Source organism: Lagopus leucura, unplaced genomic scaffold (genome assembly GCF_019238085.1).
Source record: "Lagopus leucura isolate 7727_CA_CO unplaced genomic scaffold, USGS_WTPT01 Super-Scaffold_100024, whole genome shotgun sequence".
NCBI classification, from domain to species: domain Eukaryota; kingdom Metazoa; phylum Chordata; class Aves; order Galliformes; family Phasianidae; genus Lagopus; species Lagopus leucura.
Genome location: NW_024962276.1, coordinates 9259027 through 9368598, shown reverse-complemented (window position 1 = coordinate 9368598; position 109572 = coordinate 9259027). Strand labels below are relative to the sequence as shown.

Below are 109572 nucleotides of genomic sequence, written 5' to 3'. Positions count from 1 at the left end.
GCCGGGGGCCGGGCGCTGCCCGCGGGCGGTACGGCTGCGGCCGGGGCTCGGCGAGATCCGCTCCCGCGCAGCTCGGAGCCGACGGGAGGGCGGGCGGCGGCCGGCCGAGCGCGGCGGGCATCGAGCTCCAGAGCGGGGCGGTGGCACCGGGGGAACGGGAGGCACCGGGCTGCGGAGCGAGGAGGGGCGTCCCGGCGGGGGCTGCGGGGGGAACTCCTCCTCCCGAAGTTGCCCGCTGCCCGCTCCGCGTCCGTTCTAGAAGTTGCTGCGCCCCGAGCGAGGCCGTCCGTCGCGTCGCTCCTTCCGCGGGCGACTGCCGCAGAAAAGCAGTCCGAAGCGCCGCCGGGGTCGGCCCCCTCCACAGGGTTAAGGCCGCGGGAGGACTCGAGGGCCCCAGGGCGCTGCTGCGAAATTCCCCAAGTGCGGGATCGCGCAGCAGGGATCGCCCGCTTCAGGTCGTGATCGACTCCCAGCGCTGATTCAGGGCCGCGCGCTGCCCCGAGCTGAGCCCCGGCCGCGGCTCCTTCCCTGCGGGCAGCGGCAGAGCACGGCCTGACCGCCGCCGTCTGCCAGCCAGAGACACCCTCAGCTTTGGCTGTCGGACCGGCAGCGGTGTGCAAGGAATTGCTGGAAAGCACAATAATTTATAATCAACGTTCCTCCTATTGATTTTATCTCTGAATAGATACTGTTAGATAATGAATAGCAAACAGGACGCTGAGTGTAATTCTGCTGTGCTCAGATCAAGGAAGGCTCCCGCTGACTTTCCCAAGGCTGGGATTTCACCTCTAGTTTCTATTCCTGGCGCCGTCACTGCCTGTGTGACCTTCTCAAGCTCCCATCTTCCCTTTGCCATGCATTCCTTACATTTAAAGACGTACTTGCTTCATGACACTGCTGCAAAGTTCAATGCGCTCAAACTCTTTGCGGTCGTAAAGAGGAATGGAATGAATTTCTGATATGTATCAGTGTTTGTTCCTGAGTCTGTTTTCATGTGATGGTGAGGGGAACCACGGCTGGAGGAATTATCGACCTGTTCCTGCAAACCTTGTTTATGCCCTCTTACTCCTGAGGTAACTGGCCAAGTGATGATGTGAATAGGGGCTGGGTCTTGATATGACAGTTTTTGTGCTGGGATGTGCAGACATGCAGTACGTACACATCAGCCTTTGAAATGCACCATCAGGAACCAAGGCTGTTTCCTTAGGTCAAAGTTCTGGGATCCCAGTTAACAGACTTCTGTACTGTTTTGCCTTGGAAGCAAATCTGCAGACCTGTAACTAAACTAAAGTTACTGCAGGAAGTTGCTCCAGTCCTTCTCTTTTGCAAGTTCATGTGAGCCAGAGTGCAAGAGCAATTCAGAAACCTCCCGTAACTCACCGGGTGCTTAAGTCATTTTTAATGCTAAATGTCAGATCCCAAATGCCTTGCAGAAGGCTCTCTGTGTCTCCAAGGAGGAGACTGGGAGTCCTATGCTCAAAGCTTTGCGGGGCAGCAGGGGCCGCTCGTTCCTGGAAGCCGGTCTGCGATGGAATGAAGTCCTTGGGATGTCCGGTGATGCTAACGTGCAGCACATCTCGCATGGCACCCAGCACCCTGAGGTGCTGCAAAACCCAGGAGCGCCCGGCTGAGGAGGGCCCTTTGTGCATCCAGGTGCTGTCTGAAAAGCACCGCCAGCCCTAACCCCATGGGGCTGTGTTAGGGCAGATAGGCACAACCTGTGCTGCTGAGAACTGCCCTCCCAGCGCAGCCTTCTTCTATGCAGATCAGGTGGCAAATTGTTTTTGGTGCAGTCCCAGGCACGAGTGGAGCTGACGCCTGCAGCAGAACAGCAATGCAGACAGAGCTGCAGGGAGGGGACAGCTTGGGCTGCAGGTGCCCCCTCTGGGAGGGGCACAAGCCACCCTCAGTGGACTGCTGCCTCCTTCCTGGCCCTCTGTGCACATGTGCAGCTACAAGCAACAAGGGCATAGAGCATCCTTCAAACCAAAGGGGAGTATCGCTTACCCTTGGCTTTTATGCCGCATGACATCACCTCCCGAAGCTGCAGGCTCTCACTTGTCTCCCCAGGGCCACGCAGTACATGGTTCTGTGCAGTCTTCCACCACCACTCGTGGTGCCAACTCAGAGTCTGGAAAGGCAAAGTCACAGCCACAGTGGTGAGGGAAGGGCGGTAGCAGGACCACTTCCAGCCTCTCTGCTGCTCGGTGCAGACTGGTGCCATCCGCCAGGGCAGCAGCACTCACATGCCCTGACTCCTGCCCTGCTCCAGCATGCGGGGGCCGCTCTGCAGCACCTGCTGGGGGCTGTGAAGCCGTCAACACAGGAGCGTGGGCAGTGCTGGCTAGAAGGTGCGATGGCTCCACGAGGTGCCATTAAGTCAGCAGCACATCATCTTCATTAGCTCCCAAGTGATTTTGCTGTATGCAGTGACCAAAGGAAGTGCTTCAAACTGAATGCTCAAAACGCCATTGCAATCTTCGCTCAACTTCAAAAGCAATGAAGGGAAAATAATGGTTGCTGAGAATTGGGTTTGGAAATTCTTTAGGGTAATGTGTGCAGATAACTCCAGCAAGGCAATAGCTCATTTGTTCCCTCCTGATAACATTAGAAATGCTCAAACAGCTTCCAGATGCTGTTGAGACTCCATGACGTCGTTAACAGTGACTGGCTCTCACATCATTACCTGTCACAGAGGTGTCGAGGCTTCCATGTGCACGTGCCCCACTGCGGCCCCACAGCTCCTCTCAGCCATCAGAAGAGCAGCACGCATGCTGCCAGGAGAGCCCTGCCCAAGGCTCTGTGGGTGCAAAAATCAGCCTCACGGAATGAGGGGCTTGGGACCCACAGAGACAAACCACAGTTTGGTTTTTGTTTGGGTTTTTATGTTTGTTTGTTCGGTTTTGTTTTTAAACACACAGGTCAACTACACAGATCTTTTGTCTTCCAAACCAGTCAAAGCAGACCTTAACTCCCAAAAACTTTTTTTTTTTTTAATCAACTTATTACTTAACTATTGATTTTAAGGAGAAAAAAATCATTGCTATGAAAAGGATAATTCTCCACTTAAAGGAGGAGAGGGAAAGTTCAGTGGCAGAACTCCAGCCATTTCTACCGAGAACAGCTCGAGCAGATAGAACAAAGCCCTTGAAAATAGCAGCGCGTGTCCTCCGGGGCTCTGCCCAACCTACTTTCTAACCACCCGGAGATGAGGTCCCACCACTTCCACAAAGGAGCTGCTCCAAAGCCGAGCCTGGCCCTCCCGCAGCCCCTCCCCACCCTCAGGGCTGGGGGAGGACGTGCTGCTGCCACGAGGTGTGCTCCTGGGCTGCGGGCAACGGGGAACTCCTGCATCGCCCCGGCTGGCTCCGGACGCCTTGCCCATGCCCCATCCGCCCCCCGGCTGGGGGCTTTGCTGCAGCACCGCAGCAGCAGGTGGAGCAGCAGCACCTGAGCGGAAAGCCCAGCCAGGCTGCGAGCTGCGCCGGCCCGTGCCTGCAGGACGCACAGCACCCCCACGGGCAGAGCCTCCCCCGCCGTGCAGCACCCCGGGAGCACAGTGTATGGGGGCTGGAAGGAGGGGGCTAAAAATTCTCCCTGTCTGTCACAGTGGCTGTAGCTGTGCAGGATGTGCCAGCAGAGCACCTGAATCCATTGCAGGACGGGTCCTGCAGTGGCCCAGAGCTGGGGCTGCAGTGGGGCAATGGCCACAGCAGGAATGAGCCCCAAGTGCACGGGCACTGGGGCCTGAATGCATCCCCTCCTCCTTGTGCAAGGCAGAGTATGTGGAGCCCTGATTTCAAGGTTTTCACATATGTGTAGATGCCTTAGCAAGAATAAAGCTTTGAGCCAGAGCTGCTGCCAAAATTGCTTACTTTGGAGTCAAGCTTAAATGGAGTTTGATTTGATATAGGGTGTAGGAATTAGCTTAAAATGTCTTGCATTAGAGGGCTGGGCATGCTGTAAACACAAGCTGAACATTTGCTTACTTCTGAAGTTTCTGTGGAAAGGAATGGAAAATCAGAAGCAAACGAATGTGGATTGGCTTCCCAGCAGCAGGACGGCGCTTGCTGTGCTGTGGCTTTGCTGGCAAAACTCATACTGACCTCTGCAGTGGGTTGCTGTAGGTTCCTTCCTGAGCTTGGTGCATGGCACAGGGATATTTCCAAGATCTAAGGGTCCTTCAGAGGTTCATTTTTCCCTCCCCATGCGGGTAGGCAGCGCACAGCACTGCATGCTGCTGAACTCCATGCCCTGGCGCTGACCCTCCCAGCGTAAGGCAGCGCTGAGCTCCTGCCATGTAATGCTGATTGGGTTGGACAGACCATACTGTATTTTTCATGCACTGGATCTTGTTCTGCAGTCGCTGCTTTGCAATGTGGGGCTCACTGAGTAACTGAAATCACCGCTGTGTGGTTCCTAGGGGTGATCCTGCCCCAGGTGTATCTCTGCTCAGTGATGAGGCAGATTTCCTAAGGCCAAACTTAAAACAGAAATGAGCCCATTCAATAGAAGGGTTTGTATGGTGCATTTTCTGTTTTCACAGTGCTGGGGCTCTCAGCCCAAGCCTGCAACAAGAGGCAGTGAGACCAAACAGAAACGTGGGTGCTGTCCTGCGGGGCTGCGTGTGCAAAGCTGCTGCCCTGCAGCCACGTCCGTGTGGAGCACAGGTTGCAGAGCCCAGGGCTCTGTGTCCCACAGGACATGGGGCTCGTGCTGCTGGGGTGACCCACCAAGCTGTGCTCTGACTGTGGGCCCTCTCTTCTCCCTTAGGCGTGGGCTGCAGATTCGGTTGCGATGGAGACCGTGTCCCTGGAGCACCAGATCCAGAGTGTGCAGAGGCACATCGCCTTCCTGAAGAAGGAGCAGATGGAGCTGCTCCACGGCCTGCACCTGGAGATCCTCCGCCTGCAGAAGCACTGCTCAGGTGAGCACTGGGCACTGTGGCACAGGGAGCCCAGCACAGCCCACCTGCCCTCAAAGACAGTCCTATTATTAAAACACAGAACTGGTTCCCCCTTTCTCCCAGATGCCATTTGCCCAAGGGAAGGAAAATGGCTGAACTCCACCAACGATGGGGTGAGCGGGCATGGGACTGTGCTGTGGGTCCCTCTCAGAACTGGAGGAACGTGGGTTCCTGGGCTGGGGCAGTTCCCCTCCATCCTCCTGCCAGCCCCAGGAATCCACCCCAGTGGCTCTCGTCAGTAATTCAGCCTGGCCAATTACTCATTGTCTTCCAGCTCCTAATCACTGATTCCTGGGAAACAGAGACATGAGGGCATTTCTAAAATTGTCTATTCCCACCCATCCTTTCTGAGCTTTTGCTGTTCCATTTCATTGTTTTAATAGCTCCATCAGTGCCTCTCCACATACGTGAGGCCAGAGGACCCTCAGACATAAATCATGCAGGGAGGTTCTGAGCTGCCCTGGCAGCAATGGCTCTGTCCTGTTTGCTGCTTGCAACAGACACTATGCCCCATCCCTGAGGCACATGGCTCTGCATCTGCAGGGCATGATGGGTCCAAGCTCTTATGTAGCTCCGAGGTGACTTTGGATGTATTTGCAGTGCCACTGCCTGCTATTCATTTGCACGAGGGAGGTAGATGGGTCAGTCAGCACTTTCCTGCCCAGTCCAGGCATGTAGCTCACTGCTACACCTGGATGTGCTGCTGTGACCTTGGGTTTTTGCATCATGACCTTGGTGTCTCAGTGGCCTCACCGCCAGCAGTACCTGTCCTCCTGCAGCTCTGCTTCACAGCTGTGCACCAAAGGAGAGCCGATAGCTGGGGAGGGACTGCAGCACCCGCTGAGCCCTCTGCTGCACTGCCAGCACAGGACAGTGGGATAGCAATCCCACAGCTGCACCATGGGGTCAGGGGAAGCCAAACCCAGTAAAGCCCCACAGTGCAACATCCTCGGTTGGAGGCTTTGCAGGAAGATAAACGCAGCAAAGTGCAGCGTAGAGTGATTCATCTGCTGGAAGGACCCTTGCGTTACAGCAGTGCTGGCTCCCCTCCCACTCCCATTTTATTTGCAAAGTATAAACACAGCAGAAATAGCAATAGATCCTTTCAGACTCCTCTGTTTCTCCTTTTACTGGAAAATGAGCTCAGCTGCTGTGGCAATAATTAGCACATTCCCAGCGTTAGCAGAGCAGCAGGAGGAGAGCTGCGCTGCCCAGAGGGGCCGTGGTGGCAATGAGGGCTCCACGTGGTGCTGGGCTTTGGGGTTCTGCGCTGCGGGGCCCAGCAATGGCCTCTGCTGGAACCACATGGTGCAGAGAGGGCATCACAGCAAATGCTGCATGTGGCTGCAGCACCAGTGGGGACACAGGAGCCTGACCCACCCATAGGAAGGGGAGCACATGTGGGGCCAGCCGTGAGAACGACACAGGGAGGGATTCCAAGGCACTGGGACCCCAGCACACAAGTGGAGACCCTGTCCTGAGCATCACTGTGCAGGCAGCAACATCTTTTCCAGCAGGAGACGACTTTAGGTTTCATTTGGAATCTCTCTGAGACCCCAAACCCATTATTTTAACTTCAGTAAAATAACACAGCTGCCATTGATTTTCCGTGGGGCAGGCAGGAGTGCTGAAAGCTTTCCAAAAATTGCATTACATTCTCCGTTACTCTGCATTCTCACCACAGATTTGTTTTCCAAGAGAGACAGCAGAGCAGCCTCAGCCAAGAGCTCCGTTTCAGGGCGGCGGTGATGGAGATTAGAGTCAACACGAAGGCAGATTAAAAGAAAAATGTAGGGCAGAGACTAACCGTTTAAATTCATACTCAGAAGACAAAAAGCTCCTGTGTGACTGAATGCTGCTGTCCCTCCGCTCCTCCAGTTTGCTGGTGGTTTGGTGGTCTGTGATATTCGCTGAGAAATTATGTGGGGTCCGTGGGGCTGTGGTTGCTGTGGGTCTGCTTGCACCACGCACAGAGGCAGAGATCACTCTGCGGACAGTAAATGATGAAACACTTCAGGCGGCAGTTTAGCTTTGGTCTGTTTTCAGTCCATTGCTCCGTTCACGTCCTGGTTTAAAGCGCCGAAAATGGTTCAGCAGGTAAGAGCTGCAGGGCAGTCCCAGCACGGAGCGCCGCCCGGCGCTGCTGCCCGCATTGCCGCTACGCGGCCGCTCGCGGGGGCAGAGGAGCAGCGCTGCGCCGCGTCTCACCGCCGTCTGGTTTCTCTTCCAGAGCTGACCCACGACCTGGAGATGAAGGAGCTGGAGGCCCGCCAGCAAGGTGAGAGCAGTAAGTGTGCGCGGGGCCGCCGCAGTGCTCCGAGGGGTGGGGGGGCCCAGCGGGCGGACGCGGACTCTGGTCTGAAGGATCGCTGGGGTTCTGTGCTCGGATAGGACGCCCTGAGTGCCGATGCCCCAGTGAGGGTTTGCATATGAAAGCAAGCATTCCTCGGGTTTGCTTTGCTAATCCGTTTACACAGAGCCCGCAGGGGCATTGCAGATCCCCGGGGAGCGACTCAAAGCTTGCAGACCCCTGAGCCCCGGGAGAAGGCAAACACAGACAGTCAGTGAGCCCCCAACCCCTGTGCGCTGTCCTGGGCATTCGGAGGTCAATTCGGAATCTCTTCCAGTGACGTTATATAACACTACATCCCATGAAAAAAACTCCTTGCGATCCAAAAAAAGGGGCAGAAGAGTCCTGGCGCACTCAGCACGGCTGCAGGCTGCAGACGGGAGGACGGCGAGCTGCGTGGCACCGAGCCCTCATCCCGTCCCTTCCCCGTGTCCGGGCGCAGCATTGCCCAGCTGCCGTGCCCAGCAGAGGATGCTGTGGGAGCAGCTGCGCCTCCTCTCTGGCCTGAAGCCAGACCCCATCCCTTGGCTGTCCCAGCGCGATGCCATGGCTGCGTGCCGGGGGCTCGGCTTCTCTCCCTGCCTCCCCGGTGTTGGCAGTGACCAACGCCTGCAGAGCACCACCCGCAGGGCGCTGCCATCAAGCTGCCTTAACAGCTCCAAAAGAGTACAATCCCATTTGCTACATTTATGGGGCAACAGCCTAAATTAAGATGCCGCCAAACGATCACTCTTCAAATACCACTCATGTAATAATTACTGCGTGCAGCTTCCTCCCTGAAGATCTCATTATAAAACATTTCGCCTCGCAGAAAGCACTTAAGAGCCGAAGCTGTAAAGCGGTTGCAATGTGTATCACAACAGGCAGAGCTTTCTGCAAGCTGCGGGATCACGCCTGGGCATGCTGTGTGCTGTGCAGGGCTGTGCATCCACCCCTCCGGCTGTGCTTGAGCGGCCACCTTCCACCACATCCCCCTGCCCCACATTGCTCACATCTTCACAGCACCTCTGATGGTGGAGTGCAGGGAATGCCGCGTGGTGCCACATCCCTGGAGTCCCCACACCAACAGCGTGTCTTTCCTCGTAGAGCTGAGAACGCTCTTCATTGAAAGGCGGCAGCCTGAAGCCACAACTCCCTGTGCCCGGCCCTCAGGGGGTTGGCAGGGGCTCAGGCCAATGTGGGCACCTGGCCTGGTGCTGAGCTCGTGCTCATGTTCCACAGAGGACACTGGCATGTACAGGATGGTAGGATAGGTGGGTGGGAGCCAGTGCCATCCTCCTGCGGGCAGCAGGAGCCGCAGTGGAGCAGCCCACACGGCCCAGGCAGGGCGCTGCAGAGTGTGCAGGAGTGACAGGCAGGGCTTGTGTGAAATCACCGATCTCCAGGTGTTGCTGGGTGACTCGGAAAGGCTGGGGCAGGGAGGGCACAGTCCCCAGTCCTGGCTGGGAGCTGTGGGGAAGTGCTGTTCGCTGCGGCACCACTGCTCAAACATGTCCTGCCAGGGCCTGTGCCTGGCAGTGACTGCTGCAGTGCAGAAAGAAGCCGAACAGGTCGGGTGTTCGGAGCAGGGAGGCAGCATGGGGAGCGCATCGCAGCTGGCAGCGCCTGTGCAGAAGAACTCAGATTCCTCCTGCACGCTCTGCAAGGACAGCAGCAGGGAAAATAGCTTCAGGTATATGGGCTCCTGTGTGCCCATACATATATGTGTGTGTATGCACCCCCAGAAAAACAGCCACACACGTGCACACATTTATGCTGAGGTGCTCAGCTGAGCCTGGCCCAACTGCCCGGTAATCCCAGATCAGCATTCTCTGTCCTCTAATCTGGCTTTTCAGTCTCTTGGCACAAGGGCAGCAACACCCTACACGCTGGCCTGATGGCAGTACTGCCGGGATTTACTTTTCTCTCTCAGCCTGAAACTGTCCCCATGCAGAGGGGGACAGGAAGGGGCCGCGTACACTGGGAGGGAGCCTCTGCTTGGGCAGCCCATGGGCGGTTTTGGAACCACGACTCCCAGAAGCACGCCGCCCCCCACGGCGCGGCTGGGACACGCCGGCACCCCACTCGGCCACTCCGTGCCGGGAGCCGCGCCGCTCACGGAGCAAAGATCCCCTAACCGCTGCCTCCCCGCAGACGCGCTGGACCGGGAGCTGGAGGAGAAGTGCCGAGCGATGGAGGCTCAGCTGCAGGAGAAGGAGAAGGACAACCTGGAGCTGCGCAAGGAGCTGCGACACAAGGAGACTCTGGTGGCCGCGCTGCGCTCCAGCCTCCGCAGCAAGGAGCGGCGCTTCCTGGAGGAGCTGAAGCGGCGCAGCCACCGAGTCACCATCCTCGACACGGAGCTGCAGAAGCAGACGGAAGCGGCCGCCTACCTCTCCCTGCAGCTGCACGCCACCTGCCAGCGCCTGCCGGGCCCCCGCAGCGGCGGGCGGCCGGCCCCCGTGCAGCCCCCGGCCGAGGGCGGGCCGCCGCGCCGCGGCCACAGGGTACATCCACGGCGCCCGGCCGGGGTCGGCGCCCGGCCCGGGGACCCCGCGCGCGAGGAGCACGACGCCATGCCCGACCCGGCCCTCTTCCTCTACGCGGCGCGGCCGCCCGCCCCGCAGCGCCAGTCACCGCTGGATCCCCCCGCCGAGCCCCGGGGCGCTGCCGCGGCCCCCCGGGCGCAACGGCTGCCCCAGCCGCCGCCGCAGGAGCCCGTAGCCGGGGCTCGACCAGCCAAGGGCGAGGCCGGCAAGCGGCCGGGGCCCGGGCCACGCGGTGCCCGCGCCCGGGAGTAAGCATGGAGGCGGGCGCGGCCCGAGCGGCTGGGAAGGCGCTGACCCTGGAGCACCGTGCCGAGCGGCAGCCGACGTCGCCGTCCCCCGGGAAGGGGGGGGGAAAGCGGCGCTCTGCTCTCAGCCCGCGCTGCGCCCGCAGGGCTGGACCGTGCAGAGCGTGCTGGGGCAGCGCTGTGCGAGGCGTGCCGAGGGGCAACGAGGGAACGAGGCTGGGACGAGGCTGCCGCAGGGCTCCCCCAGCTTGAAAGGTGCCCGTCTGCGGCACCCGGCGCCGCTCCCCGCCGGAGCGCGGCTGCGACCCGCATCGCCCGCACGGGGTGTCCGCGCGCCGGCGCCGTATTCCTCACTGGCACCGACAGCCGGCTGCTGTTTTCTCACCACAGACTAAAATCATGTCAGCGAGCCACTGGCAAAGCGGGATCTGGTGCACTGCCACCCACAGGGCAGAGCTGGCCACAGCGCAGCCCCATCAGGGGCAAAGGCTGCAGATGACGCTTTGCCTGCAGTGTCCGAACTATTGGAGCCCACCTCCCTCGCGCGCAGTTCAAACCCCTGGAAAAGCATCGCCCTTCCTCTGAACCATCACTTGCCTCCAGCCCGCAAAGTGCCCACGCAGCCAGAGGTCTCTATTTTTGTAGCTCGGTGTTTATACCTTACAACGCTTTTAGGAGACTCTCAGTCACAGTCCCAAGCCAGCTCTCCAGACGGTGAAATCAAACCCCAGAGTGTGATCAGCTCTGCAGGAGGCGAGCAGCTTTCATGCTGCCCTTTGGCTGTGATGGGCACTCAATGGGAGAAGTGTCCAACTCAGGTGGCAGGGCCCCCCGCGCCGCCAGTGCTGCCCCAGTGGCGTCTGGCTGTGCTCCCAGAAGGACACTGCATGGCGGCAGGTGAGGCACAACCTGGCATCTCATGGGTGAAGCCCCTCCCGGCCTTGGGACAGGGCTGCTCTTCCCGGGCTCTGAGTGCTTTTGCTGAGAGCACGTCCCGATGTTCTTTTAATGTGAGAGAGGGTAAAACATCTCTGTGCGTCCCTGTGCTGTGATTTGCACAGCTCGCTCCCCCTCGTTCCTAGACAATCCTGATACACAGAGCGTGTCGCATTTTTATTATAAAGCTACTGATAAAATCATATTGTTCATGACCAACCTGAGCATTAAAAAGGGGAGGGCGTGTAGGTACCCCCCTGTTCTCTGTAAATATCTTCCTAACAATCAGCATTTTTAGTGCCTAGTATGTAAATGAAGCAACCCTGTGGGAGCTGCAGGACCCTTCCCCCTTCTCAGCCATCAGCTATGAGCTCGAGGGGCACATCCCATCTCAGTGCCTCGTGGCTTCTGCCCACCCCATGGCAGCCTGAATGGGCAGGGAGGCAGCAGAGCCATGAGAGTCTGGAGCCCTGAGCTGGGTAGGGCCGGTTTCATGCACTGCACTGCGGTCACTGCTGCTCCTGAAGGGGGGAAGCTCTAGAGTACAATATATATGCACTTATATATATGTATACACATAACGCACTTGCTTTGAAGGGAAAACACTGTATGATTGTAATAGAAATGATGTTGAAATAAATTATTTTAATCTTTGTATTTATATAAAATGCTCAACGAGGTCTAAATGATCCCAAAACCCAGAAAGGCAGTGCTCCTGTGTTTGACCTGTGGGATGCTGCTGGGTGCGCTGAGCTCACGGAGCAGCAGGTAGCCCCGGGCAGTGCCTGCCCTGCCCATGTGCGCAGGGGGCCCAGCTGCCCCCAGCCCTGGCTGCAGCGCAGGGCAGTGTGCCATCACTGCATTTGCTCAGCGCTGCTCAGCTCCCTGTGAGTTGGAGCGGTTAGCTGTACATTGTGCTGCAGAGCTCTGTACGTGGACACATATAGACTAGGAATGTAACTGCTGACACCTACATGCTCTGTATGGAACAAGCAATGTGTAACGTTGATGCATAAAAGCTTAATAATTAGACTGGAAATGGATGCATAGCAATAACACTACATTGTTAAACATTACCTGATATATATAAAACAGCGTGTTGGCAACTCCTGCATGCAGACCAACAGCCAGGCAATGCTCTTGCACCCACTGCTGCTATTCTGCACTGCTTGCAGTCCAGTGGGCCCAGAGCACTGGTGCAGTGATCATCCCCCCGTGCTGCAGCTCTGCAGGTGCTCTCCAAGGAGGGTACTCACTGTGTTGCACAACCTCGCAGCAGAGGCAGAGGAGCTGTGCACTTGGCAGAGGCAGCCCCACGGTTTACACAGTGCCCCAGGCAGGCTGCTTGGGGAGCTCTTCTTGACCCCATTAATTAAAAAGCCTTATTTTCTGAATGTGCTTGCTGGGGCTACCTAAGCATCCCTGGCTATATCCTTCCTGCTTTGGTGTTGTGGTTGTTGAGGCACTCAGCAGCTCCCTGGCTTCATACCACCCACCAGAAGTATCAGTGCTGTCCTGCACAGCACAGCCCGGCAGAGCCCAGCCCGCATGTCCCGCCCGTCCAGCGCTCCGGCGGCACCGCGGCCCCTGGGTCCCGCGCGCGACCTCGCAGGCGTCGGGAAGGTCGCCAGCGGCCCGCAGCGCGGTCCCAGCCCGCCCGGCCCGCGGCGAGGCCCGCTTCGTGCCCGCGCGCTGGGCCTGGGCCTGGGCCTGGGTCCGGGCCGCGGCAGCGCAGGGCAGCGCAGGGCAGCGCAGGGCAGCGCAGGGCAGCGCAGGGCAGCGCGGAGCCGCAAACCCCCTCGCGGCCCCTCCGACCCGTCCGGCCCCACCGCCCCGCCGCGGCCTATCCCGTCCCCGGCCCCGCGCGCGCGGCCCCTTTAAGGCGTTGCGGGCGGCGCGGAGGTTGGTCCCGGGCCGCGTGCCGTAGCGGGGTCGCCGCACCACGTGGGCCGGAGCGGCGCTGTCCTTCGCGGCGCGGCGGGACGGGACGCGGCGGGCACGGCGCGGGGCGCCCATGGTCAGCAAAGCGGACGAGATGCCGCCGGCCGCGGTGCCGGCCTCCGCGCAGGGCGGAGAGCAGCAGGAGCCGGGGCCGCGCGGCAGGAGAGCGGCGGAGGCCGAGCGGCGGCCCGGTAAGGGTAAGGGAGGGGGGGCCGCGGCGGGGCGGCGGGGGGTGACCGAGACGGGGCCCGCGCCTTGGGCCGGATCGCCGCGGGGTGCCGTCGCTTCGAGGCGCGGGGCTGGCGGAGAAGGGGCCGCGGCCCGGCCGGCGTCGGCGCGGACGCGAAGGCCCCGGGGTCGTCGCGCGATGTCCGCCCCCGCCGCTGCGCTCCCGCCGTTCCGTCCCGGCGGTGACGGCGCGCCACGGGCGGTCCGGGAGGATTCCGCGACGGCGGCCCGGGGCGGTGAGGCCTCCTCACACCGCGCGGCGGGGGCTGCGCTCGTGGCCGGAGGGAACCGCGGAGTCGGGGGGGGTTCGGTCGGGCCCCGCGCTGGGTGGGGGACGGAGCCCGGGAGTGGTGGGGGCGGCCGGGCGCGTTCCGTCCCGGCGCGGCGGCACGGGGAGCCCCGGCCCCGTGAAGGTCACCTTCAGCGGACGCGGCGCGGCGCGCCCGGGGGGGTGGGGGGCGGCCGGGAGGGGCCCGCGTTCCCCGGACTCCGGCAGCGGCGCGGGGCTCCGGGCGCCGTCCAGGCCAGGCGGGGGGCGTCGGGGCCTTCCCGGCTCTCCCCTGGCAGGGAATCTCGGTGTGGCCTGGGCGGAGTGCTGGGGAGGCCGCTCTGTGCCGCGCTGGGAGCCGTGGAGCCGTGCGCTCCGGATCGGCCCCGCTCGGCACCGGCCGTGTCCGAGGTCGGCTGAGGGCCGGGACCCTGCGCACGAAGCCTGGTGCCGAACCCCGTCCCGTAGTGCCGGAGCCACGCGTTGTGTGGGGTCTCGCGTGGCCGTGGCACGGTCTGTATCCCTTACAGCTCAGGTCTCTGCGGGCTGCTGTGAGGTCAGTGGGTGGTGGTGTCCGCAGGGTGACTGCAGAGGGATGTGTATGTGTCTGTAAGAGATAATCTCATAAGGGAGTTATCTTGGGGCCACAAAGATGCAGCTCTCCTCATGTGCTCTTCTAAACTGAGTTCTGCTGGGGCCGCTGTCACAGTATGGTGGTGTCTTTGTAATAGGTGAGAGACAATTGGACCGCCCAGAAATTGTGAACTGCAAGAATCTGTCATTTCAGAGAATGCTCAAAAGCAGATATGTGGGATTTCCTGGGAAGAGCAGATAGCTCATGAGAGATCTTGGCTGAATGCTGTGTGCTTTGACTCATTGAAGCCCCAACAGCAAATAAATGAGGGGGGCAGCAACATGGGCAGCCCTGTGCCCTGACCTGGGCACTTTGCATCTGCTTCGGGGTGTGGGCACCGGCCCTGCCCGGCATTCTGGGTCATCCTGGGCTCAGAGTGCCGTACCTCCAACAGGTGAGCGTCCCAAGCGCTGCTCTGCAGCTCGGCCTGCTGCTGTGCTCTGTAACCTGCAAAAAGAAAGGTAAAAGCATGGCACTGCGTGGCTGCTCCTCATAGGTCACACTGGCTGAGCAAGGGACTGCTGCTGCCTCCCTTCCCCCGTTTGTATGGTGATGAGGTGACTTTTTGAAGTTTGTCACTCAAAGCAAAGTTCACTGGTGTTAAGGCTGGCAGGAATTCAAGTGTGTGGGGGAGAGTCTCCCCCGCCCCCCATGCTCCACTTATTCACATGGATGCCAAGCACAGCTCAGGTTGAAAAGTTACACCGTGTGATCCCTGCTCAGCATGAGCTGGGTCCTGGGGGAGGGAGGTAAAGCACTCCCCTGTGTCAGCCAGAGGGCTCTGGGCAGCGCAGAGCTGGCTGAGGGCCCACAAAGCCATGCTCCATCCCCATGTGCCCAGCACTGCCTGTCAGGGTCCTGGCAGCTGCGCCACACAGAGGGGTGGCCACTGGGGATGGGCTCCTGGCTAACAGGATATGCTCTTCTGTTGTGTTGGTCATTGAGACCAGGGGGTCTGCTCTCTTTGGCCTCTAAAGTGGCAAAAGAGTTGTGACTTCCCCTCTCCGCCTTCAAACAGACAAATGTGCTGGGCTGCTTCATCCTTCTGGTACAGAAATACACAAATGCTTTGGGTACCTGCATTGTTTGGGTCCCTGCATTGATTTCCAGCAAGACCAGTTATGGGTTAAGTTACCTCTCTTGTTAACTAGCACAAGATCAAAAGACAGCAATTGTGTGCAGCACTTTTGGACTTTTTTTGTTGCTGCAGTTGTCAGTGCTTCAGAACAAGCTTGTCTTACGTGCAGGTTAGCAGTGTGTCTACCTGGCATAGAGTCCTTCTTGTCAGTGCCTTGCCTGGAGGTTGTTTTTTTTTCTAAGAAAAAAAATCCCTGTCCCTTTTCCAGTCCACTTATGTGTTCATTTACCTTCGCTGTTGAAAGAGCAGAGAATGAAGGTACTAACGGAGAACTGCTCTGGAGGCAGTGCTGCTGTGCATTAGCAACAAAGTCAGAACTCAGATTCCTAATCAGGGGATCTGCCGGCCCTGTCTGTTGCCTGACCTTGGAGGTTTGCTTATGGTTTGGAAGGGGTTGAATTGCTGACAGCTGGGTTTTCTAATAGGCGGTTGTAACACTTCAGGGGGAGAACTGGACCATCATGCAGGAGGGAGAGGATTGTTGCTATGAAGGAGAGGACTGTGATAACAGCAGCACATGTGTGATGGGAATGGGACCTGAGCAAGGGGTGGTGTTTGGTGCAGCTTTGCTGGGGGGTGGCCCTGAGCTCATGCTGAGAGCTGGAAGCTCTCAGCTATCCCCGAGCAGCATTGCTCTTGGGTTTCCCGGTTAGAAAGTGGAAGTAGGTCAGGAATATGCACACAGAGAGGTGCAGGCACATGGCTGCCTTCTGCACAATAAAAGCAACTTTGTGTTGCAGAGAACTGTTTGACTTAGCAGTCTGTAAATAACTGAACTTGGCAGTGTCCTGCTTGCTTTTCTGCATCATGCTGCATTAGTTGTACTAGAAAGCTGTTATTTCTAAAAGTTTTAAAGGTCTGAAGTTCATGTGTTTCTTTATTTGCATTTGAGGAGTAAAACCGGTCCGTGGGGCAGTTTGCACACAGTGCTGATGCTGCATGGCTGTTGGGTGGCGGTGATGCTCTGGAGGTGCATCTGCTGTGGTGTGGGGCTGGGCAGGGCTGGGTCTCCTTAGGCAGTTGAGTTTTCTTCTGTAGTTTGCTTTTTTTTTTTTTTTTTTTTTTTTTTTAACTGACTCCAAGACAAGAGGTTATCTGGTGTTTTTGTGACAAATCAGCTTAAATGCACTTCTAGAGGTGATGAACCTTCATCTTTGGATGGGAAAATGGACCCACACAGCAGAAATGAGCACCAGAGCAGTCTGAGGGAAAAGGCCAGCTGAGAGTCCAGCAAGGCGCGATTCCTTGTTCCTAAGTAACATTAAAGTAAGGGCATGGTTTAAAACCAGAGCATTGTTTTTAGTTTGTATTTCTCTTTTGCTTCAGCTGTAACCTTGGTGTTTCTTTTGGTGTCAATCTTTGCTCTTTGCCTCCAGTCTAGTCTTCGCTCCCAGCTCGTGTTGGTTGAACTGCTATAGTGATCTTTAGCAGTCACCTCACTGCTTTCAGAACAATGTTTCAGAAGTTCTGGCCAGACAGAAAGCTTATGAATGGGCTTAAATTTGTTTCAGAGAACCAGTGAGGCAGTGCTGGATGCAGCGCATGCTGTGTTCTGGTGGCTCAAAGTGCTGTAGCTGTGAGACCCATGAATGCCCCAGGGCTGCGAGGCAAATGTTGTTGGTAAAAACACAAAAAGCCACAGACCTTGGAGTCAGTCTGAAATATGGCTTAAATTGTCTAGGTCTATGTGGCCAGATTTTTGCTTGGATGCTCATGCCGAGTGGTTGCCCCTCTTGCTCCCCATGGGCTCTCAGGACAGGCTGCGGCCTCACTGCACTCCCTGTGCTGGGCAAATGTGGTGTGGGGCTGCTGAGGTCTAACAGCAGTGTTTAGAGCTCTTCCCACTGGTGGGTTAGAGCCAACTGAAGTTTAATGACAGCCAGAGAGCAGTTCCAACCCTTCACTGTGGGCTCTTATTAAAAGGAGCGCTTGTTGCACTGAGGAAGCTCTGCAGGTCTCTGGGAAGCTGTGGTTTCCTCTAGGAGGTGAGGGAAGCTGTGCTCTCCTACCGAAACATTTCCATGGGGGCCATCTGTGATCACTGTGGCTGTTCATTTAGTCAATTTACTTGGATTCAGTAAGCTATTTGTTTTGATTAATTTGTTATTAAGCTAAAACTAAATTTGCATTTGCTAGACCAGCAGCAGCCTTCTTGTGCTAAAGCCATCATGCTGCAGTGCTCTCACTCTGGTTTTGGTTGCAGCGAAGCCTCCCGTTGCACCTGGAGCAGAGGGCAGACCTCTTGCCCACAAGGAGCCTTGCTGCCTCCCAGGTGGGGCCCACGAAGGAACCCCTTTGGGGCCATTGCTGCACAGCCCTGCTCGGTGCTCCTGTGGTGTCAGCCTGCGGTTGGGTCAGTGCTGTGCAGAGCAGGAGGGTGGGAGTGGGAGGGGTGCACATAATCCCATTTGAGTATGGGTGGCTTAGTTGTTCTGCTGTGTGCCTTCTGAGCACAAGGCACGCTGGCAGCCTTATTTCTACATCATTAAGTCCCATTGCATCACTAATACAGGATGGCGTTGTATTGCTTTTCCCCAGTGTCTTTTATCTCTGCGGATCGTTGCATGTGAGCTATTGCACAGCATCAGCCACCTGTTGGACGTGGCCTCCTCCTCCTCGGAACCAGTGCGTCTCCAGCTGACGGGTGTGAAAGCTGCTCCATCAGACTGGGTTTACATGGCTATTATGGGGTGAAGTAAGCTCTGCTGAAATGTGATGATGTATCATCATTAAACGTAGTGATTTTATTAATTGCAACAAATTGTACTTCAGATGATCTGCTTTGAAATGTAACCCAAGCTGGGCTGCCCTGTCCTGCGCTGAGCTCCTGCCTGGGGCAGCTCGGACCTGCGGGCACCTGGGCTGTGCTGTGCTCCTGGCCAGGAGAGTTGGCACTGTCCGTGCGTTAAACTTTTTGAAAAATATCAGGAATACTTTCAGTTGTGGATGTGGATGTAACCTGAGACCTGATGTTAGCTCCCGAGGTCACAGACTTCATTACCAGGATTTCAAGGTTAGCTTCTCTCCTGCTGTGGAATTGTTTGAGGAGAGCAGCTCTTCTGAGAGGAGGACATTGGCCATAGCTGAGGTTTCTCTGTTGGTTGGGAGGGCAACTCCGAGGGCTTGAAACGATTCGAGTGGGAGAGATTTTTCCTGTTGCCTTTTTCTGCTCTTTAAACAGAGGAAGAGAGACCAGTCGGCGATTTAATGTGAGATCCCCTGCTCTGCTCTCAGCCAGCCGTTGCTTTTCTCCTCAGCAGATTGGTGCCGGAGCATGAGGCGCTGCAGGCAGCCTCAGTGTTTCTGGGGCTCCCTGCTGGGGATCTCCTCCTGGGTGTTAGGCCCTGGCCGCTGGTTCCACGAGCTCTGCACTCCTGGTTCCGTTCTGGCTTTGGGAGTGCGATCGTTGCTGAGGATAGAGCTGTGCTGCTCAGCAGGGCAATGTGTGGTGTCCCTCCAGAGGGGCCGTGTGTGCACAGGTGGCCCCAGCGCTCACTGCTTGCACAGGGCTCAGGCTCTGTAATCCCTGCATCGGTTGCTGGGATTTGCAGAAACAGCAGAGAGGAGTGGCTGGAGGAGGCCATCAGTGTGTTTTTTGTGGCTGGTTTGATACGGTGGAGCAGTGCAAGAGGACAGAAAATGCGTCTGGGAAAACTTGGCCGCAGCTGCCCAGGCCCTTTGTGCCGCCTGCTCAGTATGGGCGGCCGAGCCCAGCCGAGACTCCCCGCAGCCTCCCATCTCCTGTAGCTCAGTGCATCTCCCTGCCAACAAGTTTGGCACCGCCGGGGTGCCTGTCCCATGCTGCACCAGTGCAGCGCTCGGTACAGCTCTTGTCTATTTATATCGAGCTCACGGAGCGGGGCGCTCGGCGGGCATCCGCTCTCAGAGCACATCTGAGGAGCGTGCAGGGGAGGCGCACCCCTACATCCTCCTGTGTGACCGAGCTGCGGCCGCCAGCTGCGGGAGCTGCTCTGTGCCTCGTGGTGGGTGAAGGGCGCTGCAGGTCTGGAGCGGGGCTGTGAGGAGACCGTGTGTGTGGGGCAGCCCTGAGCCGGCGCTGGGCCCCCTGCCCAGGGGACGTGTGAGGACTTTTTAGGAATCACGGTGACTGTGTGGGACAGATCCGGAGCGGGGAGGTGAGCCGTGCGCCTGGTGGGGCCTTAAATAGGTGCGTGCGGACGAGACTTGCAGAGCTCGCTGCTCTGACCGTTGCCGTGAGCCGGGCTGCCAGAGCCATGGGAAACAGCGCGGCAATGAGCTGCTGCCGGCGTGTCACCGAGCTGCTTTTCCCAGCGCGTGGCTGCAGCCTGCCCCATGAGCGCTCGCCCCTCCTGCTGAAGGCCCCGCCGAGTGCAGCCGGCCCTGTGGACGCGCTGGGAGCTTCGTGGGGCTCTGTGCCGTTCCCCGATGTCATCCCCAGCGCAGCGGCGGGAGGAGGCCTGCAGGAACGCCTCGAATGTGCCCAGGCCCTGCCTGAGGGCGAAGCTGTGGTGGCCGCAGCCTGTGGCGACAGCTGTTCTGGAGCTGGCGGTGCTGCCCCGCTCCCTGCCGCCGTCCTTCCCACTGACCTTGAGGAAGGGCCGTTGGAGCCACTGGGCTGTGCCGTGCTGCCTGCGGCCTGCCAGTGCCACGTGAAACATGAGGACGGTGCTGTGGCGTGCAGTGCAGGGCCTGGGGCGGCCTGCGGGGTTCTGACCTGCAGCATGCAGCCAGCGGGCCCCAGGCCGGGCGCAGCCTCACTGCTGGGTGATGGGTCACAGCGTGCTGCCTCTTCGGAGAGCCCTGACACGGCACAGTCAGTGAGGACCGGAGGGGCCCTGCATGGCCACGGCGTGGCTGCACCGTCTGCGCTTGGCTGGGAGAAGGCCGCTGGGAGGGGGGCTGTGCGCTCCAGGAACCCCAGAGCTGCAGTGCAGCAATCCAAGCAGCAGAAGAGGAGGAAAAAGAGGAAGCTCCTTCTGTTAGGTGCTTAGTGTGGGGCCTGGCTGTGCTTTGTGTTTCTGGTGGCCCTGTGTGCAGGGCTGGGGGCTACGTGTGCTTGTGGTGGGAGTGGGGAGGGGAGGTTCCATCAGAGTCTGCATGGGGTGAGGATGAGGAGGGTGGCGAGTACTGCCTGTGCTACTCTCCTTGCTCTTGTTAGCAAACATGAGGATGGGCTCTGTGACTGATGACTGGCTGGCTGCAATGTGGGCCAACTGCTGCAGCCAGAGCAAAGGAGCAGGAGCCGTTGCATGAAACTATAGCTGTACTGCATGCAAAGGAACCTTTGTTACACAGGTTCAGTGCTGTTCTGTGTCTGTTCTGTGCCTGGTGTGCGCACCTGGAGCTCAGCCCTATACAGCCAGGAGTAACCATGCTGCTCAGCGCTGGGAAGAGCGGGGCGGGGTTTGTGTGCCCCGATGCAACTGGGGCTAGTACCAAGAAATGCATGCTTAAACTCATTAATGAAAAAGGGAGCATTTTAGTCTTCAGGTTTTTTTTATCTCTGTGTTACTAAACATAAGGAAGGAAGACTGGAGGCAGTGAATGTTGTTGGTACTGGTACTTCCCACACCCTCCAAACCAGACCAGCTTGCAGCAATGGATTTTGACGGCCATCAAAGAACTGATGCCTGACTTGGGCTAAGAAGATGTTTGAATGCTAAAGAGTTATTAACTCATGCTCCCCATGATTGCTCCATCACCATGTGTGCTCAGCAGCACTCAGACCAGGCAGGGGCTGGGCATTGAGCCGTCTGCCTTGCGCCGTGCATACACACCTGCAGCCTCACTGTAAATAGCACCGGGACTGAAATAGCACGGTCACTTCGGGTGCTTGCTGTCTGGGAGCAAGGATGAAATCTAATCCTTTCCCTTGGCCTTTCTAGCAGGTACAAAATGCAGGTTGAGGCAGCACATGTTCAGTGCTCCCCATGAAGCGGTGTCTGTGCCACCTCCTCCCCTCTTCAGCATTTGGCTTTGCTGTTTTCCTGATGCTTTCCCTGGTGTGCAGCTGCAGCTTGTTCCTGCTGTCACCAAGGGCTGTCCCCTGACCTCCAGGCACAGGCTGTGATTTCTGAATTTCAGGCACTGTCCTGTGGGGCACTCCTGTGTGGAGCTTTTCTCCCTCCTTCCTAGTGTGGATGGAGCCCCCCAGAGCCTTGCCTTGTGCCTGGCTTGCCCGTGGCTTTGTCTGCCAAAGAAATGAACAGCTCTCGCTGGGGACTTACACAAAGTGACAGGGAATGTGAACAGCATCTGCTGAGATGTTGAAGGCAGCAGAAGCTGCTGAAGATAGCTGTGTTTACCTGCTGCCTCTTGCAACGAGCATGCTTTCCTGGTGTTCCGTGCAGTCTTTCACTCTGTGTCAGTTCAGCTGTGCCAGCCATCTTTGAGATGGGTTTCAGCTGGCAGCCTTTGGAGCAGTGTGGCAGAAGTTTGTACTCCATGCAGGGATGCTCCAGCAGGGCTCCTCCCTGCACGTGCAGGGGCAACAATGCAGTGGTCCCAGACCAGCTTGGTGGGTGCAGGCTGCTCTGGGAGCCCTGCAGCTTCCTCAGTCTTCTCATCTCAGACATCTCCACCTTACTTCAATAGAAAACAAATGCAGTTGCGGAAACTGGGAGGGAGGTACAGAGCTCCCTGTCCCTGTGACGCATCTAAGTGAACACTTAAAGTGTCATCACCATTTTCTTGAATGCAGGGGCTTAGGCGAAGCCTCATCCTGGCCCTGTGGGATATCCACAGGATATTCTGGAAATGTGGAGGGCGGTTTTGTTGTGTGCAGGGTGTGGAGCTGCGGGTGCAGTAATGCACTCCACGTGACGCTGCTTTGCCTGCAGCTGAGCAGCTGTGCTGTGGAGGTGCGTTGGAGCCACGCAGCGTGTTGGTGCAGGGGGACAGCTGCCTCTGGCTGCAGAGCGCCACACACCCATTCTTTAATTAAGAGACTTGTAAAGTCTAAGCCAAATGTGCTGTGAGCTGCACCATCCTCCCGCTTCCATTCCTCCTTGCTCCACACGGGTTGTGGAAGATGCAAACCCTGCAGGTAAGTGGGACGGTGTTGATATTGCAAAGAAAGGAAAGGGCAGCGTTTGGTGCACTTGTGTCCAGTAAACACTAACTGCAGAACAAAATGCTTACTGCCTTTAACCCCTGGTTTTAACCCCTGGTTTTAACCCCTGGTTTTAACCCCTGGTTTGCTTGCCGTCCTCCCCTCCCCGGTGTGCTGACCGCTGTCCCTCTCTCCAGAGCACCCACCTGGCGTGGCACTTGTCAACGGCAGTGGCCCCCACGAGAGCCTGAAGGGTGAGAAGGATGCCAGGCAGAACGGACATGAGGAGGCTGATGCAGGGGAAGATGGGAACGACCAGGAGGTCATTGTCATCCAAGACACAGGATTTACTGTCAAGATCTGTGCACCTGGGATAGAGCCCTTCTCCCTGCAGGTACCTCTCTGCTAGCCAGGAGGGGATGAGTGGGGGCTGGAGAGGGACCCAGGCTGTGGGCTGGGCATGGAGCGAGTTTCACAACCCCCAGAACTAGTGGAGGCAGAGGGCAGAGCACAGGGTCCCTGATTTGTTGTTTCCATGATGGGGTTAAGTGGAGAGGGAGACAGCGAAGCGTGGAGGGTGCAAGAGATAAGCTGCTGAACCAGTGGCTTTTAGAGAGAAAGAAAAGAGTAGGTGATGTGAGCACAAAGCTGTCTGGCAAAGGCTGTGCAGGCATTGGGAGGACAGAGGTGGGTGGGAAGTGGAATTAGGCAGGGTGTAGCTGCCCCGTGTTCTTCTCAGCAGGGCTCAGGGATGGAGATGAGCACTAAGGAAAGGACTTCCCCATTTCTGGGCTGTTTTTAAGGAGGGATGTGAAAACATGACCCCAAGGTCTGACTGAGGAAGGGAAAACCTCCTGCCTGCCCAGGGATTTTTGGCATGCTGCACCTTCTGGCTAAGATGAGTTTGGCACAGTGACATGTGCCAGTGCTGTTTGGGGAAGGCACACACTTGCCTGAACATCAAGGGAACAGCACAGCTCCCTTTTCGTTTCTGCGGAGAGCTCTGCTGCACGCAGCAGTGTTGTCGCAGGGGCCGCAGCGCGTGCTGCCGGACCAGGACAGGCTTTGACATGCCCAGCGATTCTGCGATTAGCTCTGCACTTCACCACAAACCATTTGGATGAAGTATTTTTACTGTGGGGGGAGGCGTTTTGAGTCCGAACTCAGCAGGAAGGAAGCCTTATCTCCCCAAGACCAGTAGAGAGAACAGTGAGATTGCATCCCCCATGGAACTAGCTGTATCCCGGGCAGCTTTTTTCTTCCTTTAAATCCCTTTGTCTGAATAGGCTAATAATAGCAGGCCACGTTGTTTACGGTGGCTTATGTAAACTACCCTGAGTCCTCGTAGCTTGAGAGCAACGTCAGTGGTGCTGGAGCCAGGGCAGGCAGGCAGGGGAGCAGCCCGGGACCTCGGGTTCAGCATGGATCCTGTGAGGCTGGAGCCATGTGTTCACGTGCCCGGAGGGGCAGCACCATGCAGTGGTGAGCACCATGCACCACTGCAGGTGAGTGTAGGAAATGGCTGCTTCTCACGTCATTCTGATCCTCAGCACAGACATGCCGTGTGGATGGATAAGGGATGAGCCCCAGGTTTCCCCTCACCTTCTGTTCCTTCCCTGCCCTGTGTCAGCACAACGCAAGGCTGAGACACCTGTGGGTGCTGACCCTGCCAGAGGTGGCACCTTTGCGTGTACTCCAGAGCAGCTCTACATGCCTGTTGTCACTGGAGCTTGCTGACATGCTGAGTGTTGTTAGGAGAGTAGAGACGTCCCTAGTGTGTTTGTGCTCTTGAGTCTTCGTTGGATGCATGCTTGAGGGTGATCTGTCTAAGAATAACTGGCTGGGTTTTCCCTTCTTAAGGTCTCTCCTCAAGAGATGGTGCAAGAGATCCACCAAGTCTTAATGGACCGTGAGGACACCTGCCATCGGACCTGCTTCTCCCTGCAACTGGATGGGAATGTCCTTGACAATTTTGCTGAGCTGAAAACTATTGAAGGACTGCAGGAGGGCTCGCTGCTGAAAGTGGTGGAAGGCAAGTTCCTTTGGGAGGAAGTGGTTCTGGGCCACCTTGCAGCCCTTCCTCGTGGTTCTTTTTTGAGAATTGTGCGATGAAGCAGTGAGCATCTGTGTAATTCCAGTTTCTTTCCTCCCTTTCTGCTTATCAGAGCCGTACACGGTGAGAGAGGCCAGGATACATGTGCGTCACATTCGGGACCTTCTGAAGAGTCTTGACCCTTCAGATGCTTTCAATGGTGTGGACTGTAATTCTCTGTCATTCCTGAGTGTCTTCACTGAAGGAGACCTGGGAGGTATGGGGCAAAAAGGCTTATATGGTGTGGTCACTGTTCTCATTCCCCTGACTCCCCGCTTCATTAAAACACAGTGTAACAATCAGCTGGCCCACCTCACTCAGGAGTGCAGAGAAACACTCTGAGAACTTCTGCTTGAAGGACGGACTGGTACGTTTTTCAGCACTGATTTTCCATCTTTCTCCATTGTAGACAGCGGGAAACGAAAGAAAAAAGGTACTGAAATGGAACAAATTGACTGCACCCCTCCTGAACATATCCTGCCAGGTAGCAAAGAGAGACCCTTGTGTGCCCTTCAGCCCCAGAACAGAGACTGGAAGGTAGAGTTCTCCTGTGCAATTGCAACAGCTGTCGGCATATACCTTGCAGAAAATGTGTTCAGGGATTGAAACCTGCGCTGAGGTGGACTTTGGGATTTGCTCTGCTTGGTGCTTAATGAGTGCTGGAATAGCACTGCTTAGCCAAGAGAATAAAGTCCAAGAGCTAGTGTGCAAAATGCTGGATGCAAAGTCTGGACATCTGCAGAGCATAACATGGCCAGTCTTGCTGGGGAGGGGAAGCAGTGAAGGGAGAGCTGCGTTGCTTTAAAAAGTCCTGGAGACAGGATCTGCAGATCAGTACAGATTATCCTTAGGTTTCCCATGCCCTTGCACTTGGATTCCGGCTTTAGAAGCTGCCATTTGAAAACCAGTACAGCAAGAAATGCATGCCTTGTGCAGCCCAGAGGCCCAGGGTATCTGTTTTTACCTGTGTCTTACGTGTGAAAAGCTGCAAACTGAGGCAGATTAGAGGACTGCAAGTAGTTTGAGGAAGGCTATACTGTAAAGACCATTTTTTTTGTAAGCTCTGTTTGTGGAACCAAGCAAAGGCAGCAGGTAAAAGGACTCTGGCTTGCACATCAGATGGCTCTGTAACTCAAGGGTATTAATTCCTACTGACAGGAACTGCTTCTGTTGTATTTTGTAGCCTTTGCAGTGTCTGAAGGTATTGACAATGAGTGGCTGGAACCCTCCACCTGGTAACAGGAAGATGCATGGAGACCTCATGTATTTATATGTCATCACAGTGGAGGATCGACATGTCAGTATCACTGCATCCACTAGAGGATTTTACTTGAATCAGTGAGTAACCAGCCATCCTTCTGTCCTGCCCTGCAGCAGAGACCTTGTAATACCCAATTGGGAAAGAACATGCGAAGAAACAGGCTGCTTGATTTTTTTGTTTTGATGGTTTTCTGTGTGTGTGGAAAGCAGCTTATTTCAATTCACTGCTCACATGGCGTTTGCAGGAGTTGTTCTACTGGATTGGGCTGTTTACTTATGCCTGGTACCGCTTCTCTGCCGTGGATAAATGCCTGATGCTTTAGGGAAAGTTGAAACATCCCATAATGACATCAACTAATTACAGTACTTTGAGTGGTGGAGGGAATTCCTTCCTGACCATTGCAACTAGCTCGTTTTGCCCTAAAGGAAAAGCGCAGTCTGCCAGCACTTCCTAACCTGGGCACAGGTTTGACTGGGATTTTTTTTAAATAGCATCTGTGAGAGACAAAGTTCCTGCACAGTGCCTGGGAATGTAAGAGTGACTGTGTTGGAGAAAACAAAACTCCAGCACGTTTCTGCCCTCTGTCCCTTAATGAATTGGACATGTTCTGTGTTACCCTGACTCGTGGAAAAAGCAGTTTGTATTCCGTGGCTGCCTGTGGAGCTGGCAGTCTCAGTTATGACGACAGCACGTTTCTTTTCTCTTACAGGTCTACTGCGTACAACTTCAATCCCAAGCCTGCAAACCCCAGTTTTCTCAGCCATTCCCTGGTGGAACTGCTTAACCAGATCAGCCCTACCTTCAAAAAAAACTTCTCTGCTCTGCAGAAGAAACGGTACAGCACTTCTTCCTCTCTAGTCACCTTTGGTGATGTGATGTTGCTTGGTGAGACCAGGGTGCGTGGCTGGTCTGTCCTCAGCAGCAGCTGATGCAGAGCAGGCCTCGTGCTGCAGCAGGGTCAGACTGATAACCTCATCACTTTGCTCTGAATACAAAAAAACTGAAGCATAAAATATCAGGAACCCTAACAGATGATGGCTTTGCACAGGCTTACAGTGGAGTGAGAACGATTACTTTAAACATTTATGCATATTTCTTTCCTCTAATTTCCTTTTGCTCCCATATTAATAAGGAGCAATAATAGATTGTTTTATTTTCCTGTCCTTGCTGCAGGGACCATCTATTTACTCCAGGACAGTGGATCCTTTGCAGAAGCCTGTCATTCTTTAGAGTCCGCTTAATGAACTGCCTCAGCTCAGCAGGATGCAAATTGACAGGCACATGGTGTGGCTTTCGAGAGTTCTGCTTCTGCTCTCATTAGGAAGATGAAAGTGACACCATACAAGGGCTGGAAATTCGCAGTGGCCTCCCAGTCACCACAGCGACTATCTGGCCATTTAAAAATGATTATATTGTGTTGCTTGTTGGGCCAGAAGTAAATACAGATGAGACTTTGGCACCTGCTGAGAGCAGACAGATTACAGCAAGCTTCCCCTAAGCCATTACTTCATTAGTGGATGGTGCTATAGGCTTGTTTATAGCCCTTACGGACTACAGTGAAAGCTGAGAGCCAGTCTGACAGAGGTGGCTGGGAGTGGTGATCCTCTGCGTGTGCTCCTGTTTTGTGCTGAATGGGGAGTGTGCTGGCGAGATGGAGCTGAGGACAGGAGAATGAGGAAAGCCCAGTTTATTCTGTAGATAGCAGCTGAGAGATTCTGCCAGCTCAGTCGTTAAGGGGTGTCGCTGCATGTTTAATGACTTGGTCTTGTTCTGCTGCTAGAAATTGGCGTTGCAGCTGAGGGAAAATTCTCTTAGAATAGAAAGAAATCTTCCTTTGGAAAATGTCTAATTGTTTTCACTCCCCAATTAGGGTTCAGAGACATCCTTTTGAGAGGATAGCAACTCCTTTCCAAGTGTACAGCTGGACAGCCCCACAAGCAGAACATGCCATGGACTGTGTCCGAGCAGAAGACGCGTACACTTCCAGGCTGGGCTATGAAGAGCACATACCTGGACAGGTATCAGCCTAGCTCTCTCTGAGAACCCTAGCAATAGTCCTGCTGCTCACTGCCTCACTGCACTGGGAACCAGTTAACTTTTACCAGCAAGTAGACCTTTGGTATTTTGAAAGGGTTTTGCACATCAAGGAAAACTTGCCTGAGTCTTTGTTCTCAACGCTATCTTTAACTACGGCGGGCTGAGCTGCTGAGGCTCCAACTTCCCTGAGTATGTGGGAGTCTCAGCAATTTCTGCTTAAGTACTTATAAATCCTGTGTCCCTACTGCGATTGGCACCACTGCTCCTTGCGAGCAGCAGAGTGTTCCTCTGTTCTGGTCACATCTGGAAAAGCTCTCATGTCTCTCTGCAGACTTTTCTAAGGGTGTCAGTTGCAGCCTCATAGCATAAAATGTGCCAGGATGTGCACTGTGCTGGACTGCCAGGGCTGTGTGTAGGCAGTGTCTGTGGGGTGACCACGTTGCAGTGTGCTGGCTAACCAGGTCTGCGCTGGGTTATTCTGGCATTGGCAATCTGGCATTTCAGATAAACTGTGCTGAGTAACGTGGACTAGCAGGATCCTTCCCATATGGATGTGGAATGAGATCAACTCAGGAGGAGTGATCCTGATGCCAATTCTTTTCCTCTGAACGTCATGGCAGCCTGAATTCTTTCCTTCTCCTTTCCCTTGTAAATGAGAAATGTTGGCTTGCCAGCACCCACCACAGCACATTGCTTACCACAAGGCTTTCACTCTTTCAGACCAGAGACTGGAACGAAGAGCTGCAGACCACGCGAGAGCTGCCACGCAAGAACCTGCCTGAGAGGCTGCTGAGAGAACGAGCCATTTTCAAGGTAACTTTGGGATCTGCAGGCAACTTCCATTACACAGCCCCTTAGCTGCTGCCCATGTCACACCTAGACATTTCACCTGGGCTGTCCTTCAGAAGCTGCAAGATGGGAGTCCCTGTTTGTGAGCTAAGGAGTCTTGTTCCCTCTCGCATATCATATAATCATCTGTGTTGGAAAGGCCTTCGAGAACATCACATCCTACCATCAATCTCAGTTACCAAATCCCACCACTAAACCATGTCCTGTAGTGCCATGTCCACATATCTCTTGAGCCCCTCTAGGGATGGGGACTCCACCCTCATCGGGACTTCTGTGGGCAACCTGTTCCAGTGCTTGACCAACATCTGCCTTCTGCTCCCAGCTTTGCATGGAAGAATTGTAGTCCTTGACCCCGTGTCTCCCAGCTGACCATGAGATGGTCTCCTCTTAGTCCTCTGCTGTTGTGTTTGATCCAGTCCTCCTTCAAGCGGGTAGGAGGAGCAGGAGCAGGGGTAGGGGTGGAACATAATTAAAACTAAACCCTCCTCCACAGAGAGCTCATGAGACTGAGCCCTGGTGATCCCTAATGCTCTGGCTCCTGGAGCTTGTATCCAAGCCACTGGCCAGGCTCACAAGAGCAAAAGTCAGCTGACCTGCCTGCCTGCTGGAGGGCCATGAGGAGGTGAGGAGCAAAGGAGAAATTTGCAGAGAGCTTTGAGAGTGAGGTGTGGTGAGGATGTTATCCGTTTCTCACCTGACTTTCTTTCTGGCTACCTCCAGGTTCACAGTGACTTCACTGCAGCAGCAACAAGAGGTGCCATGGCTGTCATTGATGGCAATGTCATGGCCATCAACCCCAGTGAAGAGACCAAGATGCAGATGTTCATCTGGAACAATATATTCTTCAGTCTGGGCTTCGACGTCCGTGACCACTACAAGGACTTTGGTGGGGATGTTGCTGCTTATGTAGCACCTACCAATGATCTCAATGGTGTGCGGACCTATAATGCTGTGGATGTAGAAGGGCTGTACACTCTGGGGACTGTGGTGGTGGATTACAGAGGTTACAGAGTGACAGCTCAGTCTATTATTCCTGGGATCTTGGAAAGGGAACAGGAACAGAGTGTCATCTACGGGTCAATAGACTTTGGCAAGACAGTTGTCTCACATCCTAAGTACCTGGAGCTGCTAGAGAAGACCAGCAGACCGCTAAAGATCCAGAAGCACAAAGTCCTGAATGACAAGAATGAGGAGGTGGAGCTGTGCTCCTCAGTGGAGTGCAAAGGCATTATTGGCAACGATGGGCGTCACTACATCCTGGACCTGCTGCGCACTTTCCCTCCAGATCTAAACTTCCTACCTGTTGAAGGGGAGGAGATGCCAGAGGAATGTAAGAAAATGGGGTTCCCCAAGCAGCACAGACACAAGCTTTGCTGTCTCCGGCAAGAGCTTGTTGATGCCTTTGTAGAGCACAGGTGAGCTGAGCTCCCCGCGTCTTCTGCTTGCAACTGGTAATGGTCAAAATCAGAGCTCCTGGGAGCAGGCAGCTGATTGCCCCATCGTTCAGCCCTGCAGGTGCAATTACAGAGGCTTACTTAATGAGAGCTGGAAAGCAGAGATTCTGACGGGGCTGTAGGGAACTGGGGAAGAAGTGGTTTGCTCTTCAGTCTCCAGATCTGTTTTGATGTTTTGTGTCCTTTCTCTGCAGATGCTCTGGTCACCTGATATCTAGGGAATAGGAAGGACTTATGCTTAGTTTTTTAGGCTCTCCAGACATCTCAAATACTACATTTTTTACCAAAGGCTGAAAAAAATGACCTGTGGGAACTGCTGTAGGGAGTTCTGTGGTGGAGTGTATTGGTGTTGGGCTCATGCAATGCAGGAGAGGGACTGGGAGCTCTGGCAGCAGGCAATCATGTGGTGCAGCTGCATGGGGTAACGTTCCTGCTTCCCATGTCGGGGGCTGCAGGGCGCTCTGCTACCACAGACAGTCAGGGTCTGTGCTCCACTTGCCAGGAAGGTTGAGCCCTCAGCTGCTGCCAGAGGAGCTCTGCCCGCTGAGCAACCAGTTCTGCAGCCAGCACCCTGCCCCGTCCTGCCCTGTGCCCACAGGCACCTTCACGTCTGCTTGGGAGAGGTTCCAGACCAGCAGCCTGCAGGACCGTGGCTGGAGGCTGCCGCTGCACGGCTTGCAAAGCTCCCTGTGCTTGGGTTTGATAGTAAAATTGCTGCTGGATTTTGTTTGTCAGTTCTGTGGATTTGGCAGTAGGAGTCTTCCTGAGCTGCTTGCTGGTGTTGCGTGCAGAAAGCTATTTGTAACTACTGCAAGGAGATGAGTTTTCCATCATGATGTGTAATGAAAACCCACTTCTTTGTCTCTTCTAACATGCTAACGGAAGATATTAGAATAACGTGCACTCTCTAATTTCAGAAAGCTCACTGATAGAGGGTCAGTTTTGCCTTTGCAGAGGGAAACTGGGTGGTCTGTTACCCCAGCTCTGAGCTTTTCCCCTCATAGCAGAATGGTGATCCTCTTAGATTCTCCTGCTGTACTGAGTTCCTCCCTTACTTCGCTGCAGGTATCTCTTATTCATGAAGCTGGCTGCATTGCAGCTGATGCAACAGAAAGCCAACAAACAGGAGAGCTCAGATGCACTGGAAAATGGCACCTCTCCGGAGAATGGTACAGCAGAGAGCGAGAAATCTGAGTCAGATGATGGTAAAACAGATGACAACGTGACTGGACTTGATCAGGTTAAAGAGCTGGCTGAGACCATTGCCTCTGATGATGGAGCAGGTATTTAATCCTCTGCATCAGAAGCAGCCCAGGCCTGCTGCCCTGCTGGTGGCTGCGCCTCTGGTGGGACCTATGCTAAACCAGAGGCACTTAGGGTGATTATTTGTTTGTTAAACAGGACAAGTACTGGCTTCTGCTATTGATAATGTTTTAGCTCTTTGCTTAGAGCCATTCATACACCATACATTAATCACCCTGCCTGCTTGGGGGTAGGTTGTTAGTGTCTCTGAAGCACAAGCCTACCAGCTGTGATGCAGGAATGAGAGCCTCACCAGCAGGCTGCTCTGCAGGGCCAGCAGCCAGGGCTGGGAAGTGTGCAGTGCTCAAACACCTTCAGAAATCCCAAAGTATCTGATTTTGCATTTTTGCAGCTATTCTCCTTTCCGTGTACCTTACAATTCATTGTATGTATAATGCATTTCCGCAAAATGTGCCATCGTTATTGCTGTTAGGAACAAAACTTTTTAATAGCCAGGTTGTCCTTTTCTGAAATCCACATTCATTTGTTCTCTTTTTCTTCCTTCTCCAGTCGATCCCAAAAGCAGAGAAGTGATCCGAAATGCTTGCAAGGCTGTGGGCTCCATCAGTGACACATCGTTTGACATTCGGTTTAACCCAGATATTTTCTCACCAGGTATGTGCATAAAGAGCTCGTGCTGGCCTGTTTTCAGAGGATTGCTGTATGCAGCCAGCTACAGACAAAATGATGTTCCAAAACCTTAACTGATACCACTGGTTTTTGGTGCAGAGTCCCCATGCAGCTCAAAGACACAGAAAAGAGAGCTAAAATTGATTGCAGTGCTCGAACTACCACTGTAGGCAGGGAGCTGTCTCCCACTGCTGCACTCGGGAGGTTTTGAGAGTGCTGCCCAGAATCTCGAGACTCGCCAGCATCCCAGCTGCTGCACCACGTGAGAAGGGCTGGATGTGGGGGGGACAGATTACATTTGATCCTTTTTTTTTTTTGTTCACACACACACAAATAAAACCCCCACGGTTGTAGTGGAATGAATGACGTTGGATCATCAGTGAAGGGCAGGGTTTATTTTAGTAACACTGTGGTCAGTAGGTCATGGTGCTCTTTCAAACACACGCACTGATTGCAGGCATCCTTGTACCTTTTAGTGTCTGGAATCAACACAGTTTATTTGGAAATACAGTAAAGCTCCCAAAATGTTCAGTGGGGCAAATGCAGAAGCTGTGTGTGTGCAGATTGCAGGGAAAGGGCCGTGTAGTTGAGTTTAGTTTGGAATAAATGTGCCAGAAGTAGCGTGTGTTTTGAAGTCTGGTGAAAAACAATGCTTTGGCCCTGACTTTTCAGCTAGAACTTAATTTTGTTTTAATTTTCATGTGCCAAAGCAAAGGCTCTGAGCTTCCAGCACTTGAAGTGTTGGCCCATCTGCTGTACGTGCTGCTCCAGCCTAACCTGGACTCTTGGCACTGGCAGCGTGCACAGCACTTGCCAGTAGGTAGAATGGGATTTGAGCCACTAGAAGTTACATTAAACAGGAATGAATGGTACGGAGCAGCACAGCCAGTATTGGAGAGAAGGAGGTAATGCTCTTCCCATCAAAATGTTGCAGGTTAGATAAGCTTTGAAGAAGCATTTTTAATTTGAAAAATCTGCTTTTTTCCTGCTATTCCCGTGTGTTTTCTGTACATGAGGTAGTTTTCCTTTTGAGTTCATGTCTGATGTTTTCCTCTTGCCCTGATAGGTGTTCGTTTTCCTGAGTCTAGCAAAGAGGAGGTGCAGGATCAGAAGCAGTTACTGAAGGATGCTGCTGCATTCTTGCTCTCATGCCAGATCCCAGGTTTGGTAAGCAGCTAAGGGCCAGCAGTAATCTCTTGGAAGCTTACTACTAGCTTGGCCACTCTGAGCAAGCACTGCAATAGTGGTGTGCCAACGTCACCTCCTAGGCAGATGCTGTGCTCTGCTGCTGGTAGCCAAGTTCTGGCACCAGGGGTGCAGTGTGGTAAACAATGCCAGCATCTCTAGTGCAAGCACAAGAGGGGTTTTCCATTTCCTGTCTTACAGAACAGTTTTCCCACTCACTCCAACAAATCCTCCCTAGCCCTGGGCATCACACGCTGCTTTTGTGTTATCTGACCTCGATTGTGACTTGGTGGCTAATGACTTGGAGTGCACTGGGAAGTTGTTCTTGCTCACATCTAAAAACTCCTTCTGCAGGTCTCAGGCATTTTGGGTGCTTACCCACGTCCCTGGCCTGATAAGAAATACAGCTGTTCTCTCTAAAATGACTGCTGTGTTGCAGCTGTCATTGTAACTGGGAGGCTGGGACTGCTCTGCACTCTGAGAGGTCTTGGGGCCGTTGGTTTCTCATTGCTGGAAAGCTTCTCTTGAACTGTACCTCCCTATAAATTCCCTGGTTCCTTAGTCAGCATAAGCTTTTAAAGGCTAGCTATTCAGTTTGAAAATAAAAGAGGAGGGGAAGTGAATCAGAAAAGGACGTGATGGTGACTGTTGTTTTGCAAGGGTTGTGATACACTAGTATGCAATGTGACGTGTTGCACAGGCTTGGAATGTAACTGTGCTACTCTTTGATGAGGATTAAATGACTTTATCAGCACTGCAACACAACTTGAAATGCGAGTGCCATGTCCCATTATCAGCAAAGTGCCTTACAGTCACCGGTTAAAAACATTTCCAGTGAAAAGACCAGTGAAGCTGCCCACAAACAGCAGCTCTCCATGGGCTGAAAGCTGCCCCTGCCCTGTCCTGTACCACGCAGGGGAACCCTGGGCTGTGGCCTTCATGTCTGTCCTCCGTAACCAACGTTTGCGTGTACCCTGCAGGTCAAGGACTGCCTGGATCACACGGTGCTCCCCATGGATGGGGCTACCTTAGCAGAGGCCATGCACCAGAGGGGCATCAACATGCGATATCTAGGCAAAGTGATCCACTTCATCACCAAGACCCCCGGCCACGCTCAGCTGGATCACATCTTTGTAAGCATTAGCCTTAACTTCAGACTGTCAGCTCCAGCTGCCTCTGGCCTAACGTGTCCTGTACAGATTGCAGCTTGGCTAATTGGTTTCTCTGTGAAAAAGAACCAGCTTCAGAAACAGAGAGGGAAGGAGAAGGACCTGTAGGTGGTTGATGGGGGAGTTATGCTCCCATTTCCTTAATGGCTCTCGCTGTGCTATGCTGTTTGAGTATCTTTTGGGATAGAAAAGTTGTTGAAGGATTCCCAGGTGTAATAGCAGGCAGCACGCAATTGGATTTTAAGCCATTCATTTTTAAGCCTCTACTATCTGGCAGGGCTTTGGGTCTGACTGGAAGGTGGTGTTGTGAGCACGGCTGCGTGGGGCTGCAGGGCGAGCTCTGCGGTACCGGGGGGCTCGCAGTGATCGGGGCCCTTTCCCCATCCGCAGGAGCATTGTCAAATGCAGAACAGTTCTGTGTTGTAGGGTAAGGGCAGAATTAGGCGCCTTCTGTGCATCTTGGTAAAAGCCCGCTTCAAAAGGAAAGTGTGTTGTTATTGCTGGCATCGACTGATTTACTCTTCGCTTTTTGTTCCTCGGGGTAGAAAATTGGCATCAGCGAACTGATCACTCGATCTGCGAAACACATCTTCAAGACGTACCTCCAGGTATGACCTGCAGCCTCACCTCTCGCCTCGTGTGTCCTTTCTAATGATTTTTTTTTGCAAATAGGGTGCTGTTTAGTTTCCTCTCTCATTAGAGCGTTTGTGGGTGTTGCCTAGCAACAGGGACTACAGTCTCATTAGAGCTGAAGTAGGTGTAGGCCTGTGTGCAAGGGAGAACAAGTCCCCACTTGAAGATGGGTTTTCCCAGAGAAGAAATGTTTGTGCTTCTCTTTCCCCGATCCTCACTCCTAATGCTGAAGGCTTTTGCAAATCACAGCTGGTTTTCCTTGTAATGCCTTTTCTTTTGATGCTTTTGCCCTCATAAGGAGCTTTTCTGAATTGAATGAGCACTGATGCATCCGTGCACCTGTACATATGTAGCACGGCAGTGCAGCTGGTTTTATTCCAGGGTCTGCTTTACAGTCTCTAGTTTCTGTGTCCCAAGTGGCAACCCAAAGTAGGACTGTATGTTTGCATGCATGTTGTACCTTTGTTTTTTATCTACCTAATTCTGTCCGTGCTAGTTGCAAATATTTGCCTCTTCCTTTCTTCTCTCCTTCACCTGGGAGATATTGCTGTTTCTGGGAGGACTGGGTTTGTGCAAGCATTGGATCAGAGTAATGCGGTGTGATGGCAGATGTGTTCCACAACTGACTTCTGTGTCTCACTGCAGGGTGTGGAGCTGTCAGGTTTATCAGCAGCCATCAGCCACTTCCTCAATTGCTTTCTAAGCTCCTTTCCAAACCCCATTGCCCATCTTCCAGCTGATGAGCTGGTCTCCAAGAAAAAAAATAAGAAAAGGAAAAACAGGAACCTTGGAAATGCTGATAACACAGCTTGGGCCAGCATGACCCCTCAGGAGCTGTGGAAGAATATTTGTTCAGAAGCAAAGAGCTACTTTGATTTTAGTATTGAATGGTAAGCAAACAAAATTACCCTCAGTTGTGCCTGAACTCTTACAAATATCTGTAGCTCTTATTGTTACCTAATATGACCTTCCTTTTTTTATTTCTGTTTGCATGTAAGTTTGTATTCTTGAGGAAATCTTGTGGGCATATAACGGAAAGAAATCAGGCAAGGAGCAGCAGAGGGAAGTAGCTGCAATCTGCACTGAGATGAAGCACAAAGAGGCAAAGGGAAGAAGGGAAAGCTCTCCTTAGTGCTGCAGAGATGAGCAGAATGTGAAGAGTGTAGGCAAAAGACACTTGTCTATAAGGCTGAAGGCAGCTCGTGTTCCTAAAACATCTGAAACAGGGATGGCCAGGGATGCTGCTGGAACATGCAGACATTGAACATTGAACTGAAAGTGGGAGCAAACAGGGCCCCAAGAGAAATGATGATGAGCTGCTGAAGCCAGTGATCCATGTCAGGGGCAGCTCACTGCATGCCAGGGGCTGGAGGTACTCAGATTTATTCAGACCCTGCAGGGAGCTGTGAAGAGCACACTGAATTTCAGTTCTGCTGTGCAGCTCTGTAAGCACCATTAGCACCCAAGCTATTGTTGCTGGTTTCAGTCAGCACTTAGCTGAGAGGGAGCCGTGCATGGTACACTGCAGAGTAGGGGTGTTCTTGAGCAGAAACTTCCCTGGGAGCTCAAGCCTTTGTGTGCTTTTTGCAGTGAGAATGCTGACCAAGCAGCTGAAATGTATAACCTACAGAAAATCACCCTTCTTCGTGAAATCTCCCTCAAAACTGGAGTCCAAGTAAGATCAATATCTTCCTTCCTCCCATCATCTTCAGTACTGAGAAGTATGCAGTGCAAACTGGGTCAGCCTTGCAGGCACATGGTGCAAGCCCTGAGAGGTCTTGGAGGCATTAATCCTGGAATACGGGGTCTAATCCCATGAGAAGGGCTTTCAAATGCAGTTCCCTTTAAGGTTAATTGATCGTGCATCTCCTGCCCAGTCTGAATTCCTGTCACTTGCTCTGACAGACAAACCATCTAGTGCCTTTGCATGCAGAGCTCCCAGCACACGCTTGTGGTGGTGCACACCTTGAGGGGACCCTTCAAAATGCTGTCTGCAAGCAGTGATACGTGAGCAGTTAGCTGTGACTGTGATTGCACGTGCAGAATTCCAGGCTCCTTTTCCTCTCTCTCCTTGCCAAGCACCTCTGAAAGTGGTGGCCATGACCTCCTGTCTTTTTTTGGTTCCTCCAGATACTGCTGAAGGAGTACAACTTTGACAATAGGCACAAGCCCACCTTCACAGAGGAAGACATTCTCAACATCTTCCCTGTAGTGAAGCACGTAAACCCTAAAGCCTCAGATGCTTTCCACTTCTTCCAGAGCGGGCAAGCAAAGGTTCAGCAAGGTACAGTTCCAGCCATGCCTCTGCCTCTTGAGGCTGCTGCTGATGGAAGGAAGAGCAGGGTGTGTGTGGCATGGCACATCCTCCACCTGCCTTCTGGTAGTTGAGGATCACGGTCTCTTAAGATCTGCTGTCTTGGAGGCCACCTGAAATGCACATCTGCTGTGGAGTCACCAGCTGTGAGCAAGGATGGATGCAGGACAGCATCCATCCTAAAGCTGCACACCCCACCACTGTTTTTGCCAGTCATGTAGATCTTGCTTCATGTGCATCACTTCTCCCATTCTATGAAAGGTTATTTAATATGGGAACATACATGAATATATATATATTTTTTTTCAGGTTTCTTGAAGGAAGGCTGTGAGCTCATCAATGAAGCCTTAAACTTGTTCAACAACGTGTATGGTGCTATGCATGTAGAAATCTGTGCCTGCCTGAGGCTGCTAGCTCGTCTCAATTACATTATGGGAGATTATTCAGAGGTAAGCAGAGGGCTCAGGCAGGGTCCACTTGTCCTCTTATTTGTGTCTTGTGCTTACTTGCTCAAGTGCACGACATCTGTGTGACTTGCTCTGGGCCTTCTGTTCTGCTCAGGCCTTAAGCAATCAGCAGAAAGCGGTGCTAATGAGTGAGAGGGTCCTGGGCATCGAACATCCCAACACCATTCAAGAATACGTAAGTATGGAGAGAAGAGCACACCATATGTGCACCTGGGGTCTGAGAGTCTTAATTCACACCTGAATCTGGAAGACAGTTGCAGTTCTCTTCCCAGAATCCTCCATTTTCATCACAAGCTTCATGCTTATGATTTTGTAAGCTCGATATGAAAGTGTTTGCATTATAAGCACTGCACATGATCAGTATTTGTCCCCACTGAGACTTTAGGGTTTTGTCTGCTGAGCATTTACATATATTCATTAATTCTTCTGGCTTTTCCCTTGGGCTTGTGCCAAAACCAAGAAATAGCAAGAACCCTCCCAAAGAGCACAGTCACAGCATCTTGTAAATATAGGTCAATTCTGAAATACATCTTAAGGTTCATAAGAGAGATTGAAGTGAAACGTTTCAACAGTTCTTTTATGTGGGTACTGCAGTGCTGTGACCAGCTGGGGAAGGGAGCAGAAAGGAGAGCTCACTTTGATTCAGTGTTAAATCATGAATGCTGGATCTTGTCTTCCATTGTAGATGCACCTTGCTTTGTACTGCTTTGCAAACAGCCAACTCTCTATAGCATTAAACTTACTCTACCGTGCACGCTACCTCATGCTGTTGGTATTTGGGGAGGATCACCCAGAAATGGCACTCTTGGACGTAAGTCATCAATATCTTTGAGAATCTAATCTCTAAAAGACTTGGACTTAAAGCCACGCATACTGCTGGCTGTTTAAACTGTGTGTTGAGATGCTGCTCTTTTTTTTTTTTTTTTTACCCACTGTAAAACTACCCATTAGTTGCTACCCATTAGTACCATTAGAGGAAGGGGAAAGGAGTATCACTCTCTGGCTTGGGAAGGTAGGTCTTCTTTCCCTTACATAAAATGGATGGGGTTCAGAGTGGTTGAGGTTTGAAGGGGCCTCTGGGGTCCATCTGGTCTAACCTGTCCCCTGCTCAAGCAGGTTGCCCAGGACCGTGTCCAGGCAGCTTTTGAACGGTCTAAGAAAGGAGATTCTTTATTTTCCCTCTGTCTGCCTTATTTGGGCTGAGCTCCCAAGGAAGAAAATGCCGTATGATATGTGCTAGAGATCCATGAGGACTTCTGGCCGTAAGAGTCCTTTCAAGCAGCAAAGCACCTTGATGGGAGCTGGGAAGCAGTAAATGTGTACTTGGAATTGATGTTTCTGAATGCCCACTTGACTGCCTGTGTGGTGGATCTGTGCAGAACAACATCGGCCTGGTGCTCCACGGCGTTATGGAGTACGACCTGTCCCTCCGCTTCCTGGAGAACGCGCTGGCCATCAGCTCCAAGTATCACGGCTCCAAGTCTTTGAAGGTTGCCCTCAGGTGAGGCAGGGTGGAGCGCTGGGCTGAGTCCCCATTGTGGGAGTGAGTGCTCAGCGTTCGTCGCGTGGGGGGCTCCGGCCAGCCTGTGTGCAGCTGTGCTCTTAAAGCAGGGGCTGTGTCCAGTGCCGGCTGCCAGCCCCACTGGGGGTGCTGGGCTGCCCGCAGTCATGGCCGTGCTGCAGCATCCTTGGTCTGGAACAGAGATCCCTTGTTCTTAAGATTAATGGGGGATCTGCTTAATGACTCAAAAATATGTCAGGATGAGCTTGACCCTCCCAGATTCTCAGGCATGTGGCAAGGGAGCATTGGAGAGCAATGCTCATGTAATTATACTGGGAGACGAGCATGATGTATGAACGCTTGTATGTAATTGCTTTGGCCCTCGGGGAGCTACCTTTGAGGAAACATCATTTGCTTCTGTCCTTCAACATTAAACCCTTTTATTTCACTAAAATACTGAGAGCTTTCTGTTTCCAAGGCAGTGCTGTGTGCTCTGTCCTTGAATACAGACCTGGCTCACAAACAAATAGTGGCCCATTCCTCATTACTACTAACACCTTGCATCCCATCTGTTCTTCATCAGAGTGAAAATAAATCTTACTAAGCACCTGCAAGAATCTGATTTATTTTCTAGCAGCTGATGGATGTGTATTCTGCAGAAAGAATCCTTCCTTCTCTCAGTAGCACTGGGATGCTCATTGAGATCCATCATTTCCCAGGGAGCATCACTGCCAAAAACAGAAGTCTTTTTTGTTCCATAAACATTAAGGAAGCAAAGTTCAAGCCAAATTAACACTGTCAACTGGAAGAAAAAAAAAAAAAAAAAAAAAAAGGCAACTTGGATCCCAGCTTTGCCACTGTTTGCTGGTTGTTCCTGTGCTGGAAAACTGCCTTGCCTATGTTCAATGCACCACTGTGACCTTCAGCTTTCCTGGGCACAGCAGGAAAAAATCCCAAGCTCAGTCTCTTCTTTGTCATGTTCCTTCTCAGCATTTCAACAATCTGGCCTACATCAGTGCAGTGTGTGAATCTGCAGCTGGGGTGGGGAGAAGTAAACACCAGGGTGCTGTATGTAGTCCTGTATTTGCCACCTTTACACTGCTGTTAAGACTTCTAGCCTAGCCTTTGTGTTGCCGGTCATGCTCTGCATAGCACAGAAATGCTTCTTCATCATTGAGGTACCTTTAAACACCTTTTTCCTTCCCTCAGCCACCACTTGGTAGCTCGAGTGTATGAGAGCAAAGCAGAATTCCGGTCAGCACTGCAGCACGAGAAGGAAGGCTACACAATCTACAAAAACCAGGTGAGGAGCCTCGTGCTGCTCGTGTGGTGTTTTCCTGCTAAAAGCAAGGACCGACTGCAAACCAATGCCACAGCCTGAGCTCAGGGAGGCCTTTCTCATAAACAGCTCTGGTGGGTGCCAAGGACCCTTCTTTTGAAGGATGGGGCAGAATTGCTGTCCTGGTGGTGATGCCAAAAGTCTGTGCTGCAAGTTTGTTCCTGCTGTACCCATCACTGGACAGAACTTCTGGTAGTGGCTGAGCCCCATGTTCTGGCAGGGTATGGCAAGAGCTGGTTGATTGTTCCCACTGTGCATCAGCTCTCTTAATGCCGGCCCCAAACTAGTTTGGTTGTTGAGCTGTTCTGTGGGCAGTTCCCTCTCCTGCTTGGAGCCTTCGGTGATGCACAGTGAAACTTCTGCATCAGCCTGGGTCTGTCCGAACACGTCTGCAGCTGCACGCTGTGATTCAGTACTGCTGAAAGCACAGCCTGGTGGAGGGGGTGCCTCTCGCCCTGCAGACATGCTTCTACTTGATGGAAAGGTGTAATTTTGACAACAAGGTTCCTACGCAAATGATTTTAGTTTTGTTTTTAAATGCATGTAGTTCTGGTAGCTTTCTGTAGGGATGCTGAGCTGGCAAAGACAGGAGGAGTGCATCCTAGTTTGAGTCCTGTTCTGATTTGTATTGCAATCTTTTTTTCTTTCTTCTTTTTCTGATTAGCTTGGAGAACACCATGAGAAGACCAAAGAGAGCTCAGAGTACTTGAAATACCTGACTCAGCAAGCTGTTGCTCTTCAACGCACAATGAATGAGATCTACAAGAACGGCTCCAATGCTAACATCATGCCACTCAAGGTAACCTCATGCGACGAGAGCAATTGAGAACACTTGCTGTGGAGGCATATTGGTATGCTGGTGTTACTGAATGCAGTCTTATGCCTGTGCAGAGCAGGAACAGCTGTGCCAGTTCAGACACTTAGAGCAGGAGGTCCCTGCAAAGGCAGAGGGTCACACAACGAAGTGCTGTCAGGACAAAGTATTTGCCTACTGTTTCTGTGTACAGCTCTTCTGAGCTCGAGCAAGTGAGCAAAGCTGACTGCTTTGCAAGGGGCACCCAGGGGAATCCGACAGCCCACGCCAGGCGCTGTAGCGTGGGAGCCTGGAGCATCTGCACCCCAAAGTGCCGCTGCTCTGACTCACAGGCTGCAGGCAGGTTGCTCAATTAAAAAACACTTTGGTTTCCTCATCCTATTTGAGGGGGGAAAAGAAAAAGGCTGACGTCTTCCCCCACGTGCATTGTTCTCCTTCCGAGGACGTTGTGATGAGAGGAGGCTGGGCAGCAGAGCAGAGCCGGGGGGCTGCCTTGCCTTGACTTCCACGCAGCAGGAACTGACTGCCCTTATCTGCAGTGCACCTGGCAGGTCCCACCAGCCTGTGTGGTGTTTCCTAGGGGAGTGTGCAGCGACTTTTGGGGTGGGTGCTCTCCCTGCTGTGCTGTACATGAGTGGCTGCTGGAGCTCTGCAGGGCTGAGAGCGGGGCTTCCTGCTGCACACTAACTCCCAGTAGAAAGGCAAAGCAGGATAAATCCCGTGGGGGTGGTTGGGTTTTCTTCTCACTGTGTGGAACTGGGTAGACAAGTGAGGAGTTTATGGCAGAATGATTTGAGCTTAAGTACCTTGAATTGGGTAAATGGTCATGTCTAAGAGATGGTATTTGGGTGGGAGGCTCAAATCCTTTAAATAGGAATGGATGCCTCATTATGATGCTTGGAGGGGGGGGGAAAGCAGGAAAGTGGAGTTGTTTGATTTCACAGTTGATGCAGCACGACAGCCCCAGAAGTAGCAGTGCTACTGAGAGACAATCTATCCTAGAAATTCATTTCTACCCTCATCAGAGTGTTCAACTGTAGCTATGTCCCAGGGCTATTTGCGGTTGTGCACAGAGGCACAGGTGCTCTGTAACCACAAAGTGCTGTGGGACTTTTGTCCCAAAACCACGGTAAGGGAATTATGCTTTGCCTGGGGCAAGGATGATGTATGTGCAGAGAGACATGAGAGGCACTGTTGTGAAACCAATTATCTGAGACTGCCCTCGTGATGGACTGACCGCCCGCACTGTGAGCTTGTTCCTCTGTTCATGTGCGAGTAAGTAAATCCCTAATGCTACTTGCTGTAAGAGAGCAAGGGGCTCTGAACTCGTAGAAGTTGTTACCCTAAGTGCTGGAAATCTAAACGTGCTTCTTTTTAACTCAGGGCTGTGGAGAGGTACGAAAACAAGTGCTGTGCCACTTCACAACTATGAGGCGGCCACGGGAGTTGTCTGTACGCACTGCCTCTTCTAGAGGGGGAAGGAAGGTTGTTGCTCAGTCAAGATATGCTCAGGAGCTCTGTGTTGTTCTGTCTGAATTTTGACTTCTAACCCTTTTTTTCTGTCTCATGCCGTAGTTCACAGCTCCCAATATGACCAGTGTCCTGGAGCAGCTGAACATTATTAATGGAATTCTCTTCATTCCGCTAAGGTAGAGTGTCCTAACTCACAGCTTTACCAATCAGGCGTTCTTTGTGTGCAGTCTTTGTGCCTGAGATGGTATAAACCCAGTGCTTCCCTTTACCTTGAGAGTCATTCTGACCCAAGATGTAGTTTCCAGAGGTTAGGTACCTCTTGCTTCAAGGTGACCCAGTCCCCTGAAGTGATCTGCTGTCATCAAACCTAAAATCCAGACCTGCTCCATGCATCTTAAGGAAATTGGGCAGACTTCCTTGAGAACTGATGTGCCCATCAGTGGCCAAGACCACAGTGTGCAGCTCTGCCCATGGGTTGCTCACAGAGCCCATTGGAGCTGTTCTCAGCCTGTCTCCCTGGCAGTGAAAGGGTTCTTCTGTTCAGCTCCGTTTGAAAAGCAGGAGGTCACTGCCCATAAGAAATGAAGTGAGTGACACTGCCAGCTGTAGCAAGCAGCAGGGGCTGCCTTTGTCCCTGTGTTTCACTCCATTCCTAAATCTGGTCTAACATTAGTTACCGTTCCTGGTTTTCCCACTCAGCCAAAAAGACTTGGAGAACCTTAAAGCAGAGGTGCAGAGACGCCAGCAGCTCCAAGAAAGCATGAAAAGTGGCGAACAGCTGGAACCAGAGGACAGAGCCGGGGAGGATAAAGAAGCGGAGCCAAGCATGCCTTCTGCTGCCATCCCCTTAACACAGAGCCCTGCTTAATGTGTACCTCGCTTAAAAAAGTTAAACCACCCTTTTCTGAATCTGAACCAGGGTCTTGGACTCCCCTGGAGCAGCTCCTTTTTTTTTTTTTTTTGACAATGTTATTGCACTGGTACAATTAATACACAATGCAAAGAACTAATCTGAGAAATGTAATCTGTCTGACCGAGCTTGTATCTGCCACGCAAAGGGGGCAGGGGCCAGGATGCAGCAGCATACGAAAGACCCATCCTTGGTGAGCACAGCCAGAGGCTGTTGTGCCTGTGTGTGTGTACGTGTGTGTGTGCACATATCATCAGTTATTTCTACTCTGTACATATGAATTCCAAATGAACTGTCTTGAGCTATATAACATTTCTCAGGTCATTTTTATGTTGACTAAGTACTCAGCTTTGCTAAAAACCAGTACAAAAAAGCCCCTAACCACTCCCCAGCATTCTTGTAAAATGTGGATTTCCAAGCCAAGAGATTCATTTCCCCTCACTCCTTGTCCCAATTTGTGCTAAGAAAAATGAAGCAGCCATATTTGTATCATTGAGATGACTAAAGCCTGTAATGTGAGTAAGTGGGGAATGTACAGCATTTTCTACATCAGGATCTAGAGCCATTGGATTCCTTTAACCATTTTTTCTACTTTTGGTTGGCAGTTTGGCAGGTCAGGGTGTTTTTTTTTTGTTTTTTTTTTTTGTTTTTGTAACATTCATGTTCTAATTGTCAAGATACAGAGATAAATATATATATATAAATATATATAAATATATATATGATACTCACAGTTCCACCTCTGCTCTGCTTGCAGCTGAGTAACAGGATACTGTACCCAAAGAGTGAGGGCTGGGTCTTGATGTTCAAAGCGCACAAACTTCCATTCCAGCGGAAACCCAAGTGCCTGGGAGAGACTGGTAATGGCAGCATCCAAGGTCTGAGGGAGGAGCTAACAGTGGCCCTATTAACAGAGGGGAGAACAGGGGAGGAGAAGTCAGAAATGGGGACTTGATCTTATCTGAAATAACCGTAACTCAGAGCTCATCGCTGTTAACCCCACTGCCAAATGTAACTGAATTGGAATCACAAGTGTCTCACAGCCTGAAATTGCTGGGCTTTGGGGTGGGGCAGTGGTCTCTCCCAGCACTGAAACCTGTGGCCATTATCTTGGTAACGAGTATCTTTGCACACTGGGCTTGAGATTGTCCCCAGGGGAGTTTCCATTGCTGGCAATGGATGTTGCTTTTAAATGAGTATGTCTGTATTTCCCCCTCTGCACCACGCACATCCCATTGTCACTCTGCAGGCTCCCGGCAGCACCGGTCACGCAGCAGGTCAGAGTTCACCTCTGCAGGCCCTGGGATGCCAACGGAGCGGAATGTCCTTTTTTCCCCAACGGATCGAGCTGTAGAGCAACTTGTGGTTGCTAACGCATCCTGCACTGTGCTGGCAGAGGAGCCCAGGCTCATTTTGTCTGTCACAGCTAAGTACTCTGTGCTAATTTGCATCGCTTCTTTTACTGACCTTCTGGAGAAACAAGTGCTGTCACTGTGCTCTGTACCTCGGGTTCCTGTACAGCACGGCAGGTATTTGTGAGGGGAGCAAGGCGAGGTGGGCGCAGCACTGAGGCATTAGGGGTGAAGCAGGAGGAGGCTTCTGCAAAAGAACTTGCTCCTATAGGAAAAATCTGAGTTCCATGGAAAGCAATCAATAAATGACTACAGTGCATCTTTCCTACAAGAATCTTCTTTCACTAGTGTGTTTTAGTCCATTAAAAGCTTTTGAAACTAACCTGAACGCTATCGGTTTCTTTGCCATCCCGGAGCTGGATAATGGCCTGCCCGCTGGCAGCAGCACGCGGTTGCAGCGCAGCCGTCTCCTGCAATGCATCACTTCTTTCTCCTGAGCCCCTTCTGTACCAATCAGGAGACAAAGGGAAAGAGGGAATTCTTCCCCATCCCACGCCTGGCAGCCACACGCGGCGATGTGCCTCGTGGTGCCTCTGGGCTGGCACATCTCTGCTCCTTGGGGCTCCCCCCAGCGCTGCCCCCGCAGCCCTCAGCTTGCACAGAAGCTGCAGGGCGCTGCGTTCGCTCTCCCCGCAGTGAGGTCAGCACTTCCTTGTGCTTCTGTCAGTGACAAAACGCGCCCACTGCCCTTCGCTACTGACCATTCGTAGGCAGCACTCGCGCCAAGGAGAGCAGCGCTGCGGGAAAAGCACGCAGCGGCTGCAGCTCACCAGCAGGGCCGCCCCGCGCCGCCTCAGCCGCGCTCACAGCGCTTTTCTGAACAACACCGGCAAGGAAAGCTGCAGGGGCCGCACGCTGAGCCCCATCGCTGCTGTGCGCCGAGCGGGAGCAGGAGCCCAGCCCTGCTCAGCATGAAAGCCAGCAGCGCTGCTGGCCACCCATGAAAGCAGCTTCCGCATTCAGCGTCCATCCTCACAACACCTGACTGCGGCGCTCGGCAGCAGAGCCCTGGCACAGCGCTGCGCGCCCCCCGCCTGCAGCACCGCCTGGGCTGAAGCAGGGCAGCAGAGCGGGCGTGCAGCAGCAGCATTGGTTCAACATTCTAACTTCTGCATCCAAGGAAACGAAAACACGTCTAGTTTTATATGCATTTAATAGTTTACCAATTGGTACAATAAGATTTTTTTAATATGCAGAAAACATGAATAAATTTTGTTTTACACAGTCTGAGAGCAACAAATCTTACTGTAAAACACAGAGCAGTATTATATACATTCCTTTACTATTTTTTGTTTTTTTTTTTTTTTTTAAATCGTGTCAATATCTTTAGTTAACTCCTACAGTCTGGGAACTGTTTTCTCCAATTGCAACCTGTAACATCATCTTTATGGAAAAAAATCAGCGTTTGCCTTCAGGCCAATGTCAGGACCAGCTCCTAAGTGTCGCTAAGTTATCTTCAGGGTGAGTCTGGGGAAGCCTGAGCACCAGGCAGGACAAAAAGCAGCTACTTACGTGACACAGTGAAAAGATAGAAAGGCCAGTTGAGCCCAGGTGTGACTCGGACATCCACCCCAACCTTCCCCACTCCTAACATCTTTATCCCTACCATTTTATGCACGCATTCTTTGCTAGAAGATTCTATTGACTTCTTTTTTTAAATGCACTGGACTTAACGTACAGTTGGACAGCAAATAACTCATTCTAAGTGCGTTTTCCCTTCACTCAACTTAGTATCTTTTCTTTATATTCAGATCATTAAAGGATTATCAAGCCACCACTGTCTACAGAAAAGGAAAAAAAAACTAACAAAGTCTCTTTTTCTTTTAAACAGCTTTCACGCGAGGCAAAAGCTATTTAAGAGTGCTAGTGTCAGGCAGCTCACGTAAAGACAGGGGAGCGCAGAGCAGCAGTGCTGACGGCAGGAGACGCGGTGCGACGGCAGCCACAGCTCCCCAGCACCACGCAGCCCAGCACGACCCACTGAGCTCCGGCTGCCTCTGCTCGGTGCCCGGGCGCACCATTGGTCACACCACACACAAAAGCAGGACGGTTTTCTTAAGTCTTCTAAAGTGCAAGATGCGATAAAACATCACCTCCAGATCACGTCTGAACCACAATAAACGTTGCACTTTCGAGAACACATCTAAGACTTCCTGGGCACGTTACACGAGTGTGGCACTGGAATGTCTGTCTGTTAATTCAAGCAGCAGTCTGTACGGTCTGTGTGTAGCATGGTTTGGATGCAGGTGTTTTTTAAGCAATGCCGATTTTAGAACAGAGTGACAAAGTAGCAGTGAACCTCTTCAACCCCCAACAGTTTGCAAACCAGACCAGTAGCCTCGGCATATCACAGGAAAGGCACAGCATCAGGCAGCTGACAGAACACCGCAAACAGTGGAAAAGCTCAACACAGCGTAACACCACGGAGCAACACTGCAGAAGAGCCTCACAACCCCACCTCCTGCCTTGTGGGCTCGGGTTTTGTTTTTGTCTAAACAGGGCTTTCACTTTTGATCCGTTCAGGACCATCCCTGAGATTATTCACTGCTCATTAAAGGAGAAGGCTGCAAATTGCATTGCAGAAATACTCGCAGGGCGCTTCGCACAAGCAATTAAACGCTGCTTTACGTTTGTTAGTTCTTTCCTCCTGCAAACAGCCCTATGCTACAGCGAAAAAGGCAGCAGGCAGTTTCCACTTAATAGGTACCTTTAGTTTCTCAGTCATGTTTATGAATTATGTACACAAGTGTGGTTTTCATACTTAAATCAAGTTTCTGGGCTCTATCGGGAGCTGAACTGACCGACTCCTTCACCACTGCAGTGCGCTGAGGAACTTTAAGATGCGCTGCTGTGTACCTGAGTTCCTGGACAGCACACAGCAGCACATTCTTCCAGTCCGTGCAGCTAATGAAGATAAAAATGCTTTATCTCTGCATGCCTAATGCAGGAACACACACTGGGAAAGACATAAGCCACTGGATTTGAGAGGATGGCCTGAATCTTACACTGGCTCCAAACCCCACACATCAGAGCCCCATTTCCTCACCGCTTCCAGGGGCAGCTCTGCACAGCAGCAAACTGGGCTCTGCCTGCACACCACGGGTCCTCCTGGGGCAACTGTAGGAGATCAACACCGCATCCCGCACACCTCGGACCGATACTTTTAAAAGGGACAGTTTTAAAAGCCATGTATTAAACAACATGAGTAAAAAAGCACAACTTCACCTGTTAAAATGTCAGACCAGTGTTTCATCATAGTGGAAATTTTAAAGGGACGTTTTAAAAGACGTGGTTAGTTCAGTAAGTACGGGAGTTCTTAGTTCTCTCTAATGGAATTTGTCACTGACTGCTGATTAAAACATTAATTTGTATTTTCTTTCACTTCACCCAAAGTATGTAACTCCAGGGATATGCAAATTAAAAACTGACTCTACCCGACAAGGCAAAACACCAACGACCAAGCTGGGCTGCTTTTTGTAGATAGGATTTGGTTTCTAGTTGCTCACTTGACAGCATAATTCCCCCAGCCGGGCTCCGTTTTGCTGACGGCACTTCCAGTATCAATTTGTATCTGCCATTACAATCCGATGCTCAAGGTATTTAGTGCTTTCTTTAAAGCCTTTCAATACCATACCCAGAGATATTTCTTCATACGCAAGCCACAGTAAGTTTTTATTTAAGCCACACTGCCTTGTCAAGGTGGAAATAACCTCATATTCAAAAGGGTTCCCAAGGAGGCATTAAAGAAACCGAGAGCTTCGTATATCCCAACCTCCTGCCCGCCAACGTAAGGGAAGTGTACTTGGATACTGTCGTGTAATAGGAATTGCACATCTCTAACAAACAGTGAAAGCAAACAGCAAGTTGTACCACGGCAGTCATTGGGGAGATTCAGCTCTATTGGAAATCAGATCACTAAATGCTAGTGGGATGGACAACTCCTCCTGGAAGTTCAAACAGCAATAAAAAAAACTGAAAAAAACCCCACATTTAAACTTAGTTTAACAGCACAGTTTAACCACTGAATGACCAAATAAAAAATAAATACATTTATCACATCAGCTGCTACTAGGATTTGTTGTCTTATTTCAGGTTTACAGTTAGTCATATAAATATACCAACCCTTGCGCGATAGGAGGCCAAAACAAAGTGTATTCTGTTGATTTGGCAAATGTTTCATGACAAATGTTCCAAAGTTTAATTCATTTCCATTAATTACATATAAGGTTCAGAAGATTCTGACTTGCAGCCTTATTATCTAGTACTCTTAGAGAAGATTTATTAAGCACACTTAAGTGATGTTACATAGATACACATTTCTGAAAGAGCCCTACAAAACCTTTCCCAAATGAGGTCACCAATTCAGGCACCAACAGACAGCAGAAAGAAAAACAGGTATAATTATCTGACACAGAACGACACTGTCAACTATTCAGTTAAGTGCCCTATTTCAATCATCAAACTTCTGCCTTCTTAGGTCTGATGTGACCAATGCCAGCCCATGTTCTTAAACCTATGGTACTTCTAGACAACGTATGTAAATTTACAGTATACAATTTGGATTCACCATGCATGAATACTTTGTGTGTAACATTTAATAAGCTCAATCTACATCCAGAATAATTTACATGAAAGGACAATATTTATTTAAACAGAGCTCAATGGGTAACCATGGTATCTGAGTGCATCCAGAGGAGAAAGGGGTCAAATGTGAAATCAATCAACGGCACTCCCACACTTTTACTGTTTGATCTACACTTCCAGTAACCACATATGGTGCCGTCTTGTGGAAATCTGCGAGGAAAGAAAAGGTACATTAAGAACGAGTGGAACAGTTTCACTCTCACTGAATGCCATTACTTCTTCCCCAAAAGCAATACCAGCTCAAAGACTAAATCTCAAAGCTCTGCAAGTTCGTAGTTCTGAAGGCAAATCCGCTGAGGGAGAGTATAAAAAAGTATCTTTTCAGGTTTGTAGAAAGGGGGGAGCTAACAGCTGCCAATCTGGTAATGCCAGGAATTCAAGTCAAACACTTTCTCCTGGCTTTTACTTCTTCCCCCTTGCTCACAACCCTCCTCCTTTTGGCCAGCAATGTTTCTAACACAACGCTCCCCAAACCCCTGCACACTCAGCAGTGAAAGTCCAGAACACTCTGGCAGTTAGCATCTTTATCTCATACACAACAGTGGCAACAAAATTCCAGAACACCTGAAATTCTTATCTGTCGCTATTTGATTAAAATACAGCACAAAACATCATGGGAATCCCAGAACGTGGATGCCCAGCTTGGTCCTCAGCTGGTAAAGATGCAGAAGTTCTGTATTTTGCATCTAGTGCTGGGGAACAATACATACCCAAAGAGGTAACAAAGTGTTCGTGCGCATTGAGGGTTTTCATGCATCGTTTGTTCTTGAAGTCCCAGACACGTAGAGTCTTGTCATCAGCACAGCTCAAAATAAACTTTCCCCCAGAATGGAACAGAACGCCACGTACCCAGTTATCATGGCCCACCTTATGCACAAGGAGACATCAGTGAGCAGATGCATGTTTAAGGTCAAACAGACTACAGTTTATACTATGGCAAGCCGAGTAACTCTGTGCCCTTCGCCTGCAGTGACAGCATTTAGCATTCCAAAACTACTGGAATTCAACGTTTATCTTCAGTTTCTATTATTACATGTTTATCAACACTACCAACAATGTGAGTTCCTATCCTTGAAGGCAAGCAAACAGGAGTTCCCATGTGATCTGCACTGATTCTCTTCCTCACGCCCTGCAATAACAGCCAGTTCAGTATGAGCACAGGCTGGAAAGCAGCAGCCTGCAGGACAACCACACTGAAAGAGCAACATTTTACCGACAATATTCAGCTGATTACCAGCAATCCCACGGGAAAGGCAAGTTCCTTTCCAAGAAGTACACCACAGTACTCCTGCATTCATACTACATATTTTGAGATTTACTGTTTCTTAGCAACAAAAGCTGAAATACAGAAGCCATTAAAACTGTATTTCCAGTGCACGTCTCATTTCAACAGCTCTAACTGCTGTTCAAAACAAACACGCAGACAGCTCACTCCATGAAAGCTGGCGTTACACATGCAGCTATCACCAAAGAAAAACACCACTAAACTTACAAGTGTCATAAGGCACATGCCAGTGCTGATGTCCCACATCTTTATGGTCTTGTCTCTGGATCCAGACAGCAGAAAAGGCCCAGGTTTACCACTCTTCTTAGTCTACAGAAAATTATGTATTCATTATGGCACATAAGGGGGAAGGAAGGGAAGAAAGCAGATCTTAAGTGCTGCTATTACTTAGAAAAATTAGATAGTATGATAATTAACAGCATATAGACACACAATAGCAAAGCTGGGATTCACAGCCATTCTGTTACTAGTAGTAAGAGAAAAAAAAAAAGAAAAAGGAATTAAAGCTATTTAAACAGATTGTTTATGTCCTGCTGATATACCAAGACAAATGAAATACTCTGAATCCAAGCTTTCCACCTGCAAGACATCTAATTCAAATATACCAGTAGATACAGTCCAACTAGAGTCACACATCTCAGAGCAAAAGCATATGAAGTTCAGACATACCTTTGTGTTGTCATCCTTTACATAAAGTAATGAAGTAAGTCCCACCGTTTCGGTAAGTCCCTACTCTGAAATTATCTCCATTTGTAACTGTGCCAAGTAGGAACCCGAGACTCAGTTCCCAGAACCTGAAATCTTTCAGCTGTGACGTGAACTTTAACTTGCTCCTTGCCCAAAGCCAAGTCCTACAGTGTGATGTATGCAGCCATCAGACCAGCAGAGGGCAGGAGACACAGCGCGTCACGTAATGTCCACTGCTCCAGGAAGTAAACTTTTGGAATTTACATTTCACTGTTTTTAATAGAAAGACTGTAAGGAATTTTTAAGGATGCAAGCAAAATTTGACTGAAATAATCTGTTCAGTCCATGAGTAGACAAGTTCCTGCCTCTTTGTTATGGTTTCCTTAAGCTTGACATTACTTTCTTCTACACTGTCAGCCTCAAAAGGAGATCTGTGCGAACCTCTGGTTCTTCAGGATTTGGTAACCAAGCCAAAGAACATACATCCATGGCCAAACACGTGGAGACTTTTAAGAACGCTTCCTCATATCACTTTGTACACAGGAAACTGAGGTCAAAGCTTAATTTAATTGCAACAGCAGTTTGAATTACACCCAAGGTAGCTTCATTTCTGCATTTTTAACTTGCTGTTCCCCTCCCCACACCTTGCCTTGCCAGGTAACACGAACATTACGAGGATTAGCTGAGCTGCCTTTCACACTGCTTCATGGAAGTATGTAGTGCAATTCAATCCGTCAACATGGTCAGAAACAGAGCCTCTCTCTACATGTCCCTTTCATTAGTGCATAGGCAGGGCCCTACTGTTAAAACACAAGAGCACAGTGCCTACAAAGCCAAGCTGGGTTTAATGGTGCAACACATATAAGCAGCAACCACCAACACTCAAAACACCCACTATGCTGGCCAAAGGCTTTGAGAACAAAACTTACAAGTTGTGTATTTATTATCACTGGAAACATTACCTCTGATCCTGTAGCTTCTGATATGGTGGAGTACGAGCTCTCGGGAGCCCAGGAAATGCATTCTACCACATGCTCATGTTCTCGGAGCTCAGCTTTGCATTCCTTTGTTGCTACCACCCAAACACGCACCGTCTGGTCATTAGAACAACTGGCAATTAAGGTGCCATCCTGGTTAGGCCGCACCATGCGCACCCATTCTCTGTGACCCGTGAAAGTCTTCACACAGTAACTATTCAAAACAGAGCAATACAGAACGACATATAAGCACTGAATAAAGCCACCACACACGCCTTGGATGCTTAAGAACACTTGATCCCCTCTCAGAAGTTAAGCTTTAGCAGGCCTATCAGTTCTGGCTGATGTACAAGGCCGTAAAGCAGTTCATGGGGAGGAAGCTCATATGAAAAAAAAAAAAAAACAAACAAAAAACAGTTAAGAGCCAGCAAATACTTTTTAAGGGAGAAAATGGGAGGCTGCTGACATTCCAACCTGTGCTAAATAGGTATTTTAAGAACACACAGATTTCACAAATCATTCAGATGGCCTTTACAGTCAACCTGGAATAAATGGATGGATCAGAGAGACTACTGAATAATGAAACAGACAAAAAAAATCTTCCCGTGTCAAGAAAGACAGCAGATTTCTGCTTCTATTTGTCACAATCCCTTCAAATTTGTTATTAGTCACTAAATTCCTACCTGGTCTTGAGTTACACTGTTTTATATATATATATGTATATATATATATATATACGTATATATGTATATATACACACACATATATATATATACACACACACACACACATCCCATAGCTCCCAGAAAGGTAAAATCAGATACTTTTAGTGGGTGGCTACTAAAACCCTGCATTTACTGACTTAATGCAGGACCCTTCCATTGACACCTGTGTCAAGGTGCATGTGGTACACTTCCTATTACACGTATTTTTATGCAGGTTTTCTTTAGGCAGTGATGTTCACCCAGAACTGCACTCACCCTGTCTGGACTTCCCACATTTTGATAGTTCTATCCCTCGAGGCAGAAACTATATGATCTCCATTGGGCATGATGGCTACCGAAGAAACATTATGATCATGGCCTGAAAAGAAAAGCAAGCTTTTATTAAGTGCTACTGCAACACTGTAATATTGCACACAGGACCTGCTATTCATTCATTTTGGTCAAGAAGCTACAGCAGAAGCCTTTAGCGCCCTTCATGGAATAACCACAGAACAAAAGCCTGAAGTTTTACAGAAGTCACTGATATTTTCAGAAACCATGCAGTCCAGCCATTGAGCAGCTTCTAGGATTGTCTCAAAAAACATCTTTCAGGTGTTTTAAAAACAGACCATCAGCACTGCAAGCACTGCTTTGTAACAGCTGCCAAACCCAGCAGCTACTATGACTGCATTTGAAATTACCAGATAAGTCTGATTACAGTGTTATGATGCACCACTCAGATGATGTTTCAAAGGAAAATAGGTCTTTTTCTTTGGTGTGTGTGTTTATTGTTACAAAAATTCTCAAACATTATTACTGCTCATCACTTCTACAAGATGATATTGAAGTAAGATAAGCAGAAATGTTCTTATACTAAGACCATAGAACAAGTTGCTGTCAATAACTGAATCCATGTGGTGGTTGTTTTACTTCCCATTTCTTCCCGTATGGCTTTTGATTCTAATGCAATGGGTAACTCATTTGACTCCAGACAAGTCCAAAGCAAGACTGCACAGTATACAGAGAACACTTTCCATCCTGTTTCCTTCCTGAGTCAGCACATTCTGGAAACAGAGGGGTGCAGATGAAGACAGCTCTCTAGTGATTTGACAGTACAGTTTTTGTTATCTAGTAAGCATTTAATTTTCAGTGCTCAGCTCCTCTTATTTGCCATTTCATTTCAGTATCATTATGGGGTGCTTCCCCACAGCACTGTGCATAGCAGATCTGAGAGGCTGTTTCATTCCACAGACACTGAACGTATACTCCATTTTACAGAACACTTTAAGCATTAAGAATATCCCCTTTCTTTTAAGTAAAAGTCTGGTTTATTTCCCTTTCCACATCTGCAGTTTTTCCTCATTCATAAAAGCCAAAACACCAAAAAAAAAAAAAAAACAACCCACCTCTATTTTACAGACTGTAATTTCCTTTAAACCTTACCATGCATAGTTCTGATGCACTCAAAGCCCTGGAAATCCCATAGCTTAATGGTCATATCAGCAGAACAGGAGGCCAACAGTTTGCCAGTGTGGTCAAAAGAAATATCTTGCACAGAGTCTGTATGCCCCTTAAGGGTTCGTTCGAAGTCTCCTGTCTCATAATCCCACACCTAACAAGCAAACAAAAAAAATCCATTAACAGCAATATATTATTACTCCCTGTATTCTCCAGCCTTACATTTGCACTCTGCAAACCAGTCTGGCACCTTATTCAATAATTAAACGAGCAAGAAACAAAGACAGACCTAAAAAAGCCTAGTAGCGTTGTAAAAAAAAGCACTGTGTTAATATGATCATTACCTATATATCCTACACATCTTTATTGTTTCCTCAGTGCTGGTACACAGCCTGTTTTCATTTAGTGGGAGAAGCACCTCCAACAACTCCCCCTGCTCCTTTCTCGTGGTTTCAGAAGCTACTCACTGCTTCAGAACCAAACAGCAAACACTTGGTCTACTGCAGGGCAACAGCCAGAATATCTCGGTTTAGGGACGAAACCCCAGATCACGAGTCTGACACACATATTAGCAAGATCACAGAATTTGGAAAAGCTTAAACAACTGTCAGCAGTTAAGTGCAAGATAGCATGAAGTCCCATTCCCTCCTCCTAATTAAGTTAGTCTTCCACCATCTAACCACAAACAAAAGCCTTTGAAACAAAACAGACTTTCTACAGACTGTATTGCAGGTCTCCAAACACAAAATTAGGCATTTCTAATTATATCCTGAATAAAACAAAAATGTCCACCATCAACAGTGAAAGAATCCATCATCCCCAGCAGATTTCAATCCCTGGGAATGGAACAGTGAGATCATGTACAGATTCATTCACAGTATCCATAAGAGTAAAGAAACAACCAAACCAGTCAGGCTCCCCTGAACCATCCAACAAGCAGAGAGCTGTCTCTGCAGCAGAGGACCCAGTCTGCTTGAAGAAAAAGAAGAGAAGACTACGCTTCCTATCTGCCACAGAAACAATGGTATAAGGTTTCTCCTTAACTGTGTCTGATTGGCACTTCCTAAACCTTCTCCAGCAGGTAGCCACTGTCAGAACAACTCACATTTCTAAGCATATTATTTTCTATACTTTTCAACCTTTATCAGGACAACATTTTCCCAAATAGTTTTCAAAGCAGCACAGATGGCAATTTCTCTTAAACAGTGACATTCAGAGAGCAACAAAATGCACAATTACATCTTTACTTGGTGCTAAAATGAGAAATCACTTGCCTACCACAATAAATCTGTTCTTGTCATTGTATACTGCAAAGAAGGTGCATGAAGATCATTTAGAATTACTGAAAGTCTCTCCTAAAACTCACAGCAACTTCACGGGACATGCATGTGCCACTTAAAATAAAAGGAAAGAACCATTCTTCAGTTAAGGATACAGCTGCACAACCACTCTACCTAAGCCTTAGATGACTTGAGGAAACCATCCTCCTCCCTCTCATCTCTGCACTGGCCCTCTATGCCACTTTCTCTTATTGAGCAGTCAAAATGCATTCCTCCCACCGTTCATTGTTCCAGTCCCTAACCCACAGTAGCTCAAGTATTTCTTTTCAAGAGCAGTAAAACATGCGTGCAGATAGCAACTGAACCAGCATAAAACCAAAATTCATATATTACATCAGGAATCATATTTGAAATAACTGTCCCTAACAAAGCTAAAGCAGAATCCGAAGCAATCATCAGTACAACACACATTCACCATGGAACACTGGTGCTACATACTGATCTGCTTCGTTTAATGTTCTCCAGCAAACACATACCTTTATTGTGGCATCCTCTGAAGCAGAAACCATTACACTGAAAACCGGATGGAAAATTACTCGAGTGACAGGACTCCTGTGTCCACTCAAAGCATACTTCTCTGGAGGACGAGGGATCCACTCCTTAGGGTCTCGTTTCTGACCAAGAGGTCCACCTGATGTAAATTCTTCTTTAGCTTCATTCAGCTTCGATTCTAATTCCATTACCTAAGTTTATGGATTTTAAAGAGACCATTTACAAATAGCCTTACCCAGACGTAAGCCATCTGTAGTCATTAGTACCCCAAACACTAACAGGCTTCCAAACTCACAATTTAGCCCAGACTGCACACATCCAAAACAGCTAACAACAAGCTATGGAGCTGATATTTCTGAATTAAAAAAAAAAAAAAATCACACCTAAGTTAAGCCCTTATTCTCCTCCAACTTCCCAAACACCTCTGGCAAGAAAATAAAGTTCCATCAAAACATATCACCTAAACACTGTGCAAAGATGTACAAGCAACTGACTCAAAAGCGATAGGGCTTTTGTGTGTGTTTCTTGCTTATTTGGCACTTCTGATGAACTACTGAAGGAATTTTTGTTAACAAAAACGTATCCCACTACTGCAATTTGCTTTTTTTGTATCCCTGAGATGGTGTGCCTGTTAACTATGCAGAGAAACTGAATGTGTGATACAATCTTACATATACTGACCTCTATAATAGATAGGCCATTACTGTTGTTACACTTTGATTTTTAAGGCTTTTAATGCCCTCCAGACCCACTGAAGCATTTCTAAAGAGTTCTGTACCATCCATTCGTGGAAGAATCACATGCTGTAGTGCACTGCAGTTAATGGTTTCTCCCCTTTAACGTAATGGCCAAAGACATCAGCAGCAAGGGTTGCTTCTAACCAAGTTAAGCCTTCTGGAGACAGTTATTCAGTCTTTCCATTCACAGACTGCCTTAGGGCACATCTTTCCTTTTCCGCCTCAAATTGTACATACAACCCATAAACTGAAGTAAACAGATGTTCTTAAAGAAATTGAGAGGACGTTACTGCTAGCACTAAGATGGACAAAGACTTGCTACAACACGGACATCGCTATTTTCCCCTGCTCAAGTCATGCAAATTAATCTTTTCCCTCCTGAGAAGGAAAAAAAATGTAACATTCTGTTCCCTGATGGATGTTGACTCTTGTTACAACTTTTGATACAAGTAAATCTATCAGATCTCTACCTACCTTCTTTTGTAATCTTATAACCGATGTCCATTTCTTCTCCAGAAGTCCGGCATACTTCTTATCTAACTCTTCATTCTGGGTGGGAGTGTTTACAGAAATCATAAGTTATATGTCCAAAGCCTCTACAAGTAACACAAACAGCTCATTTCACAGAAAAATCAAACGGAAGACTATGATCAGTTGCACTAACAAAAGGGAGCAACTGTACTTCAATACTTCAACCCAACTATCTCCAGAGAAGCAAGATACAGTGAAATACAAGCCTCCAGTAAATGACGAGTTTAAAAATTAAATTGTAGGAAATGGCTGGTCCAGGTCACCAGCATCTCTCTACCCTGACAAGAACTGCTTAACAGGAACTGGTCAGAGCCGCTACCCGTTCAGCCTCGCCCTCCTACTACATCATTAACCAACCAGCGTGCACACAGCAGTCACAGGAATGGTTTAACTACGGACCCAAAGGCACTCACAAAACAGACAAGGTCTCTTCCACCTTCAACAAAGTACAAACCCTCTCACTCAAAGCAAGGTCAGCTGGAACTGCTCAGGACACATCCACACACTTACTGAATACTTCGAGGGAATGACTCCACAACATCTGAGCCTGTTCCACTGGTCAGTCAAAAGGTTTTGTTTTTAAAGTTTCACACTAAATTCAAGTGGAATTGCTATGTTTCAATTTCTGCCCACTGGCTCTTGTTCTGTCATCGAGCAGAGCCTACTTCTGTTTTCTTTACACCCTCTTATCAGGTATTTACAAACAACATAGGATATCCCTTGAGTCTCCTCTTCTCTAGGCTAAACAGCCCCAGCTCTTACAGCCAGTATCTTCTTTGTCTATTACTGGACTCACTTCAGTAACTCCATGTCTTTTTTTTTTAAATACAGTCTTTATCATCTTCCTTATACCTTCACACTGCCTTTCATTAACTTTGCTTTCCAGCAGCTTTCATCTTGAAAGACCTAGGCCCTCCCAGAATCACTGTACAAACCAGTGGTAGCTAGAGAGAAAATAAGATTAAGTCTATGCCTCAGTCATGAGTAGAAGATAAGGAGTTTTACTCAAAACTCTTTAAGCCATCTGATAATTTTAACTGTATTGAAGACAATAAGCTATGCAAGTGTACCACCTCCAGTACTAACTGCATGTGCTAATAGGTAGACAACAGGCATACATGTTCACAACAAATGCAAGTACTACAAAATTATGAGCTCTTTACTTAAAATATACCATAGAATTTTGTTTGAACTCACCACATCTAACTCAGCTTCCTTTTTAAAAACCGAATATGCCTCTTCATAGCCATTAGAGCGAAGGTAATCTGCTATTGCTCGATTTCTGAAAAACACAGAACCAAAACCACAATGTTAGCCTGTTAGTTCTGAGTAAGAGTACAGGGATTGGCTCAGGGCTTTTTGTTGAATTGTACCACCTTGCATCAACACCCAGGATGATCAGGCTTGTTACAAGCCCAGGCAAACTCTAAGAATACATTTGGTAAGCATTTTGTATCAAGCCACAAATAGCAACATGCTCACTTCTTAGAATACATGCTCCTTATTTTAGATTTGAGAAAGTAAAAGATTATTTTTTTCGTTACCAAACACTGGAGTAGCATGAATATTTCTCAATCTGTACGGCACAAACAGATTGATAAATATATTCATGCTACTCCAATGTACTCCAACTAACGGGAGACACAGAAAATGATGACATGCACGTGTTAGATTGGTGCTTCATCTCTGAAAGAAGACTACATTGAGAAGAACAGCCTGCGGTACCAAACAGCATTCACTGAATTCTACACTTCAGTGGAACTTGAATGCTCTGCTCAAGAGAACAAGGCTTAGCTTTGTTTTTCAGAACGATACAGTAATTTTAGTTAGATTACAGGGAAGGATACTCCATGTGACCAAAACATACAGTGCTTCCAGTTTTACATTTTTGTTCAAAACACTCTTCACTGCAACCAAAGATTATTACTGAACTAATCTGTCTTGGACTTTTCCTTCAAGATAACACGCATTTGGTTTAGGCCTCCTCATGGAATGGAAGAACAGTTTCAGTACTGCTTGCTGGAGTCTTAGAGCAGTCATCATCTTCCAGTTTGTTTTTTTTATGATAAGACTGAAGGAAAGGCTGCAGGCATTGAGCAGACGGCCGAGGTCCCATCCACCCTCAGCTGTTCTGTGTGTGGGTACATACATGTGCACAGTGAGCACATGCAGTGACTACAGGATTTACATAAACCAACACACAAACTTCCTAAATACAAAAATCAGGATGTCATCTATGTAAGGCATTCAATAAAAAAAATAAACCTCTTTGGTAGCTGAAGTAAAAGCAATAATGGCAGTGCTTCTACAGGAATAAAAAGGCTACTTCTAATTCCAAATCAAGATGTATTCCATTCCATACAACTATGCCATCTGCTTCTGAATTACAGACAGCAATATCAAGCTACGGTGAAAGAGACAGGCCAAGTCCTCAGTGACTGAAATGCAAGCATCCCTTCACAACCCCACCCCAGCTCAGCCCTTCAGATAATGACTTGTCACCTGCACTTTATTAACAGTGTGGGACATGCACAGGCTCTGTCAGACATCTCAAAATAGGTATTTTACATCTATGTTGAAGCACATAGCAAAGACCATCTGGAAAAGTAGAACATTGTTAAATATTTGGTACACATGGTGGTCAATGCTGCATTCCAACTGATCTTTCTTCTGAGAAGAATTGCTTTTCACTGGAAAGTTCTTTCCGTAGCTTTAATCACATTCTTCTTTCTTACCTCCTACACAAATCCAGCCTCCCCTCAGACACTCAGCCCTGTGACCTCAAGTTTCCCACTTATTTCCATATACAAAATACATGAAAACAGCGTTGCCTTCCTCTGCACAAGCAATCACAGTCTCTATCATTCCCATTTCCATTTCCATTTACAAAGTTCACGACAACCTCCCCATTTATGTTTGCACTCCTTGAAGTGTTGCACAAGAACTTCAGATAATTGATAAATAATTGTAATCATGAATGTGATTAAATCCCAGAGCTTATTCAAATAAAAAATTTTGAAGATAACTTGTAAGTAATTTAAGAAGCTGCATTCAGACAGCACAAGAGACACAAAAGCTAAATGATACAGGTCCGTATGTTTATGAATAAAATCAAACCGCAATCTCTAAGTGAATACAGTCGAAAATGAAAATTACCAGCTCAAGCTTAATGAATATAAGATAAACATAGAAATAACTGTTCCTTACAGTTCATCTCTTTGCCTTTGTGAGAGCACCATTGTGGCTGTGATGTCAGGTTAACGTGTGTCAGGTTAATGTCTCCCCAAGATCTGAAGCCTTAGGATCCACAATTCAGTCTGCCACAGTGGCTCCAAGCTCAATTGTTTCTCCAGATGGGAAATCCAACAGAAAAACCTGGAGGCATTCAGCACAGAAGATTCAATCCATCTAGAAGGAAGAAAAAGAGATATTGTTCATTTATTTCAAATAAGCATTCAGTCACTGAGCTGATAAGCAGATTTATGTACCCAGATCACACCACCACTCTGGACAGAATAGAACAACTTCATCTGTAATCACAGTTTTATTTCGGAAGCCTGGATTCTGCCCTCACAGCACACTTCCAGTCTGGAGACACTTGTACACATTCTCTGTTCCTCCTCTTCCTACCACTGCTGCTTCAAGAAACACGGAGCTGAAGGAGTTACCTTCACACACAGCCCAGTCCCAGGCTGTCTACCTTAAGTAACAGGCTTGTTGATCCCACTGGTCCTATCAAAGAGCTACTCCCCCAAATCCTCTACCTTTACACAAGATTTTTAGCATTTGAAGATCTATAGCTTCACCAAACTGTGCTCAGCAGGGATTATTTCAGCTAACTTTCAACACACTCTCATATCTTCCAGCTTAGCGGTAGTTTAAGCAGAAACGAGCACGTTCCCACAGGGGACGAAGCACTACGGCACACAGCTCGGGACCGGCACTGTCAGCACGCTCTGCTCGCTGCTGCAGCTCAGCTGTGGCATGATGTCAGGCAGTTCTCTGGGACTCACCAGACAGAGCCTTAAAGAATACAGGTATAATTCAGCTCCTGAACTTTCCAGGGAGATTATTACACTTACTAAACAAATTACTTTCTCTATCCTACCAGCACCACCTGAAGAAGTTCCAAATAACACCATTCTGAAGGGACAGAACCTGCCTTCTTCTCAGTCACACACTGACAGAGTTTAACTCTGTTAACTCTGAGTTAAATCTACCCTTTTTTTGGGATACATCAGATTTGTAAATGGATCTTCAGCATTAACAGAGCAATGCAATTTTTACAACACCAAGTTCAGAACCAGTCAGAAATCAGCCTTTAATTACCTATTTCTCCCCCCACTACATACTATCTTATTAACAAGAGCTATTACTAAGGACATTAACTATTCTCAGTGTGCAAACGGCCTCTGTTGGACAGCTGTACCTTCATCCGGGAGACTGCAATAAAAGCACTTGAGCAGCTCTGCCTCCTGGCTGCTGCACTGCAGGTACTCTTTCGTAAGAAGCACCATTATGAAAAATGCTGAAGCAGGCACTTCCTGCACGCTGGACAAGAAGCTGCATATAACATTTACCGAAGCTGCTAAGCAAGTTTCGCCAACCGACTTCTACCAATGAGACACAGTGAAAGCAAAGCATACAAGGACTTCAGGAAGAAGTTGGTCTGTAACCTTTCTACCAAAAAGCACATGCCCACTTTCTCTTCCTTGCTGTTTCCCATACAGGTAAGAGGCCTACTTTAAACTTCGGACTCTTAAATAATACATAAAATACTCAGCTTATGTCGTTCATGTCTACTTATCCACTGCAGCAGATCAGCAGTTGGTCTCTAAACCTATCTGGGCTCCACAGTCTGTTTCAAAAGCGCAGCTGTGAGCTGTATGTGCTGCACCTTGCTGCTGGATTCCCACACCAAGTGCAGTCCATCACAGAAATGCACCACCAGCTGTTAGGGCAGCAGCACTCCCTAATTAGCTTAACACCTTCCCTAATAGCTACTTCAGGAATGATTCAGCTGAAAGCCAATAGCACATATCCCATATTCCCTTGTCCTTTCAGACAAGGGAAGCAAACAATTCTCATTCTCCTGTCTCTTACCTATCAGGAGGTGGGATAACTGCTCTTCACAGATGCATCAAGGCAGGAGTGCAGAATATAAAGTAAGGGAAATTTAGTTTATATATATGAAATAATATATTGACACGATCAGAAAAAGTGCCCTCTAGAGGGCAATGCTGCAATAAATTTAAGAGCTAGGAAAAAAAAGGCTCATAATGGCTGATCTCTGCACTTCAGTACAAACATAGCAACGCCACGACAAACACTGCCAGGGAGAGCAGCACAGGCAACCGCCTCCCAGAAGCACAGCGCAGAACACAAGCTGTGAACTTCCAGAAACTGCTCGTAGTATTACAACTGCAGCAAAGTCACAGCAATAAAAACAAAGAGTTTTCGTATTGTGAACTGTTTCAGCATCAAATGTAGTAACAGTGGCACAGTAACTCTGGTAAAAATAACACACCAATATTTGTGGTCAGTGCCTCGAGGAGACGCACCTATAGCTTACACCTAGAAATACCAACTAGGCTGCAAGGTGGTCCTTGATCCACCATACAGGTAACAAATGTGTTTCTGTCCTTCAGTAAAGGAACCCTAAACTCTCCCTCCTACAGCCCCAACTGCTGTCCCACTCCAACTCCTTCTGACAGCAGTCCTTTCCCATGTGCTCCCAACATGTGCTGTGCTGCAGCTTTATGGGCTGCTGAGGGTGACAGCTCTGCCCACCTTCCTCTGCTCACTGTGTCACTCCGGATGCTGAGTGAGAAGCAGCTTCCTAACACCCAGGCACACTTTCCTTTGCCCACAGCTGCTATAATTGCACAAGAACTCCAGTGATCACACACATTCCTGCAGCAGCAAAGTGAAGATATGCTAACATCATCCCACATTTCAGCAGTCAGTCCAGCCATAAACAGGCATGGGAATGTGGATGCCAGTCTAAAATAATTCAAACACAGGCTGAGGAATTAATGGCAATATGTAGAGGTTGGATCCTTCACTTTGCTGCCCCCCCAAGAAAAAGGCAAAGTTTGAGTGCTTCATCAACACCTGCACTTCTACAGGCCTTGTGGAGCGGTGGGGAAGAATTACCAAGAGCTTCCAGAGGCAGGATCCTCTCATTCTATCTGAGCTACAGATAGCTAATACTTGCGGGAAAACCACCATGAGCTGGTCGCCATTTTTATTCCATCAGTACCAGTGTAAGGTCAACTTTTATGTGGACGCACTTCTTACTGGCCTTAGCTGAGCCCTCAGCATGACACGGCTCTGTGGCAGTGTGATGATGCAGTCTTCATATAAAAATAGATGATGGTGCAGACATCTGCAAGTAGCAGAAGTACGCCGCACAAGGAAAGAGGTCATGCTTATTTGTTCAGAAGTTACCACCTTGGTGGAAATGCACCTCTTCTAAAAACAGCAGAGGACAGACAAACGTTGCCCACATGCACTGCCTCTTCACCTGGCCAGCAAGGCTCTGTGACACACACGGGTCGGTGGAGCCAGACTAACCAGTCCTCCTCCACCTATCGAGGTTTGCAGTCACTGCCGCATCACAACCTCCCTGCAAAGCCCTGGTAGTGAGAAACAGACGCTCAACAGAGAAATCTTGGGAAAAACCTATTCCTTGTATCTTGCCTGACATCAGTGATCTGCAGTACCAATAATTCGCTGTGAATGAGGTGGTGTCAAGACAGAGCCAGATCTTTCTCAAAAGAGAAGATTTCTTTTTAATTAGTTCTGTATTATTCAGTACAGGGAAAAGAAGCCTGAGCCTAATAGAGCCATCCATGGAGTAATAACTACTAATTAAATGCAAAACAGGATGCGCCTTGTATTAATAACCCCATCTATACTGCAAAAAAGTTTTACTTCCTAACTTAAGAACCTTCTGATTCCATATTGACAGTCTGCACATTAAAAAAGCATTGAGAAAAAAATCACTTTCAGGCACAGGACTGTCACAAAACCCTCACTTTGTAATAAATCCTGTCATTAAAAAACAAATCATGGCCCATGATATGATCTACTTCACAACAAAGCCACAAAGACTAAACAAAACTGTTGAAGCACACTTGAATACTTTGTTTTTTAAATGAAAACCAGTCCGTTCTCTTACATTCAATTGCTGAAACAGTATTTCTGGACTTTTACTGAGCCCTGCCATTAAATACTCATAGATTAGTTACTTCCCAAGCTTTGTTATTTTCCCTGTTTCACCAAAATCATTGGTCTTGCTGTTGTTACATCTTTGGTTAGCGATCCTAATAACTCAGCACTCCATCTTTTATCTGAAGGGTCTCTCGGCGTGGCAGGGCACCATTCAGTCTCCCAAAGTAAAGCACGCGTTGTACTATGACAAAACTGGAGTTGCAAACACAGAGGCCAAGGAAGTCACAGACGGGAGCTTCTCTGCTGCTGTGTGCAGGGCAGGGGCTCAGGAAGCCTTTCCAACGCACACAGTTCAGAAATGCGTCGCAAGACATTTACGTACAGATAACAAACTGAAACTACAACCAACCTTACCATCCTCCTCTGTTATTGCATCAGCAAGGTCAGTTCAAAGCTCTCCACTGCCTTTCCTTTTCTTCCAGTAAGCACAACAAAGCAGTGCAATGCCTCAACTGACTAACAATACCCACTTCTGCTCCTCAGAACAGTTTATAGTAAAAGTTACTCCAAATTGAGATATGATCCACCTACGCTACAGGTTAGCAATGAGGAAAAGCAAACGTTTAACTTAGAAACAACACACATAGCCATATAAATAAAAAATACACAAATAGCAAATAACTGCTCTCCAACTCATCTTCTATTCTGGGCATACAGTTGCTTTGCGACACTCAGTGGAGCCTCTGAGGTACAAGCAAGACCCAAACCCAGGGCAGGCCCAGTCATCCCACCAAGCAGCACAGCTCCCGCACAGCACCCAGCTCTGTGAGCTCCTACACAGACCTTAACTGGTGCAGGCAGGCAGCAGGAAAGTTAACCCAAGTTTATCCCAAACCAGCATTCCTTGCATACATTTCTAGGATGTAACCAGGTTTGTTAAGACTCCTCAGCACAGCAGCAAGGAGTAACACAGAGAGAAACCTATTATAAGGCCTTTTTAACATTCACAAGGGCAATTTCATAGGCTTCTGCCACAGCCCAAGTCCCTCTGAGTACCCAGGCCACAGCTCCCATCATCACAGTCCCAACCCCCACAACGACAGCCAGCCTCAACCCCTGAACTCCAGGCTTAACGTCCTTCCCAGGCTGGTAATTTAACTGATGGAGCCCACAGAAACATTGCTTATTAGCTACAAAAAACAATCAGCCTTAACACATTCATAAACACTTCCATTTCCTGTAATTCCCACGTGCACACTCATCCCTCCTGTGTTTTATGGATTCTCTCCCATCCACTTCTGACCCTGTCCAAGTCAAACCACACAGCTGCTCTTCTGCTCTAGCAGTGTGCCCCAGCTGGCCTTACTGCTGTCTGCACTGCAGCAACAGCTGCTGCTGCCCAGCTGGGACTGCACGCCCTGGGACCTGCCCGGAGCTCCCCAGGAAACTGCAAAATAAAGGACATGTTTGTGGTCTTAATGACCATTGCTTAGACTCTGGGAACAGACTTCCCCACAAAAACACAAGTTACATGTACCAAACACATAACTGTAGCTCATTAAATCTGAAATTAAAAGAGCTACATGGCATAGACAGAATGTAGCATCAGATTCAAAGCAGGCCAACACTTTTCCAACTCGTAGAAGTGGCACTGGGCCTCAGAAACAGGATTTCATTTTCTCTGCAGTTTGCAGAACCTGAATATCTTAACAAACTCAAAGACTTATATATATATATATAAATCAATCAATATTTAAGTAATCTACACAAAGATTTCCTTGAGGGAGACAGATCTGCAGCCATGCTCAGGGTCAGGCTAAGCATGCCACACAGCAAGTAGTGCTGGGCAGGAAGTGCACACAAGTCACCATGAACAACCATGTGGGATCATGGCTACACTATGAAATCAATTGCAGAGTTTCAGACTATTCCTATTTAAATGATTGCGCATTTTAACTTCAACATGAAGCAGAAGTTCCAACACACTGTAAAACTTCGACCAGCCCTGATGCTCTGCTCTCATGCTGTCCTCAGAAGGTCTTCTACTCTGCCTGGGAGGAAATGCCTCTGCTCTTCTCCTCACTTTCTTACCGTATCTGAACTCTGCTTTGTGTGGTTCGCTTCCTGCTTTTGGGCAATCCTTCAATCCCAGTGAAAGGCAAATCCCTTATGGAGGAGTAGTGCAGATCAGAACCACCAGAAGACTAATTTACTTAATATCATCAGATACAAATTTGATTATCTTCCAAGTCGGGACCACCCCTCTGTCCATGCAGCAGCCACTCTCCTTGCAGTGTCACTTGTTTCAGGTGCCACATCAGATCCCAGTGAACTTTTCCAACAGCGTAGCTTGTTTCAAAACATATTAACAAGAGGTGTTCAGTGGTTATTTGTATTTGCTGGCCATTAGTTACAATCCCTTCAGGGAGAACTAGATTCACAGTGGTTGGATTACACTGCTGGACCCCCATGAAGCACACACCACTTTTTTAATCTAGATTAATTCTGACTGATTTTTTTTCTAAAACCAAAAAGCTGCTTTACGAACCCCAGCCACAGAATACTTCTCGTGATAAACTCTAGAAACAGATTCCACAGAGCCATTTACAGCTGATATAACTAAAAGTGAAGTAATATCCATACTTGTCAGGCATAATAATTATGACCTAAAAAAGGTTTCTTAGAACTGTCTCCATCTCTTGATAGGAAAGGAAAACACAACGTACCATACCAAGCACCCAGCTCCCTCTTCCCCCATAACTCCCATTCCACCACTTACAGCAGAACAGCACACACAGTGCTATCACAACAGCATGGAGCTGCTCTTCCAGTGTGGCAAACACACCTTACTGCATGAAATGTTAGAAGCCAGCAAGGATGAGCACAGAAATACAAAAAAAGCAGCTCAGTTATGAATTGCCTCATTTTTCCTCTACTTTTCATCCTACATCTGCACAGCCAGTTCAGCATGCCATGACAGTAATTGCAAGGAATTATTTCACAAAGTGAGATTTAAACCCGTATTATCCCTCCAATGCAAACCTGGCAGGCTGGGAGGTTGGGCAGGCGGTGACACTGCTGTGTGGAGGGATGAGGGCACAAAGTATTCCAATGGGAATTTCAAGCTGCTATCCCAAACTTGTTTGGAGAAACTCACAGCTCCTATCATGGCTTATCTGGATGACTCCAGCAGAAAGTATTTTTCAGAATGATTTTTGTTTGGTCAAGTGATGCAGGCACTCTTTGGGTAACAGTACCAGAACGCTCTACTTAAGCTATTTTCTCTTAGCTGCTGAGAGAAGGCTCTACGTGCTTCAAACCATTTTCAAAGCCGGTCTGCAATCGTGCACTGGATGTGAATTCTGTTCTTTCCCTCCCACTTCCCTGAGTTACAGAATGAAGCAGCAATCAGATAGTTTGTAAAACCATTCCCATATTTATCAGCCCACTAGTAACCTGCCTCTAATGCTCTACTCTGATAAATCGTTAACAAACATCAAATAAATTTAATCAGTTCACAAGATGAAGAACAACTGGAAGGAAACCTGAAGGCACACTTACGTTGAAGCTTCAGAAACAGCAAGCCACAAAATGACAAAAAAAATCCAAACACTCTGCACATCATGAGAATGCTCATCCTTCAGCTGTGCTGGACAAGAGAAACAAGACTCAAACAACTCTGTCACAGTACATCTTATCTGTTACCTGGAAGAGCTCAATCTGTCACGATGCTGGTGCCAAACACGATGAAAGCAGGGTTCTTCTGGGAGGTGCCCAATCCATCTCAGGGCCCATCTCCACACGTGCTGCTGCCTCCCCCCACCTGCACGCCGGGAGCCCCATCACTGCAGCCAGGAGCCCCCCTGGGATGATGCTGCCCCACATCGGCCACAGCAGCCAGGCTGTGCAGAGCTCCTTTCCTGCTGCGGCTGATCCCTGTCACCACATTGAAGCAAGGGCAGGTGGACCCCAGCAGGGCCCGGTCCTGCACCGGGCAGCAGCCCACAGCACTCGCACCCATCCCAGCTGCCATTTTGTTCATGTATACTTCTGTAACTGTGATACGCTGTGGCTCTGGCAAATTATCCATCATTGCCACTCAAAGTCTTATTAGCGAAACAAAATAGAAGAACAATTCCAAGGTTTAGGTACAAACATGGTCGGCATGATGTCAGAGCTCTGACCCCACCACACAGCCGAGGTGGATCCTGGGCTCACAGCCCCTCTCCAAAGCTCTCCTGCTCCAGGTTCTGCTTGCTGCCTACAAACCCAGTGCATGAGAGCCCAGAATTTCCAACACTGCTGATTTAATAGACGCCATCTGCTTCAAAACACATACACTTGTGCTAATGACATCATCCTCTTAATACAGTGCAAAGAGGTTAGCATTTAAATAAACAAATTGTTTATCAGATCTTTTCTTCAGCCCCCCCAAAAACCCCACAGCTGGATTAGGAACAAGACCAATAGCCAACACTTTCTATAAGGAAGACACATTCATTTATCTACATGTGAACAGCCTAGATGTTTCCAACTAACCTTCCTCTAGATCTAAAGGGGGATATATCTCTGTTTTAGCATTAAACCACCTCCATGCAGAAAAACAAGGCAACCGATGAAAGCAGAAGCATCCAGGAGGTGATGGAGGTTAGATTTGTCTAATTAAGCCAAGAAAACTTCGATTTGCACAAAGCAATTAAAACCGATACAAGAGGGAAGGGGTAAGACACCTCAGTCACGAAGGCCACAGCTATCTCAGATGTGAACCAGCACAGCATCACACCGTAAAACCTCTTACTTTTAGCCCTGCCTTGAAGCAAGAATGCCAGCTGACTCACCAAGCAATGGAGAAGAGGTGCTTCAGAAAAGCCTACCTACAAACTCACTGAACAGGGACCTACTTAACAACAGATCTGAGAAAATTACAGGACAGACTTTGCTGCAGCACCACCTACAAACCACGAGCACAATGGGCTGTCCTGTAACTGGAAACATCTTCTCAACACCGCAGCAGCTAGTTACTGGTTACAAATACCAGGTGGCTCTTCCAAAAACAGTGGAATCACAAACCCAAAGATGTATTTATCATATTTATTTTAACACAGTTCTAACCTAGAGGTCCATAAGCAGTCAAACTACTGGGCTTTCTAAGAAGCACTACTAATAAGAAGTGGCTAAAATACTCCTCGATCTATTCACAAGTATCTTGAAATCATGACATTATTTATATATTTATTATTTATATGTGTGTGTGCATACGTAGGCATATATATACATATCTAACTATGCATCATAAGTGCACTTGCTACTCTTAGCATGACCACACTGAGCACGTGCTTCACTGAAGAGGGCTGCACCCTCACAGCCCTGAAGAAATGGACAAGAGCTCCATGCAAACACAATTACTTTGTAGAGAAACGTTTCCTTGAAATTTCTGTCACAGCCCATGGCAGCATTACGTGATACCAGAGTCCACCCTCAGGGAAAACAGCCAGAAGCAAGACTAAGTCACATCTATTTAATTCCCCAAAGAGAGTACGTGAGGTGAAGCTGTACAGGCTCAGAGCCTGCCTCAATGAGCATTAAGAGAAAGCCCTTTTTTGAACAGCTAAACTAGATGCACACACCTGCAGGAGGTAAGCTTGCAGTACCTAGCAAGTACCAGAATAAAACTAGATCCAAGTTATTCCTTTCACACTGAAAACAAGTGTGTGTGTTTCTTGGTTTTTTTGTTGTTGTTGCTGGTGTTTGTTTCTTTTCTTTCAGGCTAAAAAGCCTTGTTCAGATAAACTGATGAAATAACACAATCTGCCTATAGCAGAAGGTCAAAAAATTCCACTTCTTTCAAACACTTCTGGTGCATGATACTCATCAGTAGGTCACTCCACATTGCAGGAACGAAGCAAAACAGGGTTCTAAGATAGTTATAACACACGTAAAACAGACACATAACTTCAGCTAGGGGCACCACAGTAAAGTTGACACAACACAGCTACAGTTCCAGTTAGGCCACTGCGCTTTCAGTAATGGCACAAACCTTTCAGGGACACCTGCTGGTTCACACAGCAACTACTGTAAGAATGTCAAAGAAATAACTTGATGCATTGAATCTAGTCAAGTTCCTACTAGTCAAGACTACCTATTAGTGTAAATGCCTGTTTTTAGAAGCATGAACTGAAGCATAACCTATTCTGCCAAGCACAGCTCAAAAGTAACAGCAGTCCATAATAAACATCTTTGCTCATAGCACCCAGAAGTCACTAGGTAAGTTCTTCTGTGGTAGTTACTTTTTTTTTTTTTTTTTTTTTTTTTTTTAAATGAGAAACAGAGGAATTAAGAGACCACTAGTGAATATATCTGCCTTTTTAGACAGGACAGAACTCACCATCTCTCTATAATAAACACGAGAGAAGAAATCCAGGAGCGTTTTGACTAATACACATGGCTCTGACACACGGAAAGATCTTCAATTGCCATCACAGTTACGTACTAGGCTGGGAAGCAAAAAAAAAACAAAAAAAAACAACCACTTTATGTGAAATCCAAAATTATTATTTGTTACTAATGACAACTGATTGTTATTGTCTCTTGTTTCACGTATTTAGGCATAAGCAGCTTTTATTTGCAGGCTAACAACTACTCCAGTGTTCACTTGGAAGAAATGTTAACAGCCCTCCCACAGCCTTTGCCATCCATTTGGGAGGCTGCCCGGGGGGCCACAAGAGCAGGGGAACCCGAATGAAACAGAACGGTTTGAGGAGCTCTCTCTCTGTGCTACAGTAGTTCCAACCTTCCTTGGTCGTGAGCACCAGAATGCGCCTCAGAAGGCCGTGTACAAACTTTGCAACGTACACATACAGCACAGCTCAGAGCTACAGAGAAGCAGGGGTTCTCCAGCTGTTCCTCCACAAGAGGGTACCCGTTACCATTAGCCCCAGTGGAAGCTGGTTACAGAGGTCTCAAACAAAGACAGTTTGGGTAAAGACAGACAGCAGAATAACCCAATAGTAGCCCCACTGTTGGCAAGTTGGATAGGCAAGAGTTGACAGCAGGTAAAGAACACAACCCATGCACGTAAGTTTGGGTGGAGCATAGGAAGCAGCACAGGGAACAGGCTCAGGCATTCATGACAGACCTCGGTATGCATTAATGTCTTTTTCTTTTGTAGAAGAGAAATTAACGCGTTACTGCCATACAAGACAGTAGCTTCAATCATTTCAAGGGCAAAAATCAGCCAAAGTTATAAGAAGATAAGAGTTCTATTGGATCCTTCATTATTCTCACCTTGGCTTCATTCGTAGACATAGGGATTTAATGAATACAGCCATTAACTCCTGTAACATCTACTCCTCTAAGTAAATGAACTTTAAAAAGCCACTATCCTTTAATTTAATTTTGGGCAAATCAGCACCGAGGAGCAGTCTCATCTGCAGCACCTACCATCGAAAACTGGACTCCAGAACCGAGAGACCCAAGAAAAACAAACCGTCAACTTGCTTCATAGTTGTTTGTTTTCAGTGCTGTACTCACTCTGAACAACACTGAATTTGGGAGCAAACACCATTAACTACATCTCGAATAGCAGGCCACTCAGAAAGCAGGCCTTTCGAGGTGCTTCATGTGATCCCTTTTGTATTCCCCAAATCCTTTGTTCTAATGCCTTTCCTACACAACTTTACGTCTCAGCATTAGTACTGCCCTCACGCAGAAGTATGCACAGTAATGCTCTTACAGAGCCAGTCCACTGAAAAGGGCTTCCAAAATCTTGAGATGTTATTTTGTATGAACTTGGGACATGACAAAGGGGAGGGCAGCATAATTAAATCTGCATGCTAATGGGAGTTGCCTGCCCTACTACAGGCACCAAAGCAAGCAGGGATGCTTCACCACTGCATCCACCCAAAACCCAACCCAACCAAGAAGTTATATGAGCAAATAGTAACACTGAGCTACAATACAGGGGTTCTCAATAACTCCAGAATCTTGTGTGTAAAACGCTCGCGCCAAACTTATAACTCTTGTTTAAAGTGAAATAAAATAAATTCAACAAGTGAATATCTAAGTTGATATATTGAAACGGGCAACAGACAAAACAACTGGCTTTGCAACGGTGACTGGTCACTTCCCACTGCCACATACATCAAGATCCACCCTGCAGAAAAATCAGCCTCAAAACAGTGAGGTTTGTGTTGCTGCATCCTTAGATTCTTCCCTAAAGAAGAGACCTCATTGTTACATCAATTAGTATTCTTCCACCCCAGCAAAACGCAAGGAAAGGGGAAAAAAAAAAAAAAAGCCATGAAAGGGTAATCTAGCCATTTCGCAGCTCTGCCTCCTTACTCCACCCAGTCTCTCCTCTGCTCAATGGCTGCACACAGCATCCATAAACACACTCAAATCAAAAGAAACACACAAAATAGAGAACCCTAAGAACAAGAAAGATTTGCAATACATCTATTAGAAATATTTTCTTTGTTTAGCTCCCTAGTGTGATTTCCCTATTTAAGAAAATGACTCGAAGGACAGACAGCGTTGTGATAGCAGACCCTCCCTCTTCCAAAAACCAGCTGAATGCTGCACAGTCATTTATGAAGCGATCATCACTGAACATAGGCTCCTTAGCCCCCCACCTCCTAATACCGTATAAACAATACTGTCACACAAATACATCCGTAAAGGGGTCTCCACATAAAAAGAGAATTCAGCCAGGTCCACGCACCCAAACATTTATACTTAGAATAAAATAGTGCTTATTCAAGATTTTTTATACAGCGTCAGTAACCTTCCCCCATCCCTGCTTGGGGATTCATTGTGAATTGACCTGCAAGGACCAAGCCCTCTGCTGCAGCACTACTGGCAGGGAAACATTACCGGTGAGACTACGGCAAAGAAAGGGGAGGCAACGCTCCGCTACCGCTATTAAAGGTCAAGCCAAAATGCATCCACCTTAAAGAAAAAAAACCGTCAGAATTAAAAATCTCACCTCTCCACCCCAGAACGGAGTAACCCCGAACTTCGTAAGGGAGGCACCACTCCCACCCAGAGCCAGCAGCAGCCCGCCGTGTAACCTCCCACCCGAACAAAAACTGGAAAGCAGCGATAAACGGAGCGACGGAGCGGAGCCGACCGCCAGCAAAAGGCTTCGGAGGAACCGCGCGCCTGCGGGCAGCGGAGCGACCCCGGGAAGGAGAGACCGGCCCTCCCCACCCCGTTCTGCTGCGGCTGGCACCGAAGGGCTGAGCCTCCTCCCGCCCGCTCCGCCGCCACAGGAAAACGGTGGGAGCGGAGGATTCCTACGGCAGCGCTCCGGCCCCGTTTTGTCCCCGTGCCGCAGCGGGCCGCGGCCGCCTCCCAGGCAGCGCCTGCTTCGCCCTCCGCAGGGCCGGCGGCCGGAACAGGACGAAAGCCGTCGGGAACGACGGAGAGAGCGCTCCGCATCCCCCGGCAGGCACAGACAGACACACGGACACACAGCCACACACACACGCACCAGGCTCCTCGCCCGGCAGCGTCCGACCGCAACCCCGCCGCCCCCGATCCTGCCAAGTCACCGGGCGCAGCGGAGCGGCCTGCAGGCGGACACAGCGCCGGGCCCGCCGCCCCGCTCCGCTCCGCTCCGCTCCCCCCGCCCCACCCGCGCCGCGGCCCTCCCGCCCCTCCCCGCGTTCCTGCTAAGTCACCGGCGGAGGGTAGCGCCGGGCCTGGCGGCGGAGAGCGGCGGGGCGGGAGGCGGGGAGGAAGCGGAGGAGCCGCGCCCGGCCCCGCACCCACCGCGGGGAGCGGCCGCCGCCCGCAGCCCCCCGGCCCGCCGCCTCCCCCGGTCCCTCCTCACCGACGGGCGCGGCCGCCATTTTGAGAGCGAGCTGGAGAGAAGGAGGGAGGGAGGGGGCGGCGAGGGAGCGGAGGGCGGGGAGGAGGGGAGCGGCCGCCGGACCTGCACCACTAGGGACGGCCTCCACGGGGCGGCGGCGACAGGCGGGGGAAGGGAGGAAAAGAACGGAGGAGAGCCGCGGCCCCAGCCTTACCCGAGCCGCCACTGCTTCGCTGCGCTCCTCGAGGCCGGCGCCGCCCGCCTCTCCCGTCCACGGGCGCGGCGGGGTGCGGGGGATCCCGGAAGCACTGAGCGCTGCTCCGCTCCGCGCTCTGTCAGCGGCGCCCCGGCCGCCAGGAGGGAGGGAGGGAGCGGCGCGGCCCGCCGGATCACTGCGCATGTGCGGGGCGGGGGCGGGGACGGCCGCCCGCCGCCATCTTGGAAAGCTGAGGTGCGGGCCGCGATTCCCGGCGTGCCCCGCGCCCACCGCCTCCCGGCGTGCCCCGCGCCCGGAACGGCTCCGGGTATTGCTGGCCCGGCCCCGGCCTGGCCTCGCCCCATCCCGGCCCCATCCCGGCCCCCGGTGGGAGCTGTGGTTCCTCTGAGCGTTCGCTGTCGCGCCTCCCGCGCTCTGGCTGCCCGTCAGCCCGCCGGCCCCTCGCACCTTTCACCAGTGATAACGCAGATCTTCGTCTGTATCTGAATGAAGGGTAAAAACGTGTTAACGTTCAAAACGACGCCACGAATGTCAGTGAAGAGAGTGAGGCAGGGCGAGGAAGGGAAAGGCCTCGTGCAGAAGATTGTACATCGTGTGTAGCTGGGAGCGTGGCGCAGCAGGGCCGTGCTGAGGAGAGGCCTGCGCTGAGCCTGCTGCTGCCTTCTGTGGCTCTGCCACACTGTGCTGCGCAGGAGCAGGGCCATGGCATGTCCTGGCCTGTGTGGAATCTGCTCCTGAGATAGCGATGTTTTCAGTGAGTAGCTCTGCCCTGCGGGCCTGGAGTTCCAGGCTGGAAGGAAGCGTGTCGTCGGTGGCCTTCACCTCCGTGTGAGAGCAGATCTGGCTGTGTGCTGTGCGTCTTGCTGCTGCACATTCAAACAATTGGTTGAAAAAAGTGCTTTGTGCTTGGAACGGGAGGTTTTTAGAATCTTCTACAAACACGGTTAGTAGGGGTTTGTAATCTCAAAATATCCTTGGTTTAATTTGTCAGTGTTCACAATAGTAAACTGAGGCCCAGGCTACAGATGATTTAACACGTGTGTTCCCAAGAAATACTGACAGAAGAGGGAATTGCCTGCCACCTGCCTCAACTGCCACTGAACAGTGCTCAGTTAAGCAGCTGTGTGTATCAGAAGCCAAATTCTACCTGCAGTTTCTGATTATGCAGTCCTTATGGTCTTCAGTGATTTGTCTGTGTGACAGTGAGAACTGTCCTTTACCAGGCGCTTTGCAAAATGTTTTGTGTTTGGCAAATGAGAGATGAGCTGGCAATAGACCCAACCAGTATAACTGCTTAATCACAGTAAATCCAGGTGCAAAACAAAAAGAGCTCTGCTGTTAGAGGAAACAGTTACATGTGTGTTGCTATTAAAGGTCAGTGACCAAAGTCACCTCTAATGTGGTTCGGCCATTTTTCCCTTCCACTCTGCCAGCAGTTTGGCTATCATAACGTGCTGGGAGGCCACACAGAAGCCCTGCTGAAGTCAAAGGAAGCATCATGCAGGGCTCTTGCCGTGTCCATATTGCTGGTTGTCCTGCTGCAGAGTGTTGGGCTGTGCAGGTGCATTAAGCACATCGTACCCGAGGTAAAGCACACTGGCTGCTCCCAGCCATCTCCTTGTTCTGTGTGCCTGAGCGTGGCCTCCAGGAGGCCTTGTTTCCTAGCCTTCCAGGAACTGAGATCAGCCCAGCCAGTTTGTAGCTCTCCAGAAGCAGCCATCAACTGCAGCCAGTGAGCAGGATATCTGCAAAAACAGCCTGACATTTAGGATAAGACTCTGAAATAGTATGCCAAAATTATATTTGCATTATTCCAGTCTGTTTGCAAAGCAGGCTAAACTGCCTTGAAATTTCTCAAAATTATAACAAATTTATATCAAGTATTTTGGGATGCATATTGTAAGTGATAATTAGTATTTACTCATGAAATTCAATTAATTTTACAGAGACTGATAAATTTTCCCAGTGCTTTTATGAAATAGATATTTTATTCTCCTTCCACAGATGCCCTTCCTTGTACTACCATCACTTGGTACTGGGATGAAAAAAATCCCAGCTCTCAAGGCAGCTAAACTATACAGCCTCAGAGCAGAAATGTTCTTGACAATTTCCTTGATTGCTACAGTGTGTCTTGGTGATGGAAAGACTGCACTCTCAGATCCCTCATCAGGGACGTGTGGGTACGAGTTGTGTAGCTCATTCCGATGCCTGCTTCAGATTTTCCTGTACGATATTCCTACAGTAAATGTTTTCATCTTGTGCAGAGGCCCTTCGGAGCGAGCGCGCTGCCTGCAGTAGATGTTTTGCTGTGAGGGCTGTGGTGACTGCGTATTTCAAAAAGGTACATCAAACCTCAGAGAGGCACTATTTTACTAACCGCAGAATCATTCATTGATAACCCACGTTGTCTGTGAGTGAAAGCTGTGATTAACATTCCACCTGGGTAGATACTCATGTAGCAAAACATCTGTAGTGATTATACTGCTGTAATGAACTAATTTACACGTTGCAAGTTCTTCTCTGTGCCTGACCTACAAAAGATGTGATCTGTCACAGCTACAGAGCTTTGGAAGAAAGTTGCCCAAAACACCTGCATGGGTTTGAACAGAAAGTTGGTCTCAGTTTTAGGTTGGGAACAAAATCTGGTGACACGAATATGGTTGTGACAAGGTGTGTAAGCATACACCAAAGGAAAATTAATTTCGAGTTACATCTTGCCATTCCATCTAATGATTCAGCAGGCATGTCTACCCGTGTAGTAACCCGTACAAGAAGCGAGTCTTTTCTCATCTTTTTGTTCGTTAGTAAATAGTGACTTCTTTGTGGCTCATGCATGACTTCTTTCTTTTCAAAGTTTTCCACTTTCTTATTTCTATAGGTAGAACAATGCGCAGAAGTTTGAGGCATTGTATTTTTGGGAAACAACTGAAGATATTAAGAAGAATTGTTGTTTTTGCAACACAAATAGAGAGAAAATACCTACGTATGGGGAATTGTTTATGTTCCCAATGAAAGCACAGTATAGAAGCATTCAGATTCATTTCTAATTTTGGGGGTTGGACTCGATGATCTCTGGAGGTCCCTTCCAACCCCTACAATTCTGTGATTCTGTGATTCTAATGTGTTTCAGATTTTAGGAAACATTTCTGCAGTACTCGTGTTACCTTATCTATATATTATTAACATAAGGAAGCGGGCAGTCTATCATGGCATTCCTCTCTATCTGACCTTATGACAACATTAAAAACAAGATAAGCAAATCCAGGCTCTAACGTGTTTCAGTACTGAGAACCTTGGTCTGTTGCAAAGTCTGCACCCATTATAGCAGATTTTTTTTTGCTGAAGCTGAGCCACTTTTCACATTTATTCCAAAGAATGTAAAGTGATGAAAGTTCTGTTTCTTCAACTAGGAGTTTACATGGCTGTGTTTACTCTGTTTTGCTTATCAGCTGAACTGGTCATCACACACAGGTTATACGGCCTTCATGCTACTATCCAGGACTGTGTTATCTTTCTGCACTCCGATTCATTAATCTATTTCTGTGGATATTATTTTCATGCTTACTTTTTGAATACTCACACGTCAGTTCACCATCTCCTTTGCCTGGAGCCTAGGGGTGAAGGTCCAAGCGCAAGCAGGACGTCATCAGCGTATCAGTTTTATTTTCCCTGCTGTGCCACAGCAGAGCACCTTGCATAAACTTTACTGTTTACCTTTGAAGTGCGGCGTTATCTGACATGTAAGCCTGGCTCATTTGTTAGTCACAATCTATCTGTGGCTCTTCAGTGTTTCAGTGACTGTATGATCCATTTCTGCTGTGCCCAGCATTTCAACCACATCCACTGCGACACAGCGTGGTATCATTTCGTGATGGTGTGAGGAAAGCACTATATAGAATAACCATGACAAAGTTTTTAACATTATAGCAATAATTACATGTATTTCTTGTCATACACAGAGATGTTTTCTGTTTCCAATTTTTAAAATCAATATATAGAAATTACACTTATTGAAAGGATAAATATACTTAATTTTTATACTTTTATTTAATATTTTTTAGCATATGATTCCTTATTTCTTCAAAATATTTTCTAAATTGAAGGCTTTATCAATAACATGTAAATTCCAATTAAAAGTATTGTAAAGCATTGCAGAGATAATAACAGATCTGCTCCTCAGTCTAGTTGGGTGTGCACTTTTTATGCAGAAGACGTGCACAGTTATCATGCAGATGCAGAGGTGCACTACAGCTGAACGTGTAGATCAGGCCATCATAGGTTCCTGTAGCTAACTAGAATAATTTGGGTGCATAACTACCTGATTTGCATAGGAAACTGCTGCAAAAGCACACAAAGATATTTTAAATCAGATAAATCATTTGTCAATCTTACAGATACGTTTCTAAGCAAATTGCAGATGGAAGTAAGCTAAATTTGACATTCTCTTTGCAAGCCTTTGTTGTACTTCAGCGTCCCTTTTTCATTCATACCTACAGCCTTCACAAATTACACTTTAAAATAAAATGAAAGAAAGCATGCAGACTGTTAGAGGAAGTGATATAAGGGTACTTCACAAATTGGTTCATCAAAGTGAAAAAAGCAACTACAGCATAAGAGTTTATCAGCATAAAGGTTGAGAAAAGCGGACCCAGGCATATTAGTAGGAGGCAGCAGTATTAAAGAAGGGGAGCAGAAACTAACATCCGTGTATTCTTAATCCGTGGTTATCCAAGATTTGGATTAAGCTGCCTTCTGGAGGCCCTTTTTGTATTGGAGTATTTACCTTTGGTCACGGGGATTCTACTTTTAATGAGTTCATATTTGAGAAAAGACCAAGAAAACCTTTCTGGTGAGGATTTCAGCAGAACTGCTGCTGAGTCAAAAACACAGTTAAAGCAAAGCAAATTGCTGCCTTTATAATTCTTTAAATTCCTTTGCTGATTATAGTAATGTGTAAACAGGCATGCTATTACTGCTGACACTATCCAACACCCCTTCTAAGTTCTCTTCACTTTGTTTCTTTTCACTTAAAATAATAAAGCATTGCTGACAACACTGTGTGACATTGCTTGCATTTTTTGTGATCATATCCAGCGAAGGCTGGTTTCGCTGCATTCAGCCTAATATTAAAAGATGTCCTCGTTATTTCATGCTTTTGTAATTTATTGTTAATACACAGCCCACAGAAACCTAGTATTTGCTTCTAAGTTAAGAGTTTCCTCTAAATCACTTTAATCCATATGTATTTGTTGTCCATTGTAGAATCACCAAAAGTTATTTAAATTTTGGCGTTTACAGCAGAAATCTGTTGCTCAAGATATGTAAAACATTAGGGAAATATTCCCTCTGTCCTGCCTATGCTGCAGCATTCTAAACAGCTTTAGTGTTAAATAAGGTTCAAGTACCTTCGTGTTCTGTTTTCATGGCTCCATGAAAATTCAAATCCCTTTGATTTTTTGATCCCTATTTTTCATTAGAGATAAAGGAAAAGAAAACCATGTGCTAAGTACAGCTTGTGGCTGTTAGAGGGAAAACTTATCAACAGTTACTGACTTTGTAATCGTTGCATATACTGTTGACATAACATGTTTTTGTTTCTCACAGGTGCAACAGTGAGCTGTCAAAGACTGCCTTGCTTCTTCTCCAGAGCAACCATAAACTTTACAACTGAAATTACTGGGAAGCTGATGGGGATTTGTAATACATGTGCTAAGGTAAGTGAGAATCCTGGCCACGTGAAAGACAATCTTTAGTTGTATGTCTTTTCTAAGCAAAATTATCTTCCCAAACAAATATTTATCCCTTAAGAAGAAAATGAATGCCCCTGTCCTGACTGTCTATTTAACTAACAGATCTGCTCCAGTCCTTAATAAACTGACCATCTATTACCCTATTGAAATCAGCAATGTTTTGCAAAAAAATAGAGCTACTTTGAAGCTATTGCTTTGGCAAAAATAGTTGTAAATGCCACAGTGATGCCATATTTTTTTAAGTTTAGAATATTTATTATTATTGGAAAATTCCAATTCTATTTTAGATTAGGAAAGTTTTAACTATTATTCTTCAGTAACATCATGGATGTTACTGGTCTAACCAGAAGGCTTAGGAATTAAAATGGATGTGCACTGGGATTGCTGGCAGCTTGTAAGAAAGTGGTCCAGATGGAGAATTTTTCTTTCCCATAGGAAGGAATATTGAAGCTTCCCAATGGCCAGGAGGTGGTCATTCATAATGCCCTGCGACTGCAAAAGAATGTGCCATGATCAGTCCGTGCACAGATACTCACACACCCTACTGAAATTACACGTTTGACGTGTTCTTAAAATGAAACTTTCTGAATGCAATTATTCTTATTAGTTGTGCTGTGATTCAGTTTTATGCTACTTAGTAATGAAATGCTTCAGTGGAATTTGGCTATTCTTCATAGCATATCTCATGAGAAAACAGTGACCTTAGCGTGCCTTTCTACCGCCTTTTTTCCTCTGGAAAAAATCAGCCATAATTAATATAATGTTACACAGAAGGGATGGTAAAGAAGGACCACTTGGAGACATTGGCTATCACAGTAGGTATTTTCCAGTAAAGGCACTGAAAATTGTAAGTGGAAGGAAAAAAAATTAAATTTCAGTGAAGAGCAAACAGAGAGAGAGAAGACAGTGTGGTGGGATGCTGTTAGTGCTGGGATGCTACACGACTTAGATGAGAAAGAGGAGGATTAGCAAAAAAATAAAAGGCTGCAGAGGCAAATAAAGTTGGCTGCCTGGAGAAGTGGGATAAAGGTAAAGCAATACTTCGGCGTGTTGGAGAAGGGAAATTCTGGGCTTATGTTTACTGTAATTCCACTGCCTTCCAGAAATATTTCCCAGCATTCTTCTCAAAGAACAAACGAGGGTAGGAGAACAACAAAAAAGGTTTTGTGATTGCATTCATCTGAATTTGAAAATCTAGAAAATCTAGATTTTCCAATAGTGTAAATTGTCTGAAATGTTATTGACAATGGGACCATAATTTGATGGCACCGTGAAGAAAGTGAGGCTTACTCCCTTAGTACATCACTGTGCATTTCTATAGTTAACATAATTTTACTAGACTATTTAGAGATAATTACATGGAGTGTAAAACAATGTCCTTTGCCCATGTGGACATTCAACACTGAAACCTCTAAATGACAGAGGCAGTAAAACGTTTCATTCTGTAGTATTTCATTCTGAAATTCTTTAGTTAATCTGTAATTATCAACAGTGAAGAAAATAGTAGAAAGAGAGAATGTCTGTTCATTTCTGGATAAGTCACAAATGGTCAGTGCTGAGCGGCAGTGATGTGTGCTATGCTTTGTTCTGTCAGTAGTGCATCTTCTGGGCAAACCATTTACCCTCTTCTGGAAATTTTTTCCAACATTTATGGCAGCTGCATTATTAACTCCTGTTTTTGAAGTTTGTTTGTATTTATTCTTTAGTAGATGTCACAACAAAAATAATAAGAACAAATGTTGGAAAAATTAGAAAATCAGTAGTGAAGTTCTAGGTGACTGTGACAGAATAATCTACTTGGCCTGTCATTTTTATAAAGTTAATGTTCACTCATACTCTACTGCAGACCTTGGTTTCAGTTCCATTGTTTGTTCAGAGCATTTAGTGCCCTCAGCAACTGCACTGTGTTTATGTATATCATGAGAAAAAGGTAGGCTTCAGCTTGTGGCATTTCTTGGCCAGGTTAGGAAAAAAAAATGCTTTGGAAAGTGTGCATTTTCTGCATCTCTCTGCTGTATTTTCTGCATCCATTCTGAATAGGAAATTAAGCAAATTTTGTTAAATTAATGTATGTTGCCTAAAAATGTATGAAGACTGAGCCTGATTGTTTTCCGAGCTGTCTTTGAAAAAAGGGAGTCGAATTTTACTCAAAGACAAAAAAGTAGCATTTAACACTGATGTATTTCATGCAGGGAAAACTTGCATTGGCTGCAGGTAGAGCTGCTCTGCAATGAGATCCCAGGTAGGCAGTGGCGTGCTGTATTGAGAGGCTTCACAGTTTGGTAAATTATTGCATGATTGAAGAAACGTGGAACATAGTGGTCTCAGGAGATGGCAAAACATTATTTCCATAGTCTTTGCCCTTTATTTGACATAAGTACTCACCTTGGCTCATCCAGTAATGACATGGAAGTTGAGCTGGGAACAAAGCGTGGGACTGGTGATAAAAATGGTGAGATTCCATTTTTTGCTACTTTAATGTACGATTAGAAATTGATAATCCTAATTTGGGATTGGGAAGAATTTCTAATTGAGACTGATTTACTAAATCTTAAAAAATGGGAATGAACATCTCTTTGATTCATTTACAGAATCCCAGTAGATTTCCATTTGGCCTGGAGAGTTTTCTGTCCCCGTTTTCAGACTTCATTGTGTTATCTGTATTCACTTCTTTATCTTATATGGCAGCCTTTTCATTATTAAGCAGGCTCAGTGAAGGATACACTAAATTAGAACATTTCTGTCCTTTTACAGCGTAAGACAGCACAGAGTCTCTCCTAAGCTTTCTGGTGTACTGGTACAGAAAAAGATATACATGAGCTGTATCTAACATCTAATCTGTAGTTATCTTCTGAAATGCTGCATTTTCAGAGCTACTCTCTTACTTTTCAGGAACAAACAACTTATATCTGTTAAGAATGTCTTCAGGAGGATGTAACAGCCAAAGATCCTGACAAGTCAGCAGAGAAGGACTTGAGTAATATAACAAGGAGTTTGAGTTACTTGTGACCCTTTATATCTCAAGACTTAGAATTTGTCAGGCTGATGGTATGCAGCACGGATAAAAAGAAAGGCCTTTTTTTGGTACTAATTTGGCAATATAACCTTAATTTAAAAAAAATATATCAAAAATGGGGAGGGTGGAGGAATGGGCAACTGATTGGCATGTTGTGCCAGGGTAATTCACTTAGACATGACTGCTAAAAATTGAATCACGGTAAGGCAGAAATAACTAGTATGGGAGTCTGGACAAACAGCTGTAGCAGATCAGTAGTTTTTTCTGTAAAACTCACCTTTCTGTAGGCAACTGCAGATCTGCATGAACAGCATTTGCAGCTGATAAATGCCTGTCTAAGAGCTCGATTCTGAAGCTCAAATAAATGCAGTTCCATCAAGCACTTGTCACAGAGGCCACTGCAGCAAACAGGAGAAAGTTAAGCACCACAGAGACTACCAAGAATTACTTCAGTGAGTTGGAAAGTAAAATTAAGAACAAGAAAAAACATTTGGAAGAAGTTGGGAAAAGTGGTTTGATTGTTGGAGTGCCTGATGTCCTTGAACAGACCTCTACTCTCCCCATCTCTACCTTCTCTGTCCCCTGACGCAGTGGATACTTTCGCCTTTTATTTTAATGTGTACAGAACTGGGCTTTATGTACTAGCGTAGCTTTCAGAAACATTCTTTGAATGTAGAGAAAGATCCTTAGGCAATTCCAGCAACATAGATTTTATTTTCATTTTCTGGAGAGAAAAAGAGAAAGCGCTGAAAGCACTGATGATAACATTTCATATTAAAAAAAAATTAAAAAAAAATCATGTAGTATATTTTAAATGTCTAAGAACAAATATTCAAGGAAAACCAAAAATCTTTTCACCTTGAATCTCAGACACAGTCTCTGGATCTGTAACCTGCCAGTTTCTTTTGTGTTCACAGGCAGGTACCTTTTTCAAGCTGCCATTTTTAGTTTTGGTTGTTTTTCTCATAAGGGAATCCTTCCATGCTCCAGGTTAATTATGTTTCTCTCCTCTCAAGTTTCTTTACTACCCAGAAATTTAAGCTAATGCAGTCTATTTTAGGCTTTTAGAAGTGCTCAGTGCTATGATATCTGTGCACTAATCTGCACAGATTATACAAATCAGGGATCATCCTAGCACATAGTATCTTTTGGCTGGCCTGAACAGTTGTCTCGGAGTAGTACTGCATTGTGCTATGCAGAATGTGTACATTTTAATGAGATGAGTTAATCCCTGTATTCTTGGAAAAGACCTTGATAGTATTATCTGACTTTACTTACAATACTGTTTGTATTAGAGTACACAGAGCTATTCTTGGTCTGCCAGATCAGTTAAAGAAAAACAGCCTCTTACAGACAACTAATATTTAATTATTTACAAGCTACTAATCAGTCACTGCAGTGAGTTCAGAAACTAGAAATGACTGCTGCATTTGCTGAAGGCACTGAAACAAAGAGTAGTGGTGACACTGGTGAGGTCCTAAGAAAGAACTCGCTGGCATTTTCCAGTTGCAGAGTCTCAGTAGCACTCAGCTCCAGCTTGGGTCAGTATTAGCAGTGACAGCCAAGTGACTGAGCTGCACACATTACTAAATAATGCCAAATGTCAGAGTTTTCTAAAGAATCCCTTGCCTGCAGTTGCTGCCATCCTTGTCCATAGTGCAGTCTTCAAAGTTCGTTAGCTGACAGCAACAAGTATTTCACCGACTCCTAGGAAAACAGCTCCTAGTTGTAGTTGTTCTGCAGCCCTTTTTCCGGTTGAACTCCGTCAGATTTCACTTTCAAAATAATTAACCTGGACTTGCAGGGAAGGTCTGTAGCCTGGATTTGTACTTGGGAGCAACCGGAACTCCTGCCTGAATCTAGACATATAATAACTGCAGGTTGTCAGTATTCTTAATGGAAGATGGACAGAGATTTGGACATTAGAAGAGCACTGTAGCTAGCTTTGTCACCAGAGAAATATCAAGCATTTCCTAGATTTTATTTATTTGTATTTTCAGTATAAAGTTCAAAAAAGAACCACAAAAGTAACTTTCACTGCCTTGTAGAACACTTCCCAGTATCTGGAATAGGAGAGCATTTACCTACACATCTTTGGTAAGAAAGCTGGAAAATATGAGCAGAATGTATCTGAGGAGCTTAACATTTCAGTACTTGTATACTTCTAAGGTTTTGAAGTAATTAATTTTCATGGCTTAGCTTGCAGTGCTTTGCTGTGTGACACTGACAGTACTCTAGAACCCTTTATTGATGTATTTTTGTTCACTTCAGATTTCTTTTCCATTACTACTTTGTGGAGTAATTTACATATATGCAAAATGAATGGAAAAAAGTCAAAATTGTGGCCTTTCTCACTGAAGTTTTGCAAGTGCTAATAATAACACAGAATGCATGGCAACTGTGGAATCTAGCCTTCAGGCGAGAATCCAATTTCACACAATTCTTGTCCCGTCCTTGTTTTGGTAGTATTCTTAAATTATATCAGGACTTTTTTCACAAACTAAAAATCAGGCAGCAAGCTACCATTCAAAAATCATTGCGAAAGTCACTGACTAACATAAATATTTATCCATAGCATTGATAATAATAGTGAGAAGCAAGACAGGATGGAATGGGAGCTTGGAATATCGTAAAGGAATTGGAGGAGAAGGATAGAAGCTCATTTCCATTTAGCAATTAAGGAAGGGGTCCGATTTTATCTGCTGCATCAGACGGAGGAAAGAAAAGAGAGAAGGGGCCGTGAGCTGGGTGTTTCTTTGTGAGCATCCGAGTTGTGGGGAGAAGGATCAGTGGAGGAATAGTGAGAAGTAACTGTCGATATCCGCAGTAAAAAATGTCTTAGCAGGCTGGCAGTCAGCTCGTCAGAGATTCTGTAGCCCTCGTATTAGCCAGGTGGCCAGTTCCCCACTTAGCCTGCCAAGTGAGTTGATCATCATCTAGGAGCCAGACAGCGCCAGGTGGCCAGATCCATCACTCAGCATCCAATTAACAATGACACTGGTTCCAAGCCAAGTGGAAAGGCAGCTCTGAGACGGATAGGGAGCATCGCTGCACCACCAGTGCAGACCCTATGTCAGGTCCAGCTGCCTTGAATTTTTATAGAAAGCTTTTTCTTTTTTTTTGTTCTTTTCCTTTTTTTGATTCTTTAAGGGTTTTGTGGTTGTTTTTTGTTGGTGGTGGTTGTTTGGGTATTTTTGCTTGTCTTTGAGCAGTAAAGCTGTCTAAATCTTCTCACTTTCACCACTATTTTCTTTTATGGCAGTTCTGTGCCTAAGAGCAGATGTGCCACATTACACATGATCTCTCCATGCTAGAAAGAAACTACCAGGTCATTTACCTTCTGAGCTGCGTTGGAGTTCTAACCCCATTAAGCGAATGCTAACCCATGTCTGGTGCTGGATGTCATGGCACAGGTGGATCTTGCCTGATTTCTTTTTTAATTTCTTAGCAAGAAAGGATCCTTCACTCTTATTTCACCACGAACCTTAGATATAGGAGTAGTTTTTGAACTGTCTTTCATACTGTTTCAACCTTACATAAAAGCAATTGTATTTCAAAGGCTTTTCCATTTCATTAGATTTTCTAAGAGAGATCCCTTCCATTTGTTTAAATGGAGATATGGAATTCATTTTTATTTTATGATGATGTGGGTATAATCATGCACTTACTAGAAAGCTCTGGAGAAGAGTCAGAATTTGGAAGATAGCCCAATGAATGTGATAGTTTATTAGGATTTGTTGTTATCCACACCTGTGACTGTCCTGCATGAAGCACTCTTCTGTTGGGCCTTTGCCACCAGAGTGAAGCATGTTTTCAGTGTTCTCCACTCCCTAGAAATCAGATTGAGACACGTGAGTTAAGAACATTGTGGCAGTTTTGTGAGCATGTTGTGAATAAATAGAAGTCTTCAGTTTGTAATGTCTTGCATGATATTTAAAAAATGGAGGAAGGAGAATACTCAAAAGTGCAGCTCTGTTTAGGCCCCTCTCGCGGTCTGAAAACAGTGTTCCACCTTTGGGCTGGCAGTTAGGGCAAGATCAACAGTTGTGAATGAAGCATGCCGACTGGTGAGAAGTGAGATGATGGTTTATAGGAATAGAGCTACATATGGCTTGAAGGATGCAGCAGTTTGAGCTGCAGCATCCAGTGACTCATGGGCCACTCAGGGAAGGTGCACTCAGGATGAAGCCTTGTCTGAAATCTCTGTGCTGCCACTGTAGTTAGCACCAACATAAAGCTCTGATGGAGAACACATATTGGGAGTTTGTGATTGTACCTGGGCAGCCACAGTTAATAACATTTCAAACAGTTTAACAGGCCAAGTAGTGGGTTTGTCCTATCTGACTGCTTAGTTGTGTATTAGTACAAGAGCCTGTGTGTAGGAACAATTGGCTGCATGGAATGGAGATACCATCTTGTTAAAGAGAGGTGGTGGTTACCTCACCTGGCAATGAAATAGAGAAGATCAGCATTCACTGAAAGCTCTCAAAGACTTCATTCAGTTGAATCGTGTAATACTTCTCTGTAGCAGATCTCTCAGTGATAAGACAGGAGTGGTGGTTTTGATGCATAACTCCTTGAAATTAACACAACCTCCCAGCATTTTGGGGTGAAGGAGTCCATGAGTGGCATGTTGCTACCTGGAGTTGGCTCACAGTAGGGATGCATTAGTCTCTCACCAGTTTCCATAGATGCAAAATGGAGCTAACAATGCTTAATTATCCACTTTATCTACTAAGTAGGGTTAAGGCTGGGGACATTGTGGCCATTTAATTACTCTTTGTAATGAGCTCTGAAAGAAGTGACTTACAGCCAGTACGGCGTGAATCAGGCTGCTGCCGGGCGCTCGGCCGAAGGGCGCAGCCCTGTCGCGGTGCCAAACGCCTCGCATCATCTGCTCGCCTCCCCCTTGCCGCACACAGCTGTGACAGTAACAATTATGCTGGGAGGAGTGCGTCTATCTGTGGCATTTCCACCCATTTGATCCCCTTCAGACAATCACAAGGAGGTGGGGTTTCTGTCTTGCTTACGTGTCTGTGTTTTCAAATGAGCCTCTCGTGTTGCCGCTCTGCAGTCAGCATACCGCCAGGCTGCTCTGCGCTGCGTACAGCCCAGTGTCTCCACCAGCTGACAGCAACCTGTGGCTTGGCAGCTGCAGGCGGCTCCGTGCCAACACCGCCCACCAGGATGGGACGAGGCCCTCCGCTCACACCCCGCTCACCCCAGGGCACCCCACTGCCCTCTGGCCATGCGCAGCGAGGGAAGCGAGAGAGAAGAGGCTTCGCTGGATCAAGCTGTTCTGATCAGCGGTGGGATGCAGCCTCTTCGAGGGCTGATAATTACTGCACCGATGCTGCTTGCCTCCCCCACCAAAAGTGCAGAGCCCACAGTGTGCATCAGATTTGCCTCTGCCCGTTGTGTCCTTACACAGCTTGGACAGCAGACCTGCAGGCAGCTCCTATTATAGTTCCTGAATTGTATTTATTTTGAAAAACAGTAACAAGCATTTCATGCTGCCTAGGTCCAGAAATGCCTTGCTGTCTTTGCCTTTTCTTCAATTTTTTTTTATTTTTATTTTTTGTGAAACATAAAGAAATGAGGATTCTGACCCTTTATAGTGTATTTTGATGTAACTGCTTTTAGACTGCTTCCATCAGAAGGTGTTTTCCTGACAGCTTCCTAAGGGCAGTTAATGCGGCAGTGTGCATTGATGAAGGCAGAGAAAGGAGTGGTCAACTTTATGATCTCAAGTGAAAAGCCCAAGAGAGATTCTCCCCCAGAGATTTTTTTTTGCCATTTTAATTAAGCATTGAGTCTCCACCGATGGCTTTTACCAGCACGTCACATTGTTTATCCAGGCAGTATTTTCATACTAGAGTGTTGATGAGCAACGCAGGAAAGACCAGGAAAGTCCAACCAGAATGAGTTCAAAGATATTATCGCTTTGACATTAACTTAGTTTGAGGCTTTTTTATCAACAGTTTCACATTCTGAAATGCCACAAGAAAAGCTGTTGAGGGAACATGCAATGGGAATGGGCCGTCTGTACTGGAGCCCAGTCAGCTGCCATCGCAGGGGAGCACACAATCGTGTTCCTCAATGTCTTTAATGCACTAGGGTGGTTTTGTTTTTCTGTTACCAGAAGTCGATAGTTTTCTCCAGGTTGGAAAAGCCTCTCCAAAACTTCTCCAGTTGTCAGAAACGCTGACTGCAGACAGGTGACTCCTGCACGGGCAGTAGGGAGCGTTTTACAAGACATCGAAGGGCAAAGCTGTTTGTTTCAATTAGAGCGGCTTTCACTGGCAGCAGTACTAAATTCACATTAATTTCAGTGTACGCCACATGCTATGCCCTGTATATTTCTCAACGTGAAGGCAGCGATTTCGTCAGCCCCTCCGCTTCCCCTTGGCGCACCCAGCCGTTGTGTGCCGGTGCGGCCGTATGGAGCACGTGTGATCAGCAATGCAGCGAGTGCAGCTCTGCTGGCCTGACAGCGCTCGTAAAGGCCTGATTAAATGAGGAAAGCCTCTGCCAGTCACCGTGAACAGTGCTGCCCCAAGGAAATGAAAAATTGCCTGCCTGTTTTACACCCGTGTGCTTTACAGATTAGGATGTGGCTTTAGGTATTTAGGTGCTGTAAGCTTGAATGTAAGATTTCTTTTACCCATAATAATGAAGTGGAACTAAATGATCCGTTTCCCAGTATGCCACAAGGCTGATTAAATAGGAGACCGGAAAAGAAGTTTTAGAGGCAACATTTAGCTTTGGGTCTTCTTTTGTTTGTTATTTTTTAAACAGCGAATTGGAGGAGATTACAAAGCCTGAAATTAATAGAAACAGTTTTCTGATTTAAAAAAATAAAGAAATATAAACTTAATTCAAACCTTGCCCCGAGGAGCAGGTGGCTCAGAGGTGCACTGTGGACCCATGCAGGAGAACTGCAATGAGTATTCCTTACCAAAAGAAAGTGAAACTCTGCTAGATGGCTTTGTTTCAAGATGTTCTTCTAGTCCAGCTGTTTGTTACGCTGTTACTAACATATTCATCTTAGGAATTAGGAAACTATTATTTACAATAGTAGTGCCTTCATGGCTCATCTCGGCTTCAGAACACTTTGTTAGCATCAAGTGAATTATTTTAGCAGCACTCCTGAAATGGAAGAGTAATCCTTATAATCCTAGCAGTCTTCTGGGAAATGTGAGCAAATGCTTCGTCCCATCACACCTGGGACACGGCAACCTCACTGCCCAGTCAGGAGCACCGTGCAGCAGCACACAGCAGCTTGTAGACTGCTCTCATCTCCAGGTCCTTGCAGCACAGAGCCCTGGTCCTGTCACTGTTCTTCAGCACTCGCACATCCTCCAGGATTCCCATTGACTTTGCTCAGTTCTCCACTGAGTTGCATGACAGGAATCAACTGTGAAGTCACGTGCCAGGAAGTTACATAGAGAATGCATTAGGAGAGAGAAAAAAATAAGCAAAAAAAGAAAAATGAAGGTATGTGAGAATACAGCTGCTAGCAGGGTAAGCCAGCCTGCTGCTGCCCAGCTCCCGTGGTGTAACCTCTGGGAAGTGCTTTCCATTCTTTCTAACTCACAGTTTTTTTCTGAAGAAATCTGACAAGGGATCAGGCAAAGCATAATGGAAAAGCTGTTGCATGCTGCCAGTGACCAACCCCAAAGCAGTTTGCATTTATTTTTGCTGCATTTGAAGGCATAGGCTGCATAATCTAATATGTCTTTTATGTCTTATCTTATATTGTTTCTAGATTGTTTAGTGAGCGTGTCACCCTTAGGCATTACTAATGAAAAACATTTGAAAATGGAACCTTTGCAGGCTGCTTCTTAGGAGCAGAGAAGCCCAAACAGTGCTCACAGCGAAGGCACAGCTCCGTTCCTGCTCACCCCGATGGCCGGGCCGTGCTGCCTGCCGAGCAGCGCGCAGCCCACTGAGGGTGTTGTGTGGAGACTGCCCTAATGTGAGGTTTCACGTTGGAACACAGATGGTGTGGGACACGATAAAGCTGTTTGGAAATATGGATGGAAAATAGCATACCTTTGCTTATCTCTGTTTGGTTATGTGCCTATTTACATCTGCATTGCATCTGACACGAAGCAAAAAATATTCAATGTCTCTGCCTAATGCATTAGGAATTACTGAGGTTTTCTGGGACCACTAATTAATATAGATTCTTTATCTGTTGAGAACGAGGATGAAAGTGGACTTAGCAAAAAATGCCCTGAGGTTAGTGGTTTTGCTTCGGCTCTGTAGTGGCTGCCACACAAAAAGCTTTCAACTCTTACTGTAGTTTGCCAACTGCTAAGAAGAATACGAAATTATATATGAATGTATATTAATTTAAATATATATACACTTAAATCTGGTTTTAGAGCACTTAGGGGAAGATGGGGATAACTCTGACCTAATTTCTCACTGAATTGATTAGTAGTTCTGTACGCCTCAAAGTGAGACACATTAAAAGGTGCCATCTTGTTAAAGTTTCATCTCTGGTGGTCAAGTTTCTTTGAGACGGCTGTAGTTAACCACTCAAAAATAGATGTGGTAGCAGTCACTAAGTAATTTCTGAATATTTAGGTCAGTCATTCTCTTTTCCAGTTCTTACTGTTCAGACAGGACCTGGTGCAGGTAGTTATCTGGTTTGAACTCACCTCAGCTTCCACTGAAGTGTGAACTTTGCCATGAAACTCTGTGGACAGAAGTTTTCTTGAAGGCTTTCCCTATGGTTCTTGTACAAAACAGTCTGCTTCCCCTGGCCTGGGGGCAGTGTCTGCAGGACGAGGAGTTTCTGTGTGGTCGGCATTCTGAGCTGCAGCTCGCGCTCAGGTTGGTGTCCAGGCTCACAGCCTTGCTGTGCCTCCAGGTTCCCTGTGAGTCTGGAGTGGTGGCAAGGGGCAGTGAGTGAAGCATGCTGTGATTCCTACAGAGAGGTCAGTGCAGGGCTGACCACAGAATTGGAGCACCTAGCTGTCCCGTGAAGCTCTTGCATTGCCATGGCGTACCGTGCAAGCATTAGTTTACTTTTTGTTTTTCACTTGCACTAGGACATAGAGAGGAGCAAATACAGACACTGGATTGTCAGGTTAGATTTCATTTGCCCAGAATAGCCGTGTCCATGTAGACCCAGCATGTTCCATAATTCCTACTATAACTTCTCTCCCTCCCTTTTTCGCTATGTTAACTGTGCTTGAGTCGGGGATTTGCTCAGCTTCAACTACCCCATTATAATTAAAGTAATACAATTTGCCTGAGACAAGCTCTTAATGTCATTTGCAGTGATTACACCTGTATTAAAATTACAGCACTTGCTTCAAAATAATTGCAAAACAAATGAGTCGACCTTTTTCAGAATATTGTTTCAAATATCTTTTCTTCAGATACTTTCCTTCTTTTCGATGTACTGATATTGCAGGACCTCTGTTCTGCCTGATGGATTCATGTTCTGCTGGGATTCCACGGCTGTGCTCTGAGCATGAGGAGCCCCCTGCGGGGCGGCAGCCGGCTGCTGTGGGTGTAAGGCCAGTCTGTCCCTGCAGTGGGGTCTGAAAGGTGACCTTGTGGGGACCCTGTTCCTCTTGGAATGCTACTCTTAAAGGACCTCGTTCTTTGAGATAAAGAGTTTCTAATGAAAGGCAACTGGAGAATTAAACCATTTTGTATTTTAGGGTGAAGAAGCACTGAAAAATCATTCTGTTACTTTTACAGTAGGAAGTCCCACAAGTACGGACTGTTGGGATAGTCGGTCTGATCTTCATGTTATTTATTCTAGTTGTGTACCATTGACTTAAAGGCAGTGACCACAAATTATTAGTTGTTAATGTTTAGTTACGACGGCCACTGAGAGTCAGGTTTGGTGTTCTCAACTGAAAAGTTGTTTCCTAATGTTTATCTTCGTTTCCAAAGCAAACTCTTAATTTATACGTTGAAAAGCTGTGCCTAGATTGTTTTTTATATCTGATTTTGTCATTGGGGTTTTTGTTGCCTTCAGTAAGAAGAGAACATTCCAAAAGAGTTGCTGTTCTGACCATCAATACCGAATGTTTTGGTATTTCCAAACAGCAGATTTCCACCCTATGCAAAATGAATTTTTGTCTGTCCCTTTCGGGAAGGCTGAGCGGCTGACAGTTCAGGTTTCTGTTTGGTTTCTGTCTAGCCTTGCCTGAGATGGGCCATCTTTGAGCTACAGTGAGGGCTTTGCCAAAATGGAATTTTGTGTAAGACTCCAATCATCTAACTAGTAGAGCTGGAGGATGATGTTGCAGCCGCTGGTGGAAGTGCTGGGAGCTCAGCAGCTTTGCAGGCTGCCAGATTCTGCATGCTGGTTCTCCGTAGAAATGACACAGTGCAGGATGTGAGCTCAGCCAGGAGAGCTATCAGATTTGTACGTGAATAACCCCAGCAATAATGTTGAATCAGGCACTTACACCGTATGCTTGAAACAAACGCGAGATGTGAGCAAATGCTTTCAGCGCCTTTGAGTATTGTTGCTATTTATTGTGCTCAGATTCAGCCTGTCCTTAAACATTTCCTCATGACAAACAAATTCTATCTGAGTTTATGTATTTAGACTGATAGTGACATCCAGTGGTTGATCAATCCAACCACAGGAGTAATAACAGTCATATCAAATGGAGCATCTAAAATGATGAGGCGATGTTGATTTAGATCAGGCGGAGTCTGTAGCAGATATATGTCACGTCAGCCTTCTAGACTTCTGTGACCAGGAGAAACTTGGCAGCTTTTGTGCTTGTTCTTTGGGGATGATGGCAGTGAAATTGCACAGTATCTGGGGGAGGAATTGCTTTATATTCGCATGTGGTGGTGGGCAGCTTTTGGCACGAATCAACACCTGATTTAAAATCTTATTGTGTTTTTTGTTAAGTTACTTGAGAGCTGAATGGTATTTTCTGCAAGTTAAAGGAGATCTTCATGATGTACCACTCACGGGGCTTTGGGACAATAATTCTAATAGCAGTACTGCATTCCAGGACCTAATCAGGATATTGCAGAGAAACCTCTCACAAACAGTGCAGTGTCTCCCAGAAGTCTTCTGGTATCAAGAGTACAAAGAGTGCAATAGAATAAATGGTTGCTTCCAGCATGAACAGAACTAATTTTAGACGGCAGTGCTTAATGTGCCTGTCAGCGCTTCAGAACGAATGATTGAAGATAATAATAGATTTGTTATATTGTCGCTTGTGTCCAGCCTCAGATCTGCAGGAAATACTGTACATACTGCTGACAACACCCATGCAGGACCACCCTAATGTGTTCCGAAAGAGATTTCCCAGTGTCTGTTTAGCACTAATTATACTAATTGCACTGTCACAGCCGTGAACGTTCCCAGTCCTGGTTACAATTACAAGAAGCGCTGGGTAAATGTATTTTGACTGGAGTGTCTCCAGGTGCACTTAGCAGTGCCTGGTGATGTAAGGCACGCTTTGCGGCGTACTTCTTTTCTGCTAAGAGACTGCCAGTAGGCTGCACGCACAGCGGGAAATCTGCTGGTAGGACGGGCGCGGATGTCGGTGCTCCCCTTGCTGGGTGCCGTCCAAAGAGCACCAAAGAGTTAACAGGTCTTGTAGTTAAGTGCTTAATTAGCAACTGGAGAGTAAAGTCAGGAGAATTTAGTTCATTATTTGTCGTGGATAGAGTCCTTTTCACTTCGCCACGTAGAGTAATACATTGATATTAAGACTGAACACACTGGCGGTTCACAGGTCAAGATTAATCATCATGACCTTGGAACACGACTCTTCATGAAGGAAAAGCTGAGTAAGGGAATCTGAAACAAGAGTCCATGCTTTTATATAGAGCTCAGTCTGATCAAATGGTGAAAATGTAATTGAATGGCAAAAATAACATTCCTTTTCAGAGGAAGAATTAGAGCCCGTCGGGAAGAGAAGTGAGATACGAGTAATTTTTCAGTGCAAGTAGCAGTAAGAATTCATCTCTAGCATCACTGAGGTTGTTATCATTTTCCTTCTACTACAGCAGTCTCTCCTGTTTCAGATGTTCAGTATTTTGAGAAAGATATAATAGCAAAATCTAAAATTGCTAGTTTATTTACTGCCAAGCAGAACACAACATTTGTTTCTGCACAACATCTTTGTTTACAGAAACTTTTTTTTTTAATCTACTTAATATGTTTCTTAGCAAAATGGAGCATAACTTAATAATAATGGGTTGCTGCAGTCACACTCGCAGTGTTAATCAGCAAATAAAGGAGCTTAGAGGTAAGGAGTGGGTGGGTTCTCTGTGTCTGGACTGAGCTCTGTTTGGACTTCACAGAAGCAAGGTGGTTAGAAAGCTGTCTGAGCTTCGTGGCTCTTAGTTCACAGATGTATGTGTTAAAGCTGAAGAGGAACAGCTTTGGTTTCCCTGACAGTGGCTGTTTGGTATTTCATTTATGTAAAGGAGCTGTCTTTCAGGCTCACATTTTCTTTATGTCCATCAGAGCATCCCGTGCCTCTGCCCTCCTGATCCAATACAGCTTCCCTTCACAAGGGGAATTCCTCACTCACTGCTTCTGGCTGATTTAAGGTTATTTCATGCTGCTTCTCAGGCCTGGCACACCAGAGATTCTTAACCTGATAGTTCATATGTTTTCTAGTTGTGAATCTGGAAACAATTACCTTTTAGAGTTCCATGCATAGCACTGGCATGACTGTGTTCTCTTTGTGTCCCTAGTGATGCTGTTCGCTAGTGATGCCATTCACATTGTTGCACTCAGTCTTTATAATCATTTCAAAATTCTCCACTGTACAGTTTAGCCAATATTCACCTATTTCCACGGGTGTAGAAGCAATTAAAAAAAAAGGCATTTTTGCTTACTTAGTATTTTCCCTGCTTTGCTCTGTTCTGGATGTTATCCATTAAAGCTTACACATCCCTGCATGGAAAACACAGGACTGCTACCATAAAGAATAATTCTTTTGAGCCATAACTTTTTCCCTATTACCTTCTGTTTTTATGAGCAATGCCAAGACAAGTCAGTATGTAAACCTCAGCACATTTGTAGTCTCTCCTTTTTGTATCTTAAGTTGTATTTCATAGCTTCCAGGCCTCATCATTTCATCACAGCTTTTATCATGTTCACCTTCTCCTTAATTCCTGCAGGAAACTGTTTTGTTATTTTAAATATTTTCTTTGCTTTAGCAGTTATGACCCTACAGGCTCAAAGATTTGTGGGGACGTTACAAAATGCAGAAGCATAACTATTTAAAATGTGTTGTTATTTCAAAACTTAGCTTAAGAGAGTCTGCATCCTGATTCATGGCTTTGGAATTGCAAGACTGTATCTCAGCTACTTGTCATTCTCTCATTTATTTTATATTGGTGCTCCAGTCCAGAGAAGGCAGTAGGAGGAGATGTGCTCTCCTGGTTGCTGGCAGCCCTGGAGCATCCCAGCCGTGCTCCCTCCAGCAGCAGGCAGGATTTGCTCGCAGGTCCCCAAGCTGCCCCAGCACGTGGTGGAGCTGGCAGCACCTGCATTGCCAAGGATGATGGTCAGGGAAGTCTCAAGCACAGTTGCATCAATTTCAATTTCATTTCTTATACCTAGAACCATGCTTTACAGCTTGCTTTGCAGTTTTTACCCTGATGAGTACTGCTTGAACCCACACTAGTGTTCCTATTGTCCTTGTGTAAATCCACTTGATCATTTGTGTTTGTATTAAGGCTTGTAATATTGTGTTTGGAAAAGGAGCACTGGCCTTTGGCCTGTGTCATTTGCTAGGCTTCCTCTAAGCTATCCCTCAAGCTATTACAGGGATAATGGGGTGGAAGAATTTATTAATCTGTCATCTCTGAGCAAATGAGTTGCATTTGTTTTGAAGCCTTAATGTAGTGGTCATAGGTTAACCATCCTAGAAAGTGCCTTAGGCTTTTCTTTTCAGGTATGAATAAACTATAGGGTCTTGCAGACTTACCGTATATCAAGGAAAGGAATGGGTAAAAACTATAATCACTTTCAAAACTTTGTGAATTTTCCATAGGGCCAACAATTTACTGATGTTTTCTATGCTGCAATGCGTTGCACCTGCAGAGCTCTGTACAGACTTTAGAGGAGATCCATCCAGTGCCACAGTTAGCAGGTCCACGGTGTATAGAGAAAATAGCTCCAGCAGGAGGGTGAACCATAGACTTCCCTGTTTTCTGTGAAATGCTAGCAGTAGAGAACACCAGCAAATTGAAATAGTAACGGTCCAGATAGCAGAAAGCTTAAGGTAGATCTTTCTTTCATTTGTCTTGTGTCTCCAAAAACCAGCTAAGATTTTGTCTTCTGACCTTCTGTCTGCTTAGCTCCCTTTTAATCTAGAACTGCTCCTTTCCTGGTGCCTTGTGGCAGGGCTTTCAGAGAGCCGCTCGGCCGGCTTTTACCTCCTGTTGCAGTGAGGTGCTGTGAGGCAGCAGCCCACCCAGAAGAGTGGATTCCATGGGGAATTATGCTCCCTAATGTCTGCAGAGAGTCTCATTTGGAGAGGTGATTATCCTATAATAGCTTCTGACCACTGGACATTTGCCATCCCTTGGTGGTGCTGTAGGAATCACAGTTAACGGCACAGCAAATTATATGGCAGAATTTCACAATCTCACTTGCTCCTTAAAACCAAATGCCTTGTGCAGCTGGAGGCTGACACACACAGCTACACGCTCATTTGTCACATAGTGCAATGTAATTCCTGCTTTCAGATTTGCATTTTGGAAAATAAATGTAAGGATCTCCACATTACTTGATATATAAACCTGCCTGGCTCTCACAGAGCAGCCTCAGCAAGTCAGTAACGTGCCTACAGTATTGCTTACTCTTCTTCCGTTTTGTTCTCTCTGCTGTGCCTTCAGTTTTGGTGGTTGACTTCATTGCTAGAGTTAAATGACAAAAAGGTGGAATAATAAAGGCCAAAGTTTTACCTGGAATTGAAGGGGGGGAAGTAACAAGCCTCCAACGTGAGCCTGTAAGTAAAGGATGTCTGAGGACTCAGTGCACTGCACACAGATTGATTAACTCCTGTATACTGTTGCCTGAATAGCATTTAAGATATATAATGCAAATAAGTGTGTCTTAAATGAAGAGTACTCCCCATCACGCTTAGGGCAGAGAAAAAGTCTTAAGTTATTGCAGACACCACTGTTGTACTGTGGTTGAAATATGGCTTTCGATTAGTAAACAGATGGATTTTGATCTGCATCACGAGCCTGAATGAATTGGCAATTCTTGAAGCAATTTGTGTTCTCAGAATCAAACTACCAAACAGTAACAGATGTGAGTACATTGAGCTGTCAGGAGCTTAATGAGGTACAACTGAGATCAGTAACCAGTTTTAGAGAAGGGTTAAGGGGATCCCTTTTTGAAAGCTAATTATTTAGGACAGCACACCTGCCATTAGGCAGAGAAGATACCAAAAATTAGCCATTGTGTTGCAAGAATTCTCACTCTGCCACATGTGGCTGAAGTAATAGATAGAGCTACAGCACAAAATTAATTGAGCTTTCAAATCTGGAGAAGGTGAGAGAAAAAAGTTGATTTAGGGTTATTACAAACAGTGGAAATCACTAGCACAGCATGCCGTCCATTGCTGCAAAGCATTTATTTTTAATTCTTGAAGTTATAAAGGCGTTTGCAGATCGCCTTCCCTGAGTCCATCATCACGAAGCGCTTTGTGTGGCTGCACGGGAGGATACACAGTTCCAGCTCTGAGCTCCTGGGCTGTGTGGCATCGGGCCTTCTGGAGAGGCATGTGGCTGTGGGAAGATCTGTCCGCAAGTCAGAACTCTCCTGACAGAAAAACGGAGTTAAAAGTTGTTCCTAAGAAAACCTTGTTTCTGCTCAGTTTGCCTCCATCGGCGTCCATCAGACCCACGTGTCCCCAGCACCGCACGGCCCTCAGCACTTCTGTGTGCACAGTTTTATTCACGTCCTTCTCACCGTTCTCGATCCCCCGCTGCTGACACGTGGACTTTTAAAACACGGGTGCCTGAAGCGGCACCATGGCTGGCTGCCAGTGGCGGCATGGAGAGAAAAACCTCCCCGGTCTCTGCGGTGGCCACAAAGGATTCACGTTCCTGACACCAGGGCTCCTTCCCAGGAGGGTAGGTTTATGTCACGCTGCGTTTTTACAGAAAATGTGACTGGATGTAAGTCCGCCTCCTTAGGGCCTTTGTATCATTTAGCATCCTACTGGTATCTGTTTTCCACTCTGCAGGAATCCCGCCCCAAACTGACTGTAAATTACCAGGCAGAAGTCTTTGATTACTCACCAATTATCTCTTTTCCTTTCAACACATAAAACGCTCTATATGAGATAATTCCTGGAAATTCAGTGTAAATGGTAACATTTAAATTAGCATGCTGGAAAGTTGGTTGCCTGTTACTTACCTTGAACAGAAAATTTCCCCCGTGATTCTTTCTGTTCTATTGTTTTCCATGTAAACACAAACCCGGTGTGAGTGCTTGAACACACGGCTTACATTGTGCTTCTGCTGTTACAGTGACAAAAACATTCTCACTGAGCTTCTTTGGACTTTATTGATCACTTTAGTAAGAAGAAAACTCTCATCATTGCAGAGAGCTTGAGATGGAGAGAGGGCTCTCATTTCTTACCTTAATCTCAGTGAAACAAACTTTTCAGTGCTTTTCTTGTTTTTGTTTTTGTTTTTTTTTCTTGGAAAATGCTGGGAAGCAATAAAATAATTGAGATCTACTTCAGCATGGTGCCCAGCGCTGGCAGTGCTGCTGACCCCTGGTCCTGTGCCCTACATGAGGGCACCTGGCTCAGCTGGGTGACGATATCACAGAGATCGCACTTCTCCATACTTTTCAGTATTGGAGCAAACAGTAAACAGTTCTGCACTTCTATACTTCTACAGAACGTTCCTCCAAAAACTACTGCTGAGTTTTAATGTATCCTGAAGTTCCCATCTTGTAGTGAATAGAGGACTTTTTGGCTTTTAACTCTACGTTATTGTACTTGTTCCTTCCCAGAGGGAAGTGTCCCACATACGGAGTCAGACACCGAATTAGACTCTACCTTCCCCTGTGAAAACACTGCAGAGTTTCTCTTTTATTTTGTTCTACTTTTGTTAAACCTACACAGGGAATTTTAACTCTCAAAAAAGTTTTACTGACTCTTCCACTCCCGAACAAGATACATGTATATACATGTATATACACAGATAGGTAAGCGATCAGCAGCTACTTCTATTACAGTGACTGTGAAAGAGCTGGAGTGCATTCCTCTGAGTGCAGCTGGACAGGCTGATCTTGTCATAGAAAACAAGCAGTGCTGTGCAGTGCAGTGCAGTGCAGTGCTGTGTTCTGCTGTGCTGTGCTGTGCAGTGCTCTGCTATGCTGTGCTGTGCTGTGCTGTGCTGTGCAGTGCATCCCTTGGTTTGCAGATGACAAAACTACAGAATGCAGGACAGGTGTTTATTTAAATGAAAGGCAGCTGCAATAATCCAACACAAACATCATTTGTCACCATCTGTCAGTTGTTTGCACGCTCACAGTGTGACTACAGCACAGGAACTCGCACGCCTCAGTTCCCTGGGCTCCAGATCTGCAGTAACCCAGCACCAACCCTGAGCAGCCTCAGAGCCGTGTCTGTGTGTCCATGTGTCTTTGTGTCCATACACATGTTAGAGTGCTTACACATGTGCACATGCTCTCACCAGGCAGCTGCTTTCCACAGCAGTGAGGGCTGGGGCTTTGCTCAGCTGGGGGCAAATCAAACCGAGGTGTACTGCAGCCCTGGGGTCCAGGCGGGCCGAGCAGCAGAGCAGGAGCAGAAGCCAGCTAAGCAGAAATATTGGCCTACATTTTTTTCTCCTCCTGGTGGAAGGCATGTGAGTTTCTATGGCAACTTGTGTTTTCTGTTCTGTCAGGCCTACTGACTCATTTCTGGGGGAGCTGTGCAGCTAAGGAAGATTTTTTCTATCTTTGCCAAGCCAAGTGGCTTCTTTTCTGCAGCCCGTTGCTCTCACCCGTCTCACTGGCATTTGAGTCTGGCACAGCTTTTCAGAATCACTTTAGGGCAACAACAGATGACAATGAAACACTACAGCATCTTCCTGCCCTTGGAGATCCATTGCAAAGCAGTTGGGCCTGCCTGCTTCAGGGGATGCCAGCCCTACGTGCAGGCCTGCAGGGGCCAGCTGCGAGGCATGAGCTGGTGGGAGCTCTTTGAAGGGGCACAGCTGTGCCCAGCTCTGCCCCCAGCCCTCCTCCAGCCTCAGCATGCCACATGTCCATAGCCAGAGGCTTCTTTTTGAACCTGCCAGTCCATTTCACCTTTAACTGATATGTTTGGCCGGGAGCCTTGCTCTAACAGCTACATCCCAAAGGGTTTCCCTCACATGGACCAGCATCCATTGCTAAAATAATTGGTTTGTGGCAATGTGGTGACATCTTAATTGCCCTGGATCAAATGTTCCATGGGAACAGATCTCCCACGATCTTACCTGATCACTCTGGTTTTTGTAATTGGGAAATTACATGCCATGGATGCACAGGCTGGATTTTTCAGGAGTGTGCAGGGATGCTGAGTAACCACTTTTCCTTGAAATAGTGGGATGAGGTTTGCAGGTTTGCATCTGCTTCTCCAGGCCCTGCAGAAAATTGCAGCTCTGACATCCCAGAGAATGTGGTGAACGCTCTCACCACCAGCAATTCTTTTGAAGCTTTCTCTTTTGCCTAATCACAAACATATGGTACACGTTAAGGGAGATTATCTTCACAAAATGCAGCCTTCCTTTAGCTTTGCAAGGTCACAGCAGCGCTGCAGTTAAGCGGTAAACAGAAGGAAAACGTTCAGGCAGCATGACCTTGGTCAATCGGTTAATCTTTCTCTATTCTATTTTCTCCAGCAAAATAAAAAGCTATCCCTGCAAAGTGCTCGGAGATCCTGGGGCAAAAGGTGCACCGTAAGCCCAGAGTATTAATTATTTAAGCCCTGATTGTCCGCTTGGTACGGGAGGGAATAGAGATGAATTTACTGTCTGTTGTTGTCTGTTTGTTTAGATATAGCTGCTGTTTGTGTTGATTGCAGCCCTTGGCTCGCAGTACAGCAGGCAGGTTGGAGGCTGCAGGCACTGTATGTTGCTTCTCCTTTTGGTTCATGACACTGAGATTTAGAAGCAACAGTGAGGCGAGCAGCAACAGAATTACTACTACTACTATTAGTTACTACAGGGAGTACGAACATTTAAAAAGACTCCTGTTAGCGTTTTATGCAGAGCTTCTTATTAATTACACTGCAAGGGGGAGGAGGGCTAGGATGCAGTCAGCACTGAGCGTCATCGTGTGCTGCCAGCCTGATGTGTGTCCTGGGAAATGGCACCTGCGTGTGACAGGGAGAGGAAGAGGGCTCACTACTCTTGTTCTATCCTGTAATGTCAGTTCTCGAGGTTTTGTGGGGAAACCTCATCTGAAATTGCTCACAAATTGGATTTTGCTTGTTAGATTAAGCTGTGTTTCACAGTGTAAAACATTGATTTTTAGATTTTAGAACGCTGAATAATGTATGTGCCCATGGCCTGCTGAACTGGATCGTGGCAGTGGGAGTGCTCTGGCCCTTTTCGGAGCAGCCCCAGACAATGACTGCTTTAAGACAGAGGCAAACTTTGAGTTCTCTAGCTGTCTGGTGTCTGATTTTAAAAGGGAAATCTTTTCTTACGTTGTTTTACGTTACTGAGATTTCATTTTATAGTGCCTCACAATGTGATCCTACCATAAGCACAAAGGATGCTTTTTAGAGCTGTTGTCCCTTAAAACCTGCTTACCATCATTCTCTTTTCACATGGCTACATATTATGGGTACACAAATGTACAAGCATGAGCACATGTAGACAGAAAGGGAAAATTGTATTTTTATGATCCATGCAGACGTTATCATAAATCTAAATAAAATCCTTTTTCAGAACTCTAGTCAAATTGGATTGCTTGAGCCCTTCAGAAACTTCTATTTTCAGGCACAGATGTTGCAGAATGTATTTAAAAATAAAATAGCATGTTGGTACTTCATTAGCAGTGTTGGCAGTGCTGTTGTGCAGGCTGTCTCTGAGGAGCTCAGTGCACTCCTGTATGGGTTTGAGCCACGTGCAGACACTGATGCTGGGTCTGTGATTTCTGTAACAACTTCATCACATTTCTCATACTCTTCCCCTTCACTGGCTGCTGCAGAAGGCCAGGCCGTGTTGATTCTCCTCCCGTTCTGGGTCAGGTTTGGTTAAATCATCAAGAGCACAAAACACCTATTAAGTGCTATTTGCTGAGTCCTCCATTTAAATGAATTTGCAGGGAGCAGCAGATATTTTCCTCCCGCTTTCTCCAGGCTGGTTCCTGCTTCCCCCAGAGGTCACCGCCTCCCCAGGGGCCCAGGGCTGTCTGCGCAGCGCTGCACTGAGCAGCTCCCCAGGCTGCTATTCAGCACCACTATAATAATCTCACCTAAATACGGCAGCCTCCATCCATCAAATGATTGACCCTAGATAGGAAAAAACCCTGTAATTGTCATCGCACAATGCTGGCTAGCAAACCGGTCTTTACACTGGCCTTTTCCAAGGCGATGCATTATGCTCACACAATAAGTTATTGACACGGTGTCAGGGCTGACATTTATGGTGGGGTTATTGACAATGACTGTTTGGGGCTGGAGATGGATGGCTGCTGCTGTGCTCCCCCCACTGCAGTGCCGCCCGGCCCAGCAAGCGCAGCACCTCGGGCTGTGAGTGTGGCTGGGAGGAGCAGCGGTGCCCCTGTGAGCAGCACGTGCTGCATGGGGAGGGGGGTCACCGAGCCTGGGGGTGTTCAGGAGCCGTGCAGATGTGAAACTGAGGGACACGGTCAGCAGGCATGGTGGGATGGGTTGGGCTTGGTGATCCTAGAAGGCTTTTCCAGCTTGAATGATTCTGTGATTCTGTGACTCTTTTGATCGGGCTGGTTTTATTTTAGTTGCAGCCCCATGGCTGTGTTCGCCATTAAGGACAGGGACTAATAGGATGTATGCAGATCTCTCCAGTGCTGCATATAAGTCTCGGACAGAAACAGTTCTCCATCAGCGTTCACGAGCATCACTGAATGTCAGTGGGTGCCTTTTTCTCTGCATGGAGGAATTCAGTTCCACGTCTTTGCTCCACGTGCACTTCCATGTCACACGCCATTGTGTCAGACAGCCCCCCCTCTGCTGCCGTCTGTCGCACGGCAACAAAATGTAACGGGATATCGGTGGGAAGGTTCAGCTCTGCTTCCATCGCACCGACAGCCGCCTACCGACGGCGCCGGGCAACGGGATGAAACGGGAGGCGTTACTTTCGGAGCAGCCCTCGCGACATCCGCCGCAGCGCCGCCGCTTTACAGCGCTCGCCCCGCCCGTTCTCACCGCGCCGCGCGGCTGCGGCGCCCCCGAGCGGCGGGAGGCGGCACTGCGCCGGGGTCGGCGCGGACAGCGGGAGCCGCGGTGCTGCGGCGGGCGCGGGGAGATGCCGCAGGTCGGGGCGGGAGGGCGCGCGGTTCTCCGCTCCGGGATGGGGAACCCCGGGGTGCGGCAGATGATGGCGGCCGTCCTCGTACTGGCAGACGGGGACTGCCCGGATCCGGCGTCGTTAACGCAGTAGATGGAATGATGGCAAAGAAAGTCGGTGTGTTTCCGTCGAGAAGGAGGACTCATTATTTCCACCCGTGGTTTTTGTTTTGTTTTGTTTTTAACACAAACCTCAGAGTGAAAATACTGAGGTAAACTCCACCTTCCGCGTGAGTACGGTGTAATTTTTTATCCACCGCATATTCTGAAAAAGAAGGTGACAGAATCACACCATCACTTCTGCTCAGCCCCCGCTCTGGCCCTGAGCAGCACTTCCAGCACCGCGCAGCCCTGCGTTCCCCCAGCCCGGGGTATTGTGCCTCCTGCTCCGCACCAGGCAGCTGCACGCTGCATGTGGAGCTGTGCTGAGCTGGGGCTGGGGAGTGGAGCCTGGAGTGCCAGGAGAGCGGCTGAGCCCCGTGGGCAGTGCTGTGCATGGTTGGACAGCCAGCAGCCACAGAAAGCAGCACTGTTACAGCAGTGAGAGCAGAGAACCTGAGGATGTGAATGCTCAGCTGATGTGGCACAAAGCCGTATCTGAGCTGCTCAGCTAGTTTCATTCGGAGTTCATAAAGAGTAGGAATAGTGAAAATTATTTAACTTTGGAAAGTGATTTAGCTGGGGCTTTAAAAGACACTTAATGAGCTTACATTATCCAAGTTGCTCTAAAACCAGCTGCACTTCAACTTAAGTAAAAGTCTTTTTGGCTGGGATGTGACTTAGCATCACTGTAGTAAAAAGCTCCCATTTAGACGCTGCTTTTTCTTCTAAGAAGCACAGCTTGGACGCAGTATTCTACAAAGCTTCTGTCTGATGTGGAATCCCATGACAGCCACAAGGCCCGGCACCAGGCAGCGCTCCGTCCATGGCTGCAGCAGGCAGCGGAGTCTGGGCAGGCGCTGGGAGCAGAGTGGGGCCCACAGTGCCCAGTGCCAGCACCGCAGGCCCCACAGCTGCTCCTGCAGCCCCACGCTGCTCCGGGCTCCTCACGGCAGGAAGTGCAGCAGGGGGTTCTGAGTGGGGGAACGGCTGTGTGAGCACTGTGAGGAGTGAGCGTATCAGAGCTCACATGATGCACGGCTCAGGAGATGGTCTGTGGAAGGAGCTGTTTGCTGCATGGCTGGGAAAGACCTAGGCAGAGTAATGGGAGAAAGGTCTTCAGCTGCGCTGCGGTTGCTCCCCCAGATTTGCACAGCATGTCCCTGGTACAAAGTGTGATGTCCAGGTCATGAGGTGGTTGGATATATATAAAGAAATCTAAAACCATTAAAGCTATATAATGCCAATCCTGGTATGCCTCAGGTCTCACTGTACGAGCCTCAGTTCTCCCTCTGGGAAGCTCTGGCAGCCTGCAGGTGCTCCCTGGGAGCGAGCAGCCCAGACTGGCACTGAGGGGGCCATTCTGCCTGTGGGGAAAAACTGGCCTGACTTCACAGCAAACTGTCATGCTCGGCCCTGAGAGTCTGACTGTGCTCTGCAGCACTGCGTGTACAGCCCCGCGTCCTCTTGTGTGTGCATGGGACATAATGGGGTAGAAATTGGTCCTCTTGTTGCTTTTAGCACACATACAAGGTTTTAAAAATTCTCCCCAAGTGTTCACAAAGTCGGTCCAAATAACCCAAGTGTTCTGGTTTATTGCTGTCCCTAATAACAGGGTCAAATGACTCACCGAAAACCTTTCAGAGCAGTCCTCCAGCAGCAGATGAATACCCAGCTGATGGGGTTTGGCTGTGCTCCCACTGCTGCATCGGGCCGTTCCGAAAGCTCGCAGTGAGTGACCTCAATCAGGAAACGTCACCACATTATGAATGCTTAATGGCGCTGATCTGTGCCTTCAGCTGCCAAAGCTGGGAGCTGGCTCAGCAGCCAGGAGCCTTCTGAGCTCAAGGTTCAGAACAAACAACTCCTTGGGGTCAGTGTGTTGCAAGAGATGTTCCCAGGCAGCCAGAAGGAAAGTTTGGGTTCCTAAAACAGTTAGCACACGTCCCAGCTATTCAAAAAATATCTGGAAGAGTTTCTTGTAGAAGCTGCTTTTTAGCAAGTATCCCGTCCAGAACATCGACTATTGTGTTTTCAATGAGCTTCTCTGGCATTGGTAGGTTTCTGACTTTCACAATGTGACCTGCTGAAAAGTTGGCACATTGGCAGGAGGGCTGCAGTGCCTGGGCACTGCCTCAGAAGTCAGGGGGAGTTTGGTGGCAGCACTGTGATCCCTTCTGAGAACTGGGGCCCTCCAGAAGAACCTTCTGCAAACCCGTGTGGTCTGTAGGGTTACGCATGGTAGGAAAGAAAAGAGAGCAGAGGTTGGAGAAATCTGTGGGCTGTTACGCTTACCGCTTACAACTGTGCTGCAGACTGCAGCCTGCACCTCCAGCTAAGCCTGCCACAAATACACTCCCAGCTGGGGCTTTCCTCCCAAGCAGCCAGAGGCACCTTTTGTTCTGTTATCTTGTCTGAGCGTGCTGCTCGCTCAAGTGCTACACTCGGAAGGCACCGGCACAGACTGCCCAGGGAGCAGTGGGATCACCGCCCCTGGAAGCATTCAGAAGCACGGGGATGTGGCGCTGAGGGCATGGTGGGGTGGGTTGGGCTTGATGATCTTGGAGGTCTTTTCTAACTTTAATGACTCTTTGATTGTATGACTGTACTGGTGTCAAGCCACGCTGCTGCAGCTGTGCTCTGAGCTGGGCTGCGGGATGGAGGGCTGTCTGCTGATACAGCTCCATTCATTGCAGGAGCTGCGGGGTGGCTGGAGGAGAGCGGAGCTGTGCAGCACACATCCCCCAACAGCTGCTGGCACCAGATGAGCTCTGCCGGCACTGCGGGCGTCAGCGCTCACAGCAATGATGTCCAGGAGCTTGTGGGCACCATGAGTTCAGCTGGGAGAGGTGACCCACAGCTCCAGGTGCATGGTAGGGCTCCCTGTGCTGAGCTGTGCCTCTTTAGTGTCCTGCAGGACAGCTGTGGGTTGGTAAATTAAAGTTCTTTACATAGAAGGAAAAATACGGTTGGTTGTTGAAAAACGGTTGTTTTCCAATCCCATTCCTTCCATTATGTTTGGTGATTCGTTTTATTTTCCTTGACTTTGGTACCTTCTCCCAGCTCCAAAACGAAGTTAGTCACAAGCAGAGACTTGATATGGAAAGGCCCAAAGCGGATAAGGAAAGTTCAGTTGAGATTTGTAAGGTGCTGAGAACAGAGCCCCACGAAGGCCGGCAGACACCACTGGTGTGACTGCAGGCAGCACTTCGGGCCGTCTCCTAGAGGTGCTCCGGAGGAGCGGGCACTGCTCGCTGGTCTCCCTCCACGGCCCCCTTCCCGGCGGTGCTGCCGGGAGGCTCGGGCTGCCTCCGCACCGGCCGGACACGGCTCGCGTAGCTCCGCGCAGCGGCGGGAGGAGCGCGGGGCCGGGGGGGGCCCTGATCTCCTCATAGAAAGCAACCACATCGAGTCCCAGAGCCGTGGGGGTCGAAAGAGACGTCTGGAGATCCCCGAGTCCGCCCTCCTCCCCCTCCCCCGCAGACGCCCTACAGCCGTAGCTTTCACGCTCTCCAGCCGATTCCATCACGAACGCGTCTAAAAAATTATGCTACATTCTTAACCCTGGGGCAAACCCGCGCCGCCAAACCGAGGGAACACGGGCGGGATGCGCAGCCACGTGCGCGCAGTGCCCCGCAGTGCCGCACCGCGCCCGCAGCGCACGGCCCGCGCCCGCTCCTTTCGCTTTTGCTTCTCTCCCGCGGGGTCCCGGCCCCGCCCGGCCGCGGTACGGCGCCTTTAAGGCGGGCGGCGGCGGCGCGGGGCGCCCATGTGGAGGTGCTCCATGCCTTGTTGTCCTCCGCGCCCATTGGCCCGCGCCGCGCTGACAGCTCGCGCGGCGCCGCCAGCGCACTGCGGGGGGAGGGCGGACCGCAAAGCGCGGCGCGGATCCCGGCCCGGAGCGGCGCCTCCCGCGGAGCCGCCGGCGCCGCACCCCGGCCTCGGCGCTCGCCCACGCCGGCCCCCGCCCCGCGCGGCCAACTGGGCCCTCCGCCCGCCCCCG

The 109572-nt window shown here is 48.1% G+C and overlaps 3 protein-coding genes and 1 long non-coding RNA gene across 7 annotated transcripts; 3 read left to right on the top strand and 1 right to left on the bottom strand.

Moving 5' to 3' along the window:
* The first annotated feature begins 4207 nt into the window (after nucleotides 1–4207).
* CCDC92B (coiled-coil domain containing 92B) lies at nucleotides 4208–11693 on the top strand. The gene is made up of 4 exons (XM_042879983.1): nucleotides 4208–4213; nucleotides 4774–4927; nucleotides 7197–7244; nucleotides 9450–11693. The coding sequence occupies exons 1-4, from the start codon at nucleotides 4208–4210 to the stop codon at nucleotides 10094–10096; spliced, it is 855 nt and encodes a 284-aa protein (XP_042735917.1). The 3' UTR covers nucleotides 10097–11693.
* A 7718-nt stretch (nucleotides 11694–19411) lies between these two features.
* On the top strand, nucleotides 19412–45431 carry CLUH (clustered mitochondria homolog). The gene is made up of 26 exons (XM_042879528.1): nucleotides 19412–20199; nucleotides 22465–22661; nucleotides 24128–24299; nucleotides 24433–24576; nucleotides 24769–24896; nucleotides 25543–25697; nucleotides 26330–26455; nucleotides 27491–27638; nucleotides 28378–28470; nucleotides 29227–29921; nucleotides 31026–31243; nucleotides 31773–31877; nucleotides 32959–33059; nucleotides 34058–34210; nucleotides 34792–34854; nucleotides 35525–35769; nucleotides 36470–36554; nucleotides 37010–37163; nucleotides 37503–37642; nucleotides 37755–37835; nucleotides 38346–38471; nucleotides 39040–39161; nucleotides 40371–40464; nucleotides 41165–41299; nucleotides 42890–42963; nucleotides 43487–45431. Exons 1-26 carry the CDS (start codon nucleotides 19470–19472, stop codon nucleotides 43653–43655), a joined length of 4653 nt encoding a protein of 1550 aa, XP_042735462.1. The 5' UTR covers nucleotides 19412–19469; the 3' UTR covers nucleotides 43656–45431.
* An 814-nt stretch (nucleotides 45432–46245) lies between these two features.
* Nucleotides 46246–75265, bottom strand: PAFAH1B1 (platelet activating factor acetylhydrolase 1b regulatory subunit 1). 3 transcript variants are annotated; one of them, XM_042879530.1, is made up of 11 exons: nucleotides 75166–75265; nucleotides 61172–61372; nucleotides 59162–59246; nucleotides 57908–57982; nucleotides 56681–56887; nucleotides 54850–55018; nucleotides 53683–53785; nucleotides 52688–52916; nucleotides 51246–51347; nucleotides 50464–50620; nucleotides 46246–49903 (listed from the first exon to the last, which is right to left on the bottom strand). In XM_042879530.1, exons 2-11 carry the CDS (start codon nucleotides 61201–61203, stop codon nucleotides 49830–49832), a joined length of 1233 nt encoding a protein of 410 aa, XP_042735464.1. In that variant the 5' UTR covers nucleotides 61204–61372; nucleotides 75166–75265; the 3' UTR covers nucleotides 46246–49829. The 3 variants fall into 3 exon arrangements, with proteins under 3 accessions (XP_042735464.1, XP_042735463.1, XP_042735465.1); XM_042879529.1 differs by lacking the exon at nucleotides 75166–75265 and adding an exon at nucleotides 74973–75041; XM_042879531.1 differs by lacking the exon at nucleotides 75166–75265 and adding an exon at nucleotides 71526–71633.
* Nucleotides 75266–75521: 256 nt separating this feature from the next.
* On the top strand, nucleotides 75522–89110 carry LOC122184460. Of its 2 annotated transcripts, XR_006180564.1 has the most exons (7): nucleotides 76121–76754; nucleotides 77173–77348; nucleotides 77433–77509; nucleotides 80773–80882; nucleotides 83111–83160; nucleotides 83811–83966; nucleotides 87197–89110. It is a non-coding gene; the product is annotated as an uncharacterized LOC122184460 (long non-coding RNA). The 2 variants fall into 2 exon arrangements; XR_006180563.1 differs by lacking the exons at nucleotides 76121–76754; nucleotides 77173–77348 and adding an exon at nucleotides 75522–76111 and having other exon boundaries at nucleotides 83811–89110.
* Nucleotides 89111–109572: the final 20462 nt, after the last annotated feature.

Coding starts and splice junctions, on each gene's coding strand:
- CCDC92B (XM_042879983.1), top strand. Junction 4,928..7,196: donor CCTGCAGAAGCACTGCTCAG/GTGAGCACTGGG, acceptor TTTCTCTTCCAG/AGCTGACCCACGACCTGGAG. Junction 7,245..9,449: donor GCTGGAGGCCCGCCAGCAAG/GTGAGAGCAGTA, acceptor GCCTCCCCGCAG/ACGCGCTGGACCGGGAGCTG.
- CLUH (XM_042879528.1), top strand. CDS start 19,470: ATGGGAAACAGCGCGGCAATGAGCTGCTGCCGGCGTGTCACCGAGCTG. Junction 27,639..28,377: donor AAGAGCACATACCTGGACAG/GTATCAGCCTAG, acceptor TCACTCTTTCAG/ACCAGAGACTGGAACGAAGA. Junction 36,555..37,009: donor CCCTCAAAACTGGAGTCCAA/GTAAGATCAATA, acceptor TGGTTCCTCCAG/ATACTGCTGAAGGAGTACAA.
- PAFAH1B1 (XM_042879530.1), bottom strand. CDS start 61,203: ATGGTGCTCTCACAAAGGCAAAGAGATGAACT. Junction 53,786..54,849: donor GTGCATCAGAACTATGCATG/GTAAGGTTTAAA, acceptor TTTTCTTTTCAG/GCCATGATCATAATGTTTCT. Junction 50,621..51,245: donor GCATGTGCCTTATGACACTT/GTAAGTTTAGTG, acceptor CTTGTGCATAAG/GTGGGCCATGATAACTGGGT.